Source organism: Ictidomys tridecemlineatus, chromosome 15, assembly GCF_052094955.1.
Source record: "Ictidomys tridecemlineatus isolate mIctTri1 chromosome 15, mIctTri1.hap1, whole genome shotgun sequence".
Lineage (NCBI taxonomy): Eukaryota > Metazoa > Chordata > Mammalia > Rodentia > Sciuridae > Ictidomys > Ictidomys tridecemlineatus.
The window spans coordinates 14341068-14462963 of record NC_135491.1 but is presented as its reverse complement, the minus strand read 5'-3'; the positions used below and the strand labels follow the sequence as shown (position 1 = coordinate 14462963).

General features: G+C 50.3%; 8 protein-coding genes and 1 non-coding gene across 17 annotated transcripts in view; 6 read left to right on the top strand and 3 right to left on the bottom strand.

Annotated features, from left to right (window-relative positions):
* The first annotated feature begins 2117 nt into the window (after positions 1-2117).
* On the top strand, positions 2118-43556 carry Samd4b (sterile alpha motif domain containing 4B). Of its 3 annotated transcripts, XM_078032086.1 has the most exons (13): positions 2119-2271; positions 16228-16630; positions 26976-27446; positions 33673-33912; positions 34418-34527; positions 34686-34772; positions 35511-35850; positions 36913-36998; positions 37436-37554; positions 38503-38701; positions 38874-38997; positions 41032-41115; positions 41323-43556. In XM_078032086.1, the coding sequence occupies exons 2-13, from the start codon at positions 16435-16437 to the stop codon at positions 41349-41351; spliced, it is 2085 nt and encodes a 694-aa protein (XP_077888212.1). In that variant the 5' UTR covers positions 2119-2271; positions 16228-16434; the 3' UTR covers positions 41352-43556. The 3 variants fall into 3 exon arrangements, with proteins under 3 accessions (XP_077888214.1, XP_077888212.1, XP_077888213.1); XM_078032088.1 differs by lacking the exon at positions 26976-27446 and having other exon boundaries at positions 2118-2271; XM_078032087.1 differs by lacking the exon at positions 16228-16630 and having other exon boundaries at positions 2126-2271.
* Positions 43557-43672: 116 nt separating this feature from the next.
* Paf1 (PAF1 component of Paf1/RNA polymerase II complex) lies at positions 43673-48293 on the bottom strand. The gene is made up of 14 exons (XM_005336410.4): positions 48012-48293; positions 47501-47530; positions 47314-47406; positions 46952-47073; positions 46795-46861; positions 46593-46694; positions 46402-46507; positions 46255-46323; positions 46069-46172; positions 45869-45985; positions 45642-45770; positions 44508-44613; positions 44308-44398; positions 43673-44229 (listed from the first exon to the last, which is right to left on the bottom strand). Exons 1-14 carry the CDS (start codon positions 48056-48058, stop codon positions 43823-43825), a joined length of 1590 nt encoding a protein of 529 aa, XP_005336467.1. The 5' UTR covers positions 48059-48293; the 3' UTR covers positions 43673-43822.
* Positions 48294-48400: 107 nt separating this feature from the next.
* Med29 (mediator complex subunit 29) lies at positions 48401-51941 on the top strand. The gene is made up of 4 exons (XM_005336409.5): positions 48401-48826; positions 49350-49408; positions 49608-49692; positions 51612-51941. The coding sequence occupies exons 1-4, from the start codon at positions 48611-48613 to the stop codon at positions 51852-51854; spliced, it is 603 nt and encodes a 200-aa protein (XP_005336466.1). The 5' UTR covers positions 48401-48610; the 3' UTR covers positions 51855-51941.
* Positions 51942-57225: 5284 nt separating this feature from the next.
* On the top strand, positions 57226-60937 carry Zfp36 (ZFP36 zinc finger CCCH-type). Of its 2 annotated transcripts, XM_078032084.1 has the most exons (3): positions 57226-58169; positions 58588-58665; positions 59392-60937. In XM_078032084.1, exons 2-3 carry the CDS (start codon positions 58624-58626, stop codon positions 60322-60324), a joined length of 975 nt encoding a protein of 324 aa, XP_077888210.1. In that variant the 5' UTR covers positions 57226-58169; positions 58588-58623; the 3' UTR covers positions 60325-60937. The 2 variants fall into 2 exon arrangements, with proteins under 2 accessions (XP_077888210.1, XP_005336471.1); XM_005336414.5 differs by having other exon boundaries at positions 57226-58665.
* Positions 60938-64050: 3113 nt separating this feature from the next.
* Trnai-uau (transfer RNA isoleucine (anticodon UAU)) lies at positions 64051-64143 on the bottom strand. The gene is given in 2 exon segments: positions 64051-64086; positions 64106-64143. It is a non-coding gene; the product is annotated as a tRNA-Ile (tRNA).
* Positions 64144-64417: 274 nt separating this feature from the next.
* On the top strand, positions 64418-74688 carry Plekhg2 (pleckstrin homology and RhoGEF domain containing G2). Of its 5 annotated transcripts, none has more exons than XM_040279284.2 (19): positions 64418-64708; positions 65897-66048; positions 66806-67077; positions 67157-67257; positions 68016-68082; positions 68196-68242; positions 68420-68570; positions 68899-69036; positions 69224-69424; positions 69862-69954; positions 70032-70118; positions 70486-70519; positions 70607-70708; positions 70803-70850; positions 70926-70964; positions 71119-71135; positions 71323-71499; positions 71840-72737; positions 72920-74688. In XM_040279284.2, the coding sequence occupies exons 2-19, from the start codon at positions 65922-65924 to the stop codon at positions 74494-74496; spliced, it is 4176 nt and encodes a 1391-aa protein (XP_040135218.2). In that variant the 5' UTR covers positions 64418-64708; positions 65897-65921; the 3' UTR covers positions 74497-74688. The 5 variants fall into 5 exon arrangements, with proteins under 5 accessions (XP_040135218.2, XP_040135219.2, XP_040135216.2 ...); XM_040279285.2 differs by having other exon boundaries at positions 64418-64974; XM_040279282.2 differs by lacking the exon at positions 64418-64708 and adding an exon at positions 65381-65738.
* Positions 74689-79141: 4453 nt separating this feature from the next.
* Positions 79142-82165, bottom strand: Rps16 (ribosomal protein S16). Its single transcript, XM_005336417.5, has 5 exons — positions 82006-82165; positions 81769-81870; positions 79597-79693; positions 79441-79488; positions 79142-79349 (listed from the first exon to the last, which is right to left on the bottom strand). The coding sequence occupies exons 1-5, from the start codon at positions 82051-82053 to the stop codon at positions 79204-79206; spliced, it is 441 nt and encodes a 146-aa protein (XP_005336474.1). The 5' UTR covers positions 82054-82165; the 3' UTR covers positions 79142-79203.
* A 5556-nt stretch (positions 82166-87721) lies between these two features.
* Supt5h (SPT5 homolog, DSIF elongation factor subunit) lies at positions 87722-115478 on the top strand. Of its 2 annotated transcripts, XM_005336418.5 has the most exons (30): positions 87722-87877; positions 88133-88216; positions 96227-96392; positions 97265-97330; positions 97866-97877; positions 98357-98426; positions 98544-98612; positions 98706-98771; positions 99033-99063; positions 99444-99512; positions 104509-104760; positions 106184-106273; positions 106372-106442; positions 108335-108440; positions 108639-108732; positions 108846-108982; positions 109935-110090; positions 110172-110318; positions 111011-111157; positions 111247-111372; positions 112208-112292; positions 112489-112608; positions 112694-112796; positions 112876-113003; positions 113090-113195; positions 113484-113642; positions 113750-113918; positions 114026-114229; positions 114874-114969; positions 115043-115478. In XM_005336418.5, exons 2-30 carry the CDS (start codon positions 88142-88144, stop codon positions 115184-115186), a joined length of 3264 nt encoding a protein of 1087 aa, XP_005336475.1. In that variant the 5' UTR covers positions 87722-87877; positions 88133-88141; the 3' UTR covers positions 115187-115478. The 2 variants fall into 2 exon arrangements, with proteins under 2 accessions (XP_005336475.1, XP_021589664.1); XM_021733989.3 differs by lacking the exon at positions 97866-97877.
* Positions 115479-117537: 2059 nt separating this feature from the next.
* Timm50 (translocase of inner mitochondrial membrane 50) overlaps positions 117538-121896 on the top strand; it is a 7297-nt gene continuing 2938 nt past the window's right edge. The window contains exons 1-6 of the mRNA XM_005336419.5: positions 117538-117694; positions 118618-118768; positions 119212-119243; positions 119451-119472; positions 121439-121497; positions 121587-121706. Of these exons, the coding sequence (XP_005336476.1) occupies positions 117587-117694; positions 118618-118768; positions 119212-119243; positions 119451-119472; positions 121439-121497; positions 121587-121706 (492 nt within the window). The 5' untranslated portion in view covers positions 117538-117586. The remainder of the gene's footprint in view (positions 117695-118617; positions 118769-119211; positions 119244-119450; positions 119473-121438; positions 121498-121586; positions 121707-121896) is intronic.

Below are 121896 nucleotides of genomic sequence, written 5' to 3'. Positions count from 1 at the left end.
AAAAATAAAAGACATCTCTGTCAAAACCCACCCATGGCTCCCATCTCCTCTGGGTAAAAGTAAAAGCCAAAGTCCTTGCAGTGACCTTGAAAACTATATTTATTTGTATTTCTTCCTATCACTTTCTTTTGGACCTTGTCCTCCACTATTCTCCTTTGGGCTCACTCCACTCCAGTCATGTTAGCCTCATTGATTCTGTAAATGACCCTGCCACAGGGCCTTTGTATATGCTGTTCCCTTTTTCTGGAATTCTTTCCCTCTTGGATCACTCCTTCATTCGTTCAGTTATCTGCTCAAGTTTCACCTGATAGAGGCTGTTCCCTATCTCAAATAATTCTGACTGCCCCACTCCATCCTTTTAGCTTGCTTTGTTTTTCTCCGGGTACTTACCACCAAGTTACATTGTATTTTGCTATTTATTGTTTGTGTCCCTTAACTAGAGTGGAAGCGTCACAGCAGCAGGGATTTTTTTTTTTTTTTTTTTGGTCTGGTTCATTGTCCTATTTCTACCTCCTTGAGTAGAGCCTGACACACTCAAGAAATCTCAGTGAATGAATAAACAAACCAGCATTGATTTGAGCACAACCATTCCATACAGCAGGAGTGTTTATATGTGGTAGGCAGGGTTTGTGATGTCCTCCACCCTGGCTTGAAATGGCCTCCTCCCAGCATCTGTGAGACCGGGAACACCTGGTTTTCCTGCTCTCTCTCTTGCTGTCCGTTCTCAATCATCCTTGTCATTCCTTTTCTCAAGTGTTCCTATTTCTCAGGGTTCTATGAGGTCCAGTCTCCATTGGTTCTTTCTACTCCCTGGGCAAGGTCACTTACTCCCAGAGCTTCAACTACTATCTTTCATGATCCTTTAACCTTGGTTTCCAGCTGCAGTTCTTCAAGGTTCAGGCTCCCCGGTTGGGTACCCTTTGTGCTGGGCATCCCGCACTGAGCTTCTCCCCGGGGGTCAATCTCCCAGACAGAACTCTAGCTTTGTCCTGGACTCCCCTCCCCCGCAACCAGTTTCAGAGCTTGTTCAGTCTACCTCTTGGGCGTCCCTCCCCGCTGTACCTCTTCCCCTGCCCACAGTCCCGCCCTGGTGCAACCCTTCTTCTGCCCCTGTCCCCAGCTGCCTCCCTGGACCCCCGGATCCTAGTGCCATTCCTTCCAATCTACCCTCCATATATAAGCCAGAGACACCTTCCCAAATCCCCAACTCGCCATGACCCTGTCCTTCTTGAATCCCTTCCCTGGCTCCCCCGTGCCCCAGGACAAGTCCAAACTCCCTCCAGTGGTCAAACACCTGGCTGCAACTCACTCCTCACCACCCAGCCCCGAAGTCCAGCCTCCACCCCGACTGCCTGTCTCTGAATTCCTGTAACAAGCCACGTCTGTCACCCAAGAACCTTCTGAGCACGGGCCCCGTTCTCATTAATTCACCCCGATGCTGGACAGTTAGTGGATTCACTAGATTACAGCAAAAGTCGTAGCAATCATTCCCGTTTATTGACGGCCTCCTTGACGCCGAGCGCTTACGACGCCTTCTCTATGTCCAGCCTAAAGGGTCGATCTCGCCTCGCTAGTCCGGTCTGCGAGGGCCTCAGAGAGGCAGGCCGGGCCGCGGGGACCCTGGAGCCCGGCGCACTCCGCCAGACGCTCCCCGGCGGCGGGGTGAAGGCCCTCGGTGGGGCGTGTCGGAGGGGCGGGGAAAAGGCCCTGGACGCCAGAATGAGGAATTGTGACTTGGCTCCGGGCCGTGAGGTAGACCGGCGCGAGACTGCCCCCTGCGGGCCTGGAGGTCCAATCCCGGGCTCCGCCGGGCCCGTTGCCCTGGAAACCTGGTGCGCGCCCCTCCCCTTCCCCGCCCTCCGCCCGGAGCCCCAGACCTGGCGGACTGCCCGTCACCCCCACGTCCGACCAATCCCTCTGAGGAGGGGGCGGGCCTCTTGGGCCTCGTTCCAGCCCTGTCGCTCCCCTCCTGGCCAGGACCCCGCCTTTCTCGGCGCACACCTCCCGCCCTTCGGGCTGCCCTCGCCGCCCGTTGGCTGGCGCGCCGTTCGTCACCCGGGCGTAAGCTAATGCCGGCGCGCGGTGGCCCCGTCGGGGCGGGGCCTGGGGCGGTGACGCACGGCGCGGTGACGCAGCGCGACGGCGGCGGTGGCGGCGGCGGTGGTCGGTGCGGGAGGAGGGAGGGGAGCTCGCGGGCCAGAGAGGGCGCGACGGCGGCGGCGGTGGCCTGAGGAGGCCCGGGCGGCGGCGGCGGCGGCGGAGGCCGAGGCGGTGAGTCTCCGGCCGGGCCGGGCGGGCGCGGGGCGGCGGCGGGTCGGGGCGCGCGGGGCTCCCCTCAGGGCGACCCAGGCCGCGCGGGCGGCCCCGCCCCCTCAGGGACCCCGAGCCGCGGGCGGCGGCGGGCGCGGAGCGCGGGCCTCCGGGGGCCGGGCCCGCCAGAGAAGCCCGCAGCCGGCCGCCACTCTCGCTGCCGGGCCCCTTCGGAAGCTTCCCTCCGAAACCTCACGCCCTCGGGATCGCCCCGGGACCGCCCGGGGACCTCCCTCCGAGCCGCGCCGATCAGCCGGGAGAGCCCCGGAAGCTCTTGGGGCCGCCGCCTACGGCCCGAAAGGCCTCCCCAGAGAGCAGCCCTCGCCTTTCAACCGCCTTCCCCGGGGACCCTCGGGTGTCCCAGCAGCCTTCCCCGCAGACCCCCGCCCTTTGGCCCCGGTTCCCCGTCCTCCTTCCCGATCGGAAAACATCCCGCGGAGGCCACTCCTCGTTTCTTCTCACGTCTCCCCCAGGAGCCGCCCTCGTCACCCCCAAAACCTCTCCCCTTCCGAGACCTCCCCCCGAAATCGCCTCCAGACCCCCGGGCATTCCAGAAACCCCCTCCCCAGACCTGCTTCGCACATCCCAGCAGTCTCCTCCTCACACATCCCAAGAATTTTCCTCCCACCCACCCCGATTCCAGAACTCTCCTTACAGATTTTCACTCATATCCTTCCATAATCCCAAATGCCCCATGAACCCTGAATATCTCCTCTGAAGATTTCCTTCCCCTCCCCGCCCCCCCCAATTTTACTCACACTGAAACGCCTGACCCTTGAAACTCATTGGAGGACCCTCCAGTCACCCTGTTGCATCCATCCTCCGTGCACACTCCCGCTTCACAGTTTCCTTTGGACCATTCCGCAGATCCCCCCAAATTTCTCCCAGAGACCTCCATGTTCCTCACACCTCCCCACCCTGAGATGTTCTAGGGATTATCCTCAGGTACCCCAACAGTCCTTCTGCCAGACTCTAACTCTATTCTAAAATTCCAGAAATTGCCCGAAATCTCCAGAGAATTTTTCTCCCAAATTCCGAAAACCTCTTCCAGAACCCCTTTAATGCATCCCAAATCTTTCCCAGTAACACATACTACAGATTCCAAAAAGTTCACTCATTGCCTCCCATATTCTTGAGAACCCTTCTTAGAGCCAGGCTCTGTTTGGTATGCCTGTAATTCTAGCCACTGGGGAGGCAGAGGCAGGAGGATTATGAGTTCAAGGCCAGCATCAGCAACTTATCCAGCCCTAAGTAAGACCCTGTCTCTAAATACAAAATAAAAAGAGCTGGGGGTGTGGCTTAGTGGTTAAGTGCCCCTGGGTTTAGTCCCCGGTAGAAAAAAATGAATAAATACCCCCTCTTAGATAACCTGGTTTTGGAGGTTCCCCCCGCCTTGTTTGTGGACCTATTTTAGATTAACTTTATTCTAAAGAACATCCTTAGAACTCCAATAAAACTCTTAAGATCCTCTTCATGACCCCTTTGAAATATAATTTTCAGACCCCCCCCCAAAGGATCCCAATAACCACCTGGAGCCCTTCTGAGATAGCCTGGGAAATCCTTCTCAGAGACCCTCCTGACACTCAGGACCCTTTGAATCATTACTCAAATCCTGCCTTAGAAGAGACCTTCCTAGAGATATCGCTCCCTCGGGGTCCCCTAAATGTGCTGGAACCCCCTGCAGAAGGCCCTACACACATACTTAATATCCTGCCAAAATAAAAAATCCTACTCTTGACACTCCCAGGTCCCCCTCAGAAGGGTTTCTTACCACTTCCCCACATGCCCTGATGGAGACTCAGGTTTCTCACAGAAATGTCAGGAGTTTTGGGGGAAAAGATCCCTCTATCAGAACTTTCAGAAGACTACACCTTCCCCAGACAACTTTAAGAGAATTTTCTCCAAAATTGTCCTGTATCAGCAATCCCCAGCACTTTCTGAGACTTCCTTAGAATACTCCCTTACATTTCCTCTGTGATAGCCCCTAAGAAACCTTATTCAGGAGTGTGTCATATTTACTGCCTTTAAGACCTTATATACACCCTTTATCTTTACTATTATCATTCCTCCAAAACCAGCTCAGAGACCGTTATGGGTTCTGAGCCTCCTTCTCCCATTATGTCTTCAGAGGCCCCAATATCCTCCAGACTTCTCCCTCCAATTCTCTGTGTCTGCTTTTAAAGATTCTCCCTTACCCCAAACTCACACATATATACTGGGAATCCCAGTGTTCAAAGAATTTTCTCTTGGATAGTTTTTTTAGGCCCCACCCCCAAAGACCACCTTCGTTCAGAGATAGACTTAACTCTTTCCTTTAAGACTTATTGAGAACTTTCCCCATTTTCCTTTCAGAAGTCTTCTTCCTTTTCACTTTGAGGGATCCTTCACTGAAAAACCTCTTCCTATTCAGTAGTGGTTTTCAAAGTCTGTTCCTGGGACTAGTAGCAGCTGCAGCACTTGCTAGAAATGCAGATTCTTAGGTTCTACCCAGACCTGCTGAATCAGAAAACTTGGGAGCAGGGCCCAGCAGTCCTGAGTTTTTAACAAACCCTTCTGGTGATTCTGATGCATGCTTAACTTTCAGAACCTCTGCCCTTTAGGCTGACTTTTCTTTCCCCACAAAAAGTCCCTGAAAAATGGCTCAGGGTTGCCTCTGAGCCCTGCTCCCCACTCCCATTTTCCTTGGAGTCCCCTTTGTGAAGTACCTATCCTCCAAAAAGACTCCTTAACCTTCTTGAAAGAGTCTTGACTCCATAAGGTCACCCCACTCTCAGTAATTACTTCAAGTTCTGCCTGTGCATGATTCTCTTTCATATCCTCCTTAGCACTTTCTCCCTCTGGCTTTCCCTCTACCCCTCCAGCCCACCCCCAAGTCTTTAGTGCTTCTGCTTTAAGTAGCTACCTCCTTGAACATGTGTGTCCCTCTCATCTCCTCATTCATCCCTCTTCACATAAGCGCCCTCCCTTGAGGCACATTTCGGTCTTTTCATTCTGTGTCTTAACTGACAAGTGCCCTCCATTGTATTTAGAGCTCCACTCACCTTCTCTCTGGTGGTTTTTGGTATATTTGACCACTCAGCCTCACTGGCCTGGGAGCTCTGGAAATACAGGAATGTGTCTTGTTCCTCTCTCAATCTACCAGGTGGGATCTGCATTCCATGAGTTATTGAAAATCATTGGAGAACTGGTAGCCCATGGTTTTCAGCTCTCACTCCCCATTCAGGTTCAGCACTTGTTCCCCACGCCCCCTTTCCTTTCACCTCTTCTCTATACCCAGTCCCCTCGCCTCTCTTCCTGTCCCACGTGCTCCTATGTATAGGACTTTGCTTTGTGCTAACCTATCCCAAGTTCTGTTACTGGTGACCTGCCTCATGCCATTTTGATTGGTTTCTCTTCTCCCCTAGCCCTTAAGTCTGGTGCTTCCCCAGCGCTCTCAGCTTTTTTTCCCAAGAGGAAACAGATTCTAGGTAAACACTGGTACCTGCCTTCAGGGAGCCTCACAGTTCGGTAGAGGGCTTGGGCAGGGAGACCAGGCAGAGCATGAGGTACAAATTATATGTTGTGGGGATTCAGCAGTGAGAGGGAGCCCTTTATTTGGAAAAACTTACTAGAAAAGTGGTATTTGGGCTGGGGAGTATTCCACAAGAGTTGGAGCAGTGATGGGATGCCATCCGAACAGAGAAAACAACATAAGCAATGGGTCAAACACAAGAATGCCTCATTTCTCACTTATGGGGTCACTTCTGTTCACCTGTGGACAGATGAAAGAAGACATCATCTCTTTCATTTGGTAGTATTTTCCAGCTGCACTACTCTATAGCTCTTGAGTGGTCTACAGAGCAATATTAATAATGACTACTGTTTATTGAATTTTTTAAGTACTTAACTCTGTGCTGTCTCATCTCATATTCATAGGAAGCCTATGAGGAAGGGAAACTGTGATTGTCCTCATTTTATGTATGGTGAAATGGGGACTGATAGAAGGTCTTTGGGCCCTGTCTGTCCTAAGATTGTAGTGCCATGGATCAGAGAGTTGGATTTTCAGTTCAGATAGGGGTGGCTGCCAGTGGGGTGTTACAGTAATGATTAGGTATGCAGACTTTGGGGGGCCATATAGGATTTGCATCCCAGATCATCCCTTACCAGTATTGTGTCCTATGACAAGTTATTTAACCTCTTGTCCTTAATTTCCACAATTAAAAAAGGGAGTAATTCTACTGCATTGAATTGTTATAAGGACTAAGTTAGTACAAGTGAAATACTTAGAACAATGCCTTGAAGTGCTAAGTGTTAGCACAGAGTGGCTTGTATAGTCAAGATAGGAGGATTTCAAATTGTGAGCAATAGAACCTTATCTCAAAGTGGTTTAAAGGGGGATTTCAATCCACAGCACCACAAAAAAAAAGCTGCATCCAGGAGTTCAAATAATATTCTCAATCTTCTCATTTCTCCCCTAAGTTAGCTTTATCCTCAGGACTCAGCTTTGTGGTTACAGAGATGGTCCTTAGCAATCCCAGGTTTCAATCCTACCCCTTTAGCAGCCTCAGTGAAATGAGAACTTTTTCCGAAGAGTTTCAGTTTGGAAAGAGTTTTTTCCTTGAATAAATATGAAATGATGACAGAGAATCTTAGAGACATGTTTTGGTTCTATACAATGGAACTCAAATCTCTTGGTTGCTGAGCCAAATCATCCCCTGACATTTTTGGGCCTTAATGGTAGCTCCCCTCTTCACTGTCCCTCAGTCCCAGTCATCATCCGCTCTTGATTGGTTGATTGAATCTAGAAAGATCTGATGGCGAGTCTGACCCACCAGACTCTTCCTTTAAGATCTCACTGGAAGAGGCAGGGATGAGGTGGTCAGATAGACCTACTCCATAGTGACTTGCACGGTATGGAATCCAGGAGTCCTGTGTTCATTTTCTCACCTCTGCTTTGCATTTCCTGGGCTCAGAACTTTGGAAGAGAGTTAAAGGAGGTTGATAGGAGTGGAGTTTTGTTTTTGTTGAACAGACTCTGGTTGTGGGAAATTATAGAACAGCAATGTATGGAGTATAAAAGTCTCAAGTGTCTCCATGAACTTCCAAGTTCATGGAAGCACTATTTTAGGTCCTAGACATACAGCAGAGAATAAAACGGTCAAGAGGAACTCCTGAAACTCATGGAGCTTACCTGCTGATGGAGGGGAGACATACAAGCCATAAAAGAAATCCGAGTGTGATACATGCGGCGAAGAAAATAAAACTGTAGGTGAAAGAAAGGGTGGGGATGGCCAGTATAAAGTGGTTAGAAATGGCCTGTTTGAGGAGGTGACTATTGAATCTGATAAATCAGAAAGATGAGAGGCACCAGCTGGGGGAAGACCTGGTAATGGGATATTCTAAATGAACCATTATTAACGTGCAAAGAAAGGACTGCCACAGGGTGGGGAAATTTATCACAGGTAGTTCTTGAGACCTTGCTATGTCCAGGCTCTGTGCTGCAGAGTGGAGACAGAGTAGTGAAGACTGGCATAGTGTTCGCTTCCCTCGTGGCTCTGAAGTATAGGGAATTTGGGACAGAGTTGCAGCCTTTGACAGAACACTTTTTGGTAATATCAAAGACTCCTTCCTGCAGGGAAGGTGAGGGAGATGAGGACATGCCTGAGTTCAGATCTGGTTAAAAGGGTCAAGTAGGATTGGATTAGAAGGGTTTGTTTTGTTTTTAAAGCAAGACGGTGACATGATCTTTTTTTTTTTTTAATTTAAGTTTCTTAGGTGGACACATTATGTTTAGTTTACATTTATGTGTGCTGAGGATTGAACCCAGTGCCTCGTGCATGCTAGGTGAGCACTCTACCACTGAGCCACAACCCCAGCCCCCCCCCACACACTTTTTAAAGAAAAATCACCTTGGATTTTGTGAGGAGAACAAGGGCAAGGATAGAAGCAGGAAGGTGAGTTAAGAAGCACTCCATTTGTCCAGATGAAGGAATGGCTACTTGAAAGTGGTGGTGGTAAAGATGAAGAGAACCCAGTGTGTTTTGGGGCATATAGAAGATAGGATTTGATGAGATCAGAGAAAGGAATATAGGATAGAAAGTTAATGTCTCACAGCTCTATCGAGGGTAGGTATTGTGAGGCCCTGAGTTCGAGCTTCAGCATCACATGAAAATAAATAAAGGTATTATATCCAACTGCAACCTAAAAAATAAAATATTTTTTAAAAACAAAAAGATAGGTGTTGTGATTAAACCTATTTTATAGATAAGAAAGGTGGAATCACTTGCCTGAAGTTATGCAGATAGTAAGTGGTAGAGTTATATTTCCAGCCCAGCAGTCTAGTTCCAGAGCCACTTGGATTTCAGGAAAGAAAAGGACATGCTTAGCTGATATTAAAAGGAACTAGGGGCTGGGGATGTGGCTCAGTGGTAGAGTGCACACCTAGCATGCATGAGGCACTGGGTTCCATCCTCAGCACCACAAAAAAATAAAAAAGATATTGTGTCCACCTAAAACTAAAAAGTAAATATTAAAGAAAAGGAACTGGGTTTGGGCCATGGCACACACCTGTAATCCCAGCAGCTCCGGAGGCTGAGATAGGAGGATCGAGTTCAAAGCCAGCCTCAGCAATGATGAGGTGCTAAGCAACTCAGTGAGACCCTGTCTCTAAATAAAATACAAAATAGGGCTGGGGATGTGGCTCAGTGGCTAAATGCTCCTGAGTTCAATCCCTAGTACCCACCCTCCCTCCCTACCCCCCCAAAAAAGAAAAAGGAACTGGTTCTGGGGTTGTAGCTTAGTGGTAGAGTGCTTCCCTCACATGTGGGAGGTCCTGGTTTGAACCTCAGCATCACATAAAAATAAATAAATAAAATAAAGGTATTGTGTCCATCTACAACTAAAAGATAAAGGAACTATCAAGATTTGATGACTGCATCTTCAGGAAGAGGAAACTGTCGAAGATGACTCAAAAATCCTGAGTTGTCCACAGAGAGGTGATGGTTGATCTACAGGAGTTGATTACATTCCTAAACGGGAAAATACAAATGTACAAAATGAATAAAAGGGTAGACTTTTTTTTTTTTTTTTTTTAAAGGGGAAGGTTCAACAGATATAAAAACGGAAAGAGGAACACCAGCTTCTTCTCTATTCCAGGGTTTCCTGGAGCTCCCCATGTTTTGCTAATCTTCCAGAGGCCCTTTTCTCTCTTCCTCTCCTTCCTTCCCCAGGACCATTCATAGGTTGAGGCAATAGTGTGTGTGTGTGTAATGTACATATGTGAGGAGTTTCTGGAAATAATTGGTTCCTTCAAGAGAGGTGTTAGGCTCCTTTGACTTCTGCCATTATATTCTCAGGATGGTGATTTAACCTCAAGGTAACTAGCTTGTTACCTTACTTATGAAATAGGTATTCCTCAAAAGCCCATAGAAGAGCTAGGAATGGGCAGGAAGGCTAATAGAAGCCTTTATTTACCCAGAGATGGCATTAAAGGGTATACCCATAGGCCCAACTTTCTAGGCATGGAAGAGGTTTTATAGACTGCTACAGTGTTTTGGTCACAGGAGTAGGAACTCTGAAACAAAGCTATTTGACCCTTGAAAAATCTCAGCTTAGCTATGCATACAGTCATGGGTACATGACATTCTTTGTTTGTGCCTCAGTTTCTCTTATCTGTAAGATAAGGATGCTCATACATTTTGTGTGTGTGTGTGTGTGTGGATTTTGTTTGTGGATTTTTTGTTTGTTTGTTTTTTGAGACAGTCTGGCTGTGTTGCCATGGCTGTCATCTGATTTGTGATTCTCTTGCCTTAGCTTTGTGAGTAGCTAGGATAAGGTCACAGTATCCTACTCAGCTTGTTTGTTTGTTTGTTTTTGATACTAGGGATTGAATCTAGGGATGCTTTACCACTGAGCTACATTCCTGGCCCTTTTTATTGTTTTTTGTTGTTGTTGTTGTTGTTGTTGTTGTTGTTTTTAAGACATTCTCACTAAACTGCTGAGCATTCTCACAAAGTTGCTGAGGCTGTCCTCAAACTTGCCATCCTCCTGCCTCAGCCTCTTGAGTTGCTGGGATTATAGGCATGAGCCACCCAGCTGCTCACATATATTTTTAGAATAGATTTTTTTTAGGATCAGTGAGCTCATCCTTGGAGAACTGTTAGCTTGGGGGCCTGGCACATGACAATCTATGATGTGTGAAAACATGCTCAGTATCATGCTAGGTATTTTTATATACATTGTTTCACTTAATTCTTATAAGAAGCTTCAGTAAGGAAGAAACTGAGTTACTTGCCAAAGGTCAACACAGCAAGTAAGTATCAATCAGCAGGAGAGCCAGGACTGGAGCTAGGTCCTGTTTCTGAATGAAAGGAGCTGACTTCCAGAGACATACATTTTCTGTTTGTGGACTCCTTCCTGGTTTGGGACCGGGGAGGAAGCCCGAAGGACAGTTTTCTCTGGAACCTCTTAGCTTTTTGTTAGTTCCATTCTCACCTCCAACAACAGTAGGTACTTCCCAAGAAGGTTACTTGGTCCAAATATATCATAAAGACTGCAGTATTACAGGCTGCTGAGAGATTTGCCATAGAGGTTTTCCTGTTCTGTCTTTCCTCAAAAACAGGGAGTCATTTTCAGTTGTATGAGGACAGAGACCCCAGAGCAGTGCTGAATTTTGTTTTGTATGGAAGTGACCAAGTTCAGTTTTAAGGAACAGAAACCAAACTCAACTGTCCTAAGCCAAGAAGAAATGTATTGATCTATGAAACTGAAGAGTCTGGGTCACTAGTTTGAGGCTAGGTAGATGTAGGTCTTCAAATGTTGTGATTAGGTCTCTCTGTTTCTCCCCTAATTTCTTGAATGCTTTTATCTGAGTTAGCTTCATTTGAAAGCAAGAATCCACTAGCGGTAGCAGAGTGGCAGCCAGTAATTGAGAACTTATTTTCTCCACTTATTTCAGCAAGAATCCAAGGAGGATGCTTTAGCCAGTGTCCACTTGTAGAACCAAGAAAGACATTATTTTTCCAAGAGGAACTCACAATGGTGGGAACAGGAAATGGAAATGATATTTGGCAGGCAGAGAAAGGTGGTACTATGGTGAGATGTCTTATAATAATTGATGCTGCTGCCTTATCCATGTCCTCTTGTCTCACTGTAGCCAAGCACCTGGGAGAGAGATGGCTGAAGACCTCTAGTTCTTCAGTGGAAGAATCTCAACCAGTCTTCCTTTTCAGTCACCAAACACAAACACCAAACACAAGGCACCCTTCTGTCCTGAAAACATAGGGAACACTAGGGGTGATTTATTTTTATTTTTATTTTTTTTGACAGTGCAATCTTAAAAGTGACTGTTTGCCTGAAGCCCCCAGTATTTACTGCAGATTGTCAGCGCCCTCCTCCGTCACTAGATCCTCTCCACCAGTCATGTTCCCTGAGCAATGGGTGACTTAAAAGTTATAAACGAGACAGTCTTATCCTAATTTGTGTCCATGTGTTCAAGGATCACAGGCCACAGGTTTTGTTAATTCTGTGTAGTAGTTCACAGTTGCTGTTTTAATTTGAATTCGTTTCCAACATTTAAAACTAAGGGAATTTTCTTTTAAAAGCCAGATTTCAGCTCTTCTTTTAAATAATCTTAAGACCCAATGGTACTGGACCCACATTCCCACATGGCAGCAGTTGATCAGAGCTGAATAGTGACATCTCCCTTTAGACAGGGTGTGTACTTTCCAACTCACCTTAGTTCCTGTTGGCCTGCTTTATTCAAAGCCTGGCCGGTCAGCATCCTATTTGAGACCCCATTCTGTCCCAAAACTTTGCTGGAAGAAACTGGATTAATGTTTAGTCAGCTGCTTATTTGAGGGATGCAGTGCTATAGCTTAGGAAAAAGTAACAACCCAGTAAAAGAATCTATGGGAAAGGAAAGAGTATGCACAGCTTGGTCTGTTTGTGGATTTGGTCATCTTTTTGCTGTAAGTGCTGTTGGCATATCAAACCTCCCGTCACAAATGTACCCTTTGAAATAGTAACATGTCCTTCTATCATTCTGAGTTGCCACCCAGTGAAGGAATCCCTCCCACTCCCAAGGGATGTTCATCCAGCCTCCGTTTGACCACTTCAGCAGCCAGGGAGCTTATTACCTCCTCACATGGCAGCCAGTTCCATTCTTGGACAGATATATTATTTTAAAATTCTTCCTTATGTTGAAGCAGCTGTTGCCTCCTTGGGACTGAAAGCCACAAAATGCTGGAACTGGGAAGGAAAACTGATTTTTTTAGGCATGTGAGCTGTCACTCATCTACCCAGCATCCCGGGCAAACATTGATAATTAATCCCAGTGCTCTTTCTTACTAATCCAGGAAGTAGAATGCAGGGTTTTTTTTTTTTCTTAAATTCTTTTAAAATGACAAAAATAGTGAAAAAGTACAAAATTGCATAAAGAGAGTGTTTTATCATTCCTGTCTCATCAGAGTAACCAATCTTAGCCTAGTGTGTATTCTTCTACACATTTCTCTGTACACATGCAAATAGATATTAGTATACAAGGGGCTTTGTGTATGACTTTTTTCTTTATAAACAAAAATAGCATCTTATTGTACATACATCTATGGACATCCCTCCAAGTTACAGATCAAATACTAGATATAGATTTATTTTTGTATTTTTTAATGTATTGTTTGTTTTGAGGTACTGGGGATTGAACCCAGAGTTCTCTACCACTGAGCTATATCTCCAGCCCTTTTTATTTTGAGAAAGGGCCTCACCAAATTGTTCAGGCAGGCCTCAAACTTGCAATCTTCCTGCCTCAGCCTCTAATAATTGGGATTACAGGCATGGACCACCAGTCCTTGCTCAAGCATTTTGTTTTTTACTTTTTTGCAGCAATAGGGATTGAACCCAGGGACAGTCCACCACTAAGCTACATCCCTAGCCCTTTTTATTTTTTTATTTCAAGACAGGGTTTTATTAAGTTTCTGAGGCTGGCCTCAAATTGGTGATCCTCCTGCCTCAGCCTCCCAATCTGCTAGGATTACAAGTATGTGCTACCATGCCTGGTTCAAGTGTGTTTTTAAATAATGCATAGTGTGCGATCTGTCCCAGGTTATTTATTTATTGTGGTGCTAGGGATTGAATTCAGGAGCATTGTACCTTTGAGCTATATCCCCAACTTCTTTTTTTATTTGTTTATTGTATTTTGTGACAAGGTCTTGCTAAGTTGCCGAAGCTAGCCCCAAGCTTGGGATCAGTCCTTCTGCCTCAAGCCTTCCAAATCACTGGGATTACAGGCAACCACAGTTTATTACTCATTCCCCATTGATGTCTTATTTTCTTCGTTTCTTTGGGATCCTTCCTCTCATAGTGCTCCAAGCAGCTACTACCAATCAGTTGGAGTTTGCCTGTGAGGTAAAACCTATTTGTCATGTCTGACCTAGGTCAGCCTCTTATCTCACACATTCCAGAGAAAAAAAGCAGATGTAATTTCAAAATCAAAGTGAATCTGAGGCTGGAGAAGGACTAGAACTAAATTTTCTTGACTTTAAACATTTCCCATATCTCGTGTTGCCTGTCACTTAGAGCTATCTATCTACCCTGGTAGATGGCTCTTTTTTCTAGAGTAAAAGACCAGATATGTCTTGTCTTCTGTATGCCATGTCTTCAGATATTCAAAGTTAGTATTACAAGTTCCCCCAAGTCTTCTCTTTCCCCACAGGGAACTTAGTATCTTTAAACTTTTCCTATTAGGACAAGATTTCTAAATCCCTTGAAACAACCTATTGTAGTTCCAGCCTAAGAGAGAAATTTGGGTACTTCTTGCTCCAGAGTTTCTGAGTTTTGAATCTCCCCTCCCCCTCAGGTTGGACCATCCAATGGACCATTTCTTCTACCATCTTTTCCTTCAGGGCTGTAAAAATCCCACTGTGGCTTCCCCACTCATTTTTTTCATATATTCATTTATTTATTTAACAAATATCAAACATCTGTGTGTCAAGTAACATTCTAGGATCTGACTGTCCGTATAGCTTGCATTTTGGTGGGAAGAAAGAAACAACATAAATCAGGAGGTATTTGAGTTATATAAAAGAAATAAAACAATACAAAATAGTCACCAGGGAAAATCTCCTTAGATTGGATCGTTAGAGAAGCTGTCTCAGGAAATGACAGAATGAACGGAGACCTGAGTAACAAATAGGAGCTACGGGAAGAGAAGTGCAGTGAACAAGAAGGAACTTGGTACAGGATGAAGTTGGAAAGGCCACAGGAGTCCTCGGGAGGGCCTTTTTGCATTTAGTTTAAGTGCAATGGGAAGCCACTGGAGAATTGTAAGCCAGGGAGGCAACTTCTTATTTTGCCTTTAAAAAGATTTGAGAAGGCTTTTTAACTTGGAGCAAGGTTTCATCTTCTCACACCTTTTTCTGCTTCTTATATTAGAGGTATTGACAGCTATGCTAGTTTGCTCTGTTTGGGGGTTCTGCAGGGGATCTGTGAGGCAAGTGAGTTGTTAACAGCCAGATGTACTTCACAGCTCTCCTCAGCAAAGACGGAACTTCGTGGAGATGGGAGTAGCTCCCTAAGACCTGCGCCCAACAGGTTCAGTGGGTCTTTATGTAGAGTTCTCAGTTCAGGGAAACTCTGTCCTTTGGCAGCCAGAGGATTATGGAGCTGAATGTGGTTTGGGGATCGTGCCAAGGACTTTGGTTACAAGAGAGACAGATGGGGGAGATATTGATTGGAGACCTGGAGCTCAAGTCAACTTAGAAAAAGGGTTCAGAGGGGTTGAGGTTGTGGCTTAGTGGTAGTGCGCTTGCCTAGCATGCATGAGGCATGGGATTTGATTCTCAGCACCACATACAAATAAATTTTAAAAATAAATAAAGGTCCATCAACAACTAAAAAAATGTAGAAAGAAAAAGGCTTCAGAATGAGTGTCCAGAAATCATCAACTGAAAGGTAGGCCTGTTGGTTGCCCAGATGAAACAACCTCTGTGTAGTTCCTGCCTAAGAGAGAAATTTGGATACTTTCTGTTTGGGAGTCTTTGAATTTTGATTTCTCCTTTTCCTCTCTGGTTGGTGTATTCTTGGCTCTCAGGGGTTTGGATGACAGGCTGTGGTTCTAGAAGTCAAGAGGACTTTCCAACCTAGAGAACTTGAGTCTGAAGCAAACTTCAGAGGAATGAAGAAGAAGAGTTCTGGGAGGAATTTACCTTGTAGAGAGATAGGTAGTATCTTAGAGATCAGATATGTATATTTTCCAGAGTAGGAAAGCTGGGTTGAAGAGGGTGAGATTTCCTCAGCCTGTTGATAATCTTTGAAAAAGACTGTTCTTGCTCATGTCCAAGGGCTGACTTGTACCCAGCCAGTTAGGGACTAAATAGCTGTCTATATTCCTGAGATCTCCACTGGGGTCACCACCCCATGTTCACCCTTGACCAAGTCTTGTAAGTTTTGGTTTAAAGTAATTATGGAGCCCTTAGGGTCCTTCTAGCATGTGAGTAGTCACTGGTTCCAGCTCTCAGAGGGAAGGAGTCAATGAGCAGCAAGGTTAGGAGATGTGCTCAGAGTCCCTTCTTTGTCATGTTCCATTAATTCAGATCTTTTCCGATAATGTGAAGCCTGTCTTATTTTCCTTTTCTGAAAAATCTTCCCAACTTACTTTCTGCTTTAACTCCACCTTCTTTGGCCCTCTGGCAACCCGGTATGAGGGGTAGCATCTTCTCCTTAGTGTGTGTGTGTGGGGGGGGAGGTCTGTGAGTGCCAGTGCCTTTTCTCTGGACCTAGAGATTGATAGGAAGTTGGTTTAGTATCTGAAGTTGGCTTCATCTTTTTTCTTTGAACAAGTACTCTGAAAGAGGAAGGCATGAGGCTCTGTACCTCCTCAGCCCACACTCTCCTGGACAGCTTTGGCCCCTTCGCTCTCTCTGATCCCTTTGCTTCCTTTTCCAGGAGCCTGGAGAGGCGTGGCTGGACCAAGACCTCCCCCCATGTGAGCAGGCCCCCTCCTCCCCTAACCACCCATTGCCACCACGCCAGGGAACGTCCTCAAGCCCTGGCCCTCAGGGGAGAGCTAACAGGAGCCCAGAGCCGAGACCATGTGACGGCGCTGGCCCTTGCCACCGCCGTCCCCCCCACCCTGGCCCCAGGCCTGGCACCATGATGTTCCGAGACCAGGTGGGCATCCTCGCTGGCTGGTTCAAGGGCTGGAATGAGTGTGAGCAGACAGTGGCCCTGTTGTCGCTTCTGAAGCGGGTCACCCGTACCCAAGCTCGCTTCCTGCAGCTCTGCCTGGAGCACTCGCTGGCGGACTGCAATGACATCCACCTGCTGGAGTCGGAGGCCAACAGTGCTGGTGAGTCTCTGCCCCTAGAGATGGGAGTGAATTAGGAGGGTGACCTGGAATGGATGTCAGATGCCCAAGAAGGCCAGTCTGTAATGGTGCTAAGAAATTTGTGTTCTGTGCTTTTGGGAGTTGGGAAGTCCCTGTCCTCCCAAGCCTTCATCTTGGCTCTCCTGGGGCTTTTTTGCCAGATATCCTCAGGGTAGAATGGGAGACTCCCAATGGGGTGGCAAACCCCTAACCGAGAAAGGATCGTGTAGGTTTGCTTGTGTGGGCAGCTGAAAGGAACAGACTAAAGTTATTACCTATGAAAAGAGGGATAGAAAGTGAGCAATAAAAATTTATTTTTCAAGCTCCAGGACATCAAGCTGGGTATGATGGCACCTATAATCCCAGTGGCTCCAGAGACTGAGGCGGGAGGTTCACAAGCTAGAGGCCAGCCTGGGAAACTTAGCAAGACCTTGTCTCAAAATAATAAGAGCTAGGGATGTTGCCTAGTGATAGAGGGTTCAATCGCCAGTTCCCCCTTCCTCAAAACAACAACAACTCTGAGAGGGAATTTTAGAACTCTTCCAGAATTCATAAGTCATCTACACTATTTTTTTATCCCCAAGGGTAAGTTGGACTTAAGACATAAATAGCTTCAAGAGAGTTTGGAATTTAGATATAGTTCTGTATTTCCAGTCCTTAAGCATCCTGGAGAGAGGCACTCCATGTCTTAAAAGGTTGGCATTGGGATAAGTGAGCCAGGCTTCTCTAGAACCTGTCCCTAGGCCCCCAGTCATAGATAGGAGTAAGGCCAGAGAACAACCTCAAGTACCACTGCTAAAGCCTTTCTGACCTTCTGGGCCTCCAAAGGGCTGAAGAGAGAGCTGCTGACACCACTGACCAGTGAGAGATGGAGGCCGGAGAAGAGGGAAGGCAGTGGATACCCAAAAGTTAGCTAGGAAGGGGACGGGGGCTCCATGCAGTTTGTCCTAATTAGTCATCCTCACTCATCCCACCTTCTTCACAATCATAGTTGACATTGAACCCTTACAAGCTAAGTACTCTTTTTTTTTTTTTTTTGAGTATACATCAAGGAGGTACCATTTTTAAATTTATTTAGAGCAAAGTAATATAATTTATTTTTGAAACAGAAAGGAAGCAAAGGTCCCACAAGGGAGGGGTCTTGAGAAGGTTGTCCCCAAGTACCCTTTACTTTCTATTTATTAACTTGGAAAGCAGTGTTCTCTGGTGGCTCTCAATTCTCATTGTCTAGGTTTAAATTACAGTTTTCACTTGCCATGTAACCAAGTAATTTAACCTCTCCATGCCTCAATTCTGTCATCTTAAAGTCAAAATTATACTTATATTGACCTTTTAGAATACTTTTGAGGAGTCAGTGAGTAACACGTGTAGAGCTCTTAGAACAGTGGCTGGCATGTGGTAAACACGCAGTGACTGTCAGCTGTTGTTTTTATTGTCAGTAATTCAGTTGGTCCTCACAACCAGTCTTGTAGGTACTATTATTATCCCATGTTTAAAGGTGAGGAAACCAGCATGGGCTTCTAATATTGGAGTTTGGAGAGCCACAGAGCTGCCTGGCCTTCCTTGGTTCCCCAGGCCCACCCATCTTAGCAATAGTCAGCTTTCTTTGTTTTCTTTCTTTTCTTTTTCTTTCTTTCTTTCTTTTTTAAAAGATATATATATTTTTAGTTATGGATAGACATAATACCTTTATTTATTCATTTTTATGTGGTGCTGTGCATCAAACCCAGTTCCTCACACTGCTAAGCAAGTGCTCTACCACTTAGCACCAGTCCCAGCCCAGTGAGCTTTATTTTTTATTGCATTTTTATGTGTAAGTCACAGAAGTGCAGTGGTTATAGGGGAAGGCAGTTACTTAGCCCAGGAGCCATATCAGCCTAATTCCCAGACTGGCAGACAGAACAGCAAGAACCCAGCTCAGCTGCAGCAGGCACAAGACTCAGCCTCCCTACTAGGGAGGGTTCCCCTCTTTAGCACTAGGGGCAGGAGTTTGTGTTAAGACCCTGTTGTCAGCATGGGGGCGTTTTGGGGACAGGCTAGTGTCTTATGCAGCTTTGTCACATAACCTTCTACCACTGCATCCATGAAGGCAGTTAAATAATTTTTGGGTACCAGTTTTGTCTGCGTGTCAGAACCGCTGGTGGTGCTTATTGTTATTGATATATTCAAGAGCATTTTCAGTCTTTGTTTTTGTTTTTAGAACTTGTAGTAAAAATCAAACCATGCAGAAGGTGAAAAGTGAGGTCTCCTTTTCAGACTCCCATGTTCCCACCTTCTTGTGTTATGTTTTATGAGATGGATTCTGTGCATATATAGCTACAAACTTATTCTCCTTCTTGCTTTAAGGTGTTTTAAGGGCTGGGACAGAGCGCTTGCCTAGCATATGTGATGCACCAGGTTCAATCCTCAGCACCATATAAAAAGAGACAAATAAAATAAAGGCAGTCTGTCCATCTACAACTACAAAAAAAAGAGATTTTTTTTAAAAAGTTGTTTAAACAAATATAGCCAGATATGTGTATTAACCAGTTTGCTTTGTTCACTTATCAAAATAATTTCATACCATTCCATATTCAGCACATACTTATATGCCTTGTTATTAATGGCTTGCCAGGGCTGAGAACTGCTGGGCAATAAATTGAATGACAAGTACATGAATCAAGGCCTTTCTCTATATACCCATATCAGGTGGCAAGAATTTTGTTTTGTTTTATCTTTATTTTGTTTGTTTATTTTTATGTGGTGCTGAGGATTGAACCCAGTGCCTCACATGAGCAAGGCAAGTGCTCTGCCACTGAGCCACAATCCCTGCCCAATAAGAATTTTTATAACAAGCTGATACTTACATGGTTAAGGGAGTAATGAAAACCTACAGGAGGGAAGAGAGGGAAAGGAAAGAAATTACCTGTGATCGTTTCTCTATCAAATCAAGCTCTACTCCAATCTTGATGTGCTCACTGACTGGTTTGCTTGCTTCTTTCCTTCCTGCATTAAAATATTAAGAACTGTTATTCTGGAGCTGAGGTTATAGCTCAGTGGTAGAGTGCTTGTCTCGCATGTGGAAGGCGCTGGGTTTGATCCTCAGCACCACATAAAATAAAGGTGTTTTGTCTGTCTATAACTAAAAAAAAAAAATTTTAAAAAAGGGCTGTTAATCTAAAAGAAGGTTTTGGGGCCCCCAAAGAAAGTAGTATGTTTGGCTGCAGTTCTGCCTACCTTATTACGAAGAAAGGGAGAAAGCCCAACAGGATGGGAGTAGAGCGTGACTTGAGAGAGAAGTGATCACAGGTAAATTCTGTTGGGCTTTGAATGGAATGCCTCTGCCTAATAGACATGAGGGCTCCAAGACTAATACAGCAGTCTCCTTCCTCACTCCTGCCCTCAAATAGAATCCCCTACCCCTTTCACCTTATTTGTCTCTTGGGAGAAATTGCTCCTCCCTTATTTCTTTTCCTCTGTTCATTATTGGCCTTTCCATTCACTTGGGTTTTCCAACTTGCACTATCATCAGAATCCCCCAGAATGGGCAGTAACTTAAAATTCAGATTCCTGGCCCCTCACTGTCCCCCCAGACCCACTAAAGGAGCACCCTGAGAGAATGGTTGTGGGGAAAAATACCCAAATTTTTCTGATGAGCAGTCACTATGGGAGATGATGCCCTGCTGGGTGATTGAACTTGTTATGAAGCATAACACATCAAAGTTCTAGATCCAGCTCTACCATTAACTCATACTGCTCTTGAGTCTGAGGATCCTTATCTAGTCAATGAAGGGGTGGTTCTAAGTTCTTTTGAGGTACATCTTTAGGCTCGGAAAAAAAGTGTCAAAGTTGACAGAACATAGACAAGCATACTACTTTCTTTGGGAGCCAGCACATTCTAGAGCAATAGTTCACTTTTTTTTAACATTTATTTTTTAGTTATAAGTGGACACAATATCTTTATTTTTATGTAGTGCTGAGGATCAAACCCAGTGCCTCATGCATGCTAGGTGAGCACTCTACCACTGAGCTACAACCCAGCCCTAGAGCAATATTAATATTTAATGCAGACTGGAGATATAGCTGAGTAATAGAGCACTCATCTAGCATGTGCAAGGCCCTGGATTCAGTCCACAGCACTGTCCCCTGCCAAATTTTACTGGATGGACCCTCGCTTTCTCAGAGAAGTGTACACATACCCCACTAACCAAATTCTGAGTTAATTTGGCCCACCAGTCCCCAATTAAGAGCTGCCCATTACAGGGACTGAAGTCCTTTCGTAGCTCTTCAGCTCCCTTCAGAGCAGGAGGCCTGAAGAATGAGGTGTAGATCCCTTGCTTTTTTCCGGATTTTGTCTCTGTCCCACCTGATGAACCTACCTCTTCCTTTAGTTCTCCAGGGAGTCCCTGGGTTTGGATCAGAGTTGCCTACACGCCTATCTCGTCCACAGATAGGGCAGGGAACACAGAGAAACCAACCTAAGAAAGTGTCCCAGTCCTGGCTTCAGGTCACAGTCCCCCAGAAACTTCCTAAAAATAATGTGAGACATAGGTCCTGCCCTTAGAGATTTAAAGCTCCCTAGGTGACTCGTGTGTGACCCAATGGAGAACGATTTGACACTTGCTGATGCTGATTCTAGGTGAGCCTAAGAATGTGGTAAGGAATGTGACCTGTTGAAAGTTGGGGTGGGGGGTACAGCCTAGGCTGTCCCCCTGGGGACAAGGAGGATATATGGAAGTCATCTATCTCCAGCACCCCACACTGGTTTCATAGAAACAGGACCTGAGGCAATATTCAAGAAAGTAATACTCCAGAGCTCTGGAAGAGGGGGAAGGACCCAGGTGTCCCCTCATCATCATCCTTGTTCCTTCTCCTGTATTCCCTTCTGTTTGGAACTACAACAGTAATCTTGGCACTCTCCTTTCCCTGATGCTGCCTTAGACTAGAAGGGAAGTCTCATGGACAGGAGGATGGTGGAGAATGGGGGCCAGGGGAGCTGAATTTCCCCTTCCGTCCTAATTCTATAGCATCCTGGGCTACATTTCCTGCCTTCCCACCTCATCTCTTCTGAGTCAGTTCCCAAATCCAGCAGGTTTAAGCTCCTCCTCCTTGGCTCCTTGGGTCTGGGTGGGGAAACTGAGGTCAGGAGGGGCCATGATAAGTGAGTCACCAGACTGGCTCAGTCCTGATGCCTCCACCCTCCCCTTTCAGACTCTACTGACATAGTTCATCAAACAAAAATGTGAGCCCCTTGGCCCTCCCTCATATCTTTGTGAGCTAGGGTGATGTTTGGAGCCAAACCCTAGCCCCTCTGACTGGTGCCTGAGGCTTTCAAAATGGTTGCGACAGCCCAGCACATAAAAATGGTTTGGCTCTTACGGCAGTTCTCAAAAGATATATTTGGCTCCTGTGATTTGCCAGGACCCAGGGTTATGACCTACTTAGCTCTGGTCACCTGGCCAGACCTGCCCTGTGGCCGCCGTGCCAAGGCAAGCACTCATACACAGCCTCCCTCGCTCTCTCTCCATGCCTGTGGAGTCCAGATTTGCAGCTTGGTGAAAAGCAGCTCTTGGCGTCATGGCATTCCCCAGCCCCCTCCCCCATCCACCCACCTCCAGAATTTCATCACTGCTTGTTGTGCCTCTAGCTCCAAGGAACCAGAGATCTGTCTGTTTTTGGTAAATAACTGTATGAAATTCCTCATCCCTATTGGGAATCTTAAGGGGGAGTCCCAGATGTGCTTTCCTAAATGAACTTCTCCCCCAGCCCTGAAACGGCATGGTTCTAGATCTTCAACCAGGAGCAGTGATAGTAATAGTCAAATGTACTGAGCATCACACATGCCAGGTGCTTTGCATGATTTGTTTCCTTCGTTTTATAACCAAGTGACAAGGGCTTTTTTGAGGGGTAGGCAGTACCGGGGATTGAACTCAGGGGCACTTGACCTCTAAGCCTCATGCCCAGCCCTGTTTTGTATTTTATTTGGAGACAGAGTCTCACTGAGTTGCTTAACACCTTGCTTTTGCTGAGGCTGGCCTTGAACTTTCGATCCTCTAACTCGGCCTCCTAAACTGCTGGGATTACAACTGTTGGCATAATGCTACTGTGCCTGGCAACAAGGGCTTTTATAAACCCCATTTGACAAAAGAGACCAAGGCTCAGAGAGGTAAAAGGACTGGCTCACAGTGGTGTTGACTTAGGTCTTGGAGTTATAGCTGGATTTTGAACCCAGACACGTTTGCCTTTTGAATATGTTTTTTCATTCAGTATGCTCTGCTAGGTAACATGAGGTTGGGGGAGCCTAGCTAGGGGATATTATACGCATGGAAATATCATACCTTCCCCGGACCATCTGGGTTCAATTGGGCAGGTATTCATTGGGCCCCTGATGTGCCTGTACTTGGGGCCAGACTTTTCTGATCTGGGCAGGAAACTAGAAGTTCCATCCCCACCCATCATCTGCAGCCTCAGCTGGGCTCACCCCAAGGGGCCTGAGGCTGCACAAATTCCTTGGACCAATTCCAGTACTCATTGATGCTTCCCAGTCATGGGAGGCCCGCCCTTACCACCACCACCACCACTCAGACACATGAACACACATTTCCTCAGGGTCAGCTTCCATTCGTCCAAAACCACTCTCCCCTTTCTGGGCAGTAGAACAAGGTCTTTCATTGAACCTAACCCTTAGGGCTGTTCTGTCACGTCCCCTGGCAGTACCAGAGGAGAAGCTGTGTCCCTTAGCCCTGGGGTCCTGGCAGTACTCTGGGGTGGGGGAGGGACTAGACAAGGCCTCTCTGTCCCAGATGCCTCTGGCTACCCTGTAAGGCCCAAACAACAGCAATTGAGAATGTCAGGGTAGGGATGAAGGGACTGTGCTGGTGGAGAAGGGAGAAAAACACCCATCACTGAGCCACATCCTGAGAGTTTACTATGGGCAGACTCTTTCAGATGCTTTATATGCATCACCTCCCTAAATCTTCTCAGTAGTCCTGTCATCCCTGTTTTACAGAGAGGAAGCATATTGTCCAGGCAACGTTGCTGCATGCTGCAATTGGGATGCAAATTCTTTACTTTGTCCCTATTATTATGCACTATATTTCTTATCCAGAATTGAAAACTTGCCAGGCGCAGTGGTACACACATGTAATCTCAGCAGTTCAGGAGGCTGAGGCACGAGAATCATGAGTTCAAAACCAGCCTCGGCAGCTTAGCAAGGCACTTAGCAACTCAGTGAGACCCTGTCTCTAAATAAAGAGCTGGGGATGTTGCTCAGTGGTTAAGCACCCCTGGGTTCAATCCTTAGTACCAAAATAAATAAATAAGAACCCAAAGCTAGGGACTATATCAGAGAAGGGTGGGTGCTAGAGAAGTTCATTATCATGTGACCCAGTGAGTGCCAGATTGAGGTGGGAGAGCAGGAAAGACTAGATTCCCTAACTTTAGGAATGCCTGTCCCATCTTGGAATGATCTTTAAATGTGGAGGTAGCCTGGGGAGACAGTCTTGTGGTCATGGGGAGCTGGTTCAAATAAAGATAGAGGGGATGCAATTTCCTAACTTTGAGTGGCAGTTACTGACGGGAATCTGGAAAGCCAGCCAGGGAAAGGAAGGGGAAGAAGGGAGAGTCTGCATCAGAGAAATAGGTTGTAGTGAAAATTCTTCTCAATTCCAGAGGCAGATAGACCTGGGTTCAGATCATGGTATTGTCACTCACTAGCTTTGTCACTTGGGGGAAGTGAATTCACCTTCCCAAATGTTATTTATCTGGAAGATGGGAATGCTAAAACAGGACAAAGGAGGGGATGAAAGCCAGTCATGCTGTTCATATAGTGGCTGGAACATGGCAAATGTTCAATAAATGTTATCCGTTGTTATTTTTAATGGTGGTAGTATTATTAATTCTGTTATTAATTTGGGGTAGTATTAATTTGAGTTGACTTTAAATGAATGAATGGATGAATTTCTGGGTACTTTAACAGGGTTTCTCTAGGAAACTTGGAGCAAAGAGGAGAGCCAGGCCAAGAAAATGAACGATTTACATAGCCAGGAATTGGGAATTGAGTGTTTCATTTTCCTGGGGTTACAGATTTAAATAGAATTAGAAGTTAATGGGAATTCCAGGCCACAGATTTCTAAGCAATTCATTAAGAAAGAGGGTTGCAGAAGCGACACTTTTCAAATTTCTACGCAAGGAACCAAGTATATATCCTGCATTATGGGCAGAAGAAAGAAGAGGCCTTTGGATTTTTTCTTCTCTCCATACTAGGTATTGAACCCAGGAGTGCTTTAACCACTGAGCTACTTCTCCAGCCCTTTATATTTTTTATTTTGAAACAGGGTCTTACTAAGATGACAAGACTGGCCTTGAACTTGCAATCCTCCTGCCTCAGACTCCTGAATTGCTGGGATTACAGGCGTAAGCCAAAGCACCTGGCAGTCCTTGGAATCTTAAGGCTTAAGAAACTTGCATTGAAAGACCCTTGGATGCCTACGTTTCCTTATGCATGCCTATTCCCAGCTTCTCTGTTTCCTAAGATAGAAGATTGGATTGTGCTTTTACAATCCATGTATTAAAAGGAAGGAGCCATTGTAAAGTATACTACCCATAATACTAATTGTGCTAGTTTTTCTGATGCTGTGACAAGGTGCCTGAGAAATCAACTTGGAGGAAAAAAATATTTATTTTGGCTCACAGTTTGAGAGGTTTTAGTTTATGGTTATCTGGCTCCATTATGTTATGGGCTTGTGATGAGGCAGAGTATCATGGCAGAGAGGACATGGTAGAGTAAAACTGCTTGCCCATGGTAGAGGGGAAGTGAGAGAGAGAAGGACCAGGGGCAAGATATACCCTTCCAGATTAGTTCCCAGTGATCTACGTTTTCCAACTAGACCCCACCTCCTGAAGTTCCCACCACCACCTAATAATGCCCTCCACTGTGAACCCCATCAGAGGTCAGAATTCTCATGACTTTAATCATTTCCCAGGAACCTTACCTCTGGACATTGCTGCATTGGGTACCAAGCCTTTAACCCATGAACCTTTAGGGGGACATTCCAGAATCAAATTATAACAATAGTAAATTAAAAAAAAAACAGCAAATATTTCCCAAGGACTTAGCTTATGCTGTGGTCTCAATTCCCAGCAGCCATGCCAGGCAGGAATAATTCTGAGTTCTCCTCTAAAGACAAAGCAGAGCTCAGGAAAGGGGCTGCTATTTCCCAAAGTTACATGGTTGATGAGCAGTGAAGTGACATGAGTCATATCTCTACCTGTTCATTTTCATTATCCACTCTTTGGGGGTCTTAGTTTTGTCCACTTAGCGCCAGCTTCTTTGCCTCCTTCCAGGATCTTACCATTAGCACATTTCTCATCATCCTGTGAATCATCATCTTGGCTACAGGTGTGAACCCAGTTGCCCAAGAGTGAGTTGGCCTTGATCCTTGAACACTATCTCTTCTTTCCAAGTATTGGTGTTCTTTGTCCTTTTTCAGCGTCATCTCCATCCTCTACTTTGTTTAGCTAATCACAGAGTAACAAGGTTTTTGAGGGGGACAGTCAGACCTGTAGTGGGTCCTTCCCAAAGTCTCCTTTATGCTGCCAGCCTGGGGCCTTATTCTTAGGGTGCTCCCTTCTGGGTGATGGGGAAATCTTGGCTCATTATTCAGATTCTCAGATATGAAATGAAAGGAGAGGTCAAGATGACCCTGGCACAGAGGAGTCAGGGGAGTCTTCCTGGAGGAGGATAGGTTTAGGCATTCTAAAAGACATCACATTGGTGCTCACTTTAGCAGAACTAAGCTAAAAATTGGAACAATACAGAAAATTAGTCTGAGACCCACTCAAGAGCAATCCCAAATTCTTGAAGTGTTCCATATTGTTTTATTTATTTATTTGTGTCATTAAAGAGAAGAAGAAGAGATAGAATTTGGGCAGAAGGAAAGAGGTGGCTACAGGCTAAAGCCTCAAATCTCAGCCTGATTGTGGAAGGTTGGATGAATGTAGGGTTTAGAGAGCCCCAGAGAAAATGGGAATATGTTCTAGCTGAGTCTTCATCTGGAGGAATAGATGGGGAGTGCCCTGGAAAATGAAGGTGATATTGGGCTATAAGTCTTGGTGCAGATTGCCATTGTAAAACTCCTGGTGAGGAACATGACATCCTAGTGAAGTTTAGGAAGATCAGTCAATCTGTATGTACGTGTGTGTGACTCAGTTACATGAGAGATAAGGTCAAGCATGAACAGAGAAAGGAGAGGAGGAGATTAGAACTGAGGGAATAGACAGTGGATTCTTGGGTTTGTAGTTGTTTCCACCCAGACTCTCCTGACATTTCCTCTTATCCCCTCTGTAGCCATCGTCAGCCAGTGGCAGCAGGAGTCCAAAGAGAAGGTGGTGTCCCTCCTGCTGTCCCACCTGCCTCTACTTCAACCAGGCAACACGGAGGCCAAGTCGGAGTACATGAGGCTACTGCAGAAAGTGCTGGCTTACTCGATTGAGAGCAATGCCTTCATCGAGGAGAGCCGCCAGCTGCTCTCCTATGCCCTCATCCACCCAGCCACCACACTGGAGGACCGCAATGCGCTGGCCCTCTGGCTGAGCCACCTGGAAGAGCGGCTGGCTAGTGGCTTCCGTACCCGGCCAGAACCCTCCTACCACTCACGCCAGGGCTCAGATGAGTGGGGGGGGACTGCAGAGCTGGGCCCTGGAGAGGCAGGGCCAGGCTGGCAGGACAAGCCACCCCGGGAAAATGGACATGTGCCCTTCCACCCATCCACCTCGGTGCCGCCAGCCATCAACAGTATTGGGAGCAATGCAAATACAGGTGAGGGGGTATTGCAGGAGGCCATGCCTGAAAATGGCCAGACTGGGCTCTCTTTACTCATTGTGTGGCCTTGGGAAACTCCCATAACTTCTCTGCGCCTCAGCTTTTTTAAGTAGTACAAAGGTTGGGAACTTGCACTCCCAGAGCCAAATTGGACCTACAGACATATTATTGAATCCACACTTTGGTTTTGTGTTTTTACGTAAATTTTAGTGTGGCTGGACATGGTGGTTCATGCCTACAATCCCAGTGACTTGGGAGGCTGAGGCAGGAAGATCATAGGTTCAAAGCCAGGCTCAGCAATTTAGCAAGACCCTGTTTTAGAATTTTTAAAAAAGAAAAATAATATGGGAATGTAGCTCAGAGGTAAAGCACCTTGGGTTCAATCCCCAGTCCTCAGTAAAAAAAAATAAAATTTGCTTAATTTATTAATTTAGTGATATTAGATTTTTCCCCTTAAAATCGAATTTCCAACTTCTCTTGAGAAGTCCAAAGATCTGGCAGCTCAAGGCCTGTATTCTCAGCAGCAGCAACAATAGGAGAGGAAACTGAATATCAGCCACCTGCTTTAAACTCTGCACATGTGCTGCAGCCTACCTCTGACTGACCCAAACCATCTTTGAGCATTTCTGGTACCTGGCCTCTGCCACCTTGAATTTGTGACCCCCCGTTAGAGGAGTAGACACCATCATCTAAGGTCCCTTCTAGCTCACTGGCTGCAGTGAGCTACCTTTAGCTTACGGTCTTGCTTACAGTCCTTCTTAGATATCTTTTGTGTTTGGTTTTTTTTGTTGTTGTTGTTGTTGTTTTTATCTTTTATTTTTTTTTTATATTTATTTTTTAGTTTTCTGCGGACATAACATCTTTGTTTGTATGTGGTGCTGAGGATCAAACCCAGGGCCGCACGCATGCCAGGCGAGTGCGCTACTGCTTGAGCCACATCCCCAGCCCCTGTTTGTTTGTTAATGTAATATATAACTCCCACTTGTGGTGGCACATGCCTGTAATCTCAGCTATTTGGGACACCAAGGTAGGAGGATTGCAATCTCAAGGCCATTTCAGCAACTTAGAAAGACCCTGTCTCAAAGTTTAAAATGTGGGAGATAGGAGCCAGGCATGATGGCATATGCCTGTAATCACAGTGACTTGGGAGGCTGAGGCAAAATCACAAATTTGAGGCCAGCCTCAGCAACTTAATGAGACCATGTCTCAAAAAATAAAAAGGGCTGCAGATGGGACTCAATGGTATAGTGCCTCTGGATTCAATCCCTAGGACTGCAAAAAATAAAACGGTGGTGACCCGGAGAGCACCCCGGGTTCACCCCAGTACCACACAAAAAGAGACATATTCCTGCTGCAAGGCATTAGTAATACTAGGTATTACTAGGTGACTGTGCTAGGTACTCTTTTTTTGCGTGTGTGTGCATAATTTTACACAGTACTGGGATTCATTGTGACATACTGGTACATGCACATAAAATAATTTGGTCAATTTTATTTCCTGGGCATTCTTTGAATAAACACTGTTTCAGATATGATCCCATTTAATCCTCATGACAGTCATATCATTAGTCCCATTCAACAGATGAGGACACTGGAACTCAAAAAAGCAAAGTCACATATTCAAGGTCGCACATAGAACAAATGGTGGAACTGGCCAAAGTTCACACCCAACCATTCTGATGCCAGAGCCAGCCTCTGATCACTGTGCTGTCCTGCCAACTAAGTGGGCTTGAAAGGCTTAATAAGCGCCCTGGAGGCTGGGTGAGCAGGGGGAGGTGGTTTGGCAGTGCCTTTTTGAAATGTTAGTCGAAATGAACAGGGTAAGAGAGGGTAGGGTGGTTTTTCCAAGTCATGGTGACATAGCATGACCCTAGTTGAGGCAAGGGGCCATGACTCAACCTCATGGTGGCCAGTCCCTTTCAGCAGGCACTGGTTAGAGCTGCTGTGGAATGTCACAAGTGTCAGCAGAGGGGGGATGAAGCCTGTAATCCCAGGAGTGTCCAGTTCTCTGGTACCATGTGCACATCAGTTACCCCCCGCCCAGGCTATTTTCCCCACAGTTAATGTCGATGTCTTGGTCAGCCTGCCTAGGAACTCATAACAACCTGGGAAGATAGAAAGATAGGAGGGCATTTCCAGGGGATTCTGGCAACCTGAGATGCCTTGGGCCTCCTTTTTCAGTCTTAGAGCACCATAGTTCCTGGATCCCTATTGGGAGAATATATTAATAATGATAATTCTGGTTTAAAAATGTTGGACGCTGCCAGGCACAGTAATGTATACCTGTAATCCCAGAGACTTGTGAGGCTGAGGCAGAAAGATGGTAAATTGCAAGCCAGCCTCAGCAACTTAGCAAGGCTGTAAGCAACTTTGCAAGACTTTGTCTTAAAATAAAAAGGACTGGTAGTAAAGCACCTCTGGGTTCAATCCCCCCACTGCAAAAAATAAATACAGTTTTATATACAGTTAACATATACACACACACACACACACACACACACACACACACACATACACACATACATACACACGCAAACATACACAACTGCTTGGAGCTGTTCTAAGAACTCTAGATCTGTAAACTCAGAAACTTGGCTGAGTCAGTGAAGTCACTTGCCCAAGATGGTATACCTAGAAATTAAATGTAGGCAATCTGGCTCCAGAGCTTATACTCTGAATTACTGTCTTATGTTTCCTTCACCTAGATGTGACCCTCTTGGAGATATATGCTCAGACCTTATAGGGAAGGGTCACCCATGCAGGATAACCTCTCCACATCTGTGCAGGTTTTTGGTTCTGTTTTTCCCTTTGGCAGTACTAAGGGTCAAACCTAGGACCTTGCACATGTTAGGCAAATGCTCAACCACTGAGCTACATCTCCATTCCCCACCTCCCCAGCAACTTTAGAGACTAGTGTTAGAATAGGGGCTTGAACCAAAAGAGAAAAGAATTGGGCATTCCACACAGAGGGCACAGCGTGAATCAAAGGCACAGAAGTGACAGAGGGGACAGCATATGGCAAGTACGGCTGTGATGAATTTACATGAGTAATAGCAGTAGTAGATACTTATGTTTACCAAGTGCCTATCATTGTGCTAAGGACTTTGTGTGGAAATGGAGGCAGAGGGGCGAATGAAGTGATCTGCCAAAAAGCACACAGTTCAAAAGTGGCAGAGCCAAGATTTGAACTTAGTTCTTAGGGCCACAGTCTTGCAGGGGGACAAGACCAAGCTTTTGGATTTCAGGCAGTTGCAGGAAACAGGAAACCATAAAAATATTTTTGAGTAGGAAGCAAGGATTGGCTTGGGAGGGCAGGCAGGGTGGGTTTGGGGCGCTGCCAAGGACAAACCAGGGTTTCTTGGAGAGTACGAGGCCCCGGATCTCTGGCCAGCATTCCTGTTTTTATAATTCTCATGCTGTGGCCAGCCTCCACCCCAATGCAGGGCCAAGCAGGGTTCCTTAGGAACTACATGTCATGCCAATCAGAATAATTTCCTGCCCTCTCAGCCTCGCCTGCCCTCTTGTTGGCTGAGAAGAGAGGAAGGAGGAGGCTAGAGACACCAAGACAGCCACAAAGGCCTCTATTGAGATTCTCCAACCTCCCAGGCCCAAAGTGTGCCGTTTTTCTTTAGAAGTCCCAAGTGGAGCAGAAACTAAGGCCAAAAGAGTCCGGAGACTTGGAGGAAACCCTAAGTAGAAGATCCCAGAGGTCTTTGTCAGGGACAGGTTGAGTTGGCCTTATGGGTTAGCCCGTGAACTGCCCACTCCCTCAGGTGACTTCCTGGCTATGAGCATCAGTATTGTCACAGATAGCGACAGAAGGTGCTTTGGGTCCTGCACAACCAGGTTGGCCCTCCTTCCTGGACTGGGTGTCAGTGGAACACTGGCAAGAACCCCAGCCTTTCCATTGAAAGCAAGGCCCCGGCTCCGTGTCTCTGCCTCTCAACTCCCTGTGGGAACTGGAGCAAAGGGCATGAGCTTCCTGGGCCTTGATGTCCTTACCTACCCAGGCTTTTTAGCTTTGTTTACTTTTCTTTTCCTCTCAGCTAACTTGGGAGGGACTTCAGAATTCCCTGTGTCAAGGGCATCTTGGTCCCCTTAACATCCTTTTATCCTTTATGAAACTATTGAAGCACTTCTGTGTGTCATGCCCTGTGCCTAATCCTGGGCTTGCAGAAATGATTGGGCCGGTCCCTGTCATCCACAACCCCCCAGTCCATTGCCTGGGGCTGGCTAGTGAGGAGAGCGGCAAACATCATCACCAGGCAGCTACAGAAAGGCTGCTTGTATGAAGTGTGGAGACAAAAGCAGCTGGTGGAGAAGGTGGGACAGCAGTGGCTGGGCAGTGGGAAAAGGCACATAGATATGTAGGAGAGCCTATGGGATCCCCTCCTGTTTTGGGAATAGTTAAAAATCACTGGTGTGGTGGTACACACCTGTAATCCCAGCATCTCAGGAGGCGGAAGCAGGAGGATTGCAAGTTCAAATCAGCCTCAACACCTTAGGCCCCAATTTAGTAAGACCCTCTCTCTAAATAATAGTTTAAAAGTGCTGGGAATGTGGCTCATGGTTAAGCAATCCTGGGTTCAATCCCCAGTACAACAAAAGTCAAGTGGTAGCTGGGTGCCATGATGCAGGCTTGTAATCCCAGCAATTTGAGAGGCTTAGGCAAGTTCAAGGCTAGACTGGGAACTTACTGAGACCCTGTCTCAAAATGAAAAAGGCTCTGGATATAGCTCAGTAGTAGAGCACCCTGACTTCAGTGCCCAGTAACAAAACAAAAAAAATGTTGGATCACCCTGTTTACCTCAGAAATAGGATGGACAAGAGAGTGTGAAATATCCTATGGAAGAGGCCCCTGGGTTTACCTTCAGCCACCAGACCTCATGGGTGGCCAGTTTGGGCTCAATACAGAGAAAAAACAGAGATGTGAGGCCCAGTGACATGACACGGAGCACATACTTTATCCATCTCTAAGTACTAATGAAGCAACTCTTCTGGGCTACGCCCCCACTATAATTGCTAAGGATAGAATGCTGTTTAAGAGAGGACAAGTCCCTGCTATCACAAGTCTTCTATTCCAGCCAAGTGATTCGGTAATAAGCAAGTAAACAAATAATTAGATAAGATCATTTCAGGTAGTGATAGGTGCTGCAAGAAGATAAGGCAGTAATTGGGATTAAGGGTTGGGGAGGCAGTGATTTAAGATTGAATGTTCAGTGTAGGCCAAAGGAGGTGACACTTGAGATCTCGAGACTTGAGAGAGCCAACAGCTGAGATTAAAAGCACAAGAAGAAAGAGCAAGTTCAGGGCTAAGGATGTGGCTCTGTAGAGTGCTTGCCTAGCATGTGTGTGTGAGGCCTGGCATTCCCAACACCACATGCATGCGTGTGCGCAAGTGTGTGTATGCACACACACACACAAACACACACAAGAAAATCATTTACAACAGACTTTGAGTATTCCAGGGGCAAATGGGGATCCAGGAGAGGTGAAAGCTACAAAGACTTGAACCAAGGGCTGAGTGTGGGAGATGAGAGGTCAGAGGTGAGCAGGGGCTTATTTACCTTCTAGGTAGGTATGTGGAAGAGCTTGAATTTTGTTTTCACCATGAAGGACCCACATGAAGTTAAGCAGGGAACCATCTTGATCAGAATTTGAACTTTTTCAAGGATTAGTGTGGCTACTTGGAGGGAAAGGGGACTGTAAGAGGCAAGAATGAAGGCAAGACAGGTTGGGTGGCACACGCCTGTAATCCCAGCAACTCAGGTGGCTGAGGCAGAAGGACTGCAAGTTTCTGAGGCCAGCCCTCAGCAATTTCATAAGCCCTAAGCAACTCAATAAAACCTTGTCTCAAAAAACTAAAAAGGGCTGGGGATGTAGCTCAGTGGTGAAATGCCCCTGGGTTCAATCCCCAGTACCAAAAAAAAAAGGAAAAAAAAAAACAGTGAGGAGGCTGTAGCAGTAATTTCCAGCCACATATGCTGCAGCTGGATTAGCCTAGCAGGGAGTGGGTATAGTCAAGAGAAGTGGCTGACCATTTGCTAGGGAGTTGGGCTTCAGGTGAAGGAATGCTCAGTATCTGGTAGGTGGATATCTCTTGGACCCCACAATCCCTTCCCCTTGGAGGATTGTGGCTCTGAGTGCCATCACAGCATTGAGGGCTTGGTCTCTTGTAGTCCAATACCCAAGCCTGACCTCTTGCTTCTCCATCTCTGGCCAGGTCTCCCCTGCCAAATCCACCCTAGCCCACTGAAGCGCTCCATGTCACTCATCCCTACGAGCCCTCAGGCCCCTGGTGAGTGGCCAAGTCCAGAGGAGCTCGGTGCTCGGGCTGCTTTCACCACGCCCGACCACGCACCCCTCTCGCCCCAGAGCAGCGTGGCCTCCTCTGGCAGTGAGCAGACGGAGGAGCAGGGCTCCAGCCGGAACACTTTCCAGGAGGACGGCAGTGGTATGAAAGGTACAACAAGGAGGGCGAACCAGGCCCCGCTCTAGGGCTTCCACTGAGCTTAGAGGACAGAAAACTGCTCTGCCTGTCACCTGCCTTCCCTGAAGAGGGGACAGGTCTGTGAGAAGTAGATAGTCCCTACACTTTGGGTTCAAGACAGAGCTGAGACCCCCCACCCCCACCCTTGTAGGCCCTGGTGTGATGGGGAAGGAGCCCCTACCCTCAACAGTTATTATCTGACAAGGCGACCAGGACAGGTAACTGATAGAGGTTCCAGGAAGATGTTTAGAGAAGTCATTGAGGTCATCCTGACATCTTAAAGGGTCAGGTGTCCTACCCAGGGGAGGCACCTGAAAGGTCCCTGCTGAGTAGATGAAGAAGTAGCTTATGATCCCACCCCCTCCTAGTTTTCTGGAGCTCTTAAGACTGCCTATAGTTTTTGCCCGGTCCCTCCCTAAAGCCTCCCCCTGTCTGGTCACCAAATTCCTGACCTACCTCTCTCCCTCCTTTCCTATAGATGTGCCCTCGTGGCTCAAGAGCCTCCGTTTGCACAAATATGCAGCCCTCTTCTCACAGATGAGCTACGAGGAGATGATGACACTGACTGAGCAGCACCTGGAGTCACAGGTGAAGCCGAGGGAACTTCATGGAGGTATCAGGGGCAGTACCATTTGGCACTACCCCTACAACCCAAGCCTCCTGTCTCTTTGGTCCTTTTGGGACACTGCCAATTACTTCACTCTCCCATTTCCAGCTTCTTGTCTCTCTCTCTGTCCTTATTGTAGAATGTCACCAAAGGTGCCCGCCACAAGATAGCCCTGAGTATCCAGAAGCTGCGTGAGAGGCAGAGTGTCCTCAAGTCCCTAGAGAAGGTGAGAACCTGATATCCCAATCTCCAAGTCCAGTGGCTACCTAATGGGACTAGGAGACCAAAGGCTTTGGGTCCGCCTTGCTGCCAGCTGCCCAGCCATCTCTCCTCTGGGCCTCTTCTCTCCTTAGATCTCACCTCCAGTGGCCTCAACCTTGTGGAGCCAGATTCTAGGGTCCATATGCAAGTTGGCATCAAAGGGCTCCCTTGCTAGTTGTTAAGAGGCTTCCCTCCCTGTTGGCCCTGGTTTGTGATTCCAGAATGTCTCTTCTAATGCCGCCCCTTCTTTTTCCTTTTGTTTTTCCTTTTCTGACTGATCTGTCTGTCTGGTGAAGGAGAGTGTCTGTGTGTGTTCTCTTTCCATTTGATTCTTACCCACTCACTCTCCTGCATCAGCCTGTTTGCCTTCCTTTTCTCCCTTTCCCTGCTCTTTGCCCTCTGTCCCTGCCCACCCTGTGTCTTGTTCTGAATCTCTGGTTCCTCCTGGCTGGATCCCTGAGACCCCAGCTTTAGACTCCCTTTTCCTGAGTGCTGTGGGCCTCCACGCCAAGGGGAAGAGGGAACATATGCATACAAGTATGTACCTGTCTGCATGTGTGTTGGCAGTGCCCTTACCTGCCCTCTCTACGAATCCAGAGTGCCACCCTTTGTTTTCCAAGCCATCTGGCCCCACTTGTGTAAACATTCTTTTTGTCTCACTGTGAGGTCTATATGTGACCCCAACTGTGTCCTTCCCATGCAGGATGTGCTAGAAGGTGGGAATCTGCGGAATGCTCTACAGGAGCTGCAGCAGATCATCATCACCCCCATCAAGGCCTACAGTGTCCTTCAGGCTACTGTGGCTGCTACCACTACCACCCCTACTGCCAAGGATGGGGGCCGGGGGGAGCCACTGCTGCCAGGTGCTGAGCCTCCCCTAGCCCACCCTGGCACGGACAAGGGCACTGAGGCCAAGGACCCTCCGGCTGCAGAGAAGTATCCCCCTCCACCAGCTCCAGCTCCCACTGATGGCAGCGAGCCAGCGCCGGCTCCTGTTGCTGACGGAGACATCCCCAGCCAGTTTACACGGGTGATGGGCAAAGGTAAGGCCAGCTAAGGCCTAGTTCAAAATCCCGAGGCAAGCCAGGCATTGTGGTGCATGCCCAGTGGCTTGGGAGGCTGAGGTAGGAAGGTTGCAAGTTCAAAGCCAATCTCAATAATTTAGTGAGGCCCTAAGCAACTTAGCAAGATCTTGTCTCAAAAAATGGGCTGGAGATGTGGCTCAGTGGTTAGGCACTTCTAGGTTCAGTCCCTGGTACCAAAAACAACAAGAAGCCAAAACTCCTGAGGCAGAAAGCCAGGTGTACTCAATCAACCATTAGGAGTCAAATTCAAGTTAAGTGCTGGGAACAGAACATTTTAAAGCCCTCTGGTGGGTGTAATATTGTGGAAAGTATCAGCTTCCCACAGTCAAGGGTGGCAAGGTCCCTGCTCTTGGGCAAGCTTGAGCTGATAGCGGGACAACATGTCAGAGGAGACTGCCTGCAGTAAAGGGTGAACAAACATCTAGGGGATGGGGACAATGAATCTCATGGTAGATTTAACCTTTCCTGAGATAGCATGGCATAACAGACCTCCTACTTGGATCCAGATCTTTAGAGCTCTGTGGTCTTGGGACAAGTGACTCAATCTTTTGGGGCCTTCAGTTTCTCAGGCCAAAAATGCTCATATTAACAAGATTATTGCTGTGTAAAAATTAAAAATGAGTGTTGTGGCACACACCTATAATCCCAGCTATTTCAGAGGCTAAGGCAGGAGGATCAAAAGTTCAAGGCCAGTCTTGGCAACTTAGCAAGACCTTGTCTCAAAGTATAGAAAGGGCTGGGGATGTAACATAGTGGTAGAGTGTTTGTTTAGCATGTGTGAGGCCCTGAGTTCAATCCCCAGCATTGCCAATAAGAAAATTTAAAATGAGATATTATTGACTTCCTATCTGTCTCGTGCCGGGCACTGTGATAGGTGCTTAATTATATATTTTTCACAATAACCCAGGTAATCTGAGTGGAGACTTATCCAGCCCACGTCTCCTGTTCCTCTTCCTGCACCAGCTGGCTGGGACTGGGGAGGCTGAAAGCTAACCTCCTGTTCTTTCCTATGTCCTGTAGTGTGCACCCAGCTGCTGGTGTCCCGACCAGACGAGGAGAACATCACCAGTTACCTCCAGCTCATCGAAAAGTGCCTGACTCATGAGGTAATGCCCTCTATAGGGCTCCCAGGAAGAGAAAAGCTGCTTCCTCTCTCAGAGGACAGCATTCCAACATTCTAGCATCCACCCCTTCCCCACGCCCTCAGTTTACCAGTGTTGGCTGCAGAGCCTTCTTATCAGAAGCAGTCCCTTCCCTACTGCTAACCCCTCCGTTCTGTTTTGACATTTGTATGGGGACCCAAAGACACCCTCAACCGACTGCTCCTGCGGAGTTGGGTTTCTGGTGCCTCCTGCTCTACGCCCTCACTGGGAGGGGTGACTGCACAGTTATCACTGCATGTGATAAGCTGCTAAGCTGTGAGCTCTGGGAGCACAGCCACCTCTGTCTAGCATCTCCTGGCACAGAGCAGGCAAGCATGAACACCTAAGCAGTGGATGGAGAGCAGGTATCAAAGAAGCAACCCTCCCTCCCCCAATTTTAGGCTTTCACAGAGACACAGAAGAAGCGACTGTTGTCCTGGAAACAGCAAGTGCTGAAGCTCCTCCGGACATTCCCGCGCAAAGCTGCGCTGGACATGCAGAACTACCGGCAGCAGAAGGGGTAGGCAATGCTCTCCCTAGGCCCTTGTGATTGGCAGATAGGTGCCTAGAGGGGTAAATGTGTCTGGGCTGGGATCCTGGTTGTATTTATTCAAATCACCCAGTGAAGAACTTTCTTAGAAGAAAATCAGAATGAGCCAGGTGCTGTAGCACATTCCTGTAATCCCAGTGACTTGAGAGGCTGAGGCAGGAGGATTGCAAGTAAAGGCCAGTCTCAGCAAAGCAGCAAGTCCCTAAATAACTTAGACATTGTCTCAACATTTTTTAAAAGTTGGGGGTGGAGAGGTGGGGATGTAGTTCAGTGCTACAGCACCCCTGGGTTTAATTTCTAGTACCAAAAAAGAAAAGAAAAGAAAGAAAAGGAAAGAATACAAGGGTGTTGTTACCAGAATAGGATACAAAGGCTGGGGGCATAGCTCAATGGTAGAGCACTTGCCTTGCAGGCAGAGGTCCCTGAATTCAATCTGTAGCATCACCAAAAAAACTAAGACACTGAACTGGCAAAAAATAGTATATGTCTAGAGAGCAGGCCCCTTCCCTCTACATTTTCCTCTTCACCTGTGTGCAGTGGGCTCTAAAATCCGTGGTGCTGAGGATCAAACCCAGTGCCCCACATGTGACAGGCAAGCACTTCACCACTGAGCTACAGCTCTAGCCCTGAAGTCCATTCTTGTACCAAATAGTAGAAATCTCTCTCTTGAAACGAAGGTTAGATAATTGTTCTGAGTGAACAGTGAGGAAACTTTTTCATACTCCCAGTCTCTATTCTTGGAGTACCCTTGTGTCAGGAGGAGATAGAAATGTGTGATGCAGAGATGTTGTCAGGGAATCCTTGCTCAGAGCAAGTCTTGATGTATCCGACCCATTAGGGCTGTGGAGGAAGTTGAAGGGAGGGGTGGACCAATGGGCCCCATCCTCCTAAGCTAACAGCTTGCCTTTTCTCTCACAGCTGGGCATTCGGCTCCAACTCACTCCCCATAGCTGGCTCTGTGGGGATGGGGGTGGCCCGACGGACCCAGCGGCAGTTCCCAATGCCTCCCCGGGCCCTCCCACCTGGCAGGATGGGTCTCCTGAGCCCCTCGGGCATTGGGGGTGTCTCCCCTCGACATGCCCTCACCAGCCCCAGCCTCGGGGGCCAGGGCCGACAGGTGAGCCTGCAGGAAGTGGAAGCCCTGGTACTACTGGGGTTGGAGTGGTGGTGTCTGGGATGTATCTGACTCTGCACCTGGGCCCCACTAAAGGGGAGGGTCCTTCTTTGTCAGCTCACTCCTGGGCTTTTCTTCACTCACCCTCTCTGTTATCCTCCCATGTCCTATGCAGAACCTGTGGTTTGCCAATCCTGGAGGCAGCAACAGCATGCCCAGTCAGAGCCGCAGCTCCGTGCAGCGAACCCACTCGCTCCCAGTCCACTCGTCACCCCAGGCCATTCTCATGTTCCCTCCAGGTGAGGTACCCCACCTTTGGGACTATACCTTGCCAACCAACTCGCCTGGCCTTTCTCTTCTCTGGATCTTACATTCCTTATTCCTTCCCGACTGCGTGAGCATTTCTCTCCATACTTCCCATCTCTCGGTACCCATCTCCTCCACTGTTGTGGGAGAGGGTTTTTTTTTTCCCCCTCTGTTTCAGTTTTATCTCTGAAGTCCTGCTTTCTCTCTTTCTCTACCTCTACCTTTTTTTCTTACCACTTACCAACACTCTATCTCCATATCTTGTGCAATGATCTTATTATCATTATTGTCTCTTCATAGGATCATTAAACACTCATTTTGGAAGAGGTTAAGGGATGAGAGGTTAAAGTGTGAGGTTGCTGTGGAAGGGAGTCCTGTATCAGCCAATCAGCCCTTTGCATTCTTTCAGAGGCCAGTGACCACAAAAGAGCCAGTAGGCTCCACCTCTTAGATGAGGTTCTACCTATAAAGGGAATTTGGAGTAGAAGGGCTTTTACCTGTGTTCAGAGACCAGCCTGGAGATGCAAGGTCAGGAGGAGGGTCAAGTGGGCAAGAGAGAGATCAGGAACACACAGTCACAGTCCCTTTCTTGTTGAACATGGTGGAGTTGGCTCTTCCACCTTGGCTGACCCACTGCTGAGCACTGGTGGGTCATCTGCAGACAGATGATGCCCTGAAGAGATCTTAGATTTATAGGTGACCTAACTGTGGCATCAATAGGAATTTTTTTTTTTTTTAATCACAAGCATTCACCACCACAATCAGGATTCTTTTGGGGCGGGGGGGGTGCAGGTACCAGGGATTGAAGTCAGGCAGGGGCTACTGAGCCACATCCTCATCCCTATTTTGTATTTTATTTAGAGACAGGGTCTCACTGAGTTGCTTAGTGCCTCACTTTTGCTGAGGCTGGCTTTGAACTTGCAATCCTCCTTCTCAGCCTCCCAAGCTGCTGGGATGACAGGGGGATTATTAATTTATGAGATGCTACAAACTGCCACCTGTGGAGCCAGGGAACCCCCATAGTTTCACTCTAGCACAGGGCTTGGCACATGGAAACCATCTGTAAATGATGTTAAGTGAGTGGTTGGATAAACTATAGGAGCAAAAAATAAGAACTTTTCCTAGTATGCTGTGTGCAAGGCTCTGTCAGAAAGCTTTTCTGCACTGTGAAATTTAATTCTCCCACCTGCATATTAGGTTCTACTCTAGTAGAAATAATATTAGAGCTCTAATATTATTCCCATCTTTTTCTACATCAGTGTCAGCCTGTGTGACAAGTCTGCTAGGACCTGAGCTCAGGGTTTGGATGGCTGGGGATGAAAGGTGAGGCTGGAGATGGGAGCCAGCTCTCTGAATTCAGGTCAGAAGCTCAGCCTTCCTCCCAGTGGCAGCAAAGAGCTGAGAGAAGATTTTAAGTAGTATAGCGTGGCGTCAGGGGACCTGCCCGGGGACCTGGCTACTGCCCACATGCTATAATATGAGGACCTTTTGGGGAAGCAGTTTGAGGACAAGCTCCATGGCTGCTGTCCTATTTTTTCCCACCTGCTCCTATCCAAAGGAGAAAGTCTTTTGCCCCACCCAGTGATCCAAAGGAGTAAGTCCGAGAGGGAACAGGGAAGAGTTTTAATTTAGCCTTTGCACCAGATACAGAGAACAAGTCACCAGTCAGGGAGCATGGGTCTGCCCAGTATCTAAGGCAGGTGCCCAGACTGACCAAGGCATGGTGTCATCTGTGTCCAAAATAGTCACAGCCTGTGTGTGGCCTCCAGGAAAGCTCCCTCAGCTTCAGTCACTTCCTCTGTCTGCAAGTCCAGCTTTTTGCATTGCCAAGTCTTTGTCCTTACTGTTGTGTCTCCTGCCTACTCTGTGACAACCCCAGGCCTGTCACCCTTTCCTCCCTCCTCCCAGTCATGTCCTTCATCCATATGAATGCATGCTTTGGGAGCTTGTTTCTGATTCTTGTCGCCCTGGCTCTCGTATTCACCCAGTCAGTTCTCACCACCTCCGTTCTCCTCTCTCCCTCCCAGACTGCCCGGTCCCTGGGCCTGACCTGGAGATCAATCCCACCCTGGAGTCTCTGTGTCTGAGCATGACAGAACACGCCTTGGGTGGTGAGCATTTCCTCTTTCCCTGACCCAGCTCCCACCTACCCAGCGTCTCCATCTCTGAAACTGAGCAACTCAGAGTCATCCTAAGGGTCCCAAGGGGAGGCCAGACTCCAGGGAGGGCCTGCCTGGGATCACAGGCTACTTGAGTGCCTTTCCTTGGGCCTCCTGCCAGCTCCTGATCTTCCTCCCTTCCTCCCTTTCTTGTCACAGATGGGACAGACAAAACCTCCACCATCTGACGGGACCCACAGCCCAGCGCACCCATAGGCTCCCCGGGCGGCGGGCGGGGGCCAACCCCCAACGGGCTTCTCTGCGGCAGCAAGAGGGTGGGCTGGCTCAGCTATACATTCTAATATTTTTCTACTCTCTCACCCTTTTAACTTTTGTTTAACATTGGCACATGCCTTGCTCACTCCCAGGCCCGTTGAGGGATCTCTGCTGAGGCCAGGGGACAGAGAGGGCTGCCAGGATCAAAGGGGCAGGGACTGGTCAGAGCGCCTGCCTCATCTTCCCTCCCATATCCCCCACCTGGGCCTGTCCCAACCCTGCCTCTTCCAGACTGCTGATCACCTGTCCCTCCCCAAGGGAGCAGACTCCCAGACAAACTGACCGCTACCTTGTGGAGCCTGCTCAGAAACCTTTGATATTGAGGGACCAATGAGCAGGGTTGGCAACCCCCTCCCCATGATGTTACTGGAGAGGAGCTGGGGAGAAAAAGAGTGAGGAGAGGAAGTGCTCTTCCTCCCCTCTCCACTGTCTGCCCTTCCCCATTCCCATCATTCCCTAAGGACAGGAACCACATTCCTCTCTCACCTCCTCTTGCCCTGTTTATCAGAGGTTCTCTACAATTAATTTCTTAGGCCTATTTAAGATACATATTTATATAGTTCTTAACGGTTTTTCTCTCCGATCATTCCCTGTCATTTTTAGAATCCCCAGGCCTCTCTTTGAGCCAAGATAGTGGTGGGGGAGCCTGAACTTTGAGTGGAGAGGGCAGAGCCCACTCCTCCAGCCCCCCTCACCCTTCCCTTTTTCCCTTAGCCCTGGCTTCTCTGATGCAGAGGTTGACGGTGGGCAGCCAGGGCAGCGGTGAGGTCAGGAAGTCTGTTGCCTTAACGTCCCCTTCCCCCAACAGTACACACCCTTCTTTACTCCCAGGTCTGGTTGGTAAAGACTTGGGGGTTAGGAATAAGGGAAAGGGGATTGTTTGGTTTTTGTTTATTTTCCCCGCCGCACCCCACTTTTCTTTCAGCCTTTCCCATTCCCCATTATGTCATGACCTCATGTAAGTGCAACACTATATCATAATCCAGAGGTGCATCCCAGCCCCGGAGTCACATAGACCCTCTGGTCCCTGTTCCTGATGAGGGCTTGTGCTGGGGCTCAGGTGGAGGGAGGGGATTTGGGGGTTCATACTGTGGGGAAGCCAGGGTCCCCCTATTCCAACCTCCTCTTCCCCCTAAACTTACCCCTCTCACTGGGACGTTCTCAAGCTTTTCACACCGAAAAGGAAAAAAATGTTATTTTTAGATACATTTTATGAATAACTTTTGTTATGAATATGGCTGGTAACCATTGTGTATGTTATTAAAGATACAAATGTTGGGAAAAAAACAAAAAACCAAAAAAAGAAAAAAAAGTTGAAAACCACCACCCTCCCTGTGCACTATCAGCCCATTCCCCAGACCTTCTTGCCTCTACCCTCCTGGTCTGTGCACCTCCCTTGGCTCTGAGCCCAGGGAGGGGGAAGAAGCCAGGGGGTAGAGTGGCCCTGGGAACCTGCTTCCAGGTTCCCACCTCCTCTCCCAGTGCCGGGCTGGGTGGGGTGTCAGGTTTATTTATGTACCTCTTGCACACTCATCAACCTATGCAAGTCCCCACCCCGGCCCCTCCATGTTTCTGTGCCTTTGCTCATTCCCCTCAAGCTCCCAGGGCTTCTCCAGCCCCCTTCCCACTAGCCACAGGAAGTGGGATGGATGGGCCACCTCGTTTTGGAATCAGCAGGGTGTCCCTCTCATGGGACCCTCACCTCTCCCTGGCTGGTTCTGTCTTGTTCACTCCCCGTCAGGGTGAGCTGACCCTGCCTGGCACTGGGAGGTGGTGAGGGACACCCTCCCACACACAAAGGGAGGCGAGAGCTGCCCCCTCCCCACCTGACAGCAGAGTGTGTAGGACGCAGGCGGCCCCACTCTGATGGGCAGGACCCTGACCTTCTGCTCCCCTCCACCCCCTGGCCCCCAGGCCTCCTTCCATGATTTCACCCTTCCTACCTACTTCTGTCCCCAGCCCCACTGGCAGAATCAGCTTTGAGTAACTGTATAGTTTTTCTCGCTGTTGGAGAAGACTTATTTGTTGGAGTTCACTTGTTTAATGGTCTGGGCTTATTTTGGAAAAAAAAAAAAAAACACAAAAACAAAAAAGATTCTGACCTTTGTTATGTTCCATTTCATGGGAAACCTAGTGGTCTTGTTTCTGTGCCTCAATCTGAGGTCCTTGAGCATGGCGGGGGGGGGGGGGGGGGCGGGGGGGTGTTGAAATGAGACCAGAGGCGCTGGGAAGATACATCAAGAGAAGTTGACTTTATTAACAGCAAAGGTTGGTGTGGGGGGGAGGGGGGTGACAAATAAAGTGAAGGGCTCACAAATAGACCACTAGAAAAGTGCCTTCCTCTGAGCATGTGTCTGTGCTTCCCCTCTGAAGGGTCTGGGGCTCAGTCACTATCGCTGTCAGCCTCACTGGAATCAGAAGCTGCAGCTTCACTGCCATCTTCCTGGGCTGAGTGTTCACTGCCACTGGGGAAAGGGCTGGCGCTCCGGCTCCGGCTCCGCTGGCCACCCCCATCACTGCCACTGTCCGAATCATTGTCACTGCCACCTCGGGCCCGTCCTCTGTCCTCATCATCAGAGTCCGCATCATCCTCCGAATCCGCATCACTACCAAAGATCTCCTCTTTGTCCCGAGCAGCCCGAGCTTCATCCTCACTGCTCTCGTCCTCACCACTTCCACTCTTGTCACTTGCCTCCTCCCTGTCACCTTCCTCTCGTTCACTCTCACTACCTGAGCGCTCGTCCTCGCTGCCCTCCTTCTCACTGCTGCTGCCCTTCTCGTTCTCCTCATCTGTGAGGGAGCAGAAAGAAGTGAGACCCAATTTCCTGCCCTCTTGAGGTTCCCAGGGTCTGGCCTGTTCCTCTTTACCTGAGCCCCCAGCTTCTTTCTCTTCTGCCTCCATCTCCTCCTCCTCTTCCTCCTCTGGTTCGTGGTTTTCCAGCTGGGCCTTCCGTGCCTCCTAGAAGCGGCAGGATTGGGAAGAAGGGTGTTCTGTCAGGCTTCTTCTATCCTTCTCACCCATCACTGCCCTCCCCCTAAGGGTGCCCTGGTCCAGTGGTGCTTATTACCTGGGCTTCTAATTCCTTCTCGTTCATGTCCCGGTGTTTGACCACGAGCAGGGCATTGGTGCCTGACTGAACTCCAGCCTTGGCCCGGCGCTTACTAAGGCGGACCCTGCAGTGGGCAAATTGCACAAGTATAGAAGATGTGTTTTAAGACCCCTGAGGGGTCTGGTCTGACTTAGTTCCCAGTCAGTGCTTGGCCCAGAGCACACCAGTGGAAGGATAAACTACTTGTGATATGTGGTATATTCGTGTGTGTGTGTGTGTGTGTGTGTGTGTGTGTGTGTATTAATTACCAACACTTAAAAACCAGGAGAAGCAGGGCTGGGACATGGCTCTGTGTTAAGAGTGCACCCCAGAATTAAAACCAGAAGAAGATGGATTTCTGGCTTTTGAAAAACAGGGATTTAGTAATGGGGTTGTAGTGCAGTGGCAGAGCGCTTGCCTAGCATATGTGAGGCACTGGGTTTGATCCTCAACACTACATAAAACAAATAAAATTAAGGCCTTCTGTCCGTTTACAAGTACCAAAAAAAAAAAAAAAGCATTTAGGGCCCTACTAGACCTTTCTTACCCCAACAGAGTGACAAAAGATGACAGATGTCCCTTAGAAGCTGCCAAGAGTTCCAGGTCACCCTGAGCCCACCAGCACTCTTCTGTTGAGTCTTTCACATTTCCTGCCTGGCTTTTGGATCAGTATTTCTGATCCCTCCTTTAAACAAAAATTCAGGTCATGCTTTCCCAACCTAGGGCCCTGACACAGCAGTTAACTCTAAGCCCTTAGTGGAGAGTTTGGGGGTCATCTTTTGAAAATGGTTATCAAGTGTTACGCTTAAATATATATGCCAATGTTATATATTCCTTATACCATGGCTATGTACTTTCACATGAAGTTTTATATTAATAACAGTGTATCAGGAAAGTTGGCTGTCCACCATCCACAAGAGCTCTAAAGGTTTCCTGCATTACTTGGACATTTTCTTTCTGACTTCTTGTATTAGAGCCAGGTCCATCCCATGTAGGTGAGCTCTTGTTTACAATGCATAAATCCAAAGGCACAAATGACCTCCAGGATGGTTCTTGTATATCTCAGTGTCTTGAAAAGCACAGAACCAGGCTAATTGGGAGTGTGTTGAGTACCTGGTCTCCAACTCATTGTAGTAAACTCCATCACCCTCTCGAAAGATGAAGAAGTAGTTTTCCTCGTAGCCCTTGCTAGCCTTGTTCTTCACATTCCAGTTGTACTCCCGAGCAATCTTGTAATCATACCTGAGAATGACAGAACAGAGTCAGCCCCATTTTCATCCTGACAAGGAGAAAAGGAGACATACTTCTCAATTCCTAAAACCTAACCCCAACCCACGCACACATCATCTGGTGCATAGTCCATCTCCTCCTCCTGGTCCCGTTTTCGTTTCTTCAGTGTCTCTTCCACAGGTAGGAAATAGGCCACAAACTGGTTCCCTTCCTCATCCATCATGCCCCTAGTTGGGAGAAAAGAGGGATGTTAAAGAGTGAGGCAGAGAGAAAGGAGGAGCAGGTGAAGGTAAACAGCAGAACCACTGACCTGATCATGGCCTGAGACATCATCTCCAATGCAGCTGCACCACTTGTGTCCTTGGGAGCTGGATCTGAGTCAAAGATTACTTGAGCACATGGGTTGATCCACATCTGGGGAAATGGAGGGCACTGGGTTAATCTGGTACAGACAGACATGGGAGACCATCCCTCAACCTCTTGCCCTAGGCCTGACCTTAAAGTCTGGGAATACAGGCATGACCTCCACTGGTGTCACCCGAGGCTTGCTGTAATGCTGGGAGATCTAGTGGGAGCAAAAACAGAGTGAGGGGAAGTGCTCAAGTCACACTTCTGCTTCTCCCCACCCTAGTCCTTCAATTACTGATTTCTGGGCATCCTCAAAAGTCTTCTCGATGGCCGTGATCTGGCTATCCCTATCTTTATATATTTCTTCCTCAGTGAACTGCTGCTTCACAGAAACCCCAATCCTAGAAGTGAAGACAATAAACTTTAGGGACCACTGGACTTAGCGAGAAATCTCCACATTCCCCCCTCCTTCCCATCTCAACTTACTTGACCTCAGGTTTCTCATTAGAGATGCCATAACGGTTGAATTCAGTGGAAATGTACTCTGTCTTCCGCATCCATGGCACTACTTTTGCATGTTGCTGGGATCTGGGGTAGGAGATGAGGTACTTTAGAACCCCATGCAGGACTTCCTCTGTTTGCAGAGCCTATCCCAGCCAGACCCAGTACCTAGTTGGCACCTGCTCACCTCTTAGAGCTGGTGGGAGCCTGAATCTCCTCTTCTAAAAGCTTCTCATCAGCTGGATCCAGGAGAACTAGAGAGGGAAGAGGCAGGACCACCATGAAGGAGGCCCAGGCCTGGCCTCTTATGGTCTAGAGTAGACCAACCCTGTCTTCCCACGAACCATTTGGATCAATGCGGTAGGTGTCCGGGTTGATGAGGTCAATGGTGACTCCCAGATCTGGCTCAGTCAGGAGGTCATGTTTGTGCTGTTTCTCTAAGGAGGTCGCTTTATACTGGACAAATCTGGGTAAGGAAACATGTCCACTGTGGATTTCTGATTCCAGCTTTATTCCCTGCTTCCCAGAAGCTAAGCTCTGGGGAGAATCTCAGATGCTACTTGCTCCATCCATGAGTATTTACTGAGCACCTGCTACTGTGGCTGGGTAGGTACCGAGTAGACCCAGAGAAAGAGAAGTAAAGAGCCTAAGCAACCTTAGGCTCCTCATTTCTGAGTAGTTTACCCATCCCTGATCTTAATCTCACCTGTTCTGGTCAAAAGGGTATGTGATGAACTTGGGGTCGAAGGGGATGTCAGGGAGACTATTGCAATACTTGACTCGGCAGACCACTCCAGATCTAGGAAAACAAGAACTCAAAATTTGGCCCTGGCTGCCCCACTTTCGCTCCCAGCTCCCACGCCCACTTCTCCGGAGAAATCAGTGGGGCTCACCTCTCAGGTAGAGTCCGGTGGGAATTGGGCCTGGTGGAGAAAAAAGAGACTGATAGAATGAAGAAGTGAACAGGGGTTGATAGAGGAGTGAAAGAGGTTTCTCCAAGCTTCTAAGAGGTGCACCCATTTTGGGGTGGGGGCAAGCATTCGATTCCGTTTCGCGGAGTGTCCCCAAAAGCTTTCAATCCAGTGTTTCTTAATAAAAAACCACGTACTCAATCGTTTTGGGAAGAATGGTTTCCAAACGCTTGACTGGAGTGATCTAAGCGCTCAAAGGGCCGGAGCGCCTCCAGAGGGGTAATTCCTTAATTCGGGGGCAGGAGAGGAAGGGGTAACACCCGAGTCCCAGGAGGAGCCCGCCCCCTCGGTCAAAGGTAAGCGCTCCGTGACCTCGCGGGCAGCCCTGGGGGGCCAATGACGACGTAGGCAGATACCCTCACCCGACCCCCGCCTTGCTGAAGCCCTGGGAGACGTAGAGGAGAGGGGTAGAACCAGGTAGCGTGGCGCCTACCTGTGGCCATCCTCCCGCTGGGCCTGGGTCTGGATGGTGGGCGCCATAGCGACGAGGCGACGGCGGCCCGAATGGGGTCCTTGCTGCGCCGCGGGCAGACGCGGAGGGGCGTGCCGACCTCCGTGGACGCCTGACCTGAGGCAAGACTCAGGATGACGCCGTTCTCTGAGGGGGAGGGTTAGGGTGAGAGGCTGGAGGGAAGAGCTTTGGGCAAGACTCAGGAGAACGCTCAGGCAGCGCCACAGGCGGACTCACAGCTCCGGCTCCACCAACTGCCGCCAAGACGCTAAGGACCCGACAGGTCGCCTCAGGCCGCAAAGCCTTCCGGGAAATAGAGTCCGGATCAGAAACACGCACGGATTGGAGAGCTTCTGGGTAAAGGGTGGAGCCATGGAGGGAAAACGTCTTGTGATTGGCGAAAAGAAATTCCTAGTCTGGACGTCGGATTAGAGACTGATGGAAGGTGGGGGCATCTCCTCTCCTTTCATTGGTTAAACTGTCTGAAGGCGGAGTTAACTAGTAAACGGGGCCTACCGATGGAGACGCTGAAACCCGGGAGCAGCACTTGTGACGCACTTCCGGCGCTCTAAGCAAGGAAGATGGCTGCGCCCCAGCAGCAGGCTTCAGTGGCTTCCTCAGCTGGTGGTGTATCGGGTCCGGGTTCGACTGGTGGCCCGGGTTCCCAGCAACAGCCGCAACCGCCAGCACAACTGGTGGGACCTGCCCAAAGCGGTCTCCTGCAGCAACAACAACAGGACTTCGATCCTGTGCAGCGCTATAAGATGCTCATCCCGCAGCTGAAGGAGAGTCTACAGGTGATTGATCGGGAGCTGTGAGGAGAATGCAGGATTTGGCAGTCTGATTCCAAGAGGGCGTGCTGAGGGGTGGTTTAGTTGTGGAGAGATCATAGTAGGGAAGAGGAGAAAGACGTTCATTTTTGTGATGCCAAAGCGAAGCTCTGTGGAGTGACATTGTGGGGCGGGATCAATGTAGATGTTGAGGCTGGGATTGGCCAGAACTTGAGTGGGAAGGGGTGTAAGGGGAAAGCCCGCCTCTGGTCGTTAAAGCCTGTGGAAAGGAGTGTCTATTCGTAGCTTCTGCCCGTGATTGGTGGATAATGGAGATAGTTGGTGAAAACCCAGGCGAGGGCAGGTTTCCGGGAAAATACCAGTGTCTGATATAGGAGTGGAAATCAGCATTATTCTGGAGTGTCAGGAGGGAGATGCCAAATGAAGAGGAGGACTAAGGCTGGGTGTTATCTCAAGGAAGAGCGTAGATCTAACAAAATTATCCTCTCTGTTTCTCTATCTCCCGCATCTTTTTTTCTTTTTAAACTAGACCTTGATGAAGGTTGCAGCGCAGAACTTGATTCAGAACACTAACATTGACAATGGACAGTAAGTGCAGCCCTCTTTCCCCAGGATATCCTCTCTCCACCCCAGCCTTAGAAATCCCTCCCCCCACCACCCTCGTAATTTCAAGCTCTGCTTCAGATCCCCTGGGCCTGTCCCTGGTTTCCTGATGAACACTTAGTTGTGTGGACCCTGGTGCCCCAGAGATTGGAAATCCATTCCCCTCTTTTCTCCCGGATGCTAGAAAGAGCAGCGATGGACCCATACAGCGCTTTGACAAGTGCCTGGAGGAGTTCTACGCACTCTGTGACCAGCTGGAGCTGTGTCTGGTAAGGGGTCTTCTGGGCATTGGGTGCCCACAATCTTACCTCAGTCCCTGGGATCTTCATGAACCATCAGTCAGCTCATTCACTGGGTACCTCCTCTGGGACAGACCTGGGCTTCATCTGATGCTGGAGACACACTGTTGCCCTGATCCTTGCTCTCACAGAACTTGCAGTTTAGTCCAGTGACAAGTGTAACCCCAAACAGGGACAACTCACAGTGGTCAAGGCTGTGATGGGAGAAGTCCAGGCCACAGTGGTTGGGGCTGTGAAATGGAGCACAGGCAGTGGTGTCGGGGCTAGGATGGAAGGCAGCTGAGGGGATGTGGAAACATGGGTTGAGAGTAGAGAGAGAGTGGTTCAGGGAAGGCTGCTGAGGAGAGCACATCGGAGAGAGTGCTCTCCTCAGCAAAGAACAGAGAGTGCAAGAGGTGAGAGGCAGGCCTCTAATCAGACCAACTTCCTGTGAGCCTTGGGTTCCTCCCTTGGAAAATAGAGTTTCAGAGAAAACTCAGCAAGATCATGCATGGAAAGTACATACCCATCATAGTAGGATTATGGCAAGTGTTTCCTATAGTATTATCATTCTGGACCAGGTGTTAAAGGCAAGGCAGAATTGAGAAGTGGTTGGGGTAACACTGTGTTCCAGCCAGGAACAACTTATGCTTTAAATTTCAGGAGATTATTAGGAGATTCAGTCTGGCTCAGGTGTAGTAGGAGTGGAATTTTGAATATAATGCTGAGGGCACTGGGGAGCCATGGAGGATTTCAGGTAAGGGAGAACATGGAACAGTTTGCTTTTTAGTAATATAATATGCCTCTGGCTGCCAAAAGAAGACTTTGTAAGAGAAGCTGGGTAAAGAACTTGCAGTTTAGTGAGGCCCAAGGATGCAGCCAGAGTGGGGCTGATGAACTGCCCCAGCCAACACCTTCAGTGCCCTGGTTCCCATGTTCCCAGTTCCCTGGTTCCTCACTTCTTGAGGAAGAACTTGAGAGCTTCTAAGTTTTGTCAGGCCACAGGACAGATGGGCTGTTAAGGGAGGACTTTCCAGGATGGGGCCCAGGGCTCTGGTAGGAATGGTAGAATCATCTGAGATGGGGACCCATGAGAAACAACAGTTTGATGGGAGAATATGAGGGAAGGGGCCTAGGAATATAAGGGAAGCTAAGGTCAGAGGTGTGGGCACCGTCATTGAAGAGGTGGGAGCCCAGTGTGTGGGGATGACAGCCGAGGGATCATGGGGAGTGGAAGGAGAAGGAATCTGGAAACTGCTGCTCCAGTCTTGAATAGAGTGAGAAGTACCTGGTAGGAGTAACCAAACAAGTAGGAGAAAATCCGTGGCAGGTGCCATCAGAGAAGCCACTGCCAATGCTAAGCTTGGGGTCAAGGCAGTGACAGTCATAATAACTGACAATGATCAGTTAGTACTTCAAATGATGTACTGGGGCCGGGTGCTGATGCACACCTGTAATCCCAGCAGCTCGGGAGGCTGAAGTTCAAAGCCAGCCTCAGCAACTTAGCAAGGACCTAAGCAACTCAGTGAGACCCTGTCTCTAATAAAATATAAAAAACAGGCTGGGGATGCAGCCCAGTAGTTAAGTGCCCCTGGGTTCAATCCTCCATAAAAGAAAAGAAATGATGCACTAGGATCTGGGCCTCAACACACCTGTTCTTACTGTTCTTACCTATGAGGTCAAAAGAGGTAGTCCTTAAACCCATTTTCCAGAGGAGGAAACTGAGTCTCAGAGAAGAGCAGTCCCTTGCTTCAGGTCACCCAGCCAGTGATTGGCAGGGCCCAGCTCTGACTCCCAAGACCTTAGGACTCCAAAGATCTAGCAGGCTGCCCCAGGCTGGCCCCCAGGGGGTGGGGGACCCTGTGTACCTAGAGTGAGGCTGATGCTGCACTCCTGCCTCCTGTCCACAGCGCCTGGCGCATGAGTGCCTTTCACAGAGCTGTGACAGTGCCAAGCACTCTCCGACCCTGGTGCCCACAGCCACCAAGCCAGATGCCGTGCAGCCTGACAGCCTGCCCTACCCGCAGTACCTGGCTGTCATCAAAGCCCAGATTGCCTGTGCCAAGGACATTCATACGGCCCTGCTGGACTGTGCCAACAAGGTCACAGGCAAGACGCCTGCACCACCTACTGGCCCGGGGGGCACCCTCTGAGATGGCATGGCAGGGAGCGGGGCTGGCATTGGGGGATAAGGGGGGGGCAGACAAAGAATGAAGATTGGCCTAAGCCAAAAAGCCAGAGTTGTGTCTCATTTCTCCTTCTTTCCTGAGCATTGCGGATTGGAGCCAGCAGGGGGCAGCAAAGGCCAGCAGGGAGACAACAGGTCCCAACCCCGCCTCTACTACTCTCCTCCTCCCCTCCCTGGGCTAGTATGGACTTTGAACTGAGTCTTCTTGATGACCTTTGTTCCAGGGGCCCTACCCCTGCCTGGTGTAGGTGTGGCATGGGTGTGGTCTCCTGGTTGGGCCCTTCCCTCTCAGTCTTCCCTGGAGTTTGGTCAGTTGGGGGTGATTTGTGTCTGTTTCTTTCTCCAGCTGTTCCTGTCTCCTGTGTTCTCTCTCTCTCTCTCTCTCTCTCTCTCTCTCTCTCTCTCTCTCTCTCTCTCTCTCTCTCTCTCTCATCTTTCTCTGCCCCATTTCAGTCTCTGCCCCTGTGGTTTTCTGTATCCCTGTCTCTAATAGTCCTCTTTGGCTGCCCCCAACTCCTAGCTGGCACTCTTGTCTATGAAGAGAGCCAGAAACCTTGGGTTTCTTGGTGCTAAGGCATCATTTCTAGGACCACAGCCAAGCCCAGAGACCCTCAGCATCTCCCACATTAGCCCAGCCTGCAAGGTCTTGAGCCCAGGCAAGAAAAAGTGGAGGAGCTGAGGCCCTAACCTCAACATGCCTGACTGGGGAGCAACCCAGGCCCCCGCCTGTCCCCAGGCCCTGCGTCAGCGGAACACCAATGTGGGCCATTGTGCAATCTGTGGGGCAGCCTGGCCCAGCTGGATGCCTGGGTCCCTGTATTTTTAGCCCAAAGGAGAAGTGAAAAGGCCCCAGTGGTGTGAATCATCAGTCCTGGGGAAGAACCCAGCTCCGGGAAGCAGGCCCTGGGGAGGGGGCTTGAGGGAGGGAGGGAGTGCCCCACCAGGCTTCCCCTGTCCCCAATAGCCGAACAGCTTCGGGGGAAGCTCAGCCATGGCCGTCAGGCCTGGGCAAGTGCCTGGCAGAGCTACCATCCTAGGCCCAGCTGTTGGGGTGTGAAAGGCCCTGTGACTCAGCCTGGTCGGGGGAACTGCCCCACCCAACACCTTCAGTGCCCTGGTTCCCATGTCACCACCCAACAGCCTCCTCTCCTGGACCCCATGTTTGTAAGGAAACCCTGAGATCATGGAGACCTCTGTGATTCACTGTCCCATACTGGGAAACTGGAATGCGGCCCAGCTGTGTGTGTACATCCCAGGAAATTCCTTCCTGAGCTTCCTTGAAGCACTGGTGCTGAGGCAGGAGGCAAGCTGAGGCACTGACCGCAGGTGGCCGTCTTCAGGGAAGCCTTAGCTCAGCCCCTGTCTGATTCAATCAGCTTTTCAAACAATTGGAATCTGACACACACTTGACCATCTAGCTGGGTGCAGGGGCACGCACCTGTAATGCCAGTGACTGGAGGCTGAGGCAGGAGAATTCCAAGTTCAAGGCCAGCCTGGGCTACTTGGTCAGACCCTGTCTCAGAAATGAAATAAAAAGGGCTGTGTAGTTGAGTGGTGAGGCTCCTCTGCAACGGATCCCCACTACAGCAACAAAACAAACACCATTATTCCCTGTCCCGTGGGCACCCACACGTCTCCTTACCTGTACTTAATCTCTTATAATAGTCTTCTTTCTGCCTAGCAGGATTTAGTTATCTTTCATACAACTGAAAATATGCTAACCCTGTCCCAGCAGAGCCTACCAGCTCCCAGCCCAGGGGCACACGTCACATACTGGCAGAGATGTGTCAGTTCATGAGCATATGTGCAAGACAGGTACAGCTGGCTCCGCTGGGTGGTGTCAATGTGACATCACTGGTGAGGGAATAACATCCCAGCACCCAGGAGACAAGGCCAGAGTGCAAAAGCCACACCTAGGAGACACCACAGGCAGTGGGTGATGCAGCGCAGACAGTGGAACAGGGGCTGAGCATATTGTGTGGGCCAAGCTTTGCAATGCGACCCAAGAACCCTGTGCTCAAGAACCTTGAGAGACAGCATAAAAAATAAGGACGTGGTAGATCAACACGCTACTCAGGAGGCTGAAGCAGAAGGATCACAAGTTCAAAGCCAGCCTGGGCAATTTAGTGAGACACTGTCTCAAAAAAAATAAAAGGGCTGGGGATGTGGCTCAGAGGTAAGGAGCCCCTAGGTTCAATACCCAGCACTGCAAAAGAAAAGAAAAAAAGGCTGGCATATTGAGAATTGTCAATTTATTGAAAACCTTCATTGGGTAGTCATCCTGTGAACATCATTTGGGTTTATAATTAGATGTAACATGTTTATGATGTTCAAGTGATGATAAGGTTATTTAAATTGGAGGGCTGGTGGTGTGGCTCAGTGGTAGAGATGGCGCTTAATATGTGTAGGACCCTGGGTTTGATTTTCAAAACCAAAAAGACAAAAACAAAAAAAACAAGCACCAGGTACATTGGTACATGCCTGAAATTCCAGCTACCCTGGAGGTTAAGGCAGGAGGATCGCTTGGGCCCAGGAGTTCAAAACTAGCCTGGGTTATGTAATAAACCCTATTTCTGTCTCAAAACAAAAAAATCCTTAATAGAGGTCAAGGCAGGCCTCACTGACGTGCTAGAGTCAACTTGGAGAAGGAATCCACTGCAAGAGCATTCCAGGGAGAGAAGTGCAATGCAAAGGCCCTGAGGCAGGAATGTGCTGGTGAGTTGACCCACCAATGAGGAGGATTGGGGTCTTGATGAAGGAGCAGGGATAGGACAGGAAGCCCCAGCAGATTATTCAGTGGGGACTTGACTTTGCTAGGTTGTTAGGCACAGAGGAAGGGTGTAGGACCTGGTGCTCAGGGGGGTGTGTATGACATGCATGCACAGCCACCACACAACACACATGAGGCAGCACAGACTATGGGCACTGCACAGGCACACACCACCCTCACCGTCCAGCAGAGACTAGCAGAACCTACCACCCCACTACCTGATGCCCCAGAGACCCCATCCCATTGGCAGTCCTACAAACAAACTCTAAATGAGTAACTCAACCATGTGAATACACAAACACCCCTCTAACCACCACTTTGCCCGCTATCTCTCACCCCATCGCAGACTTTGCCCATCAGGGCTGAGTCAGCTCTGCCCTCAGCCCAGTGGCAGCAGCACCTCACCAGCTGGGGACAGATAAGACTGGCTCAGACACAGCTTCTCAGGTGCGGGTGTGTGCATGTCTGTGCTGCCCACAGAGGCAGACACACCAACAGCCACATGGAGCAGGGCGCCAACCACTCTCCCCATCATGCGCACTGTCGACGTCAGGCACCAAAGTTCACCAATTTCACTGCCTTGTGACTGGGCCACAGAGGAACTTCATCCAGACACTAGCCTAATGTGTCGTCATGCACATGCAGCCTCAGGCACACCCACGGCTAAGGACAGACACGTGAACACCACTCATACACCTAAAAAGCATACACACTGAGCCACAGCTGCAGTCACCTAGAGGGACTTCAAGGTCATGAAATCACCTAGCTTCAAGGATATCTGCAGACCCCCAGCCACACCAGCGGGTACAGTCAGTCCCTGGCCAGCCCAGGCATCTTAGTCACTCCAGATCCCACAGTGGCTCAGAGCTATGTACAGATGGCAGCGGTATGGCAGTGCAGTCCCATAAATCCAACTCAAAGACAGCTGCAGGGCAATGGCAATTCACCGCCTCCCCACATCCAGTTGGCTCCAGCGCTGGTGGTTAGTCAATCTATTACACAGATAGATGGTTTCACATGTTTATTCACAGAGTCCGGTCCTTGGGGATCATATGCACACGGCCCTTCACACAGGAAACCCGCACGCTCAAGTCCCACACCTACTTCCCCAACTGCAACCCCAGGCGCCCTGACCTCCTCCCCCCAGAGGTGCAGGGCTCACACCTGCAGGAGCACACTATTCACACTAGTGGTGCACACCAGCAGTCCCACACCGGGGCACACACGGCCAGCCCCAGCCTTGGCCACACCCGCGGCCGCCCAGGCCATCACGCCGGGCACACACGCAGCCGGGCACACGTGCCGTGAGTACACCGGCCCCTGCTCGCCCGCGCACTCACACGGGCTCTCACACCCCCGCGTTTCCCGTCCCCGCTTGTTTTTCTGGAAACTCTGCTCTCCGCTCTCCTCCCCCTGGGCCGGAAGTGCTCATGGTATTTTTAGCCTTTCTGGTTTCCGCCCCTTTCTCCCTCCACCCCTGCCCGCCCGCCCGCCCAGGACCCGATCGGGGCGCCCAGCCCGGGACCCCGGCCACGTCCCTCCCCACCGTCATTCCAGAGGGGATTCCCGGGGCCGCTGGAGCCGCGGATTTTCCCGCTGGCTACGTGGGGAGCGGGGAGGAGTCCTGCCGTGAACTTCCTCCCGGCCTGGGCGCTGGGGGCAGGGCACCCGACTCCGGGCCGGGAGGGGAGGGTCCGGGCCCGGGTGCGAGCGAGACGCGGGCGACGGAGGAGGGCCTCGACCCTCGCTGTCGGGACAGGAGAGGCCCAGGCCCAGCTTCCAGAGCCTCCCACGTCGGCCTGGAGTTTGGGGGAAGCAGGGGTCGTCCCGCCCTGCGAGAGTGGCCCGATCCCCAGCGTCCAGCTCTGGTCCCGATGACTCAGCAGATGGCACAGGGGAGGGGGCCGGGCCGACTCAGGAGTGGGAAGGGCTCCCTGTCTCCAGGGAATCGAAACTGGACTCCCTCCCCCTGGACCGTGGCCAGAGCGGACCCGGGCTGCCCCCCACTCAGGTTTTCCCCTCTAGTCCCTGGAGCGACAGCGACGGCGCTGGCCTGGGCGGAGGCAGGTCCCGGGGCCCCTCCTCGCGCCCCCCTCCCGCCGCTCTTCCCCTGGTCCTCGAGGCTCTGTTTACAGCAGACGGAGCCCTGGTTACAGGAGAGGAACCCGGGCGTCCCGGCTGAGCCTCCTCGTCACGGCTTCCAGGAAGCCCCCTCCCCCGCCCCCTGCGAGTGAGTCACGGGCGAGCGGGAGGCCGCAACCGTGCCAAAGCCGCCCGCGGCCCGCCCCGCTCACGGGACCGATCTAGGAAGGCCCCTTGGCCTCAGAAAGCGCCACATTAGGGATTCCCCCCGTGCTACGACGAGGCAAGTTGGCTGGAGCCTGGCCAGATCTCCCCACCTCAATACAAGCCCGCGGCGCAGCGTGCAAGAATGAACTTTCCACCATTATCACTCCGCTTCACGGCAATGATTTCTATCTACCCCCGTCTTTTCTCTCAAGGCAGCCAGCTCATCAGGATTCCCCCCAAAAGGTCAATTTACTTCTCAGATCTTAAAAGAGTTTTCACTCAGGGCAATCCTTTGAAAATAAAGGGCTTGCCAATGTGGGGGATGATCCTTGAAAATGGAGAATTGCTGCAAGGTACCCTCATTGTAAGTCCCATTCAACCGTTGAGGAAAGCCCACGGCGACCATCTCTAAAAACTGTTGAATCCAGGCAGTCCTCCTCCGATCCAGTGCCCCCCACCCATCTTTAATTTTAAATGTCTTGGAATTTGGTGGCTGAGGTTCACTACCTTTTAAAGGAAGTAACTTGACCTCGGTTTCTTTGTGCTTAAAATGGGTATAATACCTCCCCGAGAGGTGGCGGGGATTGAGTTAATGTATGTAAAGCATTTACACAATGGCCCACCCGGAAGAAATTAGAAGTGCCATTATCAGCGTCAGCAGGAGGTGCCACAGCGGCCCGTTTCAACCTGGCCAGGTAGCCCGGACCTCACCCAACCCCCACCCCCCTGAATGGGACGTGGAGAGTAGTCAGGTCTGCCGATCTAGGTGATGCTGCACCAAGTAGGTCTGCGAAGAGAATTCCCTTCCAAAAGGTCTGTGGTCTCGGCTCTTCCTTTTGCCCCTGCAGATTTCTGTCTCTGCAGGTGTTTCTCACTGGTTTTCTCCTTTTTTCTTATGTGTCTCTCCCGTGTCGTTTTTCCTTCTGAATCTGTCTCTCAGGGGCCATCTCTGGTTTCCCCACTTCCTCCTCCCTCCTCTTGTTCCCTTCCTCTTCTGTGCCTTCGTTTTTTGTTTGTTTTTGGTTTGGGACTAGGCATTGAACCCAGGGTGCTTTGCCACTGAGCTACATCCCCAGCTTTCTTTTTTCTTTTTCTTTTTCTTTTTTTTTTTTTTTTTTTTTGAGACAAGAGTTTCACTAAATTGCCGAGGGTCTCGCTAAATTGCTGACACTGCCCTGGAACTTGGGATCGTCCCGCCTCAGCCTCCCAGCTGGGTTACAGGTGTGCGCCTCCGCCCGGCGGGGCTAGATGTCTAGCTGCGTGCCGCTCTTTGTTTTTCTCTCTGCATCTCGTCTTATCTCTGTCTCTTTCTCGGTCTCTCCCCTCCCCGAGACTGTCCGTCTCGCACGTGCACACCCACTCGGCCTCAGCCCCTCTCTTTTGCCCCTGGAGCCATTCTCCCTGTTCCCTGGGCGCTTCAGGCTCTAGCTTCCCATCCCAGGCCCTCCCGCTGGGTCGTGGCTGCCTCCCGGCCAAGTTCTGGCGCATCGTAGCCGGGGGCGGGCGGAAGGGAACTGGTAGGAGGCCCGGCGGGCCGAGCCGCGGGCGCGCGTCCGGGAAGCGGCCCTCCTGGCCCCGCCTCTCGTGACCACGCCCCCAAGCGGTCCTATAAAATGCTGGCTCTCGCCACCCGCAACAGCCTGACTTCAGCGCTCCGACTTTTGGCCCGCCCTTCATGGCCACCCGCGCCGCCATGGATCTCACTGCCATCTACGAGGTGAGTGCCCTCCGACCGCATTCCCGAGGGACCACACGCCTGACTCTCTACTCTTCTGGCGCCGCAAACTCGGGCCGGGGCCGTCGGCCTCCTTTCTCAGACCAGCCTGATTATCAGGACGGGAAAATAGAGCCCACAACTCCCGGGTCACAGCCCAAACACGGGTGGGGCGGCCCTGGAGACGGAAAGCTGGCGCACTTTTCTCAAACTAGGGTTGCCTGGAAGCGGAAATGGCCCCCACACCTGGCTCACCCCTAGTTGCTGAGGGCGCGGTTTTGCGCGGAGGCGTTTCTGGGGTTGAAGTTCCACCGCGGGGGGCGGGGGGACCAACTTCTGCCTCCGCTCCTAATCCGAGTTCCTAAAACCCAAGACGCGGTCTTCTAGGTCGGCTTTGCCTGGCTCCCCCAGTTACGAAACTCATCCGTATCCCCGGAGGCCCAGAGGCTTCAAATTGAGGAACAGTTGTGTGCTCTAACTTTGGGACCCCTCTTAACTCCTCAGCGGCGCGGGGAGGTGTTTCTGGGTCCCTCAGAATAGGCGTCAGTCGTAGATAAACCCAGAACCTCCACCGGGATCCCTGGGATCTGGAACCCAGGAGTTTCTGTAATGGGGTGGGGCTCAGGCCCGGAGCCCACAAACCGGACTGGCAGGCTCTTGTGCCGTGGGGCGGGGCGTCACCCTGCGTTTTCGGTTTTTGGGTGTCCTAACCGAACACTATTCCCACAGAGCCTCTTGTCGCTGAGCCCTGACCTGTCATCCGACCACGGAGGAACTGAGTCCTCTGGACTCTGGAGCCTGAACTCATCTGACTCCAGCCCTTCTGGGGTCACCTCCCGCTTGCCTGGCCGCTCTACCAGCCTGGTGGAGGGCCGCAGCTGTGGCTGGGTGCCCCCACCTCCTGGCTTTGCACCCCTTGTTCCCCGCCCGGGGCCTGAGCAGTCGCCCTCACCCACTTCGCCTACTGCCACCCCTACCACCTCCTCCCGCTACAAGACTGAACTGTGTCGGACCTTCTCAGAGAGTGGGCGCTGTCGCTATGGGGCTAAGTGCCAGTTTGCCCATGGCCTGGGTGAGTTGCGCCAGGCCAATCGCCACCCCAAGTACAAGACGGAACTCTGCCACAAATTCTACCTCCAGGGCCGCTGCCCCTACGGCTCACGGTGCCACTTCATTCACAATCTCAACGAGGACCTGGCGGCCCCTGGCCACCCCCATGTGCTGCGCCAGAGCATCAGCTTCTCTGGCTTGCCCTCTGGCCGCCGAACCTCTCCACCACCACCAGGCCTGGCAGGCCCTTCCCTGTCCTCATGTTCCTTCTCACCCTCCAGCTCCCCACCACCACCTGGGGACCTTCCACTTTCACCTTCTGCCTTCTCTGCTGCCCCTGGGACCCCTGTGACTCGAAGGGACCCCACCCCAGCCTGTTGCCCCTCTTGCAAAAGGGCCACTCCTGGCAGCATCTGGGGGCCCTTGGGTGGCCTGGCCCGGAGCCCTTCTGCACACAGCCTGGGATCTGACCCTGATGAATATGCCAGCAGCGGCAGCAGCCTGGGGGGATCCGACTCACCTGTCTTTGAGGCTGGGGTTTTTGTGCCACCTCAGCCACCTGCAGCCCCACGACGACTCCCCATCTTCAATCGAATCTCTGTTTCTGAATGACAAGTGCCTGCCTAGTAGGCATCAGCTGGATCTCAAGGGGAGGCACTTGTGCTGTGGGAACCTGGGGGATTCCTGATTTAATCAAGTGGCCCTTCCTCCACATTCCATAATGCATTAACCCCTCCCCCATGCCACCCTGGGGCAGGTCCCCAGTGTGCAAGCTCAGTGTTCATGGTGTTGGGGGACAGTGTTTTCTGGGGTTCTCTAAAACATGTAGCATATTTGAGGGAACCAGTGAGTCCTCTCCCCTGCCCAACTGTCTCCTGGAATTGTTTGCTGTGAATAGTAGGCCCCTATGTCCCCTCCCGTTTTCCCCTAGACCCGAGGTTCCAGTGTTTGGTGATTGGAACCTCCCTGAGGGAGAATCCTGGTGCTCAAATTTCCCTCCACAAGCAAGTAGCCAAAGTTATTGCCAAATCCCTCCTCCCAAGCCAGTGGGCCCCTTATTTATGACGACTTTATTTATTCTAATAAGATTTTATAGTTATTTATATATATTGGGTCGTCTGCTTCCCTTGTATTTCCCTGCCTTTTTGTAATATTGGAAACGATGGTATAATTATTGTAAGTATGCTATAATAATATATTAAGTAATATATTTCTTAAAATTTTATTTTTGTGTTTTTGTTTTGGTTTTTTTTTTGAGATTTTTAAATAAAAGGAGTCTATCTGCAAAAGAATGCTGTTTTTTTCGGGGTCTAGAGGCGGGTGAGGGGAGAGGGAAGGTCGCAGGGTAGAGTCGACTGACCTTTGTGAACCACAGCGCCCGCGGCACTTACCTGGCAGGAAGTGACGTCAGCGGACCCGGCCCTTCACCTGAGAGGGCGGGTCCAGGTGAGGTCACCCGTAAGAACCGGGAGAGCCAGTTCCCGGGGCGTGGGGGGCGCTGCGCTCCTGTCTCATCGGGCTCCTTGACCTAGCTCGGGCGGGGACGGGATGTTTCCGTCCCCACGGGGCCAAGGGAGGCGGGCCGGGCGGAGTTGAGAGGACGGAATGTGCCGGAACGCGAGCCCAGGGCGGGCGGGGGCGGCCGGGCCGCAGAGGCGGGGGTCACCCCCGGGGCCCAGGCTCCTGGGGCCGCGGCACCCGCCTCAGCACTTGAACCCGGGGGACTCGGACCTCCGGGCTGTTGCGGGAGGAGGTCCGACGTCTCCAGAGTCGAGAATCTCAGCACTTTGGAATCTCAGGCTGTGTCGCTTCCAATCTAGGCACGACTTCCTACTAGACGCTGGGGTCTCACGGGGACCCCCGGCATCCCCGGGACACTGGGTCCTCGGGGTTACAGGGTTGGGGCTTGTCGGGACCCAGAAGTTCAGAACTTCGGGATCCGGGCATTTCTGGATATTGGGAATGCGAGGCGTGGGACTCCTCCAGCCGGGGTGGCCTCTCCCAGCCGGCGTGCGTGGGTCGTGGACGCGCGTCCGGGCGGGGCCCTGGGAGCCGCGTCCCCGGACCATACAAGGCAAGAGGCGTCGGGAGCCGCCCCCCGGAGTGGGGGCGCCGAGCCCGGAAGCCGCCCCACGTCAGACCTGCGCCCCACCCCTCGCCCGCAGTCTCCTCCCTCCCTTGACCCCTCTTTTCTCTCCACTTTCCCTCCTCCCTCCCACTTCCCTCTCGTCCCCTCCCTTTTCCCCTTTGCCTCCAGTTCTCCTCCTCTTAGCTCCTCCCCTCCCGGGTACTCCTCTCCCCCAGCCCTTCCAGCCCCCCACCCTCTCCTGCCCCTCACCCCCTCTTCTAGTTACCCTTCTCCCCCTTTCTTCCCTCCCCGATCTACCTTCCGCCTCCTCACTCTTTCCTCTTCTGCAGCCACTTTCCCTCCTCCCCTCCTCTGCCTCCCTTGTCCCTCTTTTCATCCCACTGGCTGATTGTGACCTTTGGTCTTCCCTTCCAGGAAACTGCCTCCTTGTGGGAAAGGGCTCAGGCCCTGGTATGTGGGAGAGAGGGAAACAGAAACCCAAAGACCCAAAGGCAGAGAGCAAGAGTAAGCAGTGCCAGAACATCTGCAGAAAGAGACGTGGACTCAGAAAGAACACCAAGAAGCAGAAATATCTGATTGATTCCCAAAACAGTAAAACCTGCAACCTGCGCTGGGGGTGTCACCAGAGGGAGAGCCCCTGCTCAGCTATACAAAGCCCTGGGTTCAGTCCCAGCACCAGCCAAACAAAAGGAAACCCTCAGCTAACAAAATGACACCTACTACCAGTGATCAGGACTCAGGCCAGACACCTGGGACCTGGGAATCCCTTGTCACCTTTCTCAAACCCATACTGCAACAATTCATCGACCAGCTCCACCCTCCCCCAGGACTATCTCCTCCTGGTCCTATCTAGCATCTCCCACTTGAGCCTTCACAGCAGCTTCCTCAATCTCTCTGCTCCAGCCTGTCCTTTCTCTTTCCTCCACTCCCCCAGGGGACAAACTAGGGAAGCCTGTTGGGACACCTGATCACCAAAAGTCCAAAGTCCTCTATGCATCCTACACAACCTGGCTCCCATCTGCTGTCCTCCCCCTACTCATGTGACCTCAGTCACTGCTTTCCTAGCTGCTCCACCAGCACATCTGGCCCGTTACAGCCACAGGGTCTTTATGCTGGCTGTAAAGGCTGTCCTGTCCCTCTGCCTGCATGACACCCTGGTGTCCTCAAAGCTTACTCCCCTCCTTTGGGTCTTTGCTCAGATGAGATTATCAGGGACTGGTTCTATTACAACCCACACACCCCTCCATTCCCCAACTTTCTACCTTGCTCTACTTTCTGCATGGTATTTGTCATCACCCAACATAAAAAGTGTACTTCATTCTGCCACAGTGTTGGCACAGGCCTATATTTCTGCTGCCACTCAGAAGACTGAGGCAGGAAAGTCCCAAGTTCTGGGCCAGCCTGGGCAACTTAGCTAGACCCTGTCTCAAATTAAAGAAATACATAAAAGGGCTGGAGACCTATCTCAATGACAGGAGCCTCTAGGTTCCATCCCCAGTACTGGGAAAAAAAAAATTGTTTTAGGTTTATTGGATTCTACCTTCTCAGTAGAATGTCAAGTTCTCAGGGGCAGAGACTTATTCACCGCTGTATCACCCACAACTAAACAGAACCTGGAACATAATGAGGTTTTCAAATTAAAAAACAAAAAACAAAAAACGTCGAACCAATGCCTCCTGGGGAGCTGAGACGAAGGATAATTAGTTTGAGGCCAGCTTCCGCAATTAGTGAGACCCTGTCTCAAAATAAAAATTTTTAAAAAGGGGGATGCAGCGCAGGAGTAAAGCGTCCCTGGATACAATACCCAATACTGCCACGGAAAGAAAATGGATTAAGAGACCGAGAAAAGAGGGTTAAAAAGAGGAGAAATATAGAGAAAGCGGCAAAGTTCTCATACAGTTTTGCGGACCCACAGCCTGTCATACCGCTACAGAAGTCTTAAACTAGGTGAGTCCCATCCAACACTGAAAAAAAGAAAAAGTCATAAACTCAGATTTACAGACTCAAATCGAGGCTCAAGACATCTGGTGAGAGGCGGTACCTCCCCCTGGCGGCAAGAATGGGAACGGCACCTTCCCACTATACAGAACAGTTTCTCAACCCACCGTCGCGAAATGAGTTTTTCCAGCCGCAAAATTCAGATGGAAGTGTTCATTGCTCTAAGTGATGTAGATGTCTGATTGACCCACAAGATATATAAGAATACAAACTGATGAGAAAACTAATAATGTTCCTTAGGGAAAAAAGAGTGCTCCAGGTGAGGATCGAACTCACAACCTCGGCATCGCTCCGCCCGCACTGTCTTATAAGTACCGCGCGCTAACCGATTGCGCCACTGGAGCTCCGGCCGCACCCTTGCGCCACTGTGTCCTTCAGGCGTTCTTAGCCACGTGACCTCTCCAGGAAGATTCTTCCCTATATTGTGTATGCAAATAGAAATCTTTTGTCTGACCAATCGGAAAAAGAGTACGTCCAGTTCCGGATTCTCACGCCTCGTAGGCCCTGGCTGTAAAAGGGAAAAGTCTGCGAGGCGCTTGGAATGTGGGGCTGTGGCCGCCCCGAGGACCCGCCTCCTCATGAATATTCAGAATCAAGGCGGGGGAGGAGACTTAACCCTTCGTTGGCGGGCCGGCCGGAAGGCGGCCCCTCCCCCCCACGGGCGGGAACAGGATGTGAGCCCGGGCGGCAGAGGGGGAGGGGAAGCCTCCGGCGACCGCCCCCCACCCCACAGCTGGGACCCACTTCTCCCGCCCCAGATGTGGCGGTGACGCAGCCGCCGGAGCCCCGTGCCATCCATCTCGGAGTCAGAGGGGTCCAAAGTCTCGGACTCGGGAGTCTGGAATTTCTGCACCGCTTCTTGAGAGACCTCGAAGTCCAGGCCCCCGCGACCCTACTCGAGGACCTCAGGTGCCCAGCGCCCCCTCCTGGGGGAGCCAGGAGTTTGGGACGTCAGCCCCGCAGGACCCGGGAGGCCGAGCGTCCGGCACCCGCGTTAGAACTCGGGATCCCCGAACTCACATCCCCTCCAAGAGTTTAGAAATCCGAGCCACGGTCCCGGGTTGGAGAAACTTGGGATCCGGACCCCTAGCGCCCCAGCCAGTCTGTCTGGGGCTGCGGCAAGCACCACTTCAAGGGGACCCAGGAGTTCTGGACCCCTTGCGCTCCGCCTCGAGGTGATTTAGTCCCTGCCCCTAGAGTTAGGGGAACTCACGGACCCGGGTTCTCCTACAGTTCTACCTAGAAGGTTAAGGAGTTGGGGTCCCAGCGCTCGCATCCGAGACGCCCAGTACCCCCCTCTTAGAACACCAAAATTCGGACTGCCGGACCCGCTTCCCGAGGAGCCCAGGATCCTGGTTCCCGGAGTCCGAGAGCCCGAGGTCCACATGCCTGAGTTCTGCTCCGGGCCTCCCTGGGGACCGGCTTAGGGTAGACTGGGAATTCGGCTCCCCGGCGCGCGGGCAGCTCCCCGGGAGGTGCGGGGAGGCGAGGGGCCCGGGCGGGCTGGGGGAGGGGGCGGCGCCGCCGTGAACAATGAGGGGGCGTGCCGCCCGGGCGAGCGGAGGCGCCGGCGGGAGTTGGGGGCCGAGGGGTGTGGGAAGGCGCTGGGGAGATTTTGGCGTCCGGGACAGTGATCTGGTCGGGAGGGATCGACTGGAGGAGGGTGGAGGGCTTGCGGCCAGCGCCCCAGCGCTCAGTCCTCAGCGGGGGAGGGAGCCGTCTGCAGGACCCTGGCATCCGGTCCCCCAGCCTCCGCCCTCCCCTGGGACCCCGCGGCCTCCCGCCCACGGCTTTTCCCAGCCCTGCCCCTCGCCCTCGGCTCCAGCCAGAACTCAAACGTTCCCAGGATGCCTGATTCTCTGACTCCAGGCCGACGGGACTCCTAGCTTCTGCGACTTGCTCTTTTCATTCTTTGTCTCAACCTTTCCATCTTCTCAAGGTTCTCTCCTTATCCCCCTCTTCCTGTCACTTTGCCTGTCTTCCCCATTAGTTCCTCCCAAGGGGCCCCTCCCTTCTAATTCCCAGAGCCCCATATGTGAGTGTGGAAGGCCAGGAGGCCTGTGGGGTCCTGTACCCAAGAAGGGGGTCTTTCCGCAGGTTGCTGCTGCAGTGCTGCTGAGCCATGCCTGAGGGAGCCCGCGGACTGAGCCTGTCCAAACCCGGCCCCAGCCCCAGCCCCAGCCCCAGCCCCGGGTGCAGTCACAGAGGTCAAGCCTGTGAGTGCCCAGCTGTGGGTGAGACTCCGACAGGTGAGCACCCAGGCAGGTAGAGCCTGTAGGCATGTTTCTTACTCAAGATTTGAGGAACCCTGTGTGACTAGTCTAGTGCTGGACAGTGCTGGCAACACAGGGGATGACCAAGACAACCCAGCCCTGTCCTCACAGAGTTCCTGATCTGGTGGGAAAGACAGCTCTTCACAATCAGTGACAGTCTAGAGGGGAAAGCCTGGGACCAAGTGGCCAGGGCTGTGGTGCAGACACCTGGGAGGTATGGGAATCCAGTCTGGGAAGTCAGGCTTCCTGGAGGTGGCAATAGCTAACCAAGAATTGAAAGGTTGGGAGGAGAGAGTTGGACAAAGACAAGGAAGACTGTCCCCACAATGGCCACACTGGGAACAGTATGTGCAAAGACCTGAGCCGCGGCTTTGGTAACTGTAAGAAATTGGGGGTGACTGGACAGGGCAAGGCGAGGTGCGGCAGTGGGAAGAGAGCTGACTGGAAAGGTGTGGTGGCCGCTTTGCACGGGGGCCTGTGGATCTGAGGAGTTTGGGCGTTAGTCAAGGGCATGAGGGTTACCTTCCTGTGCCGATGGAGGAGCAGGTGGGTGGAGTAGATAAACTAGTGGCAGAAGCTCATAGAGAGCCCTGATGGGAGAAGGTGGGGCTTGACCAAGGCTGGGCCGTGAGGAAGACAGGAAGAAACCTTTGGGAAGGATTTGGCCAAGTGAGGTGAGGGGGCTGTGGGAGGGGGCTTGGGAGAACCCCTGACCTCTCACTCCACATCCCAGCAGCCCCTGCAGCCCCCGCCATGGCTTCCCCTCGAGGTTCTGGGAGTTCCACATCCCTGAGCACTGTGGGCTCTGAGGGAGACCTGGCTCCAGGGCCCAGCCCAGCCTGCTCAGCCTCCAGGCCAGAGCCCCTGCCAGGTCCCCCCATTCGCCTGCATCTGTCACCCGTTGAGGTCTCCGGTTCGGCAAAACCCTCACGGCTGGAGCGCGTGGCCCGTGAGATTGTGGAGACAGAGCGGGCCTATGTCCGGGACTTACGCAGCATTGTGGAGGTGAGGTGGGCAGGCAACTGAGGGCAGTGGGGACCGCAGACAGGCCCCTTGGCCCCAGTGACCCCAGTCATCCCTACAGGACTACCTAGGTCCCCTGCTGGATGGCGGGGTCCTGGGGCTGAGCGTGGAGCAGGTGGGCACCCTGTTTGCCAACATTGAGGACATCTATGAGTTCAGCAGGTGAGGCGGGGGTGCTGAATGCTGTTGGGGGCTGTGTCCTAACGTATACTATAGAGCCCTGGAGCATTCGGTCCAGGCTGGCACATGGGGTAGGGTGACGACAGTCAGGGTTCATGATAGAGTGAGGGCCCAGGAGCGTAGGGGACAGGAATCTAAGAATATGGATGAGCTCCAAACATCAGGAGAGGGTCTCAGTGCAGTGCCAGGCTCACAGTGAATCCAAGAGTCTTGTGGGGCCTGAAGGTCGTAGCCATGTCAGCACTGTGACCAACTTGTCCTGATTTGCTCAGGACTTTCCCAGTTTTAACCCTGCAGGTCCCTTGTCCTGGGAAATTGCTTTAGTCCCAGAGAAATCAGGTGGTTGGTGGCCCTGTGAGGAGGGTGTTGGGTTCAAAGATCATGACATCTCTGAGTGCTTTGGTGAGATCTCGGGATCACAATAAGGTTGTGGCTTTAGCAGTCAGGACACCCTTCTCCCCTGGGCCATAGTGTCCCTTTTATGTCATGACATAAACCCACCCTGCCCACCCCTGTTCATACCAGTTGTGACAAGATTTCAGTCTAAGGCATGTGAAGCTGTCCAAGGACAAAGTCTAGGCAGGTTGCAGTACCCGGTAGTCAGCAAAGACCCTTCCTCTGGACAAGACACCCCCTTGAGAGACCCTGGCTATCGCCAGACCCTAGCCCCTGTGGACTATTGGGAGGTCTTCCCGTGGGGGACACATGGAGGTAGTTCCTCACCTTCCCCTCCTCCACAGTGAGCTCCTGGAGGACTTGGAGGGCAGCCGCAGCGCAGGGGATATTGCTGAGTGCTTCGTGCAGAGGGTGAGTAAAGCCAGGCTTCTCAGCCAGGACCCGCCCGGCAGAGGCGAGCAGGCCTGGGCTAGGCTGGAGGGGGCCCTGGGAGCTGGGGTTTCCCTGACTCCTGTCTCCTGCAGAGTGAAGACTTTGACATCTACACGTTGTACTGCATGAACTACCCCAGGTGAGCTGTGGGGAGCCCTGCTAAGCCCCAGGCTAGTAGCCAGCCCTCCTCCTTGTACCCCCTGACTGCCCTTGGCCCCGCCAGACCCTGACTGTCCCCAAACCCTGGCCACTTGCTGAGCCCTTCCAGCTCCGCCCCTAGAACTGCCAGGCCCCCTGACCTGTGCTGTGCCCCCAGCTCCCTGGCCCTGCTCCGGGAGCTCTCGCTGTCTCCACCAGCGTCCCTGTGGCTGCAGGAGCGCCAGGCCCAGCTTCGTCACTCACTGCCCCTGCAGAGCTTCCTGCTGAAACCCGTTCAGCGCATCCTCAAGTACCATCTGCTGTTACAGGTCAGCTGTGGCCCCTGGGCGAGGGCAAGGTCCCAGCCATTGGTCACCTTCTGGTACTTCTGGACCATGGGCCCAACAAGAGTTGGGCCAAGCCTGCAGAGGTATCCTCTGACTTTCCCCCAGACTCTGCCCTTGGGGAGGCATCTGGGCCTCAGAAACTGGGCCAGTGTTTGGTGTCAGGTCTCACTGGCCGTAGGGACTGGCACCCCATGTCCCACAGTCCGGTTTTCTCTGTCTCTGCCTCCTACTGTGCATTTCTGCTCTGGTAACTCTCGTGTCCTCTCTTTTCTTCCCTGCCTGTGTACCTGACCTGCTGGCCACATGGCAGGAGCTAGGCAAGCACTGGGCAGAGGGCCCTGGTGCTGGAGGCCGAGAGATGGTAGAGGAAGCTATTGTGTCCATGACAGCGGTCGCCTGGTACATCAATGACATGAAGCGCAAGCAGGAGCACGCAGCGCGCCTCCAGGTGGCCCAAGAGTGGTCTGGGCTGGCCGTGGGGAGTGAGCCGTGGGCCTGGGGGGGGGGTCAGTGCTTCGAGGCAGCCTTAAAGGGTTGGCTCAGAGCAGGTCCCTGTCACTAACCTCCCCGTGTGGCGTGTGTATTTATGTGCCACCTGTTCCTGCCTGTCCCTGCTCCTGGTGGGGTCCCAACAGGAAGTGCAGCGGCGGCTGGGCGGCTGGACTGGCCCGGAGCTCAGTGCTTTCGGGGAGCTGGTGCTGGAGGGCGCCTTCCGAGGTGGTGGAGGGGGTGGCCCCCGGCTGCGAGGGGGTGAGCGGCTGCTCTTCCTGTTCTCACGGATGCTGCTTGTGGCCAAGCGCCGGGGGCCAGAATACATCTACAAGGGCCACATCTTTGTGAGTTTGGGGATGGGGCCGGGCTAGACTGTTACTACTTGGTATGTTCTATTTCCCTGTAACTGTAAACCTAAAAGGATGGGGGTGTTAGCCTGGTTTAAAAGTGCCACATTTTCTTGGGTTCAAATGTAGCTTAAGGCTTGTTAGGAGGTACAGGGCTGGTAGGGTATGCGAGTAGTGATGGGGTGAGATCTGCAAGGGAAAACCTGGATTTGCCCACGAGGCAAGTGTCTTCAGGGGGAGGGACCATGGGGGGCCTGGTGAGGGCGAGAACAGAGCCTAGCCCTGTGGGGAAAGGGGACCCGGCATATGGTCTTATAGGATGCATCCTTTGGGGGCATAGGCCCAGATACACCTCCCGGGCATCTTAGTGCCTGCAAGACTTGGGGCTGGGCCTACAGGACATTGAGCCAGGCGCCTCTCTGCCCCTAATCCAGTGCTGCAACCTGAGTGTGAGTGAGAGTTCTCGAGACCCTCTAGGGTTCAAGGTGTCCGATCTGACCATTCCCAAGCACAGGCACCTGCTCCAGGTGAGCATAGGGGTGGGTGGGGCTGCAGGGTTCCTCCAGACCTCGCTCCTGGCTTCCTGACTCTATCCCACCATCAGGCTAAGAACCAAGAAGAGAAGAGGCTGTGGATTCACTGTCTCCAGCGCCTCTTCTTTGAGAACCACCCTGCCTCCATTCCTGCCAAGGTACAGCTCCTGCCACTGTGCGGGGCCGGGGGGCTAGAGTGCTGGAGACCCTACCCCCATAGTACCCGAAGACCCTCTGAGTTCAGGGACACTCCTGTAACATGGTCACTAAAGGCACAGAATTAGACCACCTGGGCTTGAATCTCAGCTTCACCATGACCCTGCTTTGTGACCTTGGGCAAGTCACTTTTAACCTCTTTGGGTCTCAACTTTCTTACCTGGGGGAATTCTGGTGGCCACCTCCTAGGTTCCTGGTGAGGATTAGTGGTCATCAGCCACGTCGGGCCTGATGCAAAAGCACCCGTTTATGAGAATGGTGTGGTGCTCGCAGACCAGCCGACTTGACCCTCACCCGTGTCTCTTTCAGGCAAAACAAGTTCTCCTGGAGAACAGCCTGCACAGTGAGTTGGGACCTTGGCCGGAGGCTGTGGAAATTGGACAGTTACTTCCAAGGAAAGTGGGCTTTCAGCCTGAAACTCTCTCCACAGGTGCTCTGAAAAGTAAGACTGTCCCAGAGCCCCTTACACCCCCACTCGGGTCTCCCCAACCTCGGGATGCTGGAAATTTCACCCCTGGCCGAAGGAATACAGGTAAATGAGGGCGGGCTGAGGCTGGCCCCCCAGCCCTCCCCTCCCAGGATCTTGGGACCGCTCCTTACAGGATTCCGACCTGCGTCTCCCACAGCTCCATCCCCAGGGCTCTCTGCTGCTCGTCGTGGCCGCAGGCAGTCTGGTAAGTACCTCCACCTAGAGGTGACCCCGAAATCCAGTGAGAGTGAGGCTCCTGATATCACTGTATCCTCCCCAGAGCCAATGAAGGACCCGTATGTCATGTTTCCACAGAATGGTCAGTGACTGGTCCTTCCCTCTCTGTCTGTCTGTTTCTCTTACCCCAGGGGATACCCCGGGTGCTGGAGGAAGGGGATGGGGTCATTCATTAATTAGAAGGAATAACTCTTTTCTGCATCTCACTCTTTCTCTTCCTGTTTCTCCATCTCCAGATAAGCCTGGATTCAAGGTAAGAAGCACCCCAAGGCAAGGCCTAGAGGTCTGGGTCTGATGGAGGAGTTGTTTTAAGTTCCAAAATCCTGGGTCTGAATAAGAGGGTTGGGGCTTAGATTCCCCCAACTGAAGGAGGGAACTGGGACTCAAAGTCAAGGGCCGGGGCCCTCCTGGCTCCTGCCTTCCGCTCACTCTCCTCACAGCATGCTGGCAGCGAAGGGGAGCTGTTTCCCCCCTCAGAATCGCAGCCAACAGTCCCAGCTTCTGGACCCCCTGAAGACCTGGAGGATGCTGGGCCCCCTTCACTGGACCCCTCTGGAACCTCAATCACTGAAGAAATCTTGGAACTGCTAAACCAGAGAGGCCTCCGGGATCCTGGGGTGAGCTGGGCACCTCATCATGGTGTTCTTGGGACTCTTGTTTTTCTTCTTTGGTACTGGGATTTATTCCAGGGGCACATGCCCACTGAGCCACATCCCCAGCCCTTTTCATATTTTTTTTAGAGACAAGGTCTTGCCTGTTGCTTAGGGCCATGCTAAGTTGCTGAGGCTGGCTTTGAACTTACGATCCTCCTGTCTCAGCCTCCCGAGCTTCTGGGATTACAGGCGTGTACCACCACCCCCGGCATATTCTTGGGACTGTGTCATGGGCAGACAGAGAGCAGGGACCAGGTCAGCCAGCCCACCCTGATGTCTTGGCTTCTTCCCATGCTCACTACAGCCAGCAATCCACGACAGTCCCAAATTCCCCAGAGACTCCCAGGTGCCAGGCGACAGCAAACCGCTCACATTCCAAGCCCTGCCCAGCCGGGACTCTTCAGAAGAGGAGGAGGAAGAGGAAGAGCTGGAGATGGATGAACGGGAACCTTCTCCACTCCACGTCTTAGAGGGGCTTGAAAGTCCCAGTGCAGCTGAAATTCCCGACATTCCCAGTCTTACTAAGATTCCTGACATACCTACCCTCCCCGAAATTCCCGAAGTTCCCTGCCTTCCTGGTCTCTCTGACATTCCCAGTGTTTTTGAAATGCCCTGCCTTCCATCCATTCCCAGTGTGCCCGACATTCCCAGTCTCCCCAGCGCTCCTGCTCCCTGTGACTCCTGGCTCCCATGCCCTCTGCAGGAGCCGGCCGAGGCCCTAGCCCTCAGGAGAGAACTATTCCCTAGAAGCAACCCTGGGGAGCTGGGAGAGCCTCCCTCAGAAAGCAGGGCAGGACAGGAGCAGGAAGGAGAAGGGATATCATTCCCAGATTTCCAGCCCCAGAATGTCACCCAAGCTCAGGGATTCCCAGATGAGCTGGAATTTCGCTCTTGCTCAGAAATCCGAAGTGCATGGCAGGCATTGGAGCAGGGACAGCTGGCCCGGCCAGGCTTCCCAGAGCCACTGCTGATCCTGGAGGATTCGGATCTGGGTGGAGGCAGCAGGAGTGGGAAGGCAGGAGCCCCGCACTCAGAGCGGGCAGCATCCCGAGTGCGAGAGCTGGCCCGGCTTTACAGCGAGCGGATCCAGCAGATGCAGCGGGCTGAGACGCGGGCATCAGCCAATGCCCCCCGCCGCCGGCCTCGGGTCCTGGCCCAACCCCATCCATCCCCATGCCTGCTCCAGGAGCAGGTCGAGCCAGGTGAGGTCTGGGTGGGTGTATGATCACTGGAGGTGGCCCAAGATGGGGCACTGGAACCCAAACGTCTGAGAGGTTTTGGGACAAAGATAGTGGAGGGTTGGCTGGGATCTGATGGCCCAGGTGCTGCCATCAGCAAAGGGCTGGCCGCAGGATCAGTCCTGACTCATCCGCTTTGCACACAGGGCCCCGGCCTGCCTTTGGACATGTGCTGGTATGTGAACTGGCCTTCCCACTGACGTGTGCCCAGGAATCTGTCCCCTTGGGCCCTGCTGCCAGGGTTCAGGTGGCCGCACCTTTATCTAGCCTGGGAGGCCACCTGGATGGCCAGAGTCTAAATGTTTCAGATTTGCCTGAGCAAGGCCATCTGGGCATTCATGCTCCCGCTGTTGCCCCTTTACTTGGGCAAGGAACCCTCCAGAATGTCCCGGCTCCAGCTGCATCACCTTTGCCAAAGCAAGAAGGCCCTCCAGCCATCCAGGCCCCAGCTGTTCCAGCTGTGTCTGATCAAGGCCACCTGGAAATCCAAGTTCCAGCTACCACTTCTTTGCCTGCACAGAGAAACCATGTGGATACTCAGGTTCCTTCCGCCACCTGCCTTCCTGAGCAAGGGCGCCATGTGAACGTTCAGATTCCAACCAGCATGGCGTGGCCCCAGCACAGAAGTTGCTCTGATGTCATGGTTTTAGCCAGCAGCCCTTTGCCCAGGCAAGAAGGCCACCTGGATAGCCAGAACCCCACCAGCATCCTCAGAACTGAACAGGGAGGTGCCAGGGCTGATCAGGGCTCAGCCAGTGTCTGTGTCCAAGCTGTCAACCTCTTGCTGACACATGAGAACAGCTTGGACCATCAGATTCCAGCCAGCATGCCACTTGCTTCGTCACGTCACCTCCCAGACACTCAGGTTCCAGGTACCTCACCTTTACCTGCACATGGAGGCCCCCTGGACCATCCGCTTCCTGCCAGTGCTCCACTGTCTTTACTCCAAGAACCCCCAGACATTCAGGTTCCAGCCACGCCACCCTCGCCCCAGCCACAAGACCTCACGGACACCGGGGACACCAGGAACCAGGTCCTCCCCCATTCGCTCAAGCAGGCAGGCCTTGGGGACGCCCAGGCTCCAGCTGCTTCCCCGCTGCTTCCAGAGCACAGCCTTGTGGACACACAGGCCCCCAAATTCACCCCTTTGTTGGGGCAGCAGAACCCCCTGAACATCCCTGTTCTGGCTCCCACGCCTTTACCTGAGCAAGGAAGCTCTCGGGACGTTCAGAGCCTGGTGCCCACCCCGGTTCAGACCACCATGGTTTTATCCAAACCAGGAGGCCCTTCCATGTCTCTGGATGCCAGGTCAGAGTCTTCAGACTGCACCCCTCCCCACAGCCCCCCGCGCCCCACACGGCAGCTCCTGGGCCCCAATGCAGCTGCCCTCTCAAGATACCTGGCCGCCTCATACATCAGCCAGAGCCTGGCTCGGCGGCAGGGGCCTGGAGGAGAGGCCCCTGCAGGCACCCGGGGTCCCTGGTCTTCCTCTGCCCCCACTTCCAGGGCACCTTCGCCGCCACCCCAGCCCCAGCCCCCACCGCCCCCAGCCAGGCGGCTCAGTTATGCCACCACTGTCAGCATCCAGGTGGGGGGTGGGGGGCGGCTGCGGCCAGCCAAGGCCCAGGTCAGGTTGAACCACCCTGCTCTGCTGGCCCCCACCCAGGAGCCTGTGGGCCTTCGAAGGGCCCAGGGGACTCCTGATGCCCCTTTCCACACATGAGCCATATCAGGCCACCTAAAAGGCGTTTGACCAGATGCCATGTGCTCTCAGGACCCCACCTGGAAGTTCCGACACAGGTCTACAAATGGCTACAGCTGCATACCTGGGATCTGCTTTCATAAACGTCCCTTGCCTTGCTACAGCAGGGGTAGGGAAGAAGATGTCATTAATATTTTGTTAATTAACATGAAATTATGTGTGTTTTCCGGTTTTGGAGGTGGTGGGGGATAATAGGACCTGATGAATGGGAAGAGACACAAGCCCGTGACTGGTGTACCTCTTCCAATTCATGAGCCTACCTGTGGGACCTGCTTATCCAACTATTTCTACCCTCCTCATCCTTGCACCCAACCGTCACCCAACCCATGTCGCATTCCATTCCTCCCTCAGGCCACCTGCCATCTCCCCTTCATCCTAACAACATCCATCCACATTTCCACCCTGACTCCATACACCTCGCTCAGCCATCTCCAGATCCATCAGCTGACCCATCTGTTCCTCCCTAATTGGGTTCTTCTGGGTCCTTGTACCACAAAACTTCAGAGATGTGCCAGAACCAGGGCAGATAAGGTTTGGGCCCTAGCAAAAGTGTCCCACATCTGTTTGGTTTCTCTTAGCAACAACCCTCCCCAGTATGAATATCCCAATTCTTTTGCTCCCCCTCACTTGGGACCTCCGCAGTTCTTCAACAGGCCCATGTGGGAGGAGGCTCCCACAAAATAATTCAGATTGTGGAAACAGAAGGCTTTTTATGGTGGAGCCCTTCTCCCCCTCCTTCCTACAGTGGTATGCCCAGTGAGAAGCCTAATCTACACAGCTTGTTTGATGAGAATGCCAGCTTTCATCAAACACATCTTGTGCTTCAGAATGTTGTGTTTTTCTGTGGAATTCTGAGGCACCCGTGTCATGGCCATAAATTCAGGCCCTATATTTATTTACTTGGTGTGTGCCCTTCCTCTCTGAGCCTGTTCTCATGTACAAAATGACTCAGGAAAGACCCTAGCATTGAGCCATGTTCTCATTCCACAAATGTGTCTGCACCTCTGACCAGGGGCATCATTGAAATCACAGATCCCCGAAGGTCTGATCCCTCCCTACTGAATAAAACCCTCTAGGATAGGAGCTTAGGAATCTGAATTTTAGTACTAGCTAAAAACATACAAAAAATCTGGATTTAGCTCAGTGTGGTGGCACATGCCTGTAATCCCAGCAACTCAGGAGGCTGAGGCAGGTGGATCCCAAGTTTGAGGCCAGCCCGGGCAATTTAGCAAGACCCTATCCTGTCTCAGAATTTAAAAAGGGAAAATAAAAGTTGATATTTACTGGGTACTAACTGCATACCAGAAGTCTTATGGACACTCTATGTGAAGTCAATCACTTGGTCTTAACATCTCAAAGGGCAAGTGGCAGGGAGGGTGGGGGTGTTTTGTTGCCCAGCATTTAACCCAGGGTCTAGCATGTGCTTGACAAATGCTCTAAGGATGTGTTTTAGTCACTCAAGATGAGGACACTGAGGCAAAGAGATAAGGCACTTACTCAGGGCCACAACCAGGGAAGGGCAGAGACCTACACAGCCAGGTTCAAGTCTGTGCTCTGGAATTTGAGCGCCTATCCAATACCCTGTCATGCTTGCCCCCAAGAGACATTAAGAGCAGGTAAGTTTCTTTGGCCCCAGGAGGCTCCTGGCCAGATGCTCCCAGGGTCCCAGGTGATCAATGCTTAGTTGACCCAGGCAGCAGCCCAAGGCCTGGCTCAGTGTTGGCCGCTGTGCCCCAGGGCCTGGGCTGAGTCCTGGAGGCCTCTGATGAAGGTGGACTCAAGTTTGCAGTCATCAGGACTCCACTGTGGCCTCCAAGGTCAGGCCTGAGCAGCACATTCCCAGCCGCCCCCAGCTGTCCATTCACTGAGAAGGAAAGTTCCCGGCTTGGCCCGAGCTCCCAGTGCAGTGGAATTCCTGGTATTTAAGGAGAGGGGAGGGGAAAAGGGGCTGTGTCTAAGGCAGCAACTGGGAAGGAGAGGCCGCCCCTTTCCAGATGTGCTCCAGCTGTATTCCTGGGAGGGAGCCAGGAGCCTCAATAAAGGGATCTTTGGACCCTTTGGGAATACCATGGGCCCTGGGCCCACCCCTCAGCCCCTCCTCCTAGTGTGTGAATTCCATTTCTCTGGCCCAACTCCTGCTACAGGGCGCTTTTTTCTTTTTAAATGGTACTGGGAACTAAACCCAGACATCTCCTACCTATGAGCTCTATCTCAAGGCTCTTTTTTTTTTTTTTAATATTTTTTAGGTATAGATGGACACTACACAATGCCTTTATTTTTATGTGGTGCTAAGGATTGAACCCGTTCCTGGCCCGTGCTAGGCAAGCCTACAAGTTGCTGGGATTCCAGTTACAAACCACCATGACCAGTTAGGAGTGTCCTGCTGAGGGCCAACCAGTCTGCCTGCTGAGTGTCTTTTTTGGAGATAAGGCTAAAATCAGGTTCAGAAAGTTACTCCGGCACGGTGGTACATGCCTGTAAACCCGGTGGCTGGGGAGGCTGAGGCAGGAGGATTTTTAAGTTCAAAGTGTGCCTAAGCAACTCATTGAGGCCCTGGTGTCTAAACTAAATATTAAAAGGGCTGGGGAAAGCCAGGCAGTGGTGCATGCCTGTAATCCTAGCAGCTCAGGAGGACACAGTTCAAAGTCAGCCTCAGCAAAAGCAAGGCAACAACTAGTGAAACCCTGTCTCTAAATAATACAAAATAGGGCTGGGATGTGGCTCTGTGGTTAAGTGCCCCACCTCCACCCCTCAGTTCAACCCCCCCCACAAAAAAGGGAGGGGGAGGGTGGCTGGGGATGTGGCTCTGTGGTGGAACACCCCTGGGCTCAAACCCTAGTACCAAAAATGAATGAATAAAAAGGCTTAAGCTGGCTGTAGTCCCAGCTACTCTGTAGACCAAGGGGGCGGGGGGAAGGAATCACTTGAGTTCAAGAATTAAGAGGCCAGCCTGGGTAATGTCCTGAGACCCCATCTTAAAAAGTGGGGACAGGGGGCTGGGGATGTGGCTCAAGTGGTAATGTGCCCGCCTAGCATGAGCGGGGTGCTGGGTTCGATCCTCAGCACCACATAATATTTTAAAAATTCTCTTAAAAAAAAAAAGGTGCAGGTCAGAAAACGAGACTCAGAACCAAGTTACTGAGAGTGGTCTTCAGCAGACCCTGGCTCAGATGGCATTTCTCCCTGGAAGCCCACCAGACATTCCAGGCAGGGTCCAGTATTTTTGTGGGCCCAACTTCCTGGGCTTCTCCCACAGGTGGACTGTTTTGAGTTGCTGCTTACTGACTGACTGGAACAGAGAGGGGCTCTTGGATAGAACTGTGGCTGCCTCATGTATTTACAGCCTGGGTTTTCCACTGCTCAACTGCCCCTCACCTTTTACTAGGTGCCCTTGGACAACTTACTTCCTGGTGCTTTTCCTTTTCTCCTCCACAATTGGGGAAAACCTAAAGGTGGCTTTATCTACAGCAATACAGGGTGTAGGCATTCCCTACACCCTGGCTCCTACAACACCACAGGCCTGCCAAATGGGCACTTGAGCCCATCTCAGAAATGGGTTGACCCCATAAAAACCGAGTTGCCCTGGGCTTGGTGGTACAGCCTGTAATTCCAGGGATGCAGGAGATTGACAAATCCAAGGCCAACTAAACCCTAAGCAAATTAGCGAGATCCTGTCTCAAAAAAGTTGCCACACTGAACACACTGGGAACTGCTTTTTGGACAGGGACAGCCTCCCAAGCAGATAAAAAAAAATTATTGATACTGGATGAAGGAAGCCAGCCATGGAGCACAAGAATAGTGTCAAGAAAACTAAAGCCAGGCTGGGGATGTGGCTCAAGCGGTAGCCCGCTCGCCTGGCATGCATGCGGCCCGGGTTCGATCCTCAGTGCCACATACCAACAAAGATGTTGTGTCCGCCGAAAAACTAAAAAATATTATAAATCCCCCCACTCTCTCTTAAAAAAGAAGAAGAAAAAGAAAACTAAAGCACATGCTTAAGCTGAGGTGGAACACTTAAGATCAGGAGTTGAGACCAGCCTAGACAAAAAAGCAAGAATCCATGTGGGGAGAAGAGACCAAAGAAAACAAAACGCCAGCACTGGGGGCCAGTGTCGCTCAGTAAGATGGAGAAGCAGATTCCTTAGCATGTGTAGATTCCTGCACTTGATTCCCAGAGCCCAAAATAGCAGTCAAAGGACTGAAAAAAATACAGAATGCTGAGTAGTGGTATGTACCTACAGACTAAGTTACTTAGGAGGCTGAGGCATAAGCATCACATCAGCCTAGGAATTTGAGGACAGTCTGAGCAATTAAGGGAGACCTCTCCTCTTAAAACAAAAACAAAAACCCCACCACCAAACCCACATGCCTCCTAACCCTACAGCCACCAATGACACAGAACCACTGCCACCTCAGCTGTGCTAGTATGCTGAAGTCTACAGGAGGTGTAGGGAAACAGATCCTGCCTGCACCAACCTGGTACCTCCACCCAAACACCAACCCCAGAGCAATCACTTCTGAGAAGGGTTAGAATCACAACCAGCCATGAGATGGGGCTTTCCCTGTTCTACTAAAGACTCACTACCACAGAAGACCACAGTAGTCCTTGGGCCCTTAATATCCCACACTGTTTTATTACAAAGGTGAGCTCTGATCTCCATGATGGGCTTATCGGTAGGATTTCTGGTAGCGAGCACGAGCACCAGGACCTCCAAACTTTTTGGACTCGCAGCGACGGGGGTCAGCGACCAGCAGGGTCCGGTCATACTGGATGAGGATGTCTTTGATCTCCTTCTTAGAAGCCTCATCTACATCTGAGGAGATTAAAGAGTGTGAAAATTTAGAAAGTCCTGAATTTGGTCCCCAAACACCCACCCTGACTAAAAAGGACCTTCTCTCACTCACATTTCTGGTAATAGGCCACCAGGGCTTTGGAAATTGACTGGCGGATAGCTGTAATTAAGAGACACAGAAAAAGGTATGTGAGCTTGTGAAGGCCCAAGACTAGGGCCTTGCTACCAGGGCCACCTCATACCCATGTGTCCAGATCTTGAGACTCACCATAAATCTGGGCCACATGACCACCACCCTTCACACGGACCCGGATGTCCACGCCAGCAAACCGCTCCTTGCCCAGAAGCAGAACAGGTTCCAGTAACTAGAGAAATAGGAGGAAATGAACAGGGCTTTTAAGTTACAACTTCAGCAGCTTAGCCACCTCACCGAGCATTCATTCTCTCCCTACTTCTGCCACCACCAGCCTCAAAGTACTACTGGAAGGAGATCCAGTTGTCACCAAAGGCCTCTGTACAGAGCCAGGAAAAAAGATTCAAAAAGGCCAAATAGAAGACTAACACAAGGGCTGGGGTTGTGGCTCAGTGGTAGAGCGTGTGCCTAGCATGCGTGAGGCACTGGGTTCGATCCCCAGCACCACATGAAGACTAACACAATTGCAACAAACAGGAAAAGGCAAACTGATCTGAGCTCCTTCCTTTGTGTGTCCCTCTCTGGACCTCGGATATCCCCGCTTTAAGATGAGTTCCTAGAATACAGAACAGTAAGAAGCATTCTATGGCAACTACCAGGGCTGTTTTCCAACCATAGAAAACCTTTCTAGAGCTACTTAGGTAGCTTTTCTGAATTCTCAATTTCCAAAGAAGTCACAACTTCACTGCGAACTCTGCCACATTCTTCCTTTCTCAACTCTAGTAGGTGTTTTCACCAGTGCCTATTTATACACTTTTGTTTGTATTTGTGTTCTTTTCCCTCAGCTGGTGACTTCACAGATTCAGCAGAGGTTGAACCAAGGGGTACCACTGAGCCACATCCCCAGTCCTTTTAATTCTGAGACAGGCTCTTACAAAGTTGCTGAGGTTGGCCTTAAACTTGTGATCCTCCTGCTTTAGGCTTCCAAGTTGCTGGGATTACAGGTATGTGCCTTGGCCCAGCTAGACACTTTTTATTCTGTTTGTTTTACCTACTTGGGTCTCTTCTTTCCACCCCTTCCCAAGCCTTCTCTGTGCTCCACATTCCAGCTCTGACCACTTTGGATCCATTTCTGATATTAAGTCCAGGCTATCTTCCCCACTAGTCTGGGAGCTCCATGAAGGCACCTGAGTTACTACTCTGTCCCCCAAATTCAATAAAGGGTACAGACAAATCCTTCAAACAAACCAACAGCCAACAATAAACTACAATATTCAGCCCGGCACAATGGCACATGCCTGTAATTCCAGCAGCTCCAGAGGCTGAGTTCAAAGTCAGCCTCAACAAAAGCTAGGCGTTAGAGTGGGCTCAGGATATAGTTCAGTTGGTAGAGTGCTTGCCTCTCATGCATAAGGTCCTGGGTTCAATCCCCAGCACCACCAAAAAGAAAGGAAAAAAAAAAAGTGAGGCACTCATCAACTCTAAATAAAAAAAATACAAAACGGGGCTGGGGATGTGGCTCAGTATTTGAGTACCCCTGAGTTCAATCCCCAGTACATGGGGGGGGGGGGAACTACAATATTGGATAGCAGCTATACAAATGAATCTCAGACACCATTCAATGTAGATGTACTTTTAAAAGTAATTGACTTAAAAGAAGAAAGCAACACATCTTACATGCCAGAAAACTTTCTCAGAGAATCTTATTTTGACCTCACAATCCTTAAGAATAGAAATTATCCATTTTTCTGAAAATGAACCCAAGGCAGAGAAAAATCTACTAACTTGCCTCAAGTAAAATAACTAGACACCAGGCTCAGATTACTTTCCTTTCTGAGCTCGCTCCAAAAATTCTAAATAGGGAGTGGAAGAACCCCTTTCACCACAGAGCATTTAAACACACCCCAATTCGGTTTCTGTTCTTAGTATCTATTGTATTATGTCCAGACCTTACTTCAGACACTTGAGATTTATCAGATACAAAACACTGACCCTTCCTTAGATTTTCTAAGGAAGGAAAACCTACAACCAGGACGCATAAACTCTGGTATTCCTGTTGCCACCTGGAAAAATATCCCAGTTTACAAAGCACTCCCTGGACCTTCTACACCCACGTTTTCACTTTCTAAACTCAGCTTTTATATTTTCTAAACCCAAGCCCGGCTCTATTAATAAGTATCCCATTTTTATGCCCCAAACTCAGTACCTAAATCTTGCTCTAACAATGCTAGGTCACGCCGCTTCCAAGATCGGTAACATCTCCAAAATGGACCCCCTCCACTCGACGCCCATCCCCGATCCCAGTACCTTGTATTGCAGCGTGCGCGGCTCGATCATCTCCAGCGGACGCCCATTCACCTTGATAAGGCCGTTGCCCCGTTTGCAGTGCGCCACGGCTGTGGCCGTCTTCTGTGGAAAACGAGGGAGCCAGATCGGCCGTATGAGCTTTGGGTCCTGGCTCCCAAGGAGACCCCAACCCTTCCCCAACTGGCCTCTCACAGACCCGGGCCTCCCCTGACCCCACCCACAAAGCGCCTAGCCTACCTTGCGTCCGAAGACTTGTACGGACTGAAGTGGACCCTTGGCCGGCATGGCTGCGAGCGTACAGAGCAGTCCTCACCGCGCGGCGCTGCAACCGGAAAAGGGAAGCATGGGGGTCACCCAGGCCACTTTTCAGGGTCTGCGCAGGCGCTCTAAACGCCACGTCGCGACAGTTGGAAGCTTTACGGCTGACGTCAAGCCGGGGGCGGGGCCTCTGATAAGTTGCGGGAGACCCAGCCTCCTCACAGCAAGGGGAAGGCGGAGCCTGAGAGGTGGAAGAGGCGGGGCCGGGGAACGTAGCCTGCAGAGCGAGAAGCCTAGAGGGAGGGTGATGAGTTTGCGTCAGTTCTCGGTCCCTCTCCGCCCCTCTCTGTTTCTATTCTTACTTTCCCACCACCGGCCATGTTCCATCCCCCCTCCCCAACAGTCTTCCCTGGAATCCTGCACGAGAAATCAAGCTGGATTCCCAGAATCTTAGCCCCAGAACCCACCTTCTTTGAGAGTTCTCTCCCAGAACCCCACGTCAGGGGTCACTCCTCCAGAACCCGACTTTCACTAGAATTTCTTTCCTTCCAGAATCTCCTCTTCCCCGGAACCCAGACTTCCCAGAAGCCTTTTAAGAGGTTCACTTTCAAATCCGTCTTGAGAACCCTCACCTTGGACTTCTCGTTTTCCCCAGTCTCCCTGCACTCCGGGCTCTCTTCCCAGCAGTCATTCTTCCCAGAGTCCTCCTTTCTTCAGGACCCACTCCTGGAGTTTCCCCTCCAGAAAGTCCCTTTCCTAGGAGAACCCACTTTTCCCAGGGTACTTGCCCCAGAATCCCCGTTTACAAAATCTCTTGAGTCCCCTCTTCAAATCTACCTTTCCCCAGAATTGTTTTTCTTTTTGTTTATTTAATTATTTGGCACTAGGGATTGGGCTCAGGATGCTTTACCACTGAGCTGTATCCCCAGCCCTGTTTGTTTATTTTTTAAATTCTAAAGCAAGTTCTCGCTAAGTTGCATAGGGCTTCGCTAAATTGCTTAGGGCTTTGCTAAATTGATGAGTCTGGCTTAGAGTTTGGGATCCTCTGGCCTGAGACTGCCTCACCCTTGAGTCGCTGGAATTACGAATTACAGATGTGTGTCATTATGCCCAGCCTTCTCCAGAATTTCTAACCCTTTGGAGTCTCCTTTCCCCAAAAGATGTTTCCCTGATAATTTTTTCCCATATAATGCCCCTGTTCAGGATCTCTAGAATCTCCCTTTCTCTAGAATTCTCCACGTAATCTCTTTACTCCCCAAAGTCAGCCCTGTCCTCACAGAATTCTCCATCATTAGTCCATCTGAGAAACCCCAGGATTGGTTGTCTCCTCCCTCCCACACAGACTTACCCCCATTATTTATTTTTTAGTGCTGAGGATTAAATCCATGGGTGCTTTACCACTGAGCCACATCCCCAACTCTTTTTTGGAAATTGGGTCTCTTTAGGTTGCTCAGGGCCTAAATTGCTGAGGTTGGCCCTGAACCTGCAAAGGGATAGAGGGAACTCACAGTTGCCTCAGTTTCTCTGGCAGTACAGGGTCTGGTGTCCAAGGTTCAAAGGAGCAATGGCTTACCTTGCCACAGAGGGTGGAGTTGGTGAAGTCTGGAGAGCAGGGCTGGCCCAGAGTGAGATTCTCCAGCCCAGAGTTTGTTGTTGTTGTTGTTGTTGTTTTGTGTGTGTGTGTGTGGGGGGTGCTGGGGATGGAACTTACAGAGTATTTCTCTTAAAGGATGAGAGGGAGAGGGGCTGGAAAAAGGAAGAAAGAGGGCACCAGAGACATTCCTGGAGGGACAAACAAGACAGAGACAATACAAGAGAAAAGCAGACTCAGGGGCTTGGGGTCATAGTCAGTGCTTGCCTATCATGCGCAAAAACCATGGGTTTGAACCCACAACCCTGAAAATAAAAAAGTGGGTGTGCTGACACATTCTTGTAGTAATCCCAGGAACTTGGGAGACTGAGGCAGGAGGATTGCAAATTCAAAGCCAGACTCAGCACTTTGTGAAGCCCTGCGCAACTTAGTGAGATCCTGTCTCAAAATAGAAAATAATGGGGGCGCTGGGGTTGTGGCTCAGCGTAGAGCACTCACCTAACATATATGAGGCACCAGGTTCAATCCTCAGCACCAATATAAATAAATAAAATAAAGGTATTGTGTCCACCTGCAACTGAAAAAAAATTAAAAAAAAAATTAAAATATATGGCTCAGTGGTAGAGCACTTGCTTGCCTAGCATGTGTGAGGCACTGGATTCAATTCTCAGCACCACATAAAAATAAGTAAATAAATAAAAAATAAAAGGGGTGGGGACGTAGCTAAGTGGTTAAGTGCCTTTAAGTTCAATCCCCAGTGCCAAAAACAGAGAGAGAGAGAAACAAATGTAGAGAAAAAAAGATGAAGGAAACAAGGGAGAGGAGGAGAAAAATTGAGTCAGAGATGGATCCAGAAAGTACCAGCCCAGAAGCTGAGATTCAGAAACAGGCCAATCCTCAGAGAAAGAGAGAAATACAGGCAGGCATGAAGATTCTCCACTACTTGAGACAAATATAAAAAACAAGAGCAGAGGCTGGGGATGTGGCTCAAGCGGTAGCGCGCTCGCCTGGCATGCGTGCGGCCCGGGTTCCATCCTCAGCACCACATACAAACAAAGATGTGTCCGCCGAAAACTGAAAAATAAATATTAAAATTCTCATTCTCCTCTCTCTCTCTCTCTCTTAAAAAAAAAAAAAAAAACACAAGAGCAGAGCCCTAATGTGTATCTGCAAACAAAAATAAGGTGCAGCACAGATGTTTTCCAATAACGGCACAGACCACAGAATGTACACTCTGAGCCAGAAGTGGTGGCGCACTTGTAATCCCAGCAGCTCAGGAGGCTGAGGCAGGAGGTTCAAGAATTCAAAGCCAGCCTCAGCAGATTAGCGAGGTACATAGCAACTCAGCAAGACCCTCTCTCTAAATAAAATCTAAAAAAGAGCTGGGATATGGCTCAGTGGTGAGGCATCCATGGGTTCAATCCCTGGTACCAAAAAAAAAAAAAAAAGACTCAGGAGGCTGAAACAGGAGAACCAATCACCAGTTCAAAGCCAGCCCCAGCAGTTTAGGGAAATCCCTAGACAATTTAGCAAGATCCTATCTCAAAAACAATGTAACCTGGCACAGAGGTGTACATCTGTGATCCCAGTGACTTGGGAGGCTGAGGCAGGAGGAGTTCAGGTTCAGGGCCAACCTCAGCAATTTAGGCCCTGAGCAACTTAAAGAGACCCAGTCTCCAAAAAAGAGCTGGGGATGTGGTTCGGTGGTAAAGCACCCATGGGTTCAATCCTCAGCATTAAAAAAATAAATAAAATGCAAATTCTACTACCTTTGGAGCCAAAAGGGATGGGAGGGGGTGTTCAAACTCCCCAGGCTCTAAGCATAATCCTCACACTTTGCTCTCTGAGCTTGGCAGTCCAGGGCCTTCTCCTCTGTGGTCACCACCTTCCCCAGCCTCTTGGAGCACATTCCTTGAATATCTGTGGCTTCAGTGAAGCTAGCAGGGGAAGGCTCAGGGGCAGTTCTCCTCATCCACTCCAGTCTTCCAGCCCCAATCACTTTTTACCCCCAGATGATCTTTTGGTGAGTACTTCAATCACTCCTTCCTGAAACTGGATAGTTAGGGAGAATCCACCGGGCTTTGTGACAGGGCACACATGCCTGGGGAAGGAGAACTGGTGTCCTAGCTGTTAAGCTCCTGACCCATCCCTGACCCCACCTTAACAGATATATTTTTTTCACTGCTGTCTGCAGTACGTAGAACAGTGACTGATATATAATAACAAATAATGATAGTGGTGATTACAACTACATTAGATAGTGCTTACTCTGCCAGCTGCTGGTCTATGTGCTTTAAGCGTATTAGCTTATCTATTCTTCACATCAATCTTATGATGTAGACAGGCCCACTATCTATGGATGTGAGGGTTGTACACTGCACAAGGATCCCACATCTATGAGGACAGTATTTACTTCTTGAACATTGTAGACTGCATATTTGTTCACTTCCAGCAGATGGCAGTAAAGAATCTCCTTCTAATAAATTTATCACTTAGAATTATCTTAAAGTGTGTCTTTTATTTTATTTTTTATTTTTTAAGAGACAGAGTCTAGGGATGGGGATGTGGCTCAAGTGGTAGCACGCTCGCCTGGCATGTGTGCGGCCCGGGTTTGATCCTCAGCACCACATACAAACAAAGATGTTGTGTCCGCCAATAACTAAAAAATAAATATTAAAATTAAAAAAAAAAAAAGAGAGTCTATGTTGCTCAAACTGGTCTTGAACTACTGAGCTGGAGTGATCCCTCTGCCTTGATCTCCCAAATAGATGGGACTACATACAGGTCCTAAGGTACAATGTTATTAGGGTGGGGATTATTTGGAGCCCAATTTGCAAAGGGTTTTTGATTTGTGGCCTGTGAGAAGCCCCTTTAACTTCTCTGGGCTTAGTTTCTTCATGCTGAGGCATGAGGATGGCAAGTTCCAGACCAATTTCATCCATTTAAGAAGACCCTATCTCAAAATAAAAAATAAAAAGGACTGGGGATGTAGCTCAGTGGTAAAGTGCTCCTGGGTTCAATCCCCAGTACCCAAAACAAACATAAAGCAAGCAGAACAACAACAAAGTTATGTAAACTTGGTGAGCTGGCACACACGTGTAATTCCAGGTATTAGGAGACTGAGGCAGGAGTATGGCAAATTCAAGGCCAACCTGGGCAATTTAGCTAGATCCTATCAAAAAAAGGGTGGGGGGCGGGTATGGTGATGCTCCTTAGAGGCAAGAGGATCACAAGTTCAAAGCCAGGCTCAGCAAAAGCAAGAGGCTTGGCAACTCAGTGAGACCCTGTTTCTAAATAAAATATTTAAAAAGTGTGGGGGGGGAGGGGGGCTGGGATGTGGCTCAAAGGCGGGGGTAGGCGAGTGGGGTGAAGACGTGGCTTAAGGACAGAGCAGTTGCTCAGTATATACTGGGCCCTGGACTCAACCCCCAGAGCCTTAAAAAAAAAAAAAAAAGTTTTCTTCTCAACTGAATCCAGGTGTTTGAACCTTGCTTCTGTGAGAAATTTTAGTCATGTGTTACAAAAGCGTCTGAGTTTTAAAAATCCTCCAACTGGTTATTTTGCATTTCTCCCCGGTACTTATCCTCTTTGCCATCAGGCTGACGCGTCATTACTATTACATAAATTAATGCTGAAATAAATTTTGGGAGACCCCAAAGAAAATCAGGGATCTGAGCGCAAATACAACACGCTTGTGATCCTAGCGACTCAGGCTGTTGGAACGAGAGGATCGCAAGGTCAGCCTGGGCAATCTAAAAAAAAAAAAAGAAAAAGGACTGGGATGTGGCTCAGTGGTAAAGTGCCATTGGGTTCAATCCACAGTAACACAAAACTGAAACTTTAGGGTCCCCCAAACTTGGGGAGAAATCTTGAGTCGGCTGCTTCTCATTTAATTTTTCTGAGCATGTTTCCGCTTCTGTAAAATGGGAGTAGCGATCTCGTAAGGATGTTTTAGAGAGTCTATAAGATAATGAGTAAGCCGCTCACTAAATTCAAGTACGAATTCGAGCTACACAAAGTTGGATCCCGACGTGGAAAACTCTCATTCTTGACCCTCCCAAGATGTCGGCTCCACCGGCTGCTTAAGATAATCCTGTCACTCTCAAGATGGCGGCCTGGAAGTGCGTCGCCCGAGGCCAGCCTCGGAAATCTCGCGTTAGGCGAGGCCAACGGGTAGGTTATCGCGAGAGGATTCATCAGTCCTAGCTAGGCGTCGTGTGAACAGCAGCTGGTACAGAAGGCGGAGGTGGAACCGAAGCGGTAAGGGGGACTTCAGAGGTGGTAGGCCTTGGGACTGGTGGAGATCGGAAAGTTGTAGAGACCTGATGGGAAGACTCGGGGTGTGTTAGAAGGTGGCATAGGGACATTCCCCACTCTGGTTCCCGATTGCCAAATCGAGGCTGCCGGAAGTGCGCCAAGGGATTTTTCTTCTCCCAAAGAACTAGCGGGGAAACTGAGGCTGAGGGTGGAGCTTGGGAATTTTGGATGCTCTGAGCCGGGGGTCTTTCCCTACAGGAGCAGAAGATGTCGGACAGCGAAGACAGCAACTTCTCCGAGGAGGAGGACAGTGAGCGCAGCAGTGACGGCGAGGAGGCCGAGGTCTGTGGCTGGGGCGCTCGGGGAGGTATTACCCTGGGGATAGGACGCGGGGTGGGCAGAAAGGCACCTTTGGAAGCCCAGGGACACTCAGAACCTACTGCAGCTTCTGGGGGCTTCCAGATTGTCCGCAGATATAGCAAAATAAGCAAGTAGACGTCAAGCAGAGGGAGAGGTTCTGGAGGCCTGGGGTGTGCCGGGTGCAGTGAGATAAAAGGTGATGTGTCTAAAGGACCTGGTTGTTTTTATGCCCCGTCATCACAAAAATGTATTTGTAGTACCTACATTGCTAGGCACAATTCTTTGCTCTTAGGCTACACCAGTAAACAAAACAGATTTTTAAGTGGTACTAAGCATAAATAATAAGTAAATGTATGTTCGTTCATGTAAATAAGTATAAATGATTAAACTATGTACAGATTGAATATTACTAGTCTGAAAATCCGAAATGTTCCAAAATCTGAACCTGTTCCTTTTTTGGGGGCGGGGGCGGGGGCGGCACTGAGTGGTGTTGGGGGGGATTGAACCCAAGGGCTTGTACATGCTAAACAATTATTCTACCACTGAGCTATATCCCCAATCCCCAAATCTGAAACTTTTTAATACCAATATGATGCCACAAGTGGAACATTCCATACCTGACTTCATGTGACAGATTGAAATAAAAAAAATCAGTCCACAAAAATATTATATAAAATTATTTCAGGCTGCTGAGTATAAAGTATATATAATATAAATGAATTCCTGCTTACACTTGGATTACATCCCCAATGTATGTGCAAATATTTTATGTATGTGCAAATATTCCAAAATTTTAAAAACTTTGAAGTTTTCTGGTTCCAAGTGTTTTGGATAAAGAATACTGTGCCTGTGTTAAGCTAGAAGGTGCTTGTGAGAAAAGCAGAGGAGAGAAAGGAAATAGGAAGTCCTGCTTGCACTGGAATAGGGTGATCAGAATAAGTCTGAGAGGGTAATATTTGAAGGAAGACTTGGAGGTGAGGGAGTAAGTCTTGTGGAAATCTGGAGGAAGAGTTTTCAGTAAGAGGGATCATCACATGCAAAGTTCGGAATGTGTCTGCCCTATCCAAGGAGTAACAAGAATAAGGGGTCTGGTGTGGCTGAATCAGAGCAAGTGTAACACACAAGTAACAGGAAGAAGACACATAGGATTTATTATTATTATTAAGAAAACAGGTTTATTTTAAGTTTATGGTTCTTGTCTGAGGTCTAATGGCCTTCCTGCTAGCAGATTCCAGGTGGTACATCAGATCTCACAGCAAGAGAAAGGAAGTTTGCGTGTATATATGCATATAGAATCTTGAAGGCTATGGTGAGAAATCTGGCCTTAACTGAGAGGGAACCAAAAGCAAAGGAGGGAAATGTCCTTAGATTTTGGAGAAAGATCACTTTGGTTTTGGGTCTGTTGACTGTCTCTGTTTTAGGAACCCAGACCAAACATTATCTGGGACATTTCTGATTTCAAGTATTCTTTTTTTTAACTACTAATTTTTTTTTTTATTTCTTTTTTAGTTGTTGAACACATAAACAAATGCCTGAGTGTCTACTGCTGTGTTCTAATACATTTCCAGGTCAGGCAGACAGTAGAGCAAGACAAATCTTTGCTTTTGTGGAATTCACATTTAGCAGACAGGAGTCAAAACCAGTGAACAAAGACATGACAAGATGATTAGAGATTATGTTTGGTGTTTGTTTTTTGGCACTGGGCATTGAACACAGAATGTTTTACCACTGAGCTACATCCTCAGGGTCATTTTTGTTTTTTATTTTGAGACAGGATCTTAGTAAGTTGCTGAGGCTGGTGTCAAATTTGTGATCCTCCTCCCTAGCCCCCTGAGTCACTGGGATTACAGGCGTGCCACCATGCCCAGCTAGGTTTTTTTTTTCTCCCTTCTTTCAATATGGGGAATTGGATCAAGGGGGAGTCTACCACTGAGGTTCATCCACACCCTTAATATTTATTTATTTTTTTGGTACCAGGGATTGAACTCAGGGGTACTCGACCACTGAGCCACATCCCCAGCATTATTTTATATTTTATTTAGAGACAGGGTCACACTGAGTTTCTTAGCAGCTTTTTGCTGAGGCTGACTTTGAACTTGTGATTTTCCTGTCTCAGTCTCCTGAACCGCTAGGATTACAGGCCTGCACCACTGTGCCCAGCCCTTAATATTGTGTCTGTGTGTGTGGTTTTTTTTTTGTATGTTTTTTTTTTTAATTTTACTTTTTTGGCACCAGGGATTGAACTCAGGGCCACTCGACCACATCCCCAGCCTTATTTTGTATTTTATTTAGAGACAGTGTCTCATTGAGTTGCTTAGTGCCTTGCTGTTGCTGAGGCTGGCTTTGAACTCATGATCCTTCTGCCTCAGCCTCTTGAGCCGAGCCACTGGAATTACAGGTGTGTGCCACTGGGCCCAGCTTTATATACATATATATATTTTTAACCTGTATTTTATTTATTTGTTTGTATGTATGTGGTGCTAAGGATAGAACCCAGTGCCTCACACATGCATGGCAAACACTCTACCTACTGAGCTACAACCCCAGCCCCTTAATATTCATTTTTTTTAAATTTTTTTTCCACTTTTTTAAAAAAAATATTTCTTAGTTGTTGATGGACCTTTATTTTATTTGTACGTGGTGCTGAGAATCGAACCCAATGCCTCACACATGCTAGGCAAGTGCACTACCACTGAGCCACAACCCCAACTCCTTTTTCCACATTTTTAATTGGTGCATTATAGTTGTGCATATTGATTATTTTAATTTGGGGGGGGTGCTGGGGATTCAACCCAGGGCCTTGTGCATGCGAGGCAAGCACTCTACCAATTGAGCTATATACCCAGTCCTTGCCAAGTCCTTAAACTTATGGTTCTCCTGCTCAGTTTCCTGGGTCTCTGGGATATAGGCATGGACCACTAAGCCTAGCTAGATGACTTATTTGATGTGCAAAGACTTAAATTTACTTTAAACAAAAAAGGTTTTATTTACTTTTGTAGCACTGGGGATTGAACGCAGGGTCTAGTGCATGCTAGACAGATACTCTTCCCCTGAACTATATCCCCAGCCCTCACCAAGATGCCCAGGCTGGCCTCAAACTTTTGATTTTCTTGCTTCAGTTTCCTGAGTAGCTGGAATTATGGTGTGTGCCACTGCACCTGGCTTTTATGGGCATTTGATTGTCAGTTCTTGTCCCTTTTAGGACCTCTTCTGCTTCCAGCCAGGAGTTGGAGGTACTGGGATGCCTTGGAGGGGTAGGGCTAGCGGAAGGATGACAGGAAAGGTCTTTGCACCAAGCTGTAGCACTGGGTCCTTGGCCTGTGACTCATGGCTTCAAGTCACTGCTTGGTGGTTAAAGACTGGTGATAATCAGACCAGGATGATCCCTAGTTCCTTTTTCTTCTGGGACGTTCTGCTTTGCACTGTGTAAGTCTCACTTTCTAGCAACATAATAGAATTTTTTCCCCTCCACTTATTATTTTTAGAGTTTTGTAGTTATGCATAATAGTGGAGTTTGATGTATTCATAAGTGCATATAACCTGATTTGCTCCATTTTAGTCCCCTGTACTACCCTTGCCCTTCCCTCCTCCCTCTCTCTGATCCCCTCCTTCTGCTCTATTGGTCTCCTTCTATTTGTGCATTTTTTAGTTGATACATTAGAGTTTTACATAAAATTGGGACACATTGTGATATTGATATATGCACCCAGTATAATTTGGTCAACTTCATTCCCCAGTTCTTCCTCTTTCTCTCCCTGTCCTCCTTTATCCTTGGTCCCCTGTTTCTCTACTCATACTATGCTCTTTAGTCACTTGTGGACTCGGCTGTCTCCAAGTGAGGCAGAAGGGCAGTGTGAGGCCTACCCCATTGCCAGAGATAGGGCTGGATGGGCTTTTCTGGTGGCCAGATGTTGACATAGGCCTAGAACGAAAGGGTTCTTTGTGTAGATGTGCCAGGAAGGCAAATAATGAGCACTGCTGGGGAATCAGCTGGCTTCGTACCCACAACCCCAGAAACCTGGAGTTCTTAGTGTGAGCCCTCATAGAGCTGTCAGTCCTAGGGAGTTTTTTTGCTTTTTTTTTTTTTGGTACTGGGGATTGAACCTGGGGCACTCAACCACTGAGCCACATCCCCAGCCCTCACAGGGTCTCACTGAGTTGCTTAGCACCTCGCTGCTTTTGCTGAGGCTGGCTTTGAACTTGCAATTCTTGTGCCTCAGCCTCCCGACCCGTTGAGATTATAGGCCTGTGCCACCGTGCCTGGGAGTCCGGGGAAGTTATTACAGGTGCTGTTGAGGACTGCGTAAGAGCCTGCTTGAGCCCTGAGATTACAGAGACATGTAGTATGGGGAGCTCTAACCTCAGGTAGGGATGAAAAGTGTGTTAAAAGGTTTCTATAGGGCCCAGCAAAGGGGAATGATAACAGAATTCTTCCAAATCAGGCTGTGGTCCTTTACAGCTTGGGTCATTCAAATGGAGATTAAGCCAGGCACAGTGGCACATGTACTGCTCTCAGGATGCTGAGGCAGGAGGATTATTTGAGCTTAGGAAGTCAGGCCAGCCTGGGTAACATAGTGATAGCCTGTCTGGGGCCGCGGAGGTGGTGGGGGAGGGCAAAACGCCTTGGGCTGGTTAGCTGGCATTGTGTATTAAGCACATCCCAAGATTGTAGGATGTGTTCTAGGTCAGGAGTGATAAGAAGTGCTTTTAGATGGGATGAGGGTTAGAATCACATAATGAGAAACTTCCTTTTCAGCTGTGTCATTCTTCTGTGCCCAGCCCAGCAGTGGGCCGGGTGATTCTGAGGGAACCGGTGGTGCCCGAGAGAGCTTGTGCCCTGGTGTCTGGGAGCTCTCAGTGTTCAGGGCTATATGGAGGAAGACCAGAGGATGCTCCTGGCTTTTCCTAGGGGAGAGGAGGCAGTGACAGCTGCCTGGAAAGGGGGAGGGGGGGGGGAGAGAGAGAGAGAGAGAGAGTGTGTGTGTGTGTTTCTGGGGATTGAATCCAGAGCATCACACATGCTAGGCGAGTGCTCTACCACTGAGCTGCATCTCCTGCCAGAAAAGGGAGTGTTTGAAGTATAAGTGGGAGATAGAGGAGAGAACTTTTTATTTCATTTTTGTATTTATTTGGTATTGGGGTTTGAACCCAAGAGCACTTTACCACTGAGCTACATCTCTTGCCCCCCCCTTTTAAAAATTTATTTAATTTTATTCATTTATTATTATTATTTTTAAAGAGAGAAAGAATTTTTCAATATTTATTTTTCAGTTCTTGGTGGACACAATATCTTTGTTTTATTTTTATGTGGTGCTGAGGATCAAACTCAGCGCCCTGCACATGCCAGGCGAGTGCGCTACCACTTGAGCCACATCCCCAGCCCCTCATTTATTATTTTTGAGGCAGGGTCTCACTGAATTGCTAAGGCTGACCTTGAGTTTGGAATCTTCCTGCATCAGCCTCCCCAGTTGCTAGGATTATAGATATGTAACACCATGCCCTGCTCTTCTTTGTATTTTTTAATTTGAGACAGGGTCTTGCTGGGTTGCAAAGGTGTCCCTGAAGTACTGAGTCAGGCCTCAAACTTGTGATCCTCCTGCCTAAGCTTCCCAAGTTGCTGAGTTTACAGGCATATGCCACCATGCCCGGCTATTTTATTTTTCACAGTGCTAGGAATTGACCCAGGGTCTTGTATGACAGGCAAGCATTCCATCACTGGGCCCTAACCCTAGCCTGAGAACAACTTTTTATGCAGAGTACTGGTAAGGATGATGGCTAGAGCAGAGAGCCTGGTATAGGGGTTCTGTGTGTAGCTCTCTGGTAGAGTGTTTGATTAGCATGCACAGGGACCTGAGATTGGACCCCAGCACCAAAATAAAGGAAAAAAAACAAGCAAACAAACCTGAATGATAGAGGAACAAGTGTTCAGTGCAGCTGAGACCTAGTGGGGAAAGAAGAGGTCAGGCAGTGGCAGGGTGTACACTTCCAGGTCACCTCAGATCCATGTTTTAGATCATAGTTTCCCAAGATTGAAGGATGTGTTCCAGCTCAGGAGTGATGAGAGGTTCTTTTAGGTGGGATGAGGTTAGATCTTAAGCTGTATTGAATCACATAATGAGAGATTTCCTTTTCAGCTGTTTATTCTGTCTTTTTGATGGAATCATGGAAAAGTTTAATTTGGGTGCTGCTGTGTCCTGAACACCTGAGATTTGTTGGCCTGTGTGTTTATCAGGCTTAGGCTTAGAGCCTGTAGCAGTCCCTATGTGCTGGACTCAACAATAACAACCTTGTTTGGCTTTTATCTTTATGGTTACTTTCTAGTTAAAACAAGCTTTCAAAAACCTTTTAATTGTGAAACATTTCAAAACATGGACAAATCTTTCTTTTTTCTTTTTCTTTTTTTGTTTTTTTGGGTCTTTTTTTTTGCTAATGGTCATATCTAGGACCTTGTTTGTCCTTCACAGAAATGCTGTCTCACTGAGCCACATACCCAGCCCAGAAATATTTCACTTAATTACAAATGTGAGTGGGCCGGCAAGAGGGTGCACACCTGTAATCCCAACAGTTTGGGAGACTGAGGCAGGAGGATCACAAGTTTGAGGCCAGCCTGAGCAGCCAAGTGAGATCCTGTCTCAAAATTTGGGGGAAAAAAAATTTAAAAAAAGGCTGGCAATGTAGTTCAGTGTTCCTGGTTTAATCCCTAATACTGCCAAGAAAAAAAAAAAAAAAGTAAAAAGGTGAGTGAATTTGAAGGAAATATTAAATAAATGGGTTGTAATAGTGATATGGTCATGAAAGGAGACGTTGTAAACTTATTGAAGTAAAGATTAAGTTTGGGAAACATAGTTTAGTATTTTGTAAGAGTTAATTTTGTGACTGATTTGGGAAGAGGGATTAGAGGCCCGGAGACCAGGAGGAATCCAGGGCAGGGACCCAGGGCTAGAGTATAGTGCGGTGGCTTACCTGTCAGGATGTGGGGTTAGGGAAAAGGGATGGACTGGAGAGATGACAGTTACAGGCAGCAGAAAGGACAAGGATCTGGTGCTTGAGGAGAACTAGAGGAGGTCAAGTTTAAGAGAAGACACTGAGGTCAGTGTGGGACCTCCTGTGTTTGAACTCTGGGAGGCATGGAAAAGGCACTGGAATGTGGGGGGCGGGGGGCTCCCTAGTTGTAAAAAAAAAAAAAAAGTGGGAGATAAGAGAGGTGAGGAGAGGGAAGGTGGAATGGAAGGTATGACAGAGAAGCCAGATGGGCCCTGCCCTGACCCCTGGTGTTCAAAGCAGCCCATGGGGAGTGGGGAGTGAGCAGAGTGAGAGGAGCAGCACAGTTAGAGCAAACTGGGACTGCACCATTTGCGGGAGCCAAGGGAGGAGTGTCATCCTTGGGGATGGTGTGGCTAGTGGTGCCAGGTGCAGTTGGGGTGGCTACAGGTAAGGTCCACCAGAAGTCCATGCAGTTAGTGTTGGGTTAGTGAGCAGGAGCCTGGGGAGTAGTGTGTACCAGAGACGGCTCCTGGAGTCATTGTCAGAGCTGCTCACCTGAGCCAAGGTCTGGATAAGATAGCTCAGGGGGGTTGTAGGATGGACAGAGATGAGGACCACGGACTGAGTCCTCATCCCTGGGTTCCAACCCCAGCACCACCAAATACATACATACATACGTACTATATATTCTAGTCTAGTAAGAGGAGACTTTTTGTTTGTTGCTTTGATCCTTGGTGTGTGGCTCTTGATGGCCAGGTGGAGGATGAGCAGGGGTTCTAAGGAGGGAATAGTGAGGGCCAGCTGCCAGGGGTGGATTGGGAGCCTGGTGACGCCGTCAGAGTTAGGGTGGTAATCAAAGGCCTGCCCAGAGGGGGAGGATGTAGAGGCGGAGCTGAGGGGCTAGGATTGGCCTGGCAGGTCTAAGGTCAGGTTTTGGGGAGAGGTAGCTTGATTTTTAGATTTGAGATGGTAGAACCCTGGCACCCCAATTCTACCTGACTCCTGCAGGTAGAGGAAGAGCGGCGGAGTGCAGCAGGCAGTGAGAAGGAAGAGGAGCAGGAGGAGGAAGAGGAGGAAGAAGAGGAGGAGGAATATGATGAAGAGGAGGAAGAAGAAGATGATGACCGTCCCCCCAAGAAACCCCGCCATGGTGGCTTCATTCTGGATGAAGCTGGTATGTCATGGGACTCGGCGAGCACTGAGCAGAGCCCAAGGAACAAACCTGCCTGGGGACATAAAGACACGAGGACATGGGAACACCTTTAGCTCCGTTTCTGGGGTTTTTTAGTTGTATGTGGTAGGACACAATATCTTTTTTTAATTTATTTTTATGTGGTGCTGAGGATCGAACCCAGGGCCTCACACGTGCTAGGCCAGCGCTCTACCGCGGAGCCACAACCCCAGTCTGCTGGACATACTTTTAAAAACATTTTGGGGCTAGAAGTGTAGTTCACTGGTATAGCATGTGCTTAGCATTTACCAGGCCCTGGGTTTGATTCTTAGCACCATCAACGGTAAAAGTGAAATTGTATATATTAGTTTTCTCTTGGTAGGAAGAAGAGACTTTTTTGCTTGCTTACTTTGATTTTTTCTATGTGTAAGTTTCCCCCGCTGTGGTACTGGGGATTGAACTCACGGTGCTCTACCAGTGAGCTACATCCCCAGCTCTTTTTAGGTTTTATTTTGAGACAGGGTCTTGCTAAGTTCCTGAGGTTGGTCTCAAACTTGGGATTCTCCTGCCTCAGCCTCCTAAATAGCTAGGGTTATAGGCATGTGCCACCACACCCTGCCGATTCTATTTTTTAAAGGGGATATGTGGGTGGGGTAGAGGGTTGACGTTTAGACGGGTGGGTCTGTGCATTGCACCTGACTCTCCTGTAGCAGCTCCACGGTGTGGCCTGGCCTCTCAGAGCCAGTGTCCTGCTCTGTAGAATGGAGATTCCTAGATCCCATGTCCCAGAGGAAACGCTTCATTGCTGAGAGCTGTTGTCATGAGGTCACCTTTGCCCCAACTGTCCCCCTGACTGTTTTGCCTTCCACTTTCAGATGTTGACGACGAGTATGAGGATGAGGACCAGTGGGAGGACGGAGCTGAAGACATCCTGGAGAAAGGTGTGTGTGGGCCCTGCCTCTGCGAGGCGGTGGGAGGGCTCTGCCCAAGAGGGTCTTCCAAGGCCTTCTCCCACCCCATGCCCTGTACCACCCCAACCCCTATCCTCTTCACCTTGCTTCTTTCTGTCCTTGCCAGAGAGACCAGCTCCCCACCCTTTTCCTTTTAGGCCCATGAGTGGGGGGTTGGGATTATGGGGTGGTGGGGATTGTGGGGAGAGGACTCTGGGACCCCAGGGCCCCAGTGAATCCCTTCTGTGGGTTGTTGGGTGGGCAAGATACCCCCCACTTCCTGGGCCAGTGCCCCCTGTTCCCTGTTATTTTCGTTCTGTGCGCCTCATACATTCCGGCTTCTCCCACCACCTGGTGCCTGGCCTTTACTTTTGATTTTCAACCTTCTCGTGTCCCTCCTTTCCCCTCCCCCAACCCATTGGTTGATTTTGCTGCTATAATTTGGCTCATACTTTGTCTGCCCTCGCCCACCACCACCACCACCACCACCACCACCACCACCACCTCCTCCTCTTCCTCCAAGTAGAAGAGATTGAAGGTAAGAACCTGGAAAGTGTGATTTGTGACCCTCTCCCATAGCCTGATGTTTCTGCCTTCCGACAGCATCCTGCCCTCAGCCCTTGACCCTGTCTGGCTTGGGGGCTCTGACTCATGTAGAGTCCAAAGTCAGGGAGTTCTAGAGCTAGGTCTCCAGCCCCGGTTAATCTGGGAATGTGTGTTGGATTTCTGTACGTGACTGAGCGTTGTGGGTGGCACAGATGCAAGGTGTGGGATGAAGTCAGGGTGTGTTTAGACCGTGGCTGTGAGAGGGGGACTGTTCAATGTGCCCCAACAGCTGGGCCCTGTCCCCAAGCCTTTGTGGTGAAATGATGAGAAAGAGCATAGCGGGTGAGGGCTGGGGGTTCCTCAGGAGGTGTCTTCCTGCCCCAGCTCAGGCTCTGGCTCCCTTCGCCCCCCGCACATGCTCCAGGCCCTGCTCTCCACCCTTCCTTACCCTGTCTACATATTTGTTTCCAGCCTCCAACATTGATAATGTTGTCCTGGATGAAGACCGTTCTGGAGCCCGCCGCCTACAAAACCTGTGGAGGTGAGCAAGGGGGGGAACTGGGGTGGGGCTGGCTCTCTTGGGAAAATTTGGGAGCAAGTCAGCCCACCCTCTCCTCCCTTGCCTTCAGTTCATGTTTGCTTTCCTCCTCGTCCCCAGGGACCAGCGAGAAGAAGAACTGGGCGAGTATTACATGAAGAAATACGCCAAGTCATCTGTGGGAGAGACGTAAGGGCAGGGTGGGGAGAGGTGGCCCCACGAGGGAAGAGGGAGGACCTCACAGATCTTCACCCCTCCTCCCTGACACCCATCTCTCCCCAGGGTGTATGGAGGGTCTGATGAGCTCTCAGATGACATCACCCAGCAGCAGCTGCTCCCAGGAGTCAAGTAAGGGGGTGGCACGAGACAGAAAGTCTGAAGTGGGAATGTGGTATGGGGTGATGGTGCCCAATGGGTCACTTGCTGGAGTAAGTTGGGACAGACGCAATGGCAGGAGGCAGGGGAGGGCCAGTTGGAGCTCTCTTCTGTGTATAGATGAGAGAGGGGAGAACCCTGGAGAGGGGGAAGAAGCGGGGCTGTGGTGAGCTCAGTGTTTCTTGGTGAGGACAGAGTTCCTCTAAAGGGTTTCCTTTTCCCTCTGCCACCTAGGGATCCCAATCTGTGGACAGTCAAATGCAAGGTGCGTGCACTGGCTCTGGGACTCGGGGAAGTCAGAATGGAGAGACTGCTTGTCAGGGAGACTGTGTGTCTGTTCTGGGTCTCCTCGGTCTTTGGGTTTCCTGGTGCTTCTGTCTACTCGTCCATCCTTCTCCAGTGTGTGCCCATGCCCCCACCCTCCCCGCCCCATTCACTCCTTACTCCCTCCCTCCCTCCCTCCCTCCCTCCCCATCTCCTGCCTTGCCTTTCTTGATGCCCATCCCTCTCAGTCTCTCATTCCTCATTCTCTCCTGCTTATCTTTGTGCCCCACTGACTGTCCTTTTGGTTGCTGTCCTGCCCACTTTTTCCATGTTCTACCCTCCGTCTTGCCAGCTCTTCCAGATCTGTCTCTCTTCTTCCAGATTGGAGAGGAGCGAGCCACAGCCATCTCCCTGATGCGCAAGTTCATTGCCTACCAATTCACAGACACGGTAAGTGGGGTAGTCAGGAGCCTTGGGGATGAAGGACAGGCCAAACTCAGAAGGATGTTATAGGTTTCAAGGGCACCAAATGTCCCTGGATTTAGGCAGAGCTGTTTGCTGTTGAACTGCGGCAAGACTGGAGAGCTCTTCTGCACCTCGCAGAGCTTTGTCTTTGTTCTTTGCATTTCTTATGAAACCCCACAGCTCCTGTAATTCTTTGGAGGTTTGTCAGCTATCTTCCTGTGCCTTCTGCAAGAGACCGAGTTTTGCCTGGTGATCAACCCTGTGGGGCAGCTGTCATCCTCTTACAGTTGAAGAGGGTGTCACAGGACAGGGGAGCTTGGCTAAGTCCATGAGGGACCTGGGGGCTTGGGGCTTGTTCAGAAAATTCCCTCCTTGACTCATTCACATAGTCCCCACATACAGAGCCCTTCCTCAGTGCTTGTCCCTGCTCTGGGTGATGCTGAGGGTACAGTGGCCACTGTGCCAGAGCTAGTCTTTGCCCCACCTTCCATGTTCACTCACAGCATGAAAAACAAGCAGTAATGTCATGGCCCGTCAGACAGCAAGTGATGCTTTGAGAACCTAGATCTTTTGGCAGACTGCCAGGGTCTGAATCCTCTCCTGCCACTTCTATCTGTGTGACTCGATTAAGCTTCTTGCCTCTCTGGGCCTTTTGCTTACCTTTTAGCATCGTTAGGATTAAATGACCTGGGACATGTCCAGCTCTTGGCCAGGGCTTAACTTGCAGCTTGTTTTCAGTAAGCATAGTTGTTAACAAAGGCGCACATTTGGCAATTTGGAACCAACCCTCCAAAATCTGTGAAACTAGTGCAGGTGTGCTGGCGGATAGTTTTCTTAGTAGTGTTCCTGTTAGTCTAAGGAACTTTTTTTTTCTTTTTTTGGTACTAGGGATTTAATCCAGGAGAGCACTTTACCACTGAGCTACACCCCCAGTCTTTATATGTTTTATTTTAAGACAGGGTTTTACTAAGGTGTGGGGGCCTCAAACCTGTAATCTTCCTGGCTCAGCCTCCTGACTCACATTATAAGCCACGTGCCACTGCACTCAGTCTGAGTCTTGCTTTGATCTGCTAAAGTGATCACTGTTGAATAGTAGGGACATGATTTGCAAATTATGATTTGTAATATGTTCAAACCTTCCTACCTCATATCCAGGGCTGAAATACTAGTAACCTCATTTGAGTTATGACTCTGATAACTCAACTTGTTTTTGTTTTTAATGTCCAAAGTAATAAAAGCCCAAAGTCCCATTTCTCAGAAGCAATTCCTATTGGCTTTTGTGTTTTCTGGTCCATCTTCTGTGCATGTTCAAAGGTAATGTCTTTTTTTTCCCCCCTGTAATCAGGATGGTATTATATGCTTGTCATTCTATAGCCAGACCCTTGTCATTCTATAACCAGCCCGTTTTATTTAATTTAATTAATTTATTTATTTTTAAAATATCTTTATTTTATTTACTTATTGTTATGTAGTGCTGAGGATCGAACCCAGGGCCTTGCACGTGCTAGGCGAGCGTTTTACCGCTGAGCCACAACCCCAGCCCCCGTTTTATTTTTTTAATCTTCTAAAATTGGGGAGGTTTTGTCCATGTTTTTCATCAGTATATTAACATATAATATATAAACATGCACATGATATAACAATATATTTTGGTCAGAATCATTCCCTACTTTCCCTTCCCTCCTCTCGTCCTTCCCCCTGAGTTCAATCCCCAGTACCAAAAAAAGAAAAAAAAGTGTTCCTTCTTCTCCACATCCTCTTTGGCATTTATTATTGTTTGTATTCTTGATTAGCCAGACTTGTCATATCTGTCATGTCAGTGCCATATCTTGTCATATCAATGTCATATCTGTCTTTCCACACTCGGGAAACAAGTTTTTTTTCAACGTCTGCATGAGCTTCCATTGTATAGATGGACTGTTCTTTATTTACCCACTATCTCAATAATGGACAGGTTTTCTTTATCTGGATTTTTATTTTTTATTATTTATTTATTTTGATGCTGGGAATTGAACCCAGGGACACTTTGCTACCGAGCCACATCTTCAGCCCTTTTTTATTTTTTATTTTGAGACGGCCTCACTAAGTTGCTGAGGCTAGCCTTGAACTTGTGATCCATATGCCTGACCTCTTCCCTCACATTTTTTTTTTTTTTTTCCCCTTGGTAGTGGGGATTGAACTCGGGCGGAGTGGCCTCAACTCTTACACCTGGCCTCTTGCCCCATATATGTATTTTTTTGTACTGGAGGCATTCAACCACTGAGCCAAATCCCCAGCTCTGTTTTTTATTTTATTTAGAGACAGGGTCTCACTGAGTTGCTTAGGGCCTCCCCATTGCTGAGGCTGGCTTTGAACTCTGGTGATCCTTCTGTCTCAGCTTCCTAAACTATTGGGATTACAGGCGTGCACCACTGTGCCTGGCTTCTTCCCTAAGTTTTAACTTTTCTAAATAGTACTGGACAGTTGGGACATGTTTTTTTCTTTCCCTATTGGGTTTTAGAAAAGATTTGCATGTTAGTATAAAGTTCTACATTATTCTTTCTGAGTGGGTAGATTTCATGATAGGGACACATCTTTGATATATTTAATTTCTTATCAGTAATGTATAGGATGATTCTGCTTTTGGGCTATCATAGTGAACATCTTGTTTTTCACCTAACACTGTCTCTTGAACATTTTTTCATATTGAATAGAGCTGTGTCAATCTTTGTAAGGCTTTGTAATTAATTGGCTGGATCTTGGTCATGACTTGCTTAAATAATCTCTTTTGTTGAACACTTGGGTGGTTTCTACTTTTCACCATCACAACCAATGCTGAAGCAATCTAGTTGCATTTTTAAAAAATGAGATATAATTAATACATCATAAAATTTACTCTTTTTTTAAAAAATATTTTTTAGTGGTATATGGACACAATATCTTTATTTTTATATGGTGCTGCGGATCAAACCCAGGGCCTCACACATGCAAGACAAACGCTCTACCACTGAGCCACAACCCCAGCCCCAAAATTCACTCTTTTAAACTGTAAAATTCTGTGGTTTTTAATATATTTCAACATACTCAGTATGTTCACAACCATGAACACTGTTTAATTCCAGAACATTGCCATTTCTCCAAATAACCCATACCCATTAGTAGTCACTTCCTGTTCCATAGTCCTGGGTAACCATTAATCTATTTTATGTTTCTATGGATTTGACACAGTTCAGGGTATTTTATATAAATGGAATAACATGATATATGATCTCTTTATGACTCACCTTACCTTTACATAATATTTTCAAGGTTTAACCATGTTGTAGCATATATCAGATTTCATTAGTTTTGTTCTTTAGTGTTTTATTTGGTGCGGGGGCAGGGAGCGTGTTAGGGATGGAACCCAAGGCCTCAGACTTGCTGGGCAAGTGTTCTACCACTGAGCTATATTCCTAATCCCCTCTCTTTTTAGATTTTTTTTTTTTTTTTTTTAGTTGTCAATGGATCTTTTATTTATTTACATGCAGTGCTGAGGATCAAACACAGGGCCTCACACATGCCAGGCAAGCGCTCTACCACTGAGCCACAACCCCAGCCCTTTTTCAATATTTTGAGACAGGGTCTAGCTAAGTTGTCCAGGTTGGCCTTGAACTTACTATCCTCCTGCCTCACTCAGCCTCCCAAATTGCTGGGATTGTATGCCACTGTACTCAGTTCCTTGTTTGTTTAAGTACTATATTATATTTCATTGTATAGCCAAGCTATAATTTAATCAATCTTTTGGGGCATTTTAAAAATTTCCAGTCTTGAAGCTGGGGCTGTGGTCCAGTGGTAGAGCGCTTGCCTAGCATGTGTGAGGCCCTGGGTTCAATTCTCAGCACCAAATATAAACAAATAAATAAATAAAAGTCCATCAATAACTAATAAAAATATTTTTAAAAAAGATGGCCTTTAAAAATAAATAAATAAATAGGCGAAAATTTCCAGTCTTGGTTATTTGTTGTAATAAATAACTCTAGGGCTGGGAAAGCATCTCAGTGGTAAAGTACTTGTCTAGGGTACATGAGGCCCTGGGTTCTATCCCTAGCACTACAAAAAATAAAATCTCAAATTTTTAACAATAGTCCTACAAAAAAAATAACTGAAAGTTTAAAAAATAGGTAGGCTGGGTATAGTAATGATACTTATTATCCCAGGAGCTTGGGATGCTGAAGCTGGAGGATCATAAGTTTAAGGCTAGTCTGGACAATTTGGCAAGCAAGATCTTGTCTCAAAAATTTAAAAATATACATATAAATAAAAAGGACTTGGGAGATAGCTCGATGCTAAAAGCACTCCTGGGTTCAATCCCCAGTCTCCCACCCTCCCCCAGAAAATCGCACAGCTAGGTATGGTGGCATGTGCCTGTAATTCTAGCTCTTCAAGAGGCTGAGTTAGTAGGATCACAAGTTTAAAGGCCAGCTTGGGCAATTTAGTGAGACCCTGTCTCAAACAGGGTTGGTAATGTAGCTCAGTGATCAGTACTGGATTCAGTACTAGTACTGCAAAAAATGAATGGATGGATGGGTGAATGAATGAATAAATAATACAAAAATATGCTGGGCACAGTGGCACATACCTGTAATCCCAGCAACTAAAGAGGCTGAGGCAGGAGATTCGGAAGTTCAAAGTCAGCCTCAACAACTTAGCAAGATCCTATCTCAAAATAAAAAGGACTAGGGGTGTGTCTTAGTGGTTAAGCACCCCTGAGTTATCCCTGGTATCAAAAATAAATTAATTAATTAAAAAAATTCTTCACTGAAGGCCCTAAGTTCTATTCCCAGCACCAAAACAAAAGTTAAGATTTATTAAAAATAAACAATAGCAGTGAATATCCTTGTATCTATGACATTGTGCCAACACAAGTCTGGGGTTAGTTTCCTAGAAGAGAGCCTGTGGAGTTGTAGTCATTACTGCCACTGGCATTTGTACTTGACCGTCAACTTCTACCTGCTCCCTATAGCCCCTGCAGATCAAGTCAGTGGTGGCACCAGAGCACGTAAAGGGCTATATCTACGTGGAAGCCTACAAGCAGACCCATGTGAAGCAGGCCATCGAGGGTGTGGGCAACCTGAGGCTCGGCTACTGGAACCAACAGATGGTGCCCATTAAGGAGATGACCGATGTGCTCAAAGTGGTGAAGGAGGTGGCCAACCTGAAGCCGAAGTCCTGGGTCCGCCTCAAGCGAGGCATCTATAAGGATGACATTGCTCAGGTGCTGTGAGTTGGGGCAGCCAAGGGGGCTTCTCTGATCTATCCTCTCCTGTCCTTTGTCCTTCCCACCCCCATTTGGCGTGCAGAGAGTATAGAGTCCTGCTTAGGTTAGAGGGACGCAGAGCCTTCGGTTCTGTTCTGAGCACTCAGGAGATGGGTAGCCGTCTCTGGCACTTTCAAAGGTGTGTGAGTAAAGATCTGAAGGGAGCGAGCAGTGAGCTGTGGAGAGAGTGTGGTGGGCAGAAGGGGTAGCACTCAAGATGGTCCCTGGCTGAAGCAGAGGAGGTGCTCAGGGAGGTGCTGAGGCCTGGCGGTCAGGGGTAGGCCTAGGCTTCACTTGGAGTAAGATGGGAAGGTGGTGAGGGACATGGTCTGATTTATGTTTTAATAGAATCATTTTGACTCTGTTGAGACTAGTTCACTCTTCTTAGGCTGGGGCGCTGTTGTTCCCAGGAGCTATTTGGCAGTTTCTGGAGATATTTTTTAGTTACCTGGGGAGAGATTGACCCTAGTATCTAGGAAACAGAAGTCATGGATGCTGATGGCATCCCACAATACACAAGGTCAGTAGGGCTGATGCCAGGGAGCTCTGGAATGAGCTGAAGGGGCCACACAGCAGGAACAGGGAGCCCTGCCAGGAGGCCCTGCCACAGTCCAGGTGGCAGGTGTTGGTGGGACAGGACTGAGGCTGTGGAGAAGGGAAGAGGTCGGGATTTTGAAGGTAGAGCTGACAGGATTTGCTTACAGATTGGATATAATTGTGCAAGAAAGAAGGAATCAAGAATGAATCCAGGGCTAGGTGTGGTGGGGCACATCTATAATCCCAGCTGCTTGAGAGACTGAGGCAGGAAAATCACAAATTCAAGGCTGGACTCAACAACTTGTTGAGAGCCTGTCTCAAAAAATAAAAAGGGCTGTTGAAGCTGGGGTTGTGGCTCAGCAGGAGAGCGCTCGCCTAGCGCTTGCAAGGCACTGGGTTCAATCCTCAAGGCCACATAAAAATAAATAAATAAAAATAAAGTTATTAAAAATAAAAAGGACTATAGGTGTGTATTAGTGCTGAAGCACCCAGTGTTCAGTTCCTGGTACCAAAACAAACAGTAAAACTCTAGGTTGTGAGCCTGACCAGATGAATGAAGTAGGAGGTGGCTGGGACAGGGGCAGGTTGGGGAAAACAGTTGCTTAGCTGTGATCATCTGTGTTTTAGGGACCTTCCAAACATCCAAATGGGCATGTCAGGCAGGCAGTGGATATTCTGCTCCAGACCTGGGGGAGGCAGGCAGGCTAGAGAGGGGCTTCTGGGAGTTGCCAGTTGTCTGATCTCTTCCCCATCACTCTCTTCCCCTTGCTGGTACCTGCCCTTCCAGTGTCTGGGTTCAGGGAGGCAGGACCAGACCTGCTGACCCCCTCTCTGCCCTGTGCAGGTGGACTATGTGGAGCCCAGCCAGAACACCATCTCTTTGAAAATGATCCCACGCATTGACTATGACCGCATCAAGGCCCGCATGAGCTTGGTACCGTGGGGTGTGCTGCCTGGTGAGGGGACACTTGATCTTGCTGGTGGCCAGCTCTTCCCTCCTCATCTTTCCACCCATTGTCCTTTTCTCTGCAGAAAGACTGGTTTGCCAAAAGGAAGAAGTTCAAGCGGCCTCCACAGAGGCTCTTTGATGCTGAGAAGATCAGGTGAGAGTGTGCGTGGGCTTGGGGCAGGAGGGTGGGGTCCCTGTGACTGTGGTGCAGTGTGACTTTGCAGGCTGCTCTGCCAAGCTGGGCCCCCATAAGGGTAGTTGTAGGTGGTGAGCTGGGCAGACAACCTCGGGCACACTACTTTACACTCCTGTGCTTCAGTTTCCTTTGCTTCAAAGATTGATTATAGCTGGGCATGCTGACTCATGCCTGTCACAATGACTCAGAAGGCTGAAGCCAGAGTATTACAAGTTCAAGACCAGCCCCTGCAACTTAGTGAGAATTTGTCTCAAAATAAAATAAAAAAGAGAAAGGGGGCTGGGGATACAGCTCAGTTGGTAGAGTGCTTGCCTCACATGCACAAGGCCCTGGGTTCGATCCCAGCACCACAAAAACAAGCAAACAAAGCAAAAAGAAAAAGCAGGAGATATGGCTAAGTGGTGGACACCCCTGGGTTCAGTCCACAGCATCCCTCCCCCAAAAAACAGATTGATAATGATGGTTCAAGATGGTAATGACCTGGCTTCTCTAGATTACAGTGAGAATCAAACTGATATGCATGTGTGCCCAGAACAGCACTCTGCAGGTAGTGAGAATGTTAATGGTATCACATGTTAAAATGGGGTTTACAGATCATGTTAGACTCCATTAAAAAGTCTCCACCCCTGATCTCCTGGCCACCTGCAGTGGGGGTGCAATGACTCCCATCCTCCCCAGTGAAGGGGCAAGTTGGAGCAGCCTGGGCTGCCAGCATGTGGGCCTAGTGGTCTCCACGAGGGCAGGGCTAGAAAGGAGCGAAGAGGTGCCAGAGGCACCAGTGCCGCCCTGTGCTCTGGTCCTGTTCTGGAACTGCCTGCCTGTGAGTCAGCTGGGCAGATTCCTCTTCTGTTTTGGGGCTGGAGATGGAAGCCAGGCCTCCAGGCAGAGCCCCACCAGGCAGGTTCTCTTTTCCGTTCAGGCTGCGCTGTAGAAGGTGCCTTTGAGTCTGTAGCCAAAGGCCTTGCATACTTCCTGTCTGAATTAGCTCCATCCAGCTGGCACTCTCCCGCAAGGCAGAGAGCAGACCATAGTGACCCTGCCCCCACAGAAGGCTGATAGGGTTCCCTGACACGACCAGCAGAGCGTGCTGTTCCCCACACCTGACTTGTAGAGAAGATGGTTGGGGGAATGGCAGTAGGGACCTGGCCTGTTCCTCTTGTGCTTTTCCATTTTGGACAGTGGCAGCCATTATCCTTCCCCTTCTGGGAGCCAGGAATGGAACGAGGTACCTGTACTGTGCGTGCTGGGCAAGGGGCACAGATGGCCCAGGGGCTGGATAGTTCAGGAACAAGCCTGGAGTCCCACTTGCCTGTGTTTGAATCCTGACCCTCAAAATTGCTGGTTTGGCTACCTTGAGCTTGTGGTGTGACCTCTCTAAGCCTGTCCCCTCACCAGGAACATGAGCACAAATCCATTGTCACAGGGCTTAGGGGACTTTAGTGAGGCTGTGGCTGTGTAGGCTAGGCCATGCTGACTGCACCATAAATCCTGTCATCAGTGTCTGACATTAATGCCTTGTTGAGCCACTCTTTACTGAGCACCTACTACGCAACAGGCACTATTTAGGGGAGGTCAGTAAAGAAGGAGTCAGCATTGCTAGTTAGGAATCAGAGCAAACAGTAGCTCTTCAAGTGGTGATGCTTGTGCTGGTAATAAATAAATAAATAAATAAGTAAGTAAATAAGAGGGAGATGGGGCACAGGGGTCCAGGGCAGTCCTGCCTAGAGGGTATTTGCTGGAAGCTGGGCAGGCATTCCTGTTGTCCTCTCCCTTTGCTATCTGAGGAGACTGAGGCACAACAAGGTCCTCTTCATGACCCCTTTTGCTGTCTGCTCCCAACAAAATACCAGGTCCCTGGGGGGTGACGTTGCCTCCGATGGTGACTTCCTCATCTTCGAGGGGAACCGGTACAGCCGAAAGGGGTTTCTGTTCAAAAGCTTCGCCATGTCAGCTGTGGTATGTTCCATGTTTCTGTCCTGAGGTGTGAGGGGGGACAGTGTCACACACACATGCCTGGCAGGGCAGTGCTCATGGGGTGGGGGAGTTCCTCCCTCTGCGCCCTGGCCCACGGGCAGCAGGTTGTCTGGGTCTGTCCTGGGGAGTGGCTCTCAGCTGGGCCTTGCACTAACCTCTGCCCTCCTGCCCCGGGCTTAGATCACAGAGGGTGTGAAGCCCACCCTGTCTGAGCTGGAGAAGTTCGAGGACCAGCCAGAGGGCATCGACCTGGAGGTGGTGACAGAAAGCACAGGTATCTGGGGGCGGGGTCTGAAGGTCTGTTCAGAGGGCTTTGTGTATTTGGGGACAAGCTGTGTTCAGGGCCCTGGGGTGGCTGCTCATTCAGCCATGTGGCTGTCCCCGCAGGGAAGGAGCGGGAGCACAACTTCCAGCCCGGGGACAATGTGGAGGTGTGTGAAGGCGAGCTCATCAACCTGCAAGGCAAGGTCCTCAGCGTGGACGGCAACAAAATCACCATCATGCCCAAGCACGAGGACCTCAAGGTGGGCGTGCACAGGGTGCTGGCTGGACCTGGGTCCAGGAGGCGGGCGAAGCTTTGGGAGCCTGCCTGCCTGCCTGCACGTGGGTGACCAGGCTGGGGTGTGCCCGGCTTCACCTCCATCTTCAAGGCCACGTCTAGGCCTTCCAGTTCCCAGTGAGAGGCTGTGCCGAGGGGGTAACATGCGTGCACCTCTGGCCAGGCCAGGCTGGGGTGTGTGCAGGGCCCGCTGTTGTGATTTGGGGGAAGAGATATCTGGTTACAGTTCTGGGGCCTGGTGTGTAGGTTCTGTCTGTTCTCAGGGAGCTCCTGGGTGACTTTGGTGACTGGGCTGTGGATATACAGCATTTATGTTCCATGTTTCTGTCCTGAGGTGTGAGAGGGGACAGTGCCACACGCACACATGCCTGCTGGAATTCCAGGAGAGATGTTCATCCAAGAAACATCCCTGAGGCGTGGCTAGGTGTTAGGTGGCATGGTTTAGGTCGGTCACAGGTGTATATTGGTGATGGCGTGGTCAACCAGGGAGCCGCTGAGGGCAGGAGCCTGGTGTTCGTGGTCTAGAGGTGTATCTGAGGACTGTTGGATGTCACATGGTGGCGAAGGCTGGTGCAAGCCAGTGTGGGGTGTCTGAGGTGTGGCTCTCTGGGGGCGGGGCCTGAAGGTCTGTTCAGGGGCTTTGTGTGTTGGGGGATGAGCTGTGTTTGTGGTGCCCTGCAGATGTCTTGTGTCTTGAGGGCTGACTGTCTTTGGGGTGAAGCATTGTCTAGGTCCAGGTCCTATCTGAGGGCCTGCTATCTCCAGGGCCATCAGGTGGCCTCAGGTGGTGGGCAAGCCTAGAGTGGGTTTTGGTGTTGGCCTCTTCCTGGAACGTGAGGGGTTCTGAAGGCAAGAGGGGCAGGCAAGCTGTGGTGGTCCCTCTCACCCGCTCGCTTCCCTCACACCCAATCCCCCAGGACATGCTCGAGTTCCCTGCCCAGGAACTTCGGAAGTACTTCAAGATGGGGGACCATGTGAAGGTGATCGCTGGCCGATTTGAGGGCGACACAGGCCTCATTGTGCGGGTGGAGGAGAACTTCATCATTCTCTTCTCTGACCTCACCATGCATGAGGTAGGTATGTGGATGGGCGTGTCGAGGAGACCAAGGGACAGTTTACTGAGAGCCACCTCACCCCGTACCTTTTCCCGGCAGCTGAAGGTGCTCCCCCGGGACCTGCAGCTGTGCTCCGAGACAGCCTCAGGTGTGGACGTGGGGGGCCAGCATGAATGGGGTGAGCTGGTGCAACTGGACCCCCGGACCGTAGGTGTCATCGTGCGACTAGAGCGGGAGACCTTTCAGGTATGTGCCACACCCAGTGGTGGGGGCTTACTTTTAGAGACTTCCTCTCCCACAACCCCCTCATCTTGCCAGAGCTGAGTTGCAGACGTGGCTCTGTCACTTGAGTCTGGCTGTGTGACACTTAATCAGCAAGTGGCAAGTCATTTACCCTCCCTGTGCCTCGATTTCACTGCCAGTAAGATAACAGCTGCATCTGCTTCACTGGCCACGAACGACTCCCTGACGTCAGATATGTACCCTGGAACTGGTGCTATCAAGGACAGGGTGATCTCTCGCTCTTCCCCATTGTCCTGGATGTGCGAGTCAGAGCACAGCGCTCAGGACCTGCACTGTGGGTCGTTGCTTCTGTGCTGGATGACCCGAGACAATCACCCCTTCTGCGCTCACCTCCCCCACCGTAGACAGCACCCCCTCAGAGGGAAGTGTTTGTGGAGAGTCTGACCTGGGCTTGGCGCAGAGGAATGGGTCAACAGTGTTCCGTCCTGTCCATCTCAGGTCCCTGAGGCTCAGCCAGGAGGCACAGTATCTTCCCAAAGAGTGTTTTGGAGCGGTTGAGCTCGTTTTGGGATGGCTCAGTGCCTGGAGGGTGATGCTCTGACTTTGCCTGCCCCACAGGACAGTCTCCCACAAGGAGGGCACACTGCTCCACCTCACCCTGACCTCTCAGCCTCTTGGCACCTCTTCCTTTGTAGGTGCTGAACATGTATGGGAAGGTGGTGACTGTCAGGCACCAGGCTGTGACTCAGAAGAAGGACAAACGCTTCGCTGTGGCCCTGGATTCTGAACAGAACAACATCCATGTGAAAGACATCGTCAAGGTCATTGACGGACCCCACTCAGTGAGTATAAGCTCCTGCTTCCATCGGAATCTGAAAGTTGTAGTAGGATGGGGCATGGCCCAAGAGTGACTCTTCTCTCCCCTGCCTAGGACCGAGAGGGCGAGATCCGTCATCTGTACCACAGCTTTGCCTTCCTCCATTGCAAAAAGCTGGTGGAGAATGGAGGCATGTTTGTCTGCAAGACCCGCCACCTGGTGCTGGCTGGGGGTTTGAAGGTGAGGTGGGCATGGCGGGACTCTGTGTATTGGGTCCCCGGCTCAGCTCTACAGCCTTCCTTGGGCCCAAGAGTAGCAAGATTGGGCTTATTGGGGGGGAACGGTTTGGAGAGCAATTGTCATTGTCAAGTCCTTGGAAAAGCACAAGATAAGTTTCCTTGGGATTCTGAGTTGCTCACCCAGTCACTCCATCCATCCAGTTTTATTGAGCCACCACTTTTGGACGCCAGACACTGCAGACACTGCAGACAGAAGTCACTACTTTCCTAGAGCTGATTCTTAGATGCCCAAATGATACAGCGGGCAGCCACGGCAGCCATGCCGAGGAGTGGAACTGGGTGGGAAGACAGAATCACAGGGGCTGCCACTTTAGGTAGAGGAGGAGACAAAAAAACGAAGAATGGAGAGCCATGTGAACTTGGTGTGGGGAGGTCGCAGCTGCAAAGGCCCTGAGGTGGGACTTGTACATAATCACGTATAAAAAAGAAACTCTGGTCTGGGTACCAGGGACCAGGAGGTGACCTCAGGGCTCTGCAAGATGAGAGGATGAATTCTTTTGGCTTTTAGTTTTTGTGTTATTAGGGACTTAAGTTTTTGACTAGCCACATTTCAGTTTCACTCCTTGGCCAAGGGAAGCCCAGTCATCTGGATCTGCCACAACGGCAGAGGGGTGGCAGTTCCGCCAAAGGGAAATAGGGGCGTTATCTCCAGAAAGAGGAGGGAGGGCTGCTGGGCAGGTCAGACAGGAACTGTCCATGTGGAGAAGGTCGGTGTGGTGTGGAGGGCTGGAGACCGTCGCCCAGGCCCTGCAGTTCACTCCTTGCCCCTCCCCTAGCCCCGAGATGTGACCAACCTCACTGTGGGCGGCTTTGTCCCTATGAGCCCCCGGATCAGCAGTCCCATGCACCCCAGTGCTGGAGGTGAGGGGGGTCAGAGGCCAGGGGTGTGTCTGGAGGAGGGAGGGTGTGGAGGGGAACCTTGGCTACTCAGCTCAAGCTACTCATTGCTCAGGGGTCAGGGGTGGACACAGGATGCTCCTAACCCAATGTGTCAAGCAGACATGTTGGAGGGGAGGGCGCGGTCCTAGGGGACTGGTGACATTCTTCTCCCTCCCAGGTCAACATGGAGGCTTCGGTAGCCCAGGTGGAGGTGGTGGCGGCATGAGCAGGGGCCGAGGGAGGAGAGACAATGAGCTCATTGGCCAGACAGTGCGCATCTCCCAGGGACCCTACAAAGGTGACCTGCAAGGCCATGTGGAGGCCTGGTGGGACCAGGTGGGGCCAGGTGGGGAAGCCCAGGTCTGACCTCCTGTTCCCCACAGGTTACATTGGTGTGGTGAAGGATGCCACCGAGTCCACAGCCCGTGTGGAGCTGCACTCCACCTGCCAGACCATCTCGGTGGATCGCCAGCGTCTCACCACGGTGTACGGCTGGGCCAGGGGAGGGCCAGTGGCGGGTGAGGGGCGGTGCGAAGGCCCCACTGACACACTGTTCTGTCCACAGCGGCTCTCGGCGTCCTGGTGGCATGACCACAACTTACGGGAGGACGCCCATGTACGGCTCCCAGACACCCATGTATGGCTCTGGCTCCCGCACACCCATGTATGGCTCGCAGACACCTCTCCAGGACGGTGAGTACGGCCAGGGTGTATTTGGGGGGGTGCTGGGGGGGCGGGATAGGACATAATGGTGGGCATGCATGTCTCTCACGTTACAGGCAGCCGCACTCCACATTATGGCTCACAGACACCCCTACATGATGGCAGCCGCACTCCTGCCCAGAGTGGGGCATGGGACCCCAACAACCCCAACACACCATCACGGTAAGGGCCAGGTTCTGAGGCATGGGGTGCAGGGGCTTGGGCATGTGAATGGGTATGTTGTGGCATCCAGGGGCAGAAGGCTCTGGGGGGTGTACCTGAAGGCCCAGGCAGGAATAGCTGTGGCTGGGAATGGGGCCATCCAGCCACTGTGGATAGCCACTGCCATGATGCCAGGGCAGGTGGCCCCCATCTGCTCATGGTCTGTGCTGTGGAATGGCATGTGTTGCCATCCAATAGCATCTGCCACCTTACCATCCCCAGTTCTCAGCTGACTTCTGTCCCCAACAGGGCTGAAGAAGAGTATGAGTACGCCTTCGACGATGAGCCTACTCCGTCTCCACAGGCCTATGGGGGGACCCCCAACCCCCAAACACCTGGCTATCCAGATCCTTCCTCCCCCCAGGTCAACCCACAGTATAACCCACAGACTCCAGGGACGCCAGCCATGTGAGTGCCCTGGGCTAGCCCTGATCACGGCTGCACACATCCTCCCACTGCCTCACCCCCTGTGCCTTCCCTGCTGAACAAATGTCCTTTCTTTCCTGTGTCTTCAGGTACAACACAGACCAGTTCTCCCCCTATGCCGCCCCCTCCCCTCAAGGCTCCTACCAGCCCAGCCCCAGTCCTCAGAGCTACCACCAGGTGGCACCAAGCCCAGCAGGCTACCAAAACACCCATTCGCCAGCCAGCTACCACCCCACACCCTCGCCCATGGCCTATCAGGTACTGGTCACCTTGGATGCCCTGCAGAGCAGTGGGCTAGAATGGACTGTGGCCTACGGCCAGGCCAAGTGACTGTTCCAGTGACACTATCCTCTGTTCCCCTGTAGGCAAGCCCCAGCCCTAGCCCAGTTGGCTATAGTCCGATGACACCTGGAGCTCCCTCCCCTGGTGGCTACAACCCGCACACACCTGGCTCAGGCATTGAGCAGAACTCCAGCGACTGGGTAACCACTGACATCCAGGTGAAGGTGCGGGACACCTACCTGGACACACAGGTGGTGGGTCAGACAGGAGTCATCCGTAGTGTCACGGTGAGTGGGAAACAGGCATGGTATGGTGATTGGTCAGCAAGCATCCTCTCCCTGGGTGCCCCCAGTTTTCATGTATGGGCTCGGGTCTGTGGTTTGAACTGATTCTCCATGTTGCAATGTCAGGGAGGGAGTGGAGGTAGTGAGACTGGGGTCTTGGAGCCCTGAGGAGTTGGGGGCGTCAGGTTGCTCTGTGGCAGTGCCATGGGGAAGGGAGGAGGAACAGAGGTGGGAGAGGAGACCCTCTGGAGGCTGAACGGACAGACCTCAGAGCTGGACCACTGTTGGTGACAAAGATGAGGTCCAGAGCTTACCGGGGCTGTGGGGCCATCCGACACCAGGACCCAGGATGGGGGGCAGGTAGAAAGAAGCGAAGGCCATTCGAGGACATGAAGAGTCAGGTGCCTGAGAAGTAGTCCCCGTTTGGCCCAAGTTAGCTTCATCCTGGGGCTTCCCTTGCTGGCTTGGTCACTCTCCCACCTTCCCTGCCACCATGCATCACTGGCTCCAGCCTTGGAATCAGGCATAGCTGTGGCCCTCCTTGCTCGCTTATCACATGGGGATTGAGTTTTCAGAATGAGCCTGTAGCCTGTGTCCCTTGGAGAGTGGGAACAGGACAGGTTGACCAGGTTGTGCCTACCCTGCAGGGAGGCATGTGCTCTGTGTACCTGAAGGATAGTGAGAAGGTCGTCAGCATTTCCAGTGAGCACCTGGAACCCATCACCCCCACCAAGAACAACAAGGTAGGTCAGGGGACGGGGCCAAGGGGTGTCAGGCTGCTGACATGGGGCACTGATTCTACGTCCCCCACTTCAGGTAAAGGTGATCCTGGGTGAGGATCGGGAGGCCACCGGAGTCCTGCTGAGCATCGATGGTGAGGATGGCATCGTCCGCATGGACCTTGATGAGCAGCTCAAGATCCTCAACCTCCGCTTCCTGGGGAAGCTGCTGGAGGCCTAAGTCAGGAGGAGAAGTAGAATTCAGAAGATGACCTGGCAGAAGAAGAGGACCAGGACCCTCCTTCCTTCCCTGGCCCTTGAACCTGACACAGAATCCTGGGCTTGGAGTAGGGCTACGCTGATCATTTTGGAGTTTCTTTATCTTCTTTTCTGGGTTGCCACCTTCTTCCTCCCTGATGCTCATAGGAATCAGAGTAGAATCTAGGGAAGGATCCCCCACTTCTAACACCCCGCTGCCCCCAGCTTGCTTTTGTGTTTATGGTCTTTCAATAAAAAGAAGACGTTTGGTCAGAGCTGTGTGTGTGTGTGTGTGTGTGTGTGTGTGTGTGTGTGTGTGTGTGTGGTTTGTGGTGGGGTTATTTACAGAGCCCATTTACTTCTTTTTGTGCTTTGGGGTAAAGAACTGGATACTATCAAAGTTCTCCCATCTAGAAAATGAGTTTGTACCTCAGAAGGCTCATGAGAGGGGTGGATGAGAAGACATTGGAAAGGTCATTGGAACAGAGCTTGCTATGCGACTAACAAAATTACTTCTTACTCAGGCATGAATTCTACTAAGTGAAAATCACAGTCAACCCCCGCCCTACAGGGGTTGGGGCTGTAGCCCAGTGGTAGAGCGCTTGCCTGGCATATAGGAGGCACTGGGTTCGTTCCTTATCACCACATAAAAATAAACAAGTAAAATAAAGGCATGATGAATAACTACAAAAAAACAAGCCCTACAACCTAAATGTCGCCTAGCAGCACACTTGATGGTCCTTTATCTTGAGTTCCAAGAGCAGTAACACCAGAATTACTGGAGCTTGTGATAACTTGGAGACAGGAGTGGGAGCAATGTTAAGAATGGGGCTTTGGGGGCTGGGTAGCTCAGTGGTGGAGTGCTTGCCTCTTACATGTGAGGCACTGGGTTCAATCCTCAGCACGGTATAAGGTATTGTGTCTGTCTATAACTAAAAAAAAATAAAAAAGAATGGGGCTTTGTATCTTGAACTTCCTGTTCCTCGTTTGATATTACATCGTTAATATCTTCTTGGGGGGAGGGGTTTACTGGGAATGGAACCCAGAAGTGCTTAACCACTGAGCCATATTCCCGGCCCTTTTTATTTTTTAAGACAAGAGTCTCACTAAGGAGCACAGAGCCTTGGCAAATTGCTGAGGCTGGCCTCAAACTTGTGATCTTCCCTTCTCAGCCTCCCAAGCCACTGGGATTATAGGCATGCATCACCACGCCCGACCAATATTAACACTTCTAAAAATATGACAGTATTATAAAATACTTCAGATATTTAAAAAGATACCGCTGGGCAGGGTGGCATATGCCTGTAATCCCAGTGGTTTGGAAAGCTGAGGCAGGAGGATCTCCGTTTCAAAGCCAGTCTTAGCAACTTAGGCTGCAAGAGATCTAGTGAGACCCTGTCTCAGAATTTTTTAAAAAGCTGGGGATGTGGCTCAGTGGTTAAGCGCCCTTAGGTTCAATTCCTGGTACCTAAAATAAGTAAATAACCACGAAGACCCATGTCCCCACTTCCCAGCTTAGGAAACAATAGGTACCAGAGAGAGAACCAGTTTTGGCAGCAGCCCCAATCCATCCCCTTCAGCAGTAACCCCACCCTGGATTCCGTTTCTTTACCTTGCCGGGCTTCTGCTACATTAGTATTTTTGGTTTTTATATATAAGTTATCAGAGCCCACACACACTGAAAACGATTTGGCAAACATTCACGGCTTTTGCAAACTCAAAATTCGTTGATTTCTCGCTATTAAGGGCCCTCTCCAGCCACGCATGGCGCTGTGCTGCCTCTCCTGTCCCTTTATAAGAATTCATGGTAGGAGGGGCAAGAAGAGCTCTGAGTATGGGAAAGAAGGCAGATTCCATCTCAGCTCAGGGCTGGCTTTTCAGATGTCCTCCAAGTCTGTTTTCACTTCTGAAAATTGAGAGGTGAAGATAAAGACCTCCCTTAGGGGAGACAGCTATTATGGGTTCTTTTTTTTTTTTTAACCTTTTACTTATTTTTGTGAGGTGCTGAGTGAGGATCGAACCCAGTGCCTCATGCATGCTAGGCAAACGCTCTAGCGCTGACCTACAGCCCCAGCCCTAGCCTTAGCTTTACCTCCAAGCAATAGGCTTATCCTCGCCCCTGCCTCGTCCAGTTGCTGAACTGGTGTTCCCTAAGGATTGAGGGGGGCGTGGTGCCAGCTGACGGTACTCCAGTTGGTGTGCCTGGGAGACAGCTAATAAAGAAATCTAAGGCGATAACACCTGCGGCAATCCGCCAGGAGCTTCTTGTCTCTCTCAGGCACCCGTCCACCCACCTCTTCTCTGCGTCCTCATTGGCGGCAGCTTGCGCCCGGGGCGGGAGAAGAGGGAGCGAGTGGGCGGGGCCTCGTGGCGTCAGCGCAAGATGGCGGCCTCGGCGGCGCTGTTCTCGCGCTTGCGGAGCGGGCTCGGGCTCGGCGCGCGGGGGCTGTGCACGAGGCTGGCGACGCCGCCCCCCCGAGCCCCAGACCAGGTGAGCTGAGTGAGATTGGGCCCTGGGTGCCCGGGCTCCTCCATGAAATTTCGGGCGTATAGCTGCCGGGCAGGGGTTCTGGGATGCTGCACCTCAGGGTGCTGAATGGAAATCCGCCTGCGTTTGAGGGGTGTTTCCCTGCCTGCCAGGGGCACATTTGCTTCCTGGGATGGATATTGGGGCCCCAAGGGCATCCTCTGGATCACACCTCCCACCCACGTGGGCGGCCAAAGAGGTCACCTCTTTCCCTGTGTCAGTGAACACTCAGGTGATAACACGACGGGGAGGGACCCGGGACGCTGGGGTTCCAGCCTGGCCTTGCGGGTATTTTCTTGGAGTTGTTAGTGGTAGTGAAGTAGATGTCCGGGCTTCGGATTCGACCTTCTTCCATGTGGACAGATCCCAACCATTCTGACCTCCAGTTCATTACTTCCGTTACCTTTTTTTCCCCAAGTCCCATACAAGTTGCTCTTCCCTGCCCCCACTCCTGTCCTTTTTTTTCTAGACCCTGCTACCTTGAGCCGTAGGAATCCGGATGTTTTAACTCTCAGTCTTGTCCCGTGTGCCTTCTGTCCCCCAACTTCAGGCACCCCAAATTTGGGCGACCTGATCCCTTAGTCTCCCTGACTGACTTTGCTGGGCTCCAGACCCTCCAGTCCTCTTACCTCCAGGGTCCTGGGTAAACTGGCCTGTCAGTTCTTAAATTCCTGGATTCGTTGCCCTGTACAGTCTAGTTTAGACTCTCTGAAGGGGGTCCTCTCAGTTGCCCCTCCAAGAATACAATGCTGGGGGTTATGTGGGTGTCTGCTTCTTGACTTCTGATTTTGATTCTACTTGAACTAGAGTAGAGGTCAAAGTATCCTGACCTTGTCTCTCTCCTCTCTTAGCTAACCACCTTCCTCCACTCCTCCCCCAATCTGCAGGCTGCAGAGATTGGAAGCCATGGGAGCACTAAAGCCCAGGGGCCACAGCAGCAGCCAGGCTCAGAAGGTCCCAGCTATGCCAAAAAAGTTGCACTTTGGCTTGCTGGTTTGCTTGGAGCTGGTGGGACTGTGAGCATCATCTATATTTTCGGTGAGGGACATGCCCCTGCCCGCCAATTTTGTTCTGCTGGCTTCCTGAATTCTACTGTGGAACCTTCCCCTCTTTCCCTGTAGTGGCTTCACTGATCTTCATTCTCTGACCCTTCAATAGGGCTGCCAACTAGGACACCTATTTTGAAAACTAGAGAATCCTTTCTTCTTTCTCCCTCTTCTGTCTCTCGAGCTGGTTCCTGTATCAGGCTACGGGAACCAATTGGAAGAAGGGAATATGGAGGAGGATAGCCTGGACCAGCCTTCTAAGCTGTGTCTTCCCTCAACACCCAAAAGTCCATCCCAGTCCCCTCCTCCCTTGAATCTAGGAGGCCATACCTCTAGCCCTCTCTCTCAGACCCAGGAGTCCAAGCCCCTGACATACCCTCTACCCTCAAGAGCCAGGAGATGGGGTCCCCATGTCATTGATTGTCTCCCTTGCAGGAAACAACCCTGTGGATGAAAACGGTGCCAAGGTGAGGGGGAAACAAGGCCTTGCCGGAGTCCTTCCTTTGTGAGGGTGGGTTCCCTTTGGTCTACTCAGGCTTGTCTCTGGCCTGGAGTGATCCTCTCCCTCCCAAGGACCTTCTACTCCTCTCAGAGGTCTTGGAGAACCTTTTATAAGTATGTTGGGGTCCTGCCTGTTCCTTCCCAAACTTTCCATTTTTCTCTCCACCTCCCAGATTCCTGATGAGTTCGACAATGGTAAGTCAACAAGCACAGATTCTGGGGTCCCCTGGCCCTCTTAACTGTGCCACTTAGGCACAGGAGCCCTCCCCATCTGGTGCTCCCAGCCCCTCCTCCTTCCATTGGGGGGACAGCAGCTGGATGGCTTGGGGGAGGGGCATTACAAAGCTCCAGCCCCCTTTCCTGGCCCCTCAACCCAGGAGCAGATGGCGAGGACAGATGGGGGAGGGGAACCTGGGTGGGAGGGCTTGGGGAGACAGGGCAGTCTATCCCCAGACACATGGCTTCCTGTGCCTTAGATCTGAGCATCTGCAGCCCCTAACCCCCTCCTCTTTATGACAGCCTTTTTTTTCCCCCTAAGCTCCTACCCCACCAGGCTCCTCATTTTCAAAACAATGCCTCCCTCCCTCCCCCTCTCATTAACCAGCTTTTGATGGGGAGCTTCTGACAAATTGGATAGTAGTTGTCAATTCTGTCACACCTGGCTCTTCCCAAGAGAAAAGTAAAATTGGTGGATCCAGAAAGCCACCTGTTTTGTGCTGGGGAGTTTGTTATACTGATTATTGCAGCGAGGCATTGGGGTGAGTATGTTTTAACTGGGCAGATATAAAATTATAGTGGCTTCAACAAATCAATATGCTGATTTAAATTGGGCAGGTAGAGACGTAGGTTTAAAATGTGCATATTAACTGGTTTTAATATTGTGGTTTTTCAGAGTGGCGCATAGGTAGAACTGGACTGAAAATACTGCCCTCCAGCAGGCACTCCTGGAAGCTCTCGGTTTCAGCTGAAGCCAGTGTACTCGTTTAAACCAGGGTTTTTCACCTTCAGCCCTATTAACAGTTTGAACTAGATCATTCTTTACTGTGGGGGGACTGTCTTGTGCACATAGGATGTTTAGCAGCACCCAGGATAATTATATTTACGTACTAGGTGCTAGAATCATGGCAATCAAAACTGTCCCCATGGGCTGGGGTGCAGCTTAGTGGTAGAGCCCATGCTTAGCATGGGTGAGATCCTGGGTTCAGTCCTAGCATCAAAAAAAAAAAAGGTCTCTAGACATTGCCAAATTTACGGTGGTGGTGTGTGTTGGAGGGACAAGATAAATAAAAGTGTTCTAAGTTGAGAATCTCTGGTTTTAAGCACACAGATGTGTCTGTGTTCACTGTAGTATAACTAGACTAGTGCGCTGGCTTTGAGCAGACATCTCAAGCTCAGGATGGACTAAACACTGGCATAAGATCAAAAGGTGTACATGTCTGAATTTTTAAAAAATATTTTTGTTGTAAATGGACACAATACCTTTATTTAGTTTTATTTATTTTCATGTGGTGCTGAGGATCGAACCAAGTACCTCACTTGTGCGAGGCAAGCACTCTGCCACTGAGCCACAGCCCTGGCCCCTATATGTCTGAATTTTAGGTAGGCTATTTTTATACCTGACATGGAGTGTGGAATTAAGTATTCACATTAAAACTGGGTAAGTGAGGGGCTGGGGATGTGGCTCAAGCGGTAGCGCGCTTGCCTAGCATGCGTGCGGCCCAGGTTCGATCCTCAGCAGCACCACATACCAACAAAGATGTTGTGTCCGCCAAGAACTAAGAAAAAATAAATAAATGTTAAAAAAAAAAAAAAAAAAAACTGGGTAAGTGAGGGGGCTGGGACTGGGGCTCAGCGGTAGAGCACTCACCTAGCATGGGTGAGGTACTGGGTTCGGTCCTCAGCACTACATTAAGATTAATAAAGGTATTGTGGTATTGTGTCCATCTACAATCAAACATATTTTTTTAAAAACTGTGTAAATGAATATCTTTGTTCCCACCTGGTAATATGTCATTGCCATCTACCTTTTGGCCTGGAAATGAGCTGATTGAAACCAAGCAGGAGTAGACCTGCTGTGTGTCTGGTGGATCACAAACCTCTGGTGTTTGGGAGGTCAAGCAACAGCTTATCTTGGAATCCTTTGTGCCCTATGTTCTCCTAGATCCAATTCTGGTTCAGCAGTTACGTCGGACATACAAGTATTTCAAAGATTATAGACAGGTAAGCCGGGACCTGGGCCTGGTCCCTCCCTTCCGTTCTCAGCCCCCACCTTCAGTGTCTAGCACCCTTGTCCTTTTTCTGTCCCACAGATGATCATTGAGCCCACCAGTCCCTGCCTTCTTCCAGACCCTCTGCGGGAGCCATACTACCAGCCGCCCTACACACTTGTCTTGGAGCTCACTGGTGTCCTCTTGCACCCTGAGTGGTCGGTGTGTCTCGGGGAAGGCAGCGGGTTGGGGATAGACCTGTGCAGTGGGCTGGGGGTACTGTGTAATCTTGGGGAGAGCCTGTCTCTCCCCACGGCCTCGCTTTCAGTGCCCATTGTGGGGCTGTCGGGGGTGTGCCAGGAGTCGGCTCTTGCTCCAGACTCTAGTTCTTAGCCCTTGTGTTCTCAAACCC

Excerpts from the sequence above, each read along its gene's own strand:
- Samd4b (XM_078032086.1), top strand. The coding sequence starts at position 16,435 with ATGATGTTCCGAGACCAGGTGGGCATCCTCGCTGGCTGGTTCAAGGGC. Across the intron at positions 16,631-26,975 it reads GTCGGAGGCCAACAGTGCTG|CCATCGTCAGCCAGTGGCAG; the intron begins GTGAGTCTCTGC and ends TCCCCTCTGTAG. Across the intron at positions 34,528-34,685 it reads AGCAGCACCTGGAGTCACAG|AATGTCACCAAAGGTGCCCG; the intron begins GTGAAGCCGAGG and ends TCCTTATTGTAG.
- Paf1 (XM_005336410.4), bottom strand. The coding sequence starts at position 48,058 with ATGGCGCCCACCATCCAGACCCAGGCCCAGCGGGAGGATGGCCACAG. Across the intron at positions 47,407-47,500 it reads CACCGGACTCTACCTGAGAG|ATCTGGAGTGGTCTGCCGAG; the intron begins GTGAGCCCCACT and ends TTGTTTTCCTAG. Across the intron at positions 45,986-46,068 it reads ATGTCTCAGGCCATGATCAG|GGGCATGATGGATGAGGAAG; the intron begins GTCAGTGGTTCT and ends TCTCCCAACTAG.
- Med29 (XM_005336409.5), top strand. The coding sequence starts at position 48,611 with ATGGCTGCGCCCCAGCAGCAGGCTTCAGTGGCTTCCTCAGCTGGTGGT. Across the intron at positions 49,409-49,607 it reads ACTAACATTGACAATGGACA|AAAGAGCAGCGATGGACCCA; the intron begins GTAAGTGCAGCC and ends CCCGGATGCTAG. Across the intron at positions 49,693-51,611 it reads ACCAGCTGGAGCTGTGTCTG|CGCCTGGCGCATGAGTGCCT; the intron begins GTAAGGGGTCTT and ends TCCTGTCCACAG.
- Zfp36 (XM_078032084.1), top strand. The coding sequence starts at position 58,624 with ATGGCCACCCGCGCCGCCATGGATCTCACTGCCATCTACGAG. Across the intron at positions 58,666-59,391 it reads ATCTCACTGCCATCTACGAG|AGCCTCTTGTCGCTGAGCCC; the intron begins GTGAGTGCCCTC and ends CTATTCCCACAG.
- Plekhg2 (XM_040279284.2), top strand. The coding sequence starts at position 65,922 with ATGCCTGAGGGAGCCCGCGGACTGAGCCTGTCCAAACCCGGCCCCAGC. Across the intron at positions 68,083-68,195 it reads CTGAGTGCTTCGTGCAGAGG|AGTGAAGACTTTGACATCTA; the intron begins GTGAGTAAAGCC and ends TGTCTCCTGCAG. Across the intron at positions 70,709-70,802 it reads CCCTGGCCGAAGGAATACAG|CTCCATCCCCAGGGCTCTCT; the intron begins GTAAATGAGGGC and ends CGTCTCCCACAG.
- Rps16 (XM_005336417.5), bottom strand. The coding sequence starts at position 82,053 with ATGCCGGCCAAGGGTCCACTTCAGTCCGTACAAGTCTTCGGACGCAAG. Across the intron at positions 81,871-82,005 it reads TACAAGTCTTCGGACGCAAG|AAGACGGCCACAGCCGTGGC; the intron begins GTAGGCTAGGCG and ends CGTTTTCCACAG. Across the intron at positions 79,694-81,768 it reads CGCGCACGCTGCAATACAAG|TTACTGGAACCTGTTCTGCT; the intron begins GTACTGGGATCG and ends CTATTTCTCTAG.
- Supt5h (XM_005336418.5), top strand. The coding sequence starts at position 88,142 with ATGTCGGACAGCGAAGACAGCAACTTCTCCGAGGAGGAGGACAGTGAG. Across the intron at positions 104,761-106,183 it reads ATAAGGATGACATTGCTCAG|GTGGACTATGTGGAGCCCAG; the intron begins GTGCTGTGAGTT and ends TGCCCTGTGCAG. Across the intron at positions 114,230-114,873 it reads GAGTCATCCGTAGTGTCACG|GGAGGCATGTGCTCTGTGTA; the intron begins GTGAGTGGGAAA and ends CCTACCCTGCAG.